This window comes from Cupressus sempervirens, chromosome 3, assembly GCF_028749045.1.
Source record: "Cupressus sempervirens isolate cs-2001-9-10 chromosome 3, ASM2874904v1, whole genome shotgun sequence".
Lineage (NCBI taxonomy): Eukaryota > Viridiplantae > Streptophyta > Pinopsida > Cupressales > Cupressaceae > Cupressus > Cupressus sempervirens.
In genome coordinates, this window is record NC_143120.1 from 196602450 (window position 1) to 196746628 (window position 144179).

Sequence of the window (144179 nt, forward strand, 5' to 3'; positions counted from 1 at the left end):
GCTCGCCCTTTGAATCATTATATGCATAACGTTCCTTTAGTCAGCACAGATCCTCTTTTGTATGACTTAATTTTTTTTTTCTTTAACGAAAATCACGTGGAATGATTTATTTATTTATTTATTTATTATAAGCATTTAAAGAAGAGCAAATATTATTATAAACTTAAGAAATCTTCACTTTCTTTTATTTTAGGGTGAGGCACGATTCATTTAAAAGATAGAATTTTAGAAAAAAATTTAAAAATATCAAAGTTTTTTTAAAGCTTTTTTAGAAACTTCAAAATTATTAGTAAGTTCTTAATATCATTATGTTTTTTTAAAAAAAAATTATAATCAAGTTTCTTTTAAAAAAAAATTATTTAAGATTACAATTCTTCTTAAATACTTTCATTTGTTTAATAAAACTTTTTAAATATATTTTTTTTACATATAAAAGGTGATTTTTTTATAATTTAATTTTTCAAATTTATTTCATCAAAAGAACCTTTTTTCAGATACATTAACCTTCTAATTATGTCGACTCTAATTCTTGAAATTAAGTTGAATAACTCTAACCTCTCTCTTCATTTTTTTTTCTAGATTCTTGTCTTTGTTGGTGGGCCCATCCTTTCTATCTTCTCACTTGTGTTCACCTTGCATGGAGATTTTAACTGATAATTTATGCTTATTGTTTTTCCAAATACTTCTTATTTATCTCAATTATTCAGGTTTATGAGTTATCTTACATTATTGCCTTCATTATTTAATGATTTGATTTAATTTTACTATGTTCTATTGATCTATCTGCACATGGTTGCAGTTTTATGCTTTTATAGCATCTCTTTATGCTCATAGTAGCATTTCATGGTTCAATACCATTCTTTTATTATTATTTTTTGGTAAGTTGCATCGGGAGCCAATTTTTTCAAGGTTAACTATGATGGACCCGACAGTTTTAAACTGACTCATAGTTGCCTTATCTGGCTCATGGATTATCCCTCCAACCTATAATTGGTGTGCACTTACTTCAATGGAGTTTCCCTCCATTTGTTCCACTTTGTTCCTCAATGCGAGGATGATATTTTATGGGGATTTCCCATTCCAATCTCTTTGTCTACTTGGTGTATGCTCCTAGTTGTGATTTATTCATGGTATGACTTCCTACACCTTGCTCATTTTTTGATAGGTGACGAGGCTACCATATCTTAGAGCACTCCAATATTGGAGGCTCTATTTGAGAAAGTTGTTTTGACCCATGTTGATCTTTTTCCTCATGGCAATGATGTTGCTTGTCCATGATGGATTTCTTATTTGAAGGCAATATGTTGTTACTCCTCATAAACCCTTCCTTTGGTCCACATCGGCAATCATTCTTGAAAAAAAACTATAACTTGATTTATTTGGTGCGTGAGGCACATGTTCTACTTATTTATTATTGTCTCTCTTATATTTCTTTGATAAATATACAATGTGATAATGTTCTGCCTACTTTTTTGCCTAGATCGTGGGTCATGTAGGTGATGGAGTCGCGACCCATTCACTTGTAGTGGGATGACTCATTAGTGGACTATCTATATCCATATGATTGACGCAATGTTGATGCAGGTTTCATTAGTTGACCTTGTTTGTGGTCATTTTTGCATTAGTATGTTCCTTTCATGAGAGATTTATTGCATCTATTATGATCATTTTGAGCTTATGTCTTATTTTAGATATCATGTTAACTCCATTGCATGTTGGTGAACACATTCATTTATCCTCATTGATTAAATTATTATAACTTCATTTTTTTACTAACTTCTCCATTCAATGTAATTATACTTGTGGATAGTTGTCTTGTTTTTTGTTCTCTATTTTTTTTTTCCAGGTGATCCATCAAGGAACCTTCTCGATTTTTCACATATGAAGATGTGTCTATGCTTCCACTTGATCACATTCAAAGGACTCTTGTACTTCTCTTGGATATGCAAAGGTACCATATGGCTTGAGGACAATCAAATTACTTCATATTGAAGATTAAGTTGCAGATTTTTGTAAATTATGGGTTCAATACCCTTTGATGTAATTACCCCAAGTAAAGATTAAAGGGGGGTGTTAGAAGTTGTAATCTTTCCTTGCTGTGTTTATAAACCAAGGTTAGACCTCCTTTATTTATTGTTATAATATATTAGGATATAAGCCAAGGTATCTTAATATATTTATTTTTTGTCCTTTTCCCACTACATCTTATTTTGTCATCTAGTGAAATATGTGAGGAAAAATATATATTGTAATTTGTAATTTAGATTATAACTCCTTAAGAGGAATCTCACACTTGGTCTCACACACTTATGAATGGTCGCATTCATAGACATGGGAGTTACATTCTAACTCCTCTCTCTCATCTCTATTTAAGAGATGACCCTCCTCTCTCATTTCTAATGAGGTTTCTTCCTCTTCTCAATTATTGTATGAGTGATTTCTCTCTCTCTCTCTCTCTCTCTCTCTCTCTCTCTCTTCTTAGGCTATTCATGCCTCATTCATAATGTCACAAGGGGTTTTCTTTGCTTTCCCCTTTCCAAATATCTTGTCTCATGGTGTTGGATCTTGAAGCTTTATCTCTCCTATCTTATGGTAATATCTTTTCATGCATTAACTCGCTTAGATTCTTTCCTGGTATTGCTTTTTTTTACATATTTCTTTTTCCATTTCTAATAGGCGAGTTGAAGTTTTGTACATTTTATAGATTGACATTTGATTAATCATAATACATTTGATTGAATTTTTTTTTATAGCTTTGTTTTATAGTTGAAGTTTTGTTTTATAGATGTGGTATCCATTTGATTAATTCATTCAAGAATGAAAAGAAAATGAGATAATGGGTGATCAAGAAAGGTTCATCATACAAGACTAACTAGCAATTTTGAGTACAATAGCAAGATGTGTGGTATGAAAATGAATAAGCTCATCATATTAAGCATCAGGCCTAGAAGGGATCAACTACTGCTAATAATATGATTCCCTACCATTATCCGAAATCAAAGGAACTATGAGAAATCACTCCAAAATCAGGATTTCCCAGATTCCACCATTGATTATCTCCACAATATTTGTGTCTCTCATCATCATGATTATCTAACTAATTTATTTCATTCATGAACAAATCAATTCTTATCAAAATTAGGTAATGCAACTTTGTCCTTCCTCTTAAAGGATGAGTAACTTTGAACCTTACCAAGATCCAACTCTTGATTGTTGTTGAGATACTTCCATTTAATGTACATGCAAAACATATCCTAGTTCAAATTAGCAGCTTGATATAATATCAGAGTAGCCCCACAAAGATATGGATTTCAAATTAGACTCCAAATAAAGTTGAAAGTTTCATACACCAAAAATCTTCCTATTTAAAGTTGTCCATGATAGTCCTACATTAAAATTGCTTAATGGACAAGCAATCTTGTAAAGGTAGACTATTATGCTCTGCTAAACTGGGATTGGCAGCCCTTAACAAATGTTGAAAATAGAAGATTACAGTCCTTGTTAATAATATATCTAAATGTTGAACTGAACTATATGTTGAATGAAGAAGCAATTATCATAAGGAAGCTATAGATAGATGAGAAAGGATCATCGTATAAGGAGGAACAATTATATTAAGCTTGAAGAAGTACATAAATCATCAATGTTTTAAAGATCCAACTACCCTTGCATCTTGGAGAATATGTCTTAAACTAACTTATATTTATGGTTGACCACCTTCATCAAGGAAAATATAAGTACTCTCTATCGCTGGGAGACTTGTTATGCCATGCCTGCCTTGATTTGTTTTATAAATTATAAACAATGAATAGAAACAACAAATCAGGCAGCAATCAATATTAATATATATAGTAGCGATTTTGACAAAGGATTATAACTTATAATCATAGGAGTAAAGAGATGGCTAAATGTTATTACTTTGAAATTAAAATAAAAATCAATACTAAGGGGGCAGCAACTTATTAAAGATTGTACCTGTGCTTGAAAAAGAGTCAACTTCCAAAAAGATGTCTTCTTTCAAGGAGATATTAAGATATATATGGGAGAAGGCGACGATGGGAAAAGGATCAAGGAAAGAAATATAATAAGCATTGGTGCTAATAAGAGTAGAACAATTCATAACATCGATCAAAATCAAAATCAGAAACCAATATTTATCGCAGGGAATAGCACTGTCATTCATTTGTGGTGTGGATGGATATATCTTTAATATTTGCTTGATGTATTCCACATAAGAATAATTGAACCTGGTATTCCAATGCAATATGTGATGTATTGATGGGTGATATTTCTTGTACGACTACTTCGCAGTATACAATAATGCCTCATAGGACTCACCTCAACCTGCACACACTTGCCACTTCATAGTGTATGAGGCACCCATATATGTATAGAGTGGTGAAACTCTCCACTTTGTACCCATATGACTCACATTATATAGAATGGATCACTATATGATGACTTCAACTATTGTTCTGCTAAATCTTTTACAATTGTTTAAGAGGAGATATACGATAGAACCAATATTTAGTATGGTGAAACAATTGCACAATTCCTTAGCTATTAATATAAGCAATAATATGTGTACAAAATAAATATATTTGATGCATAACATCATATATAGTTAGATATAAGAAAAGATTTTGAATTTCTAGCTTAGTCACTAAATGGTAACAATCAATCATAGCAAGGTGGGAGGAAATACAAGGGGGTAAACTAACACAAGGTTTAGTAGCTACCCCATCTCATGAAGGATGGATAGAAGGTCACTTGAGGTTCAAGAGGGATAGTATATCTGCTCTTGGGTCTATGGTAGATGATCATCACTGCTATCTTCTTTCGAAGACATGTCATCTGAGTCGGATGAGCTACTTTTCTTCTTTTTCATTTTTTGTTCACTCTCTAAGTCCATCGCTTGATTGTATGATTCAATGTACGATGATGGCGGCACAATCCTCACTTTCTTCCTTAACTCCAGTTGTAGTCCTTCAATGAACCAATTCTTCTTCAACCCATTTGTCAGCTTACTTTCCATTTTATTTATTAATTCTTTTAGCTTTCTGGCATATACACAGACGGTTTCATTTTTCCCTTACTTTGTGGTGTAAATTTTTGCTACTATCTCATTATCGTCGTACAACAATTGTAACTCAGTGATAAACTCCTTTTTAACTCCCGCCCATGTAGTTAATTTTTGGGGATTGGCATTAGAAAACCAATCCACTACTACACCCCGTAGGGTTGCTGAAAATTGTCGGACCCATTCATCTGTGTTAATTACACCATTCACCGTCCAAATTGTTTTGCATGTCTTACAGTGTCTGATTTGATCGACCATTCCATCACCATCAAACTTTGGCAATTTTTCCTTTGGTCTAGCCATTATTATTCAAGTTGAAGGTACTTGTTGCACACCTGGACTATTTTGCACACCCACACTGTTCTGAACACCTGCATTGTTTTGCACACCTGCGTTGTTCTAAACACTTGCGCTATTTTAGACAGTCGTCTTATTTCCAACAGTCACATTGCTTGGTGAAAAAGGGTTTTCCTCAAGCAAAGTTGTTCCTTCTGAAAGTGTATTGCGGAAGAAGAGTTTACTCCACACTCGTGCTCCCTCGACACTCTGAGCCATGCGAGTTAATTCCCTTCCATTTGGATTCTCTTCCCTCGACATAAATAGGTTAAGAAATTCCTCCCTTGTTTCTTCCACAAAATTCAACTACTATCGAGTCTCTTCAAACAATTCGTTGGTGCTTTGGTGTTCGTCGGCAATCTACTAAAAACTCTGTCTGTGCTCGGCCTGTTGTGCCAAAATTAAATTTTTTTGTGTGGTGCATATTTCATCTTTTTTCTTTAGCTTATTCTTATTTTTGTTTAGTTGATTTGACATTAGTCTTCATTCCTTTGGTTTATTCTAGGTACATTGGGCAATGGCGCCAAATGTTTACCATATGGAGTAAATAGACTAATGCATACAAACAATTAAACAAGAACATGTAACAATAGTACTCCTTTTATTATTCACATATATGTCAAAGAAATTACATAGTACTTCTCCTAATTACAACCATGATCTAAAGTCATACATATACCATCCCGAAGAACATTCCCAACGGGCCCCATCAACTACATAACAATTGTTGACGACATCAACCTATCAGCTACACAGTATTTATCGATGACAAAAACATGCACATTTCTTATAGCAAGGACAACAATATTTTTAGAATATTTCAATGACTTTATCTGTTCCTCGTCATTTACTGAAATTGGTCCCCACAAATTTACATCCATTGGTGCTAGTCACATGTCCATTAACGTGACAATTCTACGATGAACCTTACTTGCATCCTTTCATTGAATTGTTGAGATACCTGTAATGCTGATTAAAATCCCAATAATATCAACCAATGTATCATTTTTGTTGTTTGCAACGTCATTAATTAGCATAAAATTGTATTGAATACTCCCAACAGCTAACTCATCATCACAACATTTCAATGTTGAAGAATTGTCAATAGTGATTTCCATGTGGCTATTCAATTTGTTGTATTGCTTGTTTGTTTCTTTAACTAAACCTTTTGAAAATATATAGTAGCCGCCTATTTCCACTTTTTCATAGTGCAATCCTGCAATGTCATTGAAGAAAACTATTCTGGTTTATGTGTCTTCATGGTCCAATATGTCAAAGCTGAAAACTTGGCCACTACCTCGATTGTTACTAAATTGTCTAAGCTATTTTTTTGTTGTCACCCTCCCTTTGATTGTCCATCTGGTTTGATATGGATTTAAATATTTTATAGGGCTGATACCCTTAGGTAGTGGTAGGTTCTTGCAAGGCATATGGATGCTAAATTTGGTCCTTTTGTTGGGTGAAAAAGTTGTGTTGTCTTGCAACATTTGTTCCTCTTGAGACTTATATAGATACCTTGGTTTCCTAATGATTTGATTGTCTCACTGCATACTTGGTTTCACAGACTTTGTCTACCATCTTCAGCTTCCAATCTTCTTATATTGTATTGCAGATATTTTTCTCCTTGACTGAAAACCCACAATCTTGAAGGGCAGAAGTTGTTGTTAAGGCTTATTGCAAACCATGACCCCTATTTCACAAATAGGTAAGAAGATCAGGAAAATATATTTGGATCTTACATGCCATAGTTGTCCAATGCGAAGTGCAGTTACTTGAAATTTTAATCACTTTAGTCTCCTGCATGATGATATTGCTGATAATCTATACTCCCAATAACATAAGTGTTTATTGTTTAATCTAATTGAGCCACTTGTAGTTTCATCTTGACAATATTACATCAAAAGGTTTTATTGTTTAATTAATTTTAAATGACGGACTTATTTGATTAAACTTTTCAAGTGATCGACAAATAAAATAAAGTGATCAGAAAACTTAAAAAACAAGTGATTACTGACAAAATTTCTAGCTGAAATTATAATTCCAGGAGCTTTGCTCCCACAAATAGCCTATCAGCTAAACAAGGTTAATATTTTAATTGTAGAACATATTGTATTTTAAACTTAAAAAATAGCATAGTCAGTGCATGAAACAGAGCATTCAAGGGGGATATCAAAGGTCTACATTATAAAGCCCCATTGCTCCACTTTCAAATAGGACTTTGCCTAAAACTCATTTCCAAAAATAAAGAATAAAAAAATTCGATCCCTCCAAAACCCAGGATAGTTCTATTTCTAAATTACTAAAGTTTTAGACATAGCTAAAACACTGGATTTTTCAAAATCAAAACAGTGGAATTACAACACTGGAATTCATTTCAATTACTAAGAATCACAAAGTGAGAGCTCCAAATGTAGGGACTATATCTCGGAGGGATGATAATGTTGTTTAGCTTGGAAGGTGTGAAGTTTCTTTAAAGCAACTTGAGTTGGATATTTAGCAGCAGCCTTGTCTTTTATTTTTTAAGAGAATATTGCTAAGTTTGTGAGTTTGAAAAAAACAAGTGATTTTATATATGATTTAAAGCCTAAGAAAGCAAGAAAATAATCTTTTCTTGCAAGCTAAGTAAAGCAGTTGGGTTCTATATATAAAAGATTGTAGTAGCAAGCTTGGAATTACATTAGATTCTATTAGACTTTGAGAGAAAGTCTGGTGTTAGGCTGAATAGAAGATCCAACAATTGCAAGTTTTCCTCAAACTGTGGTTTCTTGGGTATATCTGTGTTACTGTATAATTGTGTTTTCCTTCTGTTATTTTGCTTCCGCTATTTAGTTTTAGTTAATTAACCCAAAGTATTAATTGTTATAAATTAGACAGAGCTTCTTTCTATGAATTTATTGTGCAATTGATGTGTAACTAGATTATAAGAAATTAACATGGTATTAGAGCTATAAACTCTGAATATAGAGCAAAGATTTGTGGCATAGATTTCAAAAGAGAGAAAAAAAAGATTTGTCTCCAGTTTCTTTTATGGCTATTGCAACCACTAATCGAGTAAAGATAGGTTGTAAGGTGGCTATGGTGATCATCCTTTGGCATGGGGTTTGCATGGTGCAGATCCAAGGAGCGAGGATAGGTTGCGTGAAGACATTGAGGAAGCAATTTCCAAGAGGAAGAGATTTCCTTGATATGTTGAGAGGAAGAGATTTCTTGAGACATTGAAGAATTGATTTCTTGGAGGAAGAGAGTTCCTTGATATATCCGAGGAAGAGATTTCCTAGATATATTTTGTGGAAGAGATTTTGAAGAGAGGAAGAGATTTCTTAGATATCCTATGAGGAAGAGATTTCAAAGAGAAGCTGGGGAAGATGGAGAAAGAAAAATTTCAGTGAGGGAAGTAGAGGTAATTATTCTTGTGGATAAGAAATCGTTATACTTTCAATTATGAACTTTCTAGATTCTTCCAAAGGCACTCTTTAAAACAAGTATGTGTGTGCACATTCAGTGAGCGTTGTTTTTTTAGTAGAGAGGATTGTGAAGCTTCTATGACAATCTTGTAGTCTAATATTGCTCTATAATAGTGTGGGTGTCCAGAATAGTGTGGGTGTGCAAAACAATGCAGGTGTGTAACAAGTGCCTCCAACTCGAATAGTAATGGCTGAAACAAAGGAAAAATTGCCAAAGTTTGATGGTGATGGAATAGTCGATCCAATTAGACACTATAAGACATGCGAAATAATTTGGATGGAAAATGGCATAACAGACACAGATGCATGGCTCTGAAAATTTCCAACAACCCTAAGGGGTGTAGTAGTGGATTGGTTTGCAGACGCTGATCCCAAAAATTAACTACATGGGCGAGAGTTAAAATGAAATTTATCACAGAGTTTCAATTGCTACGAGACAACAATGAGATAGTAGAAAATATTTACACCACAAAGCAAGGGAAAAATGAAATTGTCCATGTATATGCGAGAAAGCTAAAATAATTAATAAATAAAATGGAAAATAAGCTAGCAGATGGGCTAAAAAACCAATGGTTCATTGAAGGACTATGCTTTGAGTTACGGAAGAAAATGAAGATTGTGTCGCCATCATCATATACCAAGGCATACAATTAGGCAATGGACTTAGAGAGCAAAGAGAAAATGAAAAAGAAGAAGAAAAGTAGCTCATTTGACTCAAATGACATGTCCTCAAAAGAAGATAGTAGTGATGACGAAAAGGGCAGCAAGAAGGTTCACGCTCTCCAGAAGGATATGATCAAAATGATGAAGGAATTCAAGAATATGCGGAAAGAGATGAAGGGAAACGAGCTATGATGCACAGAATGTAAGACAAAAGGTCACATGAAGGGATCCTATCCGAAAAACTAGTTCAACGATATCTATCAAATTATGGGACATTCCATGAAAGAATGCCCCTTTGATATGAAAGAATGCCCCTTCAATATGAAAACAAGAGGACATCAATAAGTGCTTCTGACACAAGAGGCTTCTTTGTCAGGAGGGAGTAGGAACACCAACAGTGATGCTGCCACTTCGGGTGGGTACAAAAATCATAGAAGAGAGCAAAACAACAATGCCAACAATAATAATGAAGGCTACAACTGAATATAGTATGATGCAAATGGCCACCCGATGGTTCAATGCTGAGCATGCAATTTGTGAGGCCACTTCGCACGAAATTATACATCAATGAATGCACCAAAGTTGGTATGCAAATGGTACAGTCCTAGAGATCATGAAGATGCCAAGTGCCCAAAATTGGGAGTGAATTTGATCAGCACTGACAGGAATGAAGAAGTCTTGGCAATCACCTATAAATAAGCAAAACTATAGCCCAACCCGACAAAAGAAAAGAAGAAATTAAAAGAAACATAGGCAAAAATTGAAAAAGCAACATAGGTGAAGAAATCATAATTGAAGGACACTACCAATACCTTAAAAAGGAACTACATGGAATAAAACATCATACAAAAAATATTACAAATGGAAGTACTAGTCAAAATAAATGATCTGTCGCTCACAATGCCTCAACTTTGATCGACACTCACAAACATCGCTCCAACTACTAAATCACTAGGAGAATAGGGGAGAAGGAAACTAAAGCACATACAGAGGACTCAATGCTGCTAGCCCTTGCATCTAGATGACATCTAGTAGTCGTCAAGATGGGAATTCTAAGAATTGTTTTGACAAACACAATTGTGGACAAAGGGGTCCGTCGGCTACATAGCAATTATCGATGACATCAACCCTTTGGCTACACAATATTTACCAACAATTGTCAAACAAAATGGTGCATCCGATGCAGTTGTCATTACACCATTGCATCCCTGGATGAATTAAATATCACACATTAAGGCTTCATTCCTAGACTAAAAGTTTTAAATAGTCAAAGTTGACTTATATGGCTCTACACACCATAACTAAGATATCTATCTCTTTAAACAATTTAACTACCCATTGACCGTCTGTTCAAACTAGTGATTACCACAAGCTGGCTGCTAAAGCAAAAATAAACTCCACATTATTATTATAAAAAGTAAGAGACATAGAACATGTTATTTCTATTTTTAGCAAGAATTGAAGGAGTTTACTAAAGATTTTAATGTTTTTAAAAGGTGTGTAAATTGTGACCCCAGATGCATATACAATTAGATTATAATAAGGTTAATATTTGAAATTTAATTATATATGGATTAAGTAGTTCACAACTTGCATACAACTATTCTAATAACCGAAGCATTGAAAAATTATCAACTATTGCAATGTTGGGCACCATTTTGAATAGGTAAAAAATGGATGGCTACATTAATCAAAGATAGATACCTCGAGTTATATTCTATTCCATAGATGTTGCCAAGTAGAATGTAGAGCAAAAATAGGGAAAACAAAAAGAACTCTAGAAGAACTAGAGTCCTTGCCTACATGGAGTCACATTGCAAGGAAGTTCAATGCAAATACAAAGCAATGTCATGTGTGTATAGGTTGAGTTAGAGAGGACAGATTTCCCTTCCTAGGAGTTGTGCTGCAAAGAAGTTCAATGGAAAATACAAAGCAACACCATGTGTGTAACAAACAATTTTTCATATCGAAAAAAAAGGACAGTTTAACTAAAGATTACCCAACATTCATTGATAGATAACTGAAAATCTTATTCATATGACATTAACTGTTTTAACAATCAACTAAAATAACCATAACCATATTAACGATCATCTAGAAATAACTAGTTTAATGACTAATTGAAAATAACTATATTTATGATTAACTAAAAATAACTAGATTAATGATCAACTAAAAATAATTGTATTTATGATCATACAAGTAGGTAAATGTTTAACAAGAAAAGAAAAGAACATACAAGAATCATCTAGAGGGTTCTTAGCTGGTTGTGCAAGCCTCGGCTTTGGTGAGGAGAGAAGCATTGACGTAGGCTTAACCTCCCAACTTCAGACCATACTTATCCCCACACAATCTATTGAATTAGAAAGGCCTTCCCTACCTCAGGATCGAACTTAGGATATTCTTAGTCCAGCCACCTGAGCATCTTGGTGTTTAGAACATCCACACAGTTATGAAATGGACATGCTTGCATGACTAGCGCCACTGACATCAAGTGATCATTAGATGGCAAACATGTCTTTAAACTACCTTGGCCAAGGATTTTAGATGAATTCATTGACCCGATAACCAATGCTCACCTGGACAATAGGTTGCATTACAGGGATGAGCATGAGCTATAGTGTTTAATTTAGTTTATTTAATTATGTCTAATATCTCTTTTGCATTCTTGCAAATTCATTCCACCTCTTTACCAAACATGGCTATATAGCCGATGAATCCCAATTTGTGGAAATTATGAGCAATCTACTCTCTGCATAGTTTCTAAAAGGATTCATCAATTAGCATATCTTATCACTATAATGACTAAAAAAATAACTATGTTCTTGAGACTAGTATGATTCATCCAAGTTTTATTGCACTTACAAAACTCTTTCTTAAGAGATACTATTTGAGATTCTAGAAGCTATGAAAGTTAAGAAGAAAATCATTAACAATGAGATGGATTATTCAACAAAGCTTATAATATAAGTTTCTAAGCCTAGCCAGCTGCTATGGAAATTGAGTTAAAACTATGGAATATCACAATCTGAAATGATTAACACATAACCGAATAAAAATTTGAAGTTGTCTGAAAACTTGCAAATCAATTTGAATTCAGCTTCCCTCCAGTTGCTTGAAAATATCACCATAGTGTATATGAACTTTTATCCTCAGCAAGAAATACTAATACAAATGGGAGTATAGAATGGGCTACTTTGGACAAAGTTTTTTTAAAACGTATAGCAGTTATCTATTCGGTCTATTGCAGGGAATCAACATAAGAAGAATATGAAATTGAGTGTGATGAGGGGTGGAATGAAATAATGGAAAAGACAAAGCATACAGGTAGTCGGGTGTTCAAATATGTAGTATCTTCCTTCTACACATGATTTCAAATAAAAAGAATGGTTGTGACTTCTTGGCTTTTGAAACTTAAAAGATTATTTGTCAATTAATTTTGCCAAAAGTTTAATCAGTTACAATCAAGAACTAAAAATAAATAGGATGGAAGAAAAGTTGGAAAGTTACAATTTTTTTATTGTTATAATTTATATTTACATACGTTCATGTAAATATATTAATGAGGTGACATCATTTTATTAAATTATTTTAATATAATGGTGCCATTTCATTTTTATATCTATGTGTACGCATATACATATATATTATAATAATATGGTGAAAGATCAATTAAATTCCTTTGAAATACATTTATATTTTAATTAGATTGTTTTATGTTTCTTAGATTATTTATTTAATAGCTCATGCGGGTCCCACAAATGTATCCTGTGTTCAAGTCATTAGGTCCTTACCAAAGAAGCATAAGGTCATACCTATCAATCCTAATCACTAAACTAAGCAAGCATCCCATTCTGATGATCCTATTAAGCAATGCTTCCCCCCCTTCATCTTCTTCTACAATCACCCATGAAAAACACTTCCACTATATTAACAATTCCATAATAATTTTCATATAAACATTTAAAAGACTTTAAATTATTAACCATAATTCCCAAAATCAAGCAATTGCTAGACATCATATAAAAATTAATAGTTAAGGACCATCTTCATTAACAGTTAATACAACAGATATAAATAACTACCTATTTCACATGATCATGGAAGAAAATTCGTTAAATCCAATTGTTATGAGCAAGTTTAAAATTAGGTCAAAATTTTGAGATGTCATAATGTGTTTATAGGTTGAGTTACAAAGGGTAGATTTCCTTGCCTCCATGGAGCCATGTTGCAAATAAGTTTAATGGAAAATATAAAGCAATGTCATGTGTGTATAGCCTGAGTAGGAGAGGATAGCTTGATCATGTCAATGGTAGCATCTCTCAAACAATGATTAACTGTTGTGATTTTGACGGAAATAGATTTTCTTCTATCAGTAGCAGTGTATGTTGAATAGATATTGACTCTAAAAGCAAACATTCCCCTTCAATGGCAAAATGCTAGAGATTAGCTAGGGTGATTTTGATAGAAAAGATTGTCTATTGTCCATGACATCCAAGTCATTATAAATTAGCTTTAACTACACAAGTTAGCTACCATCCATCAGTGTATATGATGTATGCATGTCCATAGAGGTTTATGTAAAATCAATATTATCTAGCATAATTTTAATAGCATATATAGGCCAACTAAAATTAGCTACAAAGGTTTTGCTGACATAGATTGCCTTCATCTCGACCTTGCTGGTCTTCTTGGATGAATCCTGGTGTGGTTTCTTATAACATTGATCAATCTTGTTTAACCACAGTTTGAACTCTCTACCCAATTTGAGTTTATAATAGTCATTTATAAGTAATTCTTTAAGTTTTTATAACAATTTCTTGACTCCATATGAGTGCCTTTCCTTATCTCAAAGACATACAGAAAAATGCCCCTATATAAGTCAACATTGGATTGAGAATCCTTTAAATCTAAAACCAAAGTTATGAAAAAAATACATTCTCATAGAAGTAGAAGATAATTTCATCTTCTTATGCATTTTGTTACTTAGTTAGACATATGACAAAATGGCAATTCATTTGGAGCCATGCTCTAACTATATTATCAAGAAAATTTCATCAACCTCCAAACAAGATTCAGAGCCTTATCATGTGAAAATTTGAAATTAGCAATGTGAAAGAATGTATGGTCTGGTGAAAGTATTTTCTCCTTCCTTATGATATTGGAGAGTTGAACCACTTGTTACGGCTCCTTGCTGGGGTCAAGATAATCAAATAATGATAGGCTTGCAACAATCATTGAGCAGGAAGTCTGCAATATGCAATCTCCAAAACAATGCTTCATGACACGATATATTTGTATAGGCAGGTGGTTATGGAAAACAATTCTTAATCATGACACTATAAAGCAATGATGGTGCATAGAAATTGCAATGGACAAGTGTGGTGCTTGATACTACTATAAAAGGTAAAATGCAAAGGGAATAAGCTGAAAGTAAGATGAGGAATTCACTGATAAAGAAGAGTCTGCTTGGTATCCATCCATCACATATAATGATTTTGTCTCATGCAAAATGCATGCTTGTTACAACCAAGAAGAAAAAGTGGCATCAAAATAAGTTACACTCAAGAACCTTAACAAGGTGGCCGATAAAGTAATGGCTCCAATTAAAATAGGCAACCGAAAATGTAATTGGCCAATGGCACAACTATAATTATAATATTGCCAAAAGTTAGAATTAATAAATTAGATCATCGACATAAGTTGGAAATAAGAATTCCTTTAATTTTTTAATATAGGGGTATCATTTGCACCCACCCATACTTGCATATGTAAGTAACGTATATGTATGCATATGTAATATTTTAAGTATACATATATCATGTATAGAACATATGCGTTCATATAAATCATATGGAATATACATGTGTATGCGTACATGTACATGCATGTGTAGGTACCTTGGTATCATTATATTAAAACATGCCTCGCAATGACAAGAAGCTTTTAACTCATCTACAAGCATAAAGGTAATGATTTGTTCTAGTTTGATCATTTCATTATTTTATTAAGTGCATTGACCAATTTGTTCATGGTGATCACTTGGTATGACCTTTCTTGCCTTGTCCAGCATCCTTGACCAAGGTGGCTTAGAACCCATACTTGATAACTCAATGGCAGGTGATGCCCTCATGCCTTTTCCTTTTTTGGAAATGCTTCTACCCTTCGTTGTGTTCCTATAAAAAGAATTTATCAAGCTACTAATGTATTTCCAAATTGTTTAATTAAGATCAAATATTCATACTAGCTAGTCGCTTGCCATTCATATAGCATCATAATGAAATCCGTTATTTCAATTCCTCAAGGACATAACAATCAACCAATATTGCAATTTCATAAGAACCATGATGAACAAATAATTACTTGATTTTCACATGAAATCAAAATAAATAATAATTTAACCATCCAACATGATTTCATTTATAACTTCAATGGTTATAATGATAAAAAAATTAAATTAAGAAAAAATTTGGGATGTAACATATAGTGCTAATATGGTGAAAGAGAGCATGTTGTTGTTAGTGGGGAAGATATGGAAAGCAAATTTTGAAAAGGCAATCAAGAGATAACCTTGAGAATTGATCATGAATTTTATGTAATTAATATTAATTCATGTTATAACATTGGGAATGGTGTATACTTTCAGCTCATTGATCTCTATATTTATCTTCATGATAGTTTGATTTTAAAAACTATTACTAATCTCTCTAAAAATGCTTTCAGGACCAATCAGGAAGCATCAAGATGATGAGAGATTACATGCAAACATTACAAAGTCATGCAGGTTGTAGAAATGACCATGGGAAAACAACTTGCAGCCATGGGATTGATTTGGTACCACATAAATGCATTAAAGAGGAAGAATCTATATGTTATCATTGTGATTTGTTTTACTAGAATGTGCCCCTACCATCTATTCTATGGGCTTGCCCCATCGATTCTATGAGGAAGGGTGGGTGTGGATGATTGATTGGACCATAAGAATGGAATTGGCCCTTACACATCATAGGGGATCATGGTGCAGAGGTTGGATTCAAGGTTGTTCCTTCCTTAGTATGCAGGGTGGGCCTACTCTTCTAAGGGCTCTTGTTTCCAGTGGTGGACAATTAAATGACATTTCAATAGTTGATCGATCACCTACCTAACTCATCGATTAGTTGGATTGAATACCTCTAATGCTAGAATATTATTGAGAGGGAGAATGCATGCTAGAGGGAGAGTGCCAAGTCCATTGTAAAGGATCAACAAGCTCATGTACCAATGTGACTACAAAATCTCCTTGTTTTAATGAAAATTGGAACCAACTAAAATTTATTGTGATAATCAAAGCTATGAGAATGTTGCCCCTACCGAGAGGGAGTTTCAACTTTCTAATGATCTTTAATGTGGGATAACGAGTTCTTCTCTGTGAGGGAGAAGTTTGAGGTGCAATCCCTTGTTAATGAGTTCTCTATGAGACAAAAGTTCAAAGTGCAATCCCTTGTAAAAAAGTTCTTCTCTATAAGAGATAATTTTGAGGTGCAATCCCTTGTTAATGCATTCTTCTCTATAAGAAAAGTTTGTGCTGAAAGCCCTTATTCCAACCTAAAGGAATAGCCATGGTGGATCCACCCTTTGAGAGTGGCCATCAAGGATCCACCCTTTGGGAGTAGCAATGGTGGATGCCATGTGAGAGACTCCATGACTTGGCTCATGTAATTCACCCTCTAGGAGTAACCCATGGTGAACATCATGTTGAGATGACAATATCACATTATAAAATTTTGTTGCTAACACACATGGTTGTAGTCATTGTGCTTGTCATGATAAAATGAAATCTACAAATGGAGTGTTAAATTTTGGTAACTACAGAAGATAATCACATACTTGTGATTGCATCACCATTATATTTGAGTGTTTATTACTCCATTATCTAGTCTTTTAATATGATGAGGTTGCAATGTGACGCATGGATGGGCAGATTCATTAGGAATAAGTCCAACTTAAACCTACGAACATCCCTTGCTTAGAGTTATGTGCAAAAGAAACATACAAATTTAAATGAAAAAAGAGAACAAGAAACCAAATTCTACACAACCACACTGATGCAATTATTTAACTCCACATATAAAGAAAATCAAACATGCTTAGCTGTGAAGCCTTCTAGGTTGTGGGCATGTACAAATAAATATGAAATCAAGTCCAAGCTCGCATCTTACCTTCTTCTCTAGGATCTTCAAATGATCTATCATGCTAATGATCTCCAATTATCCTTAAATTATGATTTCAACATCAACCCAAGGTCCTTATATAGCTAGCTAAGCCACAAGTCGGCTAGTCGGGCATTTAATTACATTATAGGTCCACCTTGGGGAGTAAACCATAACTATTGCAAATCTAAACATAAAATGATGTGCACATAGAGGTGGATTGAATTATGGACAAGGAATTAGCTCTTATTTGTGCCACACGTCACGTTAACATATGCAACTGCACCAATCTGATAACACACTACGTAGTAAGGAAAACCACAGATACAAGAACCATGAAGAATGATGTGTAACTCCAAAAATATGTAACTTTGAAGCTTGCACACCTAGGAGCATGATCAAGGATAGGTCCTCAACGTACCAAAAATAACACAAAACAACACATAACAACTGCTACATCACAAACAGCAAAATGAAATAAAAAAATAAGAAATGTTTTTGATTGATGCAAGATTGCTCAAAGACCTAGGATGCTCCTACATTAGACATGTATGGTTAATAAAGAACTGATGTCCACATCATACATTCTTCATATTCTGACCTATATCATAAAGATCCAACTTAGCTTGTGTATTCCAAGAACTATCTTCAACTGGTTTATGCTGCCACTGAACAAGGTATTCCAAATAATATTTTTCTCTGATGCTTTTGCTTATCCTAGCATCCAAAATTCCTTCAATGCCTTCAGCTTTCTTCTTAGTATAATATGGTTTATTAGCTACTTCATGATCTAATTCATGGTAGTCATATATGTCTGCAATGTTGAACATAGGCGAAATATCCATATCCTTTGGTAATTCAATCTCAAAAGCATCACCACTTTCAAACTTCTTCAGAATTTTGCAAGGCCCAAACTTCTTCATTTTTAGCTTGTTGTAAGTGCCAACTAGAAATTTGTTCTTCCTCAAGTAAACCGTTACTTCATCACCAACTTCAAAATATTTATGTCTTCCTTTCTGATCCATTCATTCCTTATATACCTAAATACTATTATTTAAGTTATCTTTGACTTCTTGATGTAGTTTCTTCGTGAAATCAGTAAATTCTTTAGCCTCAACACTCCTATTTGTTTCCATGCTCAAGTCTCTTAATTTTTTAGTTGCCTTAGGATGAAATCCAGTATCAATCTCAAATGGTGTTTTCTTAGTACTTCTCTCCTATCGTAAGGTTTTCATACCATCGCCCCAAAAGTTTTCAGGCAAACCTTGGCAATTTTCGCAAATTTTTGAAATTTTTTCTTTTGCCTTAGCAAATTTTTTGGAGTAGTCCAGAGGTTTTCGACTTGAAAATTTTACACATTGGATGCCTTCGGGCTAGGAGGGATTTGATGTGATTTGTTTTTTCACCCGGCACTAACTTAATTTTCTGGAGCATGTAATTTTATCCTTAGGCCAAACAAATTTCAAGAGCAACATTTTTTCGATGGTTAAAATAATATTCGGTAAGGTAAATTTGCAAATTTTAGATTTAGATAGATTTTGGAAATTTGATGTAATTGTATAAACTCTATCATTTTCAAAATAATATTTTAGATTTAAATGTTTTGGAAAATCTTGAATTTTTTTGGTGAAAAAGGAATTTTTTTTTTTTATATATAGTGAAATTGAAATTGGAAAATCGATTTTGACTGCAAAACAAGGATTTTATTTGGTTAAAAAAAAGCAAAAAATGAAAATTGCATTGCCAAATTGAAATTGGATTAAATTGGAAAATCAAATTAATTTGGTTGAAATATTGCCTAGAAGATTTTAAATTTTTTAAAGGAAATTGGTAAATTGGAATTGAAAATTGATTTTAGCTTGCTAGATTTGATTTTAATAATATTTTAATTGTCAAAATGTTATTAAATGAAAATTTTGACATCTCCTAGGCTTTCCTTATTTTATTTTGCATTTTTTAATCAAAACTAGCAATTAAATGACTAATTTCACTATGGGCAACATAATTTTAGCATGTCATTTAAATTTGGGCCATTAATAAAGAGCTAATTTAATTTTTGCTCTCCTACTAGACAAGTCGGCCCACTTGGAGAGGCAAGAAAATTTGCTATAAGAAGGGGCTCCCCCCCCCCCTCTTATTTCCTCATTCCTTCTTCCTCCTCCTTCCTTGATGAGCGATTTTCTTCTAAAGGAGCCACTTGCAGATTTGGGTGATTTTTGGGCAGATTTTCCTTGCTTGGCGGCATTTTTTCTTCTTCCATATTGGTAAAGACAAAATTAAGGTAAAATTCTATTCATTTTTAGAGCTAAAGATTGTTAAATACGGATTCTATTGCTTGTTCTTGCTTGGTTCATTTCCCTTATATTCTTCTTGCATTCATCATCCACCACTTCATCATTCCATTGATAGGTTGAAGTTTGGAGAGATAAGTGTAGATTTTATGATAGGACACTTGGAGGGGCAGAAATAAGCTAGACCATCCTAGGTTGAAGTTGGGAGATATAAGTGCAGTCCCTCCTAAGGTAACGAAGAGGCAGAAATAAGTGGTAGTCCCACCCATAGGTTGAAGGTTGGAGATTGATAAGTGTAGAGATAAGAATTGGCGAGGTAGAAATAAGCTAGATTCCATCAATAGAAAAAAGGTCAAAGATCGATAAGTGTAGTCCATTCTATTTAGAAAAAAGGGGTAGAAATAAGTGTTTAGGATGGTAGATGTTAGTGCAAGCAAGAACCCAAAGGGAACGAATACCAAAGAAGACAAGGAAGACATGATGCCTAAGACCACCTTTTTCTTGAAAGTGAACCGAATAAGTGATACCAATATCTATACAGTGAACATGATACAGTTGAAGGACAAATTGAAGGAATGACAATCCCCCATGGCAAAGATCTACAAGACTAGAATTGTACATGCAGTGGCCTTCCCTCCTACCTTGCCTTGTCCAGAATTTTTAATGGAGTGTGCATCTGAGTTTGATATCATTAGTAGGTCTATCATTTTTTATGAAGGGAAGAGAGTGTGAGCCAACATCGGTAGACAAGTGGTTGAAGATGCATTTAATATTCTCTAGTATAAAAGCATGACAGTGATAATGATGGATCAGATGGCTAAATTATTTCAAGATAACCAAGAGACTTATTTCATTCATCTAAAGCAAAATTGGCTACACGAAGGGAAGAAGGGAGTCGCTAAGTCATCAAAGCTCACTAGGTCAGATTTCAAACCGAAATACGACAGTCTTATTGTGCTTCTAAGCCAAATCATGGGCTTAGCTCAAGGTATGCAATTCAAAAATTGAAGTAATTCTTTATTGATGAAATTGAGAATGGAAAGAGAAAATTTGATTGGGCTAGAATCATAATTGAAAATCTAGAGTTCCAACTTAAGACAGTGCAAAATCAAAAGAAATTCTATATGGGGTCCTATCTTTTATTTCTAATTGTGAGACTATGAAAATCCTAGACTAAAAGCCTTAGGAGTGATTGGAAAATGAACTAGGGCAATGTTTGGTGCATAAGTGCTATCAAAAACTTCATTTGCACAACCCAAAAGACTATAAGAAGTTTTAGGATACCTTTTCCATGAAGACAGTAAGGATATTGCAAGGGACACCTGCTAGGAGGCACTCAATGGAAGCAGAGGTAAGAGTTGAGAAGTATGGGAGTTGGTTCATCCAATTTCTGCAATTCACATATATTAGAGTAGTAGGAAGTACATTTTTCCCAAAAGACTTTCAAGGCACCCATCTGACAACGTAGTTTTGATGGAGTTGGCTAGGAAACTTGAGCGTTATGACAAGTGGATGAAACTTAAAGGTGAGGCAGGGATTACCTTCTCATTTGGAATAGGCAAAGATACTTGCCCCAATCCTGTCACCTTTGCAAATATTGAGAAAGAATTAGAATGGTACCATCTAGGATGGTATAGAGCAAGAAAAGGATTCGATCCTAATGGTCTTATCAAGGCATCTCATGGAAATACATTCAAACATGTTCCTACTATAGAAGATTTATGGGCCAATGCACAAGACGACTTTCACATAAGAAAGCTAGCTTTCTCAAGGTTGTTAGTGAACATGATGAGGGAAATCAAATGGAGAGGCCTTGATATTCCCGATCAAATAGAAGATGATGAAAATGTGTTGACGAGATTATGATAGAGTGGATGAAATGAAGTTGAGTCCAATGGATTGGGATGATCATCAAGATCCTTCCTAAGAGGCAGTTACAAGGATGGTTGATCTGCACACAGAGTCATGGTACAATGGGAAGTTAAAGAAATTACAAATTCAGAGGGTACACCTCACTTATGAGAAGATGAAACTAGAGGAAGGTCTAGCAAAGTCAATCAGGCAAAAAAGTGGAGGCAATAGCCAACAACAAAGAGTAGTTAAGAGCAACAAGAGAAGTTTGGAGGTTGAGAAAAGTAGAGAAGATCAGGGATCTCCAATGAAGAAATAGAATGCAACACCGTCAAGGGAGAGCATAATTGAGGCTAGAATCCAAGAGGATAATACAAGTGAACAAGAGGTCATGATAGAGGTGAGCTCTGATTTAGAATCAAGTGGTTACAATTATAGTACTAAGTACTCTCCTCTCTTGGAGAACCAACATGGAGATGATGTGACAATCACTAGTGAAAAGGAGGATATGCCAATTGATATTGAGGAGATAAGCCAAGTGCCTGAGGCCATTGGTAATGCTTTGCTAATCAAACCAAATCTAGATTTGTGGAGATGCATTGCACTACTATGGTTAAGGTAGATCCTTATGCCAAGAAGCATGGTAGTGACTACCCAAATAGTTGAAGATATCCAAGGGTTAGTATAAAAGGGTGATAGCGAGAGCTAGAGACAAATTGCAAAAATGGTGGCAAAGGTAATCAGGAGTGACAATGATGGTCATTGAAGAGTTCAGATTGATATACCAATGGTTATCAAGGGATTGGATGAGATTGTATCTCAGGAGTATGAGATAATGGAGCATAACATGGGAAGAGTCACAGATGACATGGAATGTGAGGAGATCCAAGAAGTAATGGTTTTAATTAGAGAAAGGTTGAGGAAGGAAAACGAAAGAATTGTAAAGTTGGAGGATGAGAACAAGTATTGGAGAGATTGTTAGCCTATCCAACATTTACATTAGGCAACCCTTCCTTAAGACAGTGGGAGCATCACATAAGAGATATTAGCTTAATTGCATGAAGTCAAAGATTGGACTAGTGATATAATTCAAGATAGGTGTAATTTCTTGCCTTCCTTTATCTCAACATTCAAATCATTCATGGCTATTAGAGACAAATCTAAAGCATTTGAAGGTGAGATGGAGTCTTGGTATGTTTTCTTGACCACCAGATTAACAATACTTGAGGAGATACAAAATGAAGTTGCACAGCATAGCACAAGCATTGACACATCCATTTCAACCATGATGAGCAATGTTGGGGTTACGCTTGATTTTGAAGATATCAAAGAAGAGAACGCCAATGAGACATAGTTTGGATCAAGATTGAATGAGTTGATAAAGGTTCCCATCAAGAAGAAACATTTGGGCACCCTTGCCTCCCTCAATGCCTTTATTAGATATGCAAAAGAATATGAGAAGTATCATGAGAAGACACTGCAAGTAGCAACATGATGAATTCAGCTAAGCTCAAGATGAAGCATACACTTTTCCCTCCCATGAAGAAAGTCAGTGACATGTTAGCCAAGTTCATCACTTTGGCTAAAAGGATGAAAGAAAAAATTGGAACTATACTAGAAGATCATTTGATGTAAGCCCAAGTGGTAATTTCCCCTTTCTTTTGGGTAGGATAGGTATTTGATTTTGACACTCTACCATTTTGGTGCCTTGTCATTGGTTGCCACTTTTCCTTTTTTTTCATTGGTCCATTGATGAGGTGGCATCTTCTCATTGGCAGATGGGGTGGCAACCCTAATTAGGGTTTTAAGGATCAAATCTGGATCATTGATTTTGCCTCTTAATCTCTACCATTGGTTGTAATTTTGGCCTCTATATAAGGTCATTCTCTCTCATTTGTAAAGGGTTGAAAAAAATTGTTGCTTAAGATAATACAAAATTGCCTCTCTTTATCATTGTTGTGACTTGCATGGTGATTAAGAACATTTGGTGTTATTACATAGTTTCTACTTCCAATAATTAGAGTTAGATTTCAATGAAGTTGTTAAAATAGATTTCATTTTGAGAAATTTGTTAAGAGTAGGAGTAAATGGATAGTTGCATGGTGATATTAGTGGATGTTTGATAGGGATCTACAAACTAGGCCCCTAGCATACTATCGGCTAGTTAGGAAGCCTTGCGTGGTAAACTAGTCTTTTTCCCTTGAATCATTGCATCTATATAGGTAGATTCCATTTGCTAATCTTTCCATTCATAGGAGTAGGAGTAGAGTAGCAAGTAGTTTAGTAGTTGGAGTTCATTCTTAGAAAGTTAGAGAATCAGAGCATCATTGGCAGACACACACCCCATCATCACCACCATCAACATTATCTGGCACTTGTATATTTTACAAACCCATCATCATCACCATCACCAAAAATTCAAGTCATCCTTGAATGAACAATGCAACACCGCCTATGTGATTACCAACAAATCACATCTATATTACTGACTTAGTATCCACAAGTGTAAGGAACATTGGAGTTTATCTGATGTCTTCATGAGTATTAACTTTTCAAGAGAGGAATTGAGTGTTTGATATTCCATATCAAGTATTCAATTGCTATATGTTATGTAGTTGTACAAAACTAACATCAACAAATCCCAATTAGCAGGTTTATCTCCAACCAAACATCTCAACAAGTTACCCAAACTTATGTTCAAAACTTCAGTTTGTCCATCTGTTTGAGGGTGAAATGCAGAACTAAACTTCAACTTTGTATTTAGCTTCTTCCATAGTGTTTTCCAAAAATTACCAATTAACTTAGTATCTCTTTTTGAAATAATAGATTTAGGCAAACCGTTCAATCTTACCACTTTCTTGAAGAATAGCTCAGCTACATGTAATGCATCAGATTTTTTCTCGCAACGTATGAAATGAGCCATCTTTAAAAATCTGTCAACCACAACAAAGATAAAATCATTATCCCTCTAAGTTCTATTTGTAAACCAAGAAGAAAGGCCATGCTGATATCTTCCTAAGGCTTATCGGGTACAAGCAAAGGTGAATACAATCCCAGATTCTAACTAGTTCCTTTTGTTGTTTGACAAATTTTACAACTTACCATTTTTTGCACATCCTTATAAATTTGTGGCCAAAAGTATCTGTCTGGAATCAATTTCACTATCTTATGAATCTCAAAATGTCCAACAAGTCCACCACTATGTTTCTCCTTCATTATTTTTTCTCTCATAGATCATCTATGTATGCATAACTGAATTCCTTTAAACAACATGTCTTCCCCAATGAAATAATCATCCCACTTATCACTCAACTTATGCTAACTTCCCAAATATTGCAAAGCTTTATGGTCAGTATACAACACAAAATCTTTAGGCATCAAATAACATCTCCATTTCTTCAAAGCTTAAACAATAGCGTAGAGCTCTTGATGATAAACTAAATATTTTCTCTTAGCGCCATTCAACTTCTCACTAAAGAAAGCTACAGGTCTTCCTTCTTGACTAAAAATAGCTCCAATTGCACTTCCAATAGCATCACATTCAACTTGAAAAAATTTATTAAAATCAAGCAAAGCAAGTGTAGGCAATTTTGCAATATTTTGTTTCAATGTTTCAAAACTTCTTCATGCTTCGTCCATTTGAAATCATTTTTATCTCCTCTCATAATTTCAATCATAGCATTACAAATAGAAGTGGAATTTTCGATAAACTTCCTATAAAAACTTGCCAATCCATGAAATGATCTTACCTCTCCAACATTCTCTAGTGTAGGCCAATCAAGAATAACTCTCACCTTTTAAGGGTCCATTTGTAGTCCATCAGCTGAAATTACAAAACAAAGGTATTAAATTTCTTCGTTCATGAATGAACATTTCTTCAAATTCATCAACAACTTTTCTTCCTTCAATTTTTGCAGTACTTGTCTAATTTGCTCAAGATGTTCTTCCTTACTATTACTAAATACCAAAATGTCATCAAGATATACAATCACAAATTTACCAAAAATTTCTTCAGAACTTCATTCATCAATCTCATGAAAGTACTAGGAGCATTAGTCAAACTAAAGGGCATAACCAATCATTCATACAATACTTCACTAGTCTTAAAAGTAGTTTTCCATTCATCTCCTTCCCTAATTCCAATCTGATGATAACCACTTTTCAAATCAATTTTTGTAAAATACTTTGCTCCACTCAAACTATCTATTATGTCATCCATCCTAGGCAATGGAAATTTGTACTTCACTATTATCTTGTTTATAACTCTAGAATCTATACGCATTCTCCATTCTCCATTCTTTTTAGGTACTAACACAATAGGTCCTCCACAAGGACTAAAACTTTCTCTGATTAGACATTTCTCCAGCAATTCTTGCGCTTGTCTATTCAATGATGAGGCATATTAATGTCTCAAATTTGATATAGTTTTTATATAGTCTAAACTTACCTTTGAGCCTTGTGAAAAACATTTCCAACTTATTTGTCTTATGTTGGATGTAGCTAGAACTTAGTGCACATATTATGTTGACCCATTTTAAGTTCTACATCCCTGGGTTGACAATTCAAGTGTAGTTCATGATGGAAGAGATAATTCTCAAAATAGACAGTATCCTCGAAAGGAATAATAGTGTGATTATCTTTATCTATTATGGAAACCCTACATTTTTGGTGTCATTGTCGGGGATGGTATCAAAGTAGGAGCCTTCATGATTCCTCTATTTTTAAATTAGTGTGTTAGTTAGAAACCACAAGATTGTGTGCTTGATTAATAAGTCACCAATTTAATTGCATGCATCGAAGAGGAAGACAACAAGATGAATATGGGACACGAGAGTCTGTGAATCTGAACCAAAAAATTGAAGAAGAAGCCGAGTTTCCTTTTGAGGATGCAAGCCCTATTTGTCCTACAGAATCATCCTCAAGAGCAAAACCTCTAGATACAAGTGGTCTTCAACCTTCTACTAAATTTTTTGCCAATTTCCTTGATAGTACTACTCCAAATCCACCAGTTGTTAACAATCTAGTACACAATGTTCCTTTTTAGCAGCAACATCATAATCAAATACCTCCAGTAATGACACAACCTAATTTTCCATTTCCTCTCCCAAGCCTTGTAACCAATGCTAATCTCAAAAATATACCTCCAAATGCTCTTTCAAACTTTTATGGCCTTGCAACTAAAGATCTCGATACTTTCTTGTTTGAGTTTGACATACTCTATCGTAGCTTTGACTATAACACTAATGCCCATAAGCTCAAGTTGTTTCCAACAACACTGAAAGAGTCAACTTTACAATGGTTCATGGGCTTAGGAGCCAATGCAGTAGGTACTTGGGATGAAATGCAAACTCTATTTCTAGACAAATACAAAGAGTATTGCAAAGCAAATGATTCAAGAGGAGATGATGTCTTTAGAATATCACAAAAGGAGGAAGAAACATTGGAGCAATAAAACATGCAAGAGATGAGAAAGTAGCCAAATTCCTATATGAAGAAATATTCAACCATTATGGAGTCCCCAGAGAACTTGTTACAGATCAAGGAGCTCAAATCACATCAAACGTGATCATTGAGGTTAGTGAAGAAAGCCCTAACCTTGAAAAGGAAGCCCAAAACCCCTCTATTAAAGTAACAAAAAGGAAAAGGTTTGTTCCTATAGCAACTATTCTTGCAGCATCTACTCCAACCATGCCTAAACCAAAACGGACTAGTAAAATGGTCAAAGCTAAAGAGATTCTTGTACATAGAAGCCCTCGTATGAGAGGCCGGTCATCCCCAGTTTCCATTGGAAATCCAAATGCCCCAATTTCAAAGTCTCACACAGAATCGATAGTTGAAAATGTCCCAAATGATTCTCTTGTGCCACTAGAGCCCCGAAATGTAGAAACACATGAAAATGTGCCTATCAAGGAGAACCCACAAGAGAATTAGGATATGTGCAAATCAAATCCTATTGTTGTTCCAAAAAAAGCCCCTAGCAATGATCAACCTACCATGCTATCAGTCCCTAAATATTCCAATGTTTCTCTTATACCTTATAAATCTTCTTGGTACACCTAGCATTTCCAACAAGTTGCCAAAGAACAAAAGATGAAATCTGAAGCTCAAGAAATTTCATCATCCACAATTCAGTCAATATTGTTTGGTCTATATAATCATTTTATTTTTCAAAAAACCATGTGGAATCAAGAAAGAGACCAGATGCAGAAGGCAATATTTGACAGGGATGAGGAAATTGAATCATTAAAGGAGCAACAAGAAAAACAAAAGCAACAAATGAATAAAGCTTTGAAGTTAGCTAATCAAGTTATGGCATGTAGACCACCCCCAAGGGTGTATAATATTTGTTTGAAAGAACAGAGTTTGTTATTTTAGTTAATGATGACAATGAGAAATATTGATTGTGAATTTAAGAATGCTCGAGGTTTTTATAATGTGTATCAGACTTTTCCTTAATGGCAAAAGAACTTGTTGTGTGAGCTCTTTTTGCATAATTTCATAATGCCAAATGAAACAAAGTGGAATCCCTTGCTTTACATAGGGGATGTCCACTTAAGAGCTCTAATGTCATGGATGCACAATGAAAAAAATTATGATAGGCAATTGGATACCTATAGGGATTGTGAAAAGTCTAAACCATTGCCACTCTGGGTTGAATTCCATAAGCCTTTTGATCTCTTGAGAGATTGTTTCAGATTAACTTGTGGAAGGCCAAAACATAAAATCAGAGAAAAAGTGTTTGAAGAAAGGGGAAAAGTTTACAAAGACTATCAGACACTTCCTAATTTCACACAACAAAGAGCAATTGTAGGGCTTAGAAATAGATGGAGTCTACTGCCTAAACCTTTCAAGAAGGCTGAACCACACAACCCTGTTAATTTTGAGGCAAAAATTAATAGGGTGGCTAAATATATGCAATTGGGAAGGCAAATCAGGAAAGAGCTATGGATGCCACTAACTTTTCAACCTCCTACCCTTCTCTAGCTCCTGTATGAAAATAGTGCTACCAGGTTAGACCCATTAGTTGAATAACACTTAGGTGAGCACTGGAGATGAACGAGAGGATATTTTTACACCTTCAAAAGTGAGAAATAGGGGAAGACTATAGTGGGAGATTTTAGAGCAATGGCAAAGAAGTACAATGCTTGAGGACAAGCATTTGTATAGTGGGGGGAAAACGATGAGGCATATTAATGTTTCAAATTTGATATAGTTTTTATATAGTCTAAACTTACTCTTTGAGCCTTGTGAAAAACATTTCCAACATATTTGTCATATGCTGGATGCAGCTAGAACTTATTAAACTATGGATAATGGAAATGACATACCTTGCTTAATATTATATATAAAGTGCAGTATTTCATATCAATATTTTAAGCTATGTTCTAATATTTGAATAAGAGTAGAAATGTTGTTGTGCATATCTGTTTGAATATTTCTAATTTTCAGGAAATGGAGAAGTGGTGCAAAGAGTGGTGAACATCGTATTAAAGGAGTAATGAAGACCAATCATAGCATGAGAAGCACAAGCCAGTTTTGAGTGTTAAGCCACATTTGCGAGAAGAGTTATTCTAGGATACCTGACTTGCTACATTATTTGCAGACCGTTATTTTGTTGCTATATCAATGTTTTAAAGTCTTGGTTGACATTTCACCTTTTTCTTCTAACAATGTTTGCTCATGATTTTTTTGTTATGTTTGTAATAAGTTCCAATCCTCTATATATATAAGAAAAGAGGGGAAAAGTTAGTTAGTCAAGGGGATTCCAAAGTTGCTCTTTTTTGTTATCTAAAAATTATTCAATCATGTAGCAAAAGAAGAATTCTAAGGAGAAAGTGATTTTTAAATACCTATTGTGTTCTTAGTTAGTTGAAGCCAACCAAGGGGGCCCACTTGGGAGGTGGAATAGATTTAGGTGGAGTAGATTTATTTCTTGCAATTTCCTATTTTAAGATAGATTTATTGTATTAGTCCTGTAGCATAGTTACTATAAAAAATCCTGCAGCACTTGTGGAAACAATCATAGTGGATGTTTGAATTATTAACTAGCTTAGAAGTCCTTTTCCAAAGTTTTCTACAATTATCTGTCGTTAGTCCAAGCATGTTTACTATTTTGTATCAGTAGTATAAATTCATTTCATGCATTTTACTTTCCCATAGCATAGATGTTAAGACTTAAAGAAACTTGGTGCAAATACTATGCTGACCCATTTCAAGTTCTACATCCCTAGGTTGAAAATTCAAGTTAGTTCATGATGGAAGAGATAATTCTCAAAATAGACATAGTATCCTTGAGAGTAATAACAACATGATTATCTTTATATATTATGGAAACCTTGCATTCAGCTCAATCTTTTCTTAGATGTCAACTTGTGTGGTGCTTTATTAGGCAGACTAGCTCTAGGTATCAAATCCATACAATTACTTATACTTCTCATAAAAAATTATGTCATGAAATTCAGTCAACAAAGGTTCAATCTCAAGTGCATGTTCCAATTCATCTTGTTTCTAAATCTTTCTAGGAATCAAAGCATAACAAACATTTTGTTCTTTCATTTCCTTTGCAAACTTATTACCCTCTACCAAACATACTCTGACTGTAGTATAGTGGCTTTCATCAAACTTTTCCACCAAAGGAAAGAATATTTGTTTCTTTCCTTCCACTCAAATAGTATATTGATTCAATCTACTATCATGCAAAGCTTTTCTATCATACTGTCGAGGTCTACCCAAAAGAATATGACAACAATCCATAGGCATAATATCACACAAGACTTCATCACGATAATTTCTAATTTTGAATTTGACAAGGCATTGTTCACTCACAAGTAAATTATGCTCCTGGATCCAAGCAAAATGGTAAGGCTTAGGATGTCTCAATCTTTGTTGTAAATTGTTAACCAGCTCTTCAAATGCCAAATTATCTGAACTTCCACTATTAATAATTGCTTTGCAACATTTCCAACAATCTTACATTTGTTTTTGAACAAACTTCTTCTTAAAATAGGTTCCTCATGAGCTTCTTCATTCCACAAGATCCTTCTTAACATCAAGTTTTCACCATTTTTAGATTCATTAGGTGTTTTAGCAACTTCTTCACAAGCTAAAGTATTTTTGCTATTACTTCCAATCTTCTTTCCAGAGTTAGTACATTCAAAGTCCCTATGTCCTTCACCACATTTGTAACAAGTAACTCTAAACCAAGATCTCTCCTCTTTTTCCACTATTATTGCCCCTAGAGTAACTAGTATAGATACATCTAGAGTAATTACCTCTTTTAGGAGGTTCATCTTTCCATCCTTTATCTTGCATTGTGACATCAGATCTACTACTTTCTCCATAGGTTCTACCTTGCTTCTTTAAAATTTCCCACCTCTTTCTCTCTACCTTGATCATGTCTCTTTGACAACCTTTCTTCAACTTTCAAAGCAATTTGATATGCCTCTTCCACACCATCCATCTTAACATAGCTGATCTCATCTTTAATTGATGCTCTCAGGCCATTCAGGTATCTAGCCACTTTCTAAACTTCATCATCAACATGTATAAATTTGATATCCAGCTTGTAGAATTCCTCAGACTATTCTTTCACACTCATGTCCTCAGATCTCAAATTTTTCAATTTTCTCAACAAAGTAACTTGGTGGTCTGCTAGGAGAAACTTCATCTTCATCCATGTTTTGATCTTTTCTTTTCTTCTCTTTTGTTTGTCAATTTGAAAATGATCCCACCAAAGATATGCATGTCCTTTCAAATTTGTGGCTGCAATCTTAACCTTCTTATTATTAGGAGTACGTTCATACTCAAAATATTTTTCCATCTCAGAGATCCAATCCAACAATGCATCAGTCTCGAGTCTTCCATCATAGTGAGCAACTTCAACAACAGGTTTGGAATTAGCTTTAGACAAAACTCTCAGAAGTCTTTCCTCATCTTGTTCAACTTCAAGTATAGGTTAAGGGTTAGGTGTTGCTTCTTCTTCATCACTAACATCTTCAAAATGTACACCTCTTCTTTGGGTTGTCTCTACAACTTCAAGTCTAGTTGCAATTTGTCTCAACATGTCTATTATAGCATTGTCAAGATTTCCTCTACCACGGACCATCTTGACAATAGTTCCTACAAGACAATAACCTTTTGCAAGTTATAGGTCAGATTTTAAATCTGCCACCCTACAACCAATCCAATAAGGTTCTCCACAATCCACCCCATAAGAAAGAACTCGGCTCTAATACCACCTGACGCAGGGACAGGAGATTCATTAGGAATAAGTCCAACTTAAACCTATGAACATCCCCTGCTTAGAGTTACACATGGAAATAACATACAAATTTAAATGAACAAAGAGAACAAGAGAACAGATACCATGCAACCACACTTATGCAATTATTTAACCCCACATATAAAGAAAATCAAGAATGCCCGACTGTGACACCTTCTGGGTTGCCCATCATACATGGTAAGGTAAAAACAAAAAATCTTTGATGTTATATATCATATAAAATGTTAGATAGAGATAAGATATAGTGGTTTGGAATGTTGGACATACCATACATGACGGGTAATGCCAAAGAAACAAAAAACTTTAATGTTTTATACCTAAGTTACCAATTCGGATGCGGACTCAAAAATGGATGTGGGAAGTGTGGATTTTTTTTTTTTTAGGGATGTGGATGCATATGGATGCCTCTATGTGTTTGTGTATGTATATGTGTGTGTGTGTGTGTGGTATTGCTAGACATTCATTATATAATTGTCTATTTGCTTTCTCAAGTTTTGGCCTCTAGAGAGTGTTCCTCTTTGCTTGGTCTAGATGTTTTGGCTTGGGGCGGTACCTTGTCTGGTAAATATCATGTCTCTGTTGGGTATCAGGAGATAACTAGACAATTATTTGGGGATGCTGAGGTCCCTGGTGGAAGCAAGTTTGGAATAAAGTTTCTTGGTCCAAGTGCAATTTTTTCATGTGGCTAGTGGCTCACAACCATTGTCTTACGGGGATTTCAGGGCCCCTCTTATTGTGTTTTGTGTGGTAATGGAGATGAGTTTGTCTCCCATCTATTTTTCCATTGCTCCTATTATACTCAAATATGAAACCTTTGGTGGAGCGCTTGGGGTTGCTCTTGTAGGCATGCTTCCTCTTTGCCAGAGTTCTGGGCTTGCTTGGGTAGTGCTCCCTCCAAGTCTTCTTCTCTCCATGTTACTTGGATTGCTAGCCCATCTTTCATGCTTTGGCATATCTGGTTGGAGAGGAATCGTCGCATATTCCAAGATGCTCGGCTTGGTGTTTTGCATCTTTGGTGGAAGATATCACATTCTCTTCAGGAAACTATTCATGTGAAGTTTGAGCTTGATGGGGGTATGGATCCGATTGATCTTGCTATCTGTAATTGCCTCAATTTTCATCTTCAAGATGGGGCTACAACTCCAAGATTTCCTTCTGTGTCCAGGAAGCTTCACCATCAGAGGAAGGGTCGAGTTAACCAAGATGGGCATTGGACTCCTTCTCCTTGTGGAGTTCTAAAAATTAACACTGATGGTTCTTCCTGTGGGAATCCTGGCCCTGCTGGTATTAGGGGAGTGGCTTGTTGTAGTTCTGGGAATGTTAAATTTTTCTTCTCAGTTCATAAGGGTGATTACACTAACAATCTCATGGAAGCTCAGGCTATTTTATATGCTGTGGAACAGTGTTGCTTGTGGGGATGGAATAAGGTTATCTATGAGTCTAGTTCCCAGGTGGTGGTGAACTTGCTTTCTTCACAGGAGCTTGAGGATGTTAGTTGGCAGCTGACCACTGTTGTTAAGAAGATTATTCTTTTCTCTACCTCTTTTCAGTTCATTAGGTTCACATATATTCCTCGTGAATGGAACAGGGCTGCTGATTGTTTAGCCAAATGGGCTTCTAGTCATGGTTTGGGTTGGAATATTAGGGATAGGAGGCAACTGTCCTTTGAGATGGTGCAAGAATTTGATGATCTTGTTGCTCAGGATCGAACTCCTTGTTGTATTCCTTTTTGTCTTAATAATTTTTTACCCATCTTTTCTCAAATTACAACCAGTGCCAAAGAATAATGGAGAGTGAAAGACTGCAATGACATTTAAATTTAATTGCTTACTAATTTTTTTAGCTATAATTAATCCAAAATAATTTCAGAACTAAAGGAAAATGCATATAATTGTTTTACATGGCAGAAAAATGTTTGGCTTCTGTAAATAGTGGGCTGGAACAATTTTCTCAGTAGTTCAACATTAACACACTATTAGTAAAAATAATATAGGTAATAGAGATGGCCAAATAAGTAAAATAAATATTTGAAAAAAAAATATAGAAATAAAATATTTCATTCACAAATGTAACGACATAGTGATAGAAGTTTTACTACGTCTTGATTAGAAAAGTAAAAGCATCAACACGCTCAACAATTTCACAACCAAATATAACTATTTCTTATATTATAGGAACTCAAGACTTTGACTAAGATGAGGAGAAGTGTTCCATGCTGGATTCACCTTTTAACATATGGATTTTTTTCAATATTTATAGTTTTATTTTTCCTCCACAAGTTAAGCTCAAAACAATCAAGCACCCATATGCTTAAAGCTTACAAAGATAGAGGATATTACTCTATTTTTTTGAGAACAGAGTATAAAAATGAGCTTGTTCACAGTGTAAATTGAATATTTTCAAGTCACCTACTTACAATTAATTGCCATTTCGGAAATGTCTATGCTCTGAGGATGTTTTTTTTCATTGAAATGGTTTATTTCTTTAAAAAAATTTCCGATTAATCTTCAATATTTTTGCTAGCGGTTTCATAAATGTAATTTTTAATTTTATTTTTTTTACATGTTTACTCTCTGCTTCCACAGTTTGCAAGAATGGAGATGGCACTTATGTGCTTGATTTTAAAAACTACAGAATTAAATTCTGATAACAATATCAAAATGTCATCTTTGGCAAGCCCATCCACAAGAATGTTGTATGTTACAACAATAGGCGATAAATACATTTTGATTTTGTCAAACATTTTCCATGCACATTTCCTCTTCCAGGAATGTAAAAGGGAAAATGGGCAGACTTGCAGACATATCCGCAAACAGTTTGCAAAAGCAAACAAACAATAAGAAGCATCACAAAAATGAATGATAGAAATCCTAAGAGCATCCCAAGGGACATTACAGGTGTAGGGACTGTTTCTCAAAAACTCATATAGTCATTGGTGTTGGTCTGGTTCATGCTGTATCTTGCCATTGGATTCTGGATGTACTGGTACAATGTTATTCTCAGAATTGCAAATAACAGGGAGCATTTTTTTAGGGGTACACTAAGATTTTTTTTTCATAACGAGGAAGTCACAATATCAACACTACGGGAGGATCAAATTGGTCATTAGAAGGCAATAGTAGTAGTAGGCACATCTTATGAATAGGCATGAGGATTTTCCTTACTATGAGCAACATTCTGAGTTAACAAACTCATTCTTAGAGGTTTCATCATTCTGGCTCGTAAAGCTAGAGTTGTGTGAAGATTGAAGAGCTTGTTTGGAGGCTTCATCATTTCCAGTGTAGATATATTCTCCAATTTGTAGCTGATAAAATATTTCATGAGTAGCTCGAGGAAATTACTTCTTAAGTCACTTGCTGTTTGAGGTGGACTTACACCTAGTGTTTTCTGAGTGAGGACCATTTTTAAATGGTGCATGATAAATGTCAAAATTCAATCCATTTTGGTTTAGAAATCATCTGCAAAATTGTGAGCTTATTTTAACAATAGAAAAGAATGGTCATTCGTAGATCAGTTTAGGACTTGTAATCCTCTAAATATTGAAAGCACATTTGCAATGGTAAGATTCTATTTTGAGTTGTACGTTGAACCCTGAATTTCTGAATAGTGCTTCAAGTCTGAAGACTGAAACATTTAAAACCATAAGCCAACTATTTGAAAAAAATTTTAAAAAAGGAAGCAAAGGAAAAAAATTAAAAATAGAAAAACTTATCCAGAAAAAACCCACCAAAAATTATATAAATTGCTGAGAATTTGGCTTTCATTTGGATGGGTTGGCCCATGATTATTGGGATTTTGAATTCAAAATTAAAAAGATAGATCTAAATGGAAGATAGATGCCTCTATCTTGAACAATAGATGACATCTATCTTGAACTACAAATCTCAACAGTTCGTCTTGCAAATTAAAGCATTACAAATTACAGATCATAACTTAAAAAGATGGTGTACTGATTTCTTGTTATTGTAATTAAATATGACAAATACTAGACTTCCAACTCTAATGGGTACTTACCAAGGACAATAGCAACTTCTGTTGAAGAGTTCTATCGCCTCTGCCGCTATGCTTTGAAAGAAAAACCTAGGAATCAACCAAAGCTTAGGCAGAAGCTATATGTAGAACACAAACACCTGAAACTCAAATCAGGAATTTGAAGAGGAAAATGGGCACACAAACCCTATTAGCAATGCAAATATTAGGAAGTGGTCCATGTTGATGCCTAGTTAGAGGGACATACAGATACGTGGAGAGATGTGGCCAAAATACTACCTCACAAATAGTACAACTAATTAAAATTAGAAATGAAAATAAAAATTTCATTTGAATAGAAAAATCCAAAGAGACCATAGAAAAATTTCATTTGAATAGAAATATGCCCTCTCATGTGGCATATTCATTGCAAGAAGAAATCAAAGTTCATTCTACTTTTAATTTTCAAATAGAACTCATCTTTGATAAAACCATTCCAAAAACAATAGTAGAGGGGTTTTTCAGTTCATGAAGGTTTAAAACACTAAAATCCATTTCACTTAATAGAGTTAGAGAGTGAGAGCTCCAATTGTAGGGATTAAATCTGGGAGTTCTGTTGCAGAAAATGTACTGATCAGAGTCCACTTCTCTTCTTTTCCTCCTTCATCTGAAGGTTCAAATAAATAAAAGGCCTTAACATTTTGAAACCAACCTTCAATATCTATTGCTTCCTCATGGATGCAAACCATTAATATCTGTTGATTCCACATTGTGCCAACTAAAAATCTATAGACTTGGGGAGGAAGTGTTCCTGCAATGCGGAATTGGTTTTCCACATAATTCCATTCTATAATTTCCCAATCCCATTCGTGATAAATCTGTCCAAATGCGGCAAAAGCAGGTTGCATACTGCCATCATAATAGCAATTGCATATGGCACTCCATTGCCGTGTGTTGGGATCATAGGCTTGTATATGCCCTTTCATGTGGCTCAACACATATAACTTGTCATCAGTAAATACACTGTCGCACTTACATTCGCTCCAAATCATTGGGGGAAGATACTCCCACTTTTCTTCCTCAATGTCATAAACTACCGCTGTGCACAATTCCTCGTCATCACTGTCATATCCACCAGCAATGTAAATCAATCCTTTTGCTAAGTCCACGAAACAACTGAAATCAACTCTACAATCTGGAAGGTCGGGGCCTTGCTTCCATTTCCCTGAGACAAGAGAAACAATGTTATGATAAATACAAGTAAAAAGGGATACAAATGTTTAACAAGGGTACATACTAGAGGAAAAGTTGTAGATGACTAGTGCTTTATGAACTGTGAATTCTAGCACGCTGCTGAAAAGACCCGTGATGATCAGTTTGTGGTTAAAGGGAATACAGAAAGAGCAAGCTGAAAAATGTGGAAATTGAATGGGAAATGGCGGTAGGGTTTCAATTGAATTTTGCAAAGGATCATAAAATTTTATTCTGCAGCCTTTATCATTTGTTATATCATCCAAACAAGGTAATATGATTAACTCCCCAAATCTCTTTCTATGTTGATAAAATGGTGGACTACGTAAAATATTTTTCCACCATTTACAAACAAGGGCCATCGTGGGGTGTGAGGTTAATGGCACCCTCAACAAACACAGTCTGCCAACGTCACACTTAATATTAATATTTGAGGTATGAAAAAATAATTCTCATTACTCGATGTTAATACTAATCTACTTTGCCCCAAAAAATGGCGAGAATTTTAGAAGTTGTGTATCAAGCAAATAAGTTGGCATTTCCCAGATTCATAAATTATTCCTTTTTCAAAAAACATCGACATCAACAATTAGTGGAAAATAATTTTTTCCCTAATAAGGGTTCAACTTTTTCTTAGTCAACATATAAGCAACAAGAAGATAGGTTGAAAGGAAAACAAGTGATCCCCTGTATTTCGATCAGTAACAGGTTTATAGCTTTAAACAAAGATCATTCAAAATTGAACACATTTAGTGCCCCGGTTAAACAACATGAAGCCATGGATAGGAAGATGATAAAGCTAAATAAAGATCCATGTGGAAATAAAAATGGGTGGCAAGTCGTAATTTCAAATAGGAATTGAAAAAGAAATGCATCACAACAAAAAAAGAAGCCAATGATGGAAGAAAATAAAAATCACTAGAAATAGCCCACCTAAATTACCAAACCAATAGAGGAAGAAAAGAAAATAGAAAAATTGGTAACTTTTTCAATAAAAGCAGACAAAAATTGTAAGCAAGCAATATATAAACTTGCCAAAAATTTTGAAGCTAACTATATTTCACCAAGGCAAAAACAACAATAACCAGACTCAGAAAAAGTACTTAGAGTTTCTAAGAAAAATCAAAAAATCCATATACCACCACATAAAAGGGAAAATGGTATTACAAATTATACAAAGCTGCCAACAAGTAAAAGCTATATGACAGCCCCGCCACTAGACAAGGTAAAGGTAACTAATTGCCATAATTGTTCTAATATATTGATCATTAGATAGGTACATAGAAGAAAAATGGAAAGAATGTTCAGAGCTAGGAGTATATGTTTACTGGAGTGTACCAGAAAAACATTTATCAAAATTGACAAAGAAATTAGAGAAGATCTAGAAATAATAGGTAAGTATTAGCACTTCCTCAAAATCATCAATTTATATCATTGCAAAATAAGGAAATTAGAAATAAAATACTTTTAATATCAAAATTCCATTATAAAGGGCATGTAGTTAAATTTCAAACTTGGATACCTAATTGGAATGATGAAAAAGAGCATATGATACCAACTTGGTATGAATGTAATAATCTTCCAGTAGAAATTAAACATTTATATGCATTATTCAGAATGGGTAAATCAATTGGTAAACTTATAGGTATAGACTCAGAGTATGACAAAACCAGTAATGTTAAATTTATAATAGATGAGGAGCTAAATCAAAAAATGATTAGGAGAAAAAAGATTATAACAAATAGATCCATTTATGAGATTGAATATAAGAAATATGAAGGGGAAATTAAAGGCATTATTAAAACAAATCTAGAAATTGATCATAATATGTCAACCATAGAGGAATCCTCTAGAAGTATTAGAATAAAGATGAGGGAACAAAAGATTAAGGCAATTAATAAGGACAAAAATAAGAAGATAGAAAAATTGGATGAAAGGAAAAATTGTGAGTAGAGCACACAAATAGAAAATACACCTATAGTAAAAAAAAGACTAAAGAACAAAGTCAACTGGAATGTTCAGAAGTACTAGAACATAGAATTGAAGGTATACACAATGAATGACAATAGTAGCACCATTGAAAGAATGCAATATTTGTCACAAGGAGAATGATAACTTGAAAGAAATAGAAAGAAGCATTAAAGAATGGTATAAAATGACACATGAGATTAAATTATTACAGATGGACATTGAAGATCAAGCTATCTTAGGAGAACAATTTCATTAGGAACATGAGGTAGGACAACAACTTCCAGATCAAAGAAAAGAGAAGGAGAATTATATTACTAAGACAAAAATTGGGGTCAATATGGACAATAGGATGGTAAATAGATCATATATAAACTATTTTGAGGAAGATACTAGTTAGATACATTGGGATGGTGAAGATATGATGATCAATAAGGATATGAACCAACAAGCAAAATTGGCAATGGAAAACATAGAAGAAAACAATAACCATATAAGTATAGACAATTGGGTATTTCAATTAATTGGGAAGGATTTAGAACTCCAAAATGTGGTAAATCAAAATTGAAAAGAGGGAGAAAATCACTTAAGGAATTAAGAGAAGTGGATGGTCAAGCCAAGGAACAAAAAAAGATATTTGAGGTTCTTAAATCTGGGAAGGGGAAGTATCTTCCCGAAGAGTATTGAGGATCATAACATGGAATACTAAGGGCCTAAATGCTCCTAGTAAACAAAGAGTGTTAAAACGTAACCTAACACTCTTTGAGTTAGATATAATTATGATACATGAAACTAAGCTTAACAAAGAAGAAGGGGAAAAACTAAGAAAAAGATTAGGCAGATGGAATGCAGAATTGAAGGAATTAGATGGAGCATTAGGGGAAATGGGAATCATTTAGAATACCAGAACAACAAACATTAAAATTATAGTGCCAAATAGCAACTAGATGGGGAGTGTGGTTTCAAGTAATATGCATTATCTCCAATTCATTCTCATTAATGTTTATGGTCCAAAACAAACTTCAAACAAAGGGAAAGTTTGGGATAATATATCTACCTTTATGGAGTTATATCCTGAGACAAACATGATCATATGTGGTGACTTCAATGCCATACTTGACCTCACAAAAAAATTTGGAGGTTCTCAGATTTTAACAAGAAACATAGTAGAATTTAGAGAATGGGTCAAAGTTATTAAATTGATAGAAACACCAACCAATAACGAAGTATTCACATGGAATAATAGAAGAAAAGATTTCAGTTGTGTTACAAAAAAATTGGATAGGTTCTTTTTCAAAGGAGAATTAGCAGAATTGGATCTCACAATCATTGCCTCCATTCAACCTATTGCAGAACCAGATCATTATCTAGTCAAAATTGAATTAGTGGAACCTATAAAACCTAATAGGAATCCCTTCAAATGTGAAAATATGTGATTCTTAGAAAAAACTTTCATGGAAAACCTTAAATAATGGTAGGATAAGGCAAGTTTATAGGATAAAATATTTATTGTTTTGTATCAAAACTTAAAATGCTCAAAGAAAACATTTAATGGAATAAAATGCATTTCAATATTATATTTGAAGACAAACTGAATAACCAAGAAGATCTTAAAAAACTAAATAATGAGATTATTAAAAATGGCATGGACAATGAAAATTTCATTAAGGAAAAAGAACTATTAATCATATAAGAAGACATTTTAGCAAAAGGAGAAGTCTTTGGGAGATAAAAGTTGAGGAAAAAATGGTTAATAGAAGGAGATAGAAATACAAAATTCTTTTGTAACAATACAATACAAAATAGAGCTCTTAAAACTATTACTTAAATTAAAGATAATAATGGTAGTATTATCGATAATCTAGTAGAAATTGCTCAAACCTTCATCACATACTATGAGAATCTATTAAACAATTATGACTCATCCAATTTAACCAAACAAAAAAATACACTTAATAAAATACCTAAAGTTATCACAGAATTTGACAACATGGAGCTCAACAAACCTTTTACAAAAGAAGAAATCAAATCAACCCCTTTTAAGCTTAGCCCAAATAAATCTCTAGGGCTTGATGGTTTCCAAGCTTTCTCCTTCCAAAATTGTGGGGAAATATTAGGGGAAGAATTATGGAAAGCTATAGAGGCAATTAGAAATGGGGGATCCATCCTAACTAAAAGTAATCATACTTTTTTAGCATCAATGTCAAAAAAAGTTGCAGTAGTGTCACCTTCAAATTTTTGCCCCATTGCATTATGTAATAAAATATATAAAATTTATTCAAAAGTAATATCAAATAGGATTAAAACTTTTCTTCCAAAAATTATCTCAAAAGAACAAATTGGGTTTGTACCTGGTAGATCAATATTCGGTGGAATATCCATCATTCAGGAAACTATACACTCAATAGTTAAAAACAAAGAAGCCTGTATGTTTATGAAGTTAGATATACAAAAAGTATATGATGCATTAGATTGGAGGTTTTTATGTCAATGCCTAGAATAGTTTGGATTTTCCAAACAATGGATAAATATAATTTTTAATTGTATATCTACTCCAAAAATCTCACTACTTATTAATGGTACTCCTAAAGATTTCTTCAAGATTTCAAGGAGTGTCTGACAAGGAGACCCCATGTGACCTTTTATTTTTATGATTATGGTAGAAGTATTTGGTAGAGCTATTCAAAAGGCACAAGGTGTAGGATTAATTAAAGGCATTATTCTTACTGAGAATGTTCCAAATACTACCCATCAGCAGTTTGTTGATGATATCATTCTTCTAGGAAATAGTAGCAAGGAAGAAATCAAAGCTTTTAAACAAATTATATTGGATTATTCAACAACATCGGGACAAAAGGTTAATGAACAAAAATCAGAAATTTTCCTTTTAAACACTCCAAGGAACATGGAGGAATACATATGCAATTATATGGGATACAAAAAGAGTAACTTTCCATGCAAATATTTAGGGATATACTTAGAAAAAGGAGCTAGGAGTAAAAAAGGATGGGACAATATCTTAGATAGAGTAAAAAACAAACAAAATCATGGAAACGAAAATAGCTAATGAAAGTTGGGAGAGTAAAAAAAAATTAAATCCGTTTTGTCAACTATTCCCACTGATCCTCTATCTTTCCTTTCATTACCTTATAATGTTAATAAAAAATTGGAAGGAAAACTTAGAATTTTTATCTGGAGTGGAACAGAAGAGAAAAAGAAACAAGCGTTAATAAAAAGGGATAAGATATGTCATCCTTAGAATAAAGGAAGATTGGGTATAAAAAATCTCAGTTGGGAAAATAAGACATTAGGATCAAAGCTAGTATGACAACTATACAAAGAAAAAGATTTTTAAAAAATAGGCAAAAATACTTTCTAATAAATATCTTAATCCATTAAAACCTTCCTCTCTTTATAGAATCAGAAATCCACCAAGTGGGTTAGAAAACTGGAATTTTATGATGAAGTGTAGGCCTCTACTCAGCAAATATCTAACTTGAGATTTAGGTAGAGGTGATGAGGAATTATTTTGGGATGATTCATGGGATGGTCAACCCCCAATTATTAACTCTAGAATATCTAAAAACAACATCAATGTCATTACTTATATTTGGGGACCCAAGGTTTCAAATGCCAAAACACTTATCATGATTAATGAGACTGAGACTTGGGTATGGAAATCATTGGATAATATTACTATTCTAACTATAGATAAAACTATCCTTGAAAATATCCTCAAGGGTAGATCTATGATTCACAATAATCAAGTAGATAAGCTCATCTAGGGAGCATCTAATGATGGAATATACAAAGTTAATCTAGGATATGATCTTATAATTAACTCGCAAAGATGGGATGATATTGTTACACCCTTGGATCTATGCTAGGATTTAGCATGCCTATCTAAGGCTAGTCTCTTTCTTTGGGCAGCAATTTAGAATCAAATTCTTATAGCTGATAGATTCTCTAAAATGGGATTTGAAGGACCATCTAGATGTAGTCTATGCAAAAATGAATCTAAAAATATGTAGCATATTTTGTTTAAGTGTCCCTTTGTGAAAGATTGTTGGTATTGGGTTAAGAATAAATTGAATTGGACATCCCCTATACCTCAGGATATTGAGAGATTTCTTAGGGGTTGGCCTATTAAGAATAGGTTTAGCATATATGAGAAATTATGGAGTATCACACCTACAATCATTATGTGGGAAATATGGAAGGAAAGAAATAGACTAATATTTAAAATTTAGAACTTAGTAAGATAACTTTTTTCAATAAAGTAGAAGTAGCCATAATAGAAGTTATGAATTGCCATCTCAGGAACACACCCAAGGTGGAAGGTACATTCTAAGCATGGGATGAGAATATGAGAAAAAATTGGATACATTTGATTAATCCCCCCTTAGTTTATCCTGAAAAGGATAATACAGCTAGGAAAGAATGTAAATGGGTTGCTCCTCTGATAGTATGGAAGAAATTAAACTTTGATGGAGTTTCTAGAGGGAATCCTAGGAAAGTACAATTGGTCTGTATAGTTAGATCAAAAAATGGAGATTGGATTTTAAAATGAGCTAAACCATTAGGTAATGCAACTAATAATATAGCTGAATTGGAAGCATTAAAAGAAGGATTGAAATTAAGCATAAAAATGAATATTAAGAAGTTAATTATTGAAGGTGATTCACAAATATAATCCTAAATGCAATTAGAAAGTGACAAACACGGAACTGTATATTATAACTAAACTAGCAAGTTTACTTAATCTTATAGATACATTTGAGGAGATTAGAATTAAAGATGTTTATCATGAAGGGAATGTAGAAGCTGATAAATTGGCAAATAAAGAGTTAACAAAGAAGACTTTCTATATTTAGCAAGACAAAATTAATTAGAACATTGAGATTAGAGTAAAGGATAGTTTAGAAGAATTATGATAGAAGTAACTATTAGACAAACATTAATAGCAAGTAAATCTACTTATATTTATAAGGCATCTAAGATACAATCATGAAACATTACATATAGTCTCTTTTAGTGTATTATAATAATTCTACACACACATGAGTAGGCATCAATCAATACTTAACAACCTAAGAGTCGCTATCTATTATTTAAGGCTCAAAGTACTAAATCTTTTTATGGCTCTTCTTTCTTAACAAACCCTATCATTTCTCTATGAGCATGGAGTCTTCAACTGCCCTTTTTCACGCTTTGGAAGTGAGGACAATGGCTTTTAGAGGGGCTATCAAATAGGAGAGGTGGAATAGGATCCCTAACCTGGTAGATGATGTTTCTAGGATTGCGATCTCCTAGGCAATAGGGGAAAGGTTGTTTAATTATGATTATACCTGGCATACCAATAGCATTTTCATAGGTTCCTTTATAGGATGTTTTGCTAGGGCTATAGTTGAGAAAGGGGAAATTGTTAGGCTTTGTTATAACATCTTTGATATTACTTGGCTTGTGGATTTGGAAATTATTTTTATGAGTATGGATGAGAAAATGTGAATTTCTCTCGCTAAGGTCTACATGGCATATGGACTAGACGAGCTTTAGCTTGTCAATGTTGCTAGGTGGCCATTCATGTTTATAAAAGATAACACAAAAAATTTCAATGCATGGCCAAAGATGGAGACTAGTATTAATTTCTTGCTGAGGTGGAGAGGAATTTGTGAAGACCCTAACAAGGATTGGCTAATCAACTTTCTTCAAGTGTTTGAAGCCTATGTTGAACTAGATATCAATTTTGATGATTTGGGCAGATTGGAATTTATATTGTTGAATTATATTAAGTCCAATAGAGAGCTCACAACATATGTGTTCCCACTAGGATCAACAATTGATGATAAGGATAAAGCCAAGGACATTGTAATGGTGTGTTGGAAAAAAGAGGAGGCTCAATGTCAAAAGTTGCATGGTGGCTCTAGGTGATTCTACTCATTTAGGATTAGGGTTAGATTTTAATAGTATAGTATGACCCTAGGAATGACCTTTTTGGTTTTTTCCTCTATTTATCACATGGGAACTACTTTGTATTATAGGGTTCATTAAAGATTACATGTTCTAGTATAAAGATTAATGGTTATTATGTAGGTATTATGAAGTTAGTTTACATAAGTTGACATTTTGAGAATGAGCCAGAGTTCTATTAGTATGCAAAAAACATATGGCATATTAATAGACAAAAGGTTTTATTAATACATAAATTATTTTGTTAGTATGAAAAAATTTAGATCTGTGTGCTATGGCTTTATCTTGCATTTAAACTTAAGGAGGCCAAGATATAGTATTTGTAAGTTAGGTTCCTCAATGTAAAACTAAAATCTGATATGGATTTTTTTTATTACTTTAGCTGTTGTCTTACCCTAGCTTGGATTGGAGCCTCTTATGTTCCCTTTTGAATTCTTCTCTCTGGTCTTTTGGGATTGAGATAGACCTTTCTTATTATAGATTATAATCATTATTGAACAAATGCAAGTGGTTTTTAGCTACTAACATTGATCTACGATCTATTATTTTATTTGATTTCATTTCCTCAGTAATAATTAATGAAGGAGACTTCGATAGAATATTTAGTCGATCTATATTTGTGTTGTATTTAAAATAAACCTTTGGGCTTGTATGCCTAAATTTATATACTGTCTGATGATCAGTGCTCTACTTCTTGCCCTTCATCATTATGTATTTAGTAATTACTTAGTTATGCTTTAAGCAGAGCAAGGTGTTTATTGATTCCCTTGCTACTAATTAGTTTATAACCTTAGTTAGGCAATAAGAATGAATTCATGTTGGCTACTGATTCAGACTTCTCTTATACTCATAAGTATACGATAAGAATAAGATGAATCAATGAACATCTTAAATTATTGAAATTAGTTAATATAATCTTGATTGATCTATTCATTTGAACCAGATAAGAACCCTGAATATCTAATCCACTCTAAGTATAAAAAGTAAACTAAATAGGATACAGGATGAGATTATAGATAAATATTCATTTAAAGCATATTATAAATCTCTTTTGATTAACTCCATTGGTGCAATTTAGGATGAACGTATTTTTTCATCAAATTTTGTATAAACTTGTATGAAGTTTCATATAAATTGGGGCATGCCCCTTTTAAATTGTATAATATAGGACTTCAGTCCCGAGCAAGACTAGAGGTTTTCTTGCCCCATTCTTTCCTACCAGTGCCCATTTGAATGAAGAATTATGTACATTCAATTTTATTTTATTCAATATAACACAAGGCTTCGATCATTTACTGATCAATTTTTTTTTGAGGTATAAATAATTCTGAAAATAATTATATAAAAAATTACTAATCTAAGCATTTTTTTATTAATAAAAATGATAACCATGATTAATCAAAGGTAAATGAGGTTATACTGTAACTTCTTAAGAAATTTCAATCTTTGGGATCTTTCTAAAGTAATATTTTGACAGGGTTTTTGATTAACTCCATTGGTGCAATTTAAGATGAAATTATTGTAGGAAGAGTCTCTCAGTATGTTGATTGGTCTTTTTACTTCTCCCATTTTTTATGATCACATTGATTTGGTACTAATCCGATACTGGAAGATAGTTGTATTTTGTCATGCAGGTGGGTGGTGGATCACTTCTTCATCGTAGGATCCTTGATGAATTTAGTTAAGAACCTTGCCTCTCTTTTGATTTATGTTCCTTTTTTCAAAGGAAGTCTATTTGTTGTTAATTGTTTCATCAAATTTTGTATAAACCTGTATGAAGTTTCATATAAATTGGGGCATGCCCCTTTTAAATTGTATAATATAGGACTTCGCTCCTGAGCAAGACTGGAGGTTTTCTTGCCTTTTTCTTTCCTACGAGTGCCCATTTGAGCGAAGAATTTTGTACATTCAATTTTATTTTATTCAATATAATACAAGGCTTTGATCGTTTATTGATCAAATTTTTTTTGAGGTATGAATAATTGTGGAAATAATTATGTAAAAAATTACTAATCTAAGCATTTTTTCAATTTATAAAAATGATAACCATGATTAATCAAAGCTAAATGAGGTTATACTGTAACTTCTTAAGAAATTTCAATCTCTGGCATCTTTCTAAAGTACTATTTTTACATGGTGAGAAATAAATATACTATGAGTTTTTTGATGTTTTTATTGATAAAATCCTTAATAATATGCACATGTAAACAATCAAAGCGTGGAACAATTCCTTACTTTCTTTTCTATTAATTTATTAAAGACTAGATAACATTCATGAATACCCTCAACCTTGATTTTGATAGTGAGGAGGACACTCAACAACTTGTCGCTCTAGTAGGTTTGCAAAAGAAAGAGGTAAAATCCCTTTAAAGACCCAACTAAAAAAGAGCAGTGCTCAACGAACACTAAAAGAAAAAAGTTTGCATATAGTAAGTTAGATGGTTCCTCATATTAGGAATGAAGGATACTTCTCTAACCCCTGTTGTTAATCCTACTCCCACCCCTTGGCCCTTGAAGGATACTTTCAAACCTACCCTAATGTCACCCCTATTGAACTTGAGAAATGTTGTCCTGAATAGCTTAAGTAAAGCTAAATTGGTGAAAACTTGGTGAGAACCCTTGAGTACCATATTACCAGCCTAGACATGTTTGTGAAGAAAAAAAAGGAGGAAATGGTGATGCTAGTGAATTTTCTCTCAAAATAATACATGTTTTTGCTACCACTCTTTGTCTATTATAGGGTAAAATTTATGGTGGTGACATATCTAGGGAGGATAATGCAAGGGATATCTTTAAATTCTTGAATGGGGAATGGATAGACATCTTATTGTCCACGAGGTTGGGGAGAGAAATTTAGCATTGTTGTTTACATGATGTTTCTACCATGAAAAATTTATTAGCCATTGTGCTATTTTATTTGTGTTTGATTGATTCTGTTAAAACTAGTGCCAACATAGACTGTAACCCTATACAACATGTTATGATGTTTAAACTTTGTTTGCACTCTTCATATTTTGATTACTATACTTTAATGCTTAATATTTTGAACTATGGTAAATTAAAACTATGTGGTTGTTTACTACTTAAATAAGAAGTTAGTTTTTGGCAGAGGAAGGTATGTCACTATGAATCTACACTCTTGTTGTCATTAATGTATTTTTAATATTCTTGTAAGAATATTTTTTTGGTACCATGGGCCAACATACTCTTGTTATTTCTTGTTTCAAAAATATTCATTAATACTTGTCATGAAATACCTACTCAAACACATGGGAAAATGATAAGCATATTTGTATTTAGTAAACTGGGTAATAGTATCAACAAATTAAAAAAGTTCAAATATATACATGAATTTGTCTCAAGTATAACTATCATTTTTCTTTTCATGTGATGTGTCTTGAAGATTCGTTGAGTGGCTACTGATGTGCATTACCTTGATTGTTGTATATTATTCTTAAATTTATCTTTATTTATTGCAATTGGAGTTTAATATTTATCAAAAACTTTGTAGTTAACTATAAATGGAACAATTTGTGTAATGCAGCAAAATGCTCCCTCCCTTTGCATTATAGTTTAGTACACAAGGTTACCATGACACCCTCTTACCTTGGAATTCTATGCATTTCTCTTGGTTCTTCAATCTATACTTGCATTCCATTATCAATCTTAAAGAGTTTTTCTTTCTCTTGATTCTAATTTTTATTTTGAATTGTAGATGTCAAATTTGGTTCACTTTATATTCATCATAATAAAATATTTTTTCTTGTATCTAATATCTTTCATCAATCTTTACATTATAACTTTCAATCTCATATTATAACATCCGTATATTTTTCTCTTAGTAGAATATCCATGAAATATACCTACACAACTTTTCGGATCAAATTTTCCTATCTCATGATCTCTTTCGATATAACACTTGCTACCAAAAATTCTGAAATACTTAACTGATGGGACATGACCAAACCAAAGTTCATATGAAGTTTTACTTTTACCAGTTTGATCCAAACTTTATTAAATGTATAAACTACTAAGTAACTTCTTCACTCCAATGAACATGTGGTGCCTTATCTTCATGTATAATAGTGTTCATGGTATCAACTATTTTTCTATTTATTTACTTCTACCATTCTCTTCACAATATGCATTGAATCTATTTGATTTTATTTTTCACCTTTGTTTGACCTTAAGTATTTGATCTTCAAACTCGATTCATTGTGTACTTGTACTTTGTAAATCTTGAACTTATCAAAGGCCTTGGATTTCTCCTTGAGAAATGGAACCTAAATCATCCTAGAATAGTCACCAAAATAAATTAATAAAGTATCTCTCACCATAACATGTTCTAGTCTTAGTGGGATCATACAAATCTGTATTCACTAGATCCAATCTTCCTTTAGTATAGTGTGACTTACTTAGAAATTTGTTCCAATTTTTTTACCCATCAAATATTCCTTGCACATCATATCATTAGGGTTCACTATTTTAGGTAAATCTATGAATCCATTTGAATTATTGATCCTTAGCATATTGTAAAAATTCACATGACAAATTATCTTGTGCTACAACTAATTGTCATCAATATTCATAATAAAAAAACTTACTTCAGAAGGATATAAATAAATGCATTAGCTATGGTCTTTGTAGAAAATGTAATCATATTCCCCAACTAATTTTTTATTGCATACATTCCATTCTTGAACTATAGATGATAACCCTTATCCATAAGATGACCAATGAAAGCAACACGTTCTGCTTTAATTTCTCAACAAATAAGACATCATCAGTGTTAGTTTTTCCATCAAGAGTAATAGAACAATTTCCTTTAATCAAACAAGAAGTCTTATCACCAAATATAACAATTCCACCATCATGCATATTTAATTCCAAAAAACACATCCTTATTGCTTGTCATATGATGTGAGCATACACTATCTATGATCCATTTAAATTTATTTTCAACATGTGAAACTAATTCTTTTTCCTTACTTATAGGGCTTTCATCTTCAATAGAAAAAAAACAAATTTCATCATCATCACTATTCTTTGATTCATTATTTAATACTCCTTCACTAGTATAATAGCATTCTTTAGGATATTTAGACTTGCAAGGCTTGTGCTTATACTTAGGCACTCTATTTGGACATTTGGATGCAAAATGATCAATCTTCTTACATATAAAACATCTCAAAGGAAAATTTCCTTCATATTTACCTTCACATCTTAATTATCTCTTTGTAATCAAAACTTCAAGCTCTTCAAGCTTCCTTCTGCTTCTTTTATTTGTGCCTAATCATATTTGCCATATTCACCAAGATTTCCATAAGATCTACTAGTAATCACATTCTTTATTAGTATCCTTTTATATTTATAACAATAGCCTTAAATATTGAAAAGAGACTATTTGAAGTGTGGAACCTATCATGGAAAAGTCATTATTTTGTCAATGATGTCAAATCTGCTACTTGCTAGTGAAACAACTACTTTTTGGTTTGAATGCTATCATTCGATTATTGATGAAGAGGATTTGAAAAGATAAGATAACAAGAGTACCTAAAGAAAGGTCGAGTTATATGGTGTATAAAAGGAGCACTAAGACCAAGTAACACATGGATGATATGATATATTTTTGATCTACTTAAGACTAAAGTGAATGGTTATGCTAAGAAAAGAAGAGATATTTTCACAAAAAGTGTCTACTAAGCCTAGCCAAGCAAATAATGTAAGCTGAGAAAATTCAGTGCAAGCCGAGCAAAAATTAGTAGGTGTCAAGTATTAGAAAAATTAGTAGGTGTTGAGTGTCAGTAAAATACTATAGGTGCTAAGCAATAGGAAAATAATAGTAGTGGCCAAGAAAATAAGATTTAGTGGATATCAAGAAACCTAGTGTTGGTTGAACATCAAAAGACTATTATTGTTGAGTGAACAGTGTGGATAACACAATGAGTTAAATCGAAGATTTGACAAATCCGAGCTAACAAAGTTAATTTCTTGAATTATGTGAAGCGTATGGAAGATAAGTTTAATTAGTTAGAGGCATATAATTCAAGGTAAACCATTTTGAGGTTAATCTAAGGAAGATTGTAAAAGAAGTATCTAGAGGGAATCTAATGGAAAGAGGGAGGATTCAATGAATTTGACCTAACCCTAAAATGGACAATTGTGATTAAGCAACAAAAGATCATAATTCTCTTTATAAGGGCATACCAAGCCAAAAGTAACAAGAGTTGTCAAGGAGCTAAAGGTGTTGCTTCATATGGTGGCTGAAGGGACAAATCTACAATTGGCATACTGAGGAAGAAGGCTTAAGGAGTTGAAGGCTTGAAGGGTGAATAAGAAAACAAAGATGAAAAGTATGAATGCCAAGCAAAATGGAAGACTGAACCATAGATCTGTAATCTACAAGTGAGTTGTGTTTTATTATCAAATCAAGTCTTACTGCTAGTTTCTAATCATTGTATTAGTTTGGATAATTCCTTTAGATTAAGGTTGACCTAATGGTTATCTATAAATCCTTTAACTAAATGACATTCTAATGGAGTGTTTTAAAGTCCTATAACAAGGCTCACTCCTAATAGGGTGATTGAAATCCTTTAATCAAGGTCACATTTAACAGTGTGGAATTTAACCTTTAACAAGGTTGGCTCCTTATAGGGCTCACTTTAGAAGTGCTGAAATTGGTAGCATGTTGCTCGTGGTTTTTCCCAAATTAGGTTTTCATGTTAAATCCTTGTGTCAAACTTTGTGAATGAGTTTGTGGTATTTCATGTTTACACTTCTACAAAGTTATTTTGGCCTAGGATAGTGACCTATGAAGTTAAGGTATTGAATGATCCAATTGATGCATGCATGATATGGTTATATGGATATGAATATATTAAGTGCATCAAAGTTTTATTTTTACATTTGGACCTTGGATAACTGATTCTCCCCCTCTCAGTTTTTCTAAATATTCCAATAATTGGTATCAAAGAATTGGTGCTTGTGAGGAAATATTTGAAGGTACTAGAAGCTAAAGATCAAGATGTATACAAAAGAGGTACCCAAGCTTAATAAGGAAAACTTTCCTGCATGGAAAAGTTTGATGAAGTTGCATCTAGGAGGACTTGGAAATTTTTCTCTATCAACTATAACTATAGAGTATGTAGAAATAGTTGAAGGTATGATAATAGAAGAACTAAAACAAAGGAAAGAACACAATCAGGCAATTTTGGAGATTGCATTTGCCCTAAGCTATTCTAAGTTTGATGACATTAAAGAGTGTACTACTTTTGAATAGATGTGGAATGCCTAAAAAAATATCTATGGAGATAAGAATGTGTTGAGAGCCAATCTATGTTATTAGAGTCTCTTCTATACAAGAACTGAGATGTACTCTTAGCAATGATCCGACCCTTAAAGAATTGGTTAGTAGAATTACTACTTTTAAGCTTTCAAATTTTGATAATTTCAAAAAGAAAAATGTTGAATCTTCTTTCAAAGCTAAATAGTCACTGAAAGAGCCTAAAGATAAGAGAAGGAAAAAGGTCAAACATTTTTCTAGTGATAGTGATACAAATAAAGATGATATATAAGAGCTTGAAGCATTGTTGGCTAGGAGATTTCATATAGGCAAAGGGAAATATAAAGGTAAGTTATCTATCATGTGCTTCAATTGTAATGAGGTTGTTCATATTGCTACAAGGTGCTTCAATTGTAATGAGGTTGGTCATATTGTTGCAAAGTGTCTAGTTAAGAAGAACAATAGAAGTGGAGACAAATACAGAGGTAAAAGAGATGAGAGTAGCAAAGATTATAAAGACAATGAAAAGAAGACTTTATACATTACTGAAGAAGAATTTGATGAAGAATCGGATGATCATGATGATGAAGTTGTCTATGTTGCAATGAAGGATGATTTTGACTCTCATGAGGCAACTACATTAGTGTCTTATGTGAACAAGAGTGACAAATGGATCCTTGACAGAGGTTGTTCTATTCACATGATTGGAGACAAAAGTAAGTTCAACTCTCTTGTGCATTATGATGGTAATAGTGCTAGATTTGGTAATGATGCACCCTATCTAATAAAAGATAAAAGATCAATAAAACTGACAGATTTTTAGAATATAGAAGGAGTAATTGGGGGGGGGTGGGAGGGGGGGTGAATTAGTTACCACTAAAATAAATCTCAGATCCCTTAGATGTCAATACAATTAAAACTATGAAATCTGATTGTTGCTATTATTTGGTAAACACATAGAAAATGTTGTAACTCAGTAAATGTAGAGTGTGATTTACTTTTAGCTAGTCTTAAACATTCACAGTGATTAATTTGCAAGCATAAGAGAAATAACATGAACACATGAGACACTGGGATTTAACATGGAAATCCAGTATGGGAAAAACTACCAATGTAACTAGTTATTATTTTTCACTCTTCTGAAGTGACCCCTATTAGGAGCCAACCTAGTTAAAGGTTACAAAACAAACTATTAGGTGTGACCTTGTTAGAGGATTTAATCACCTTATAAGGAGTGGCCATGCAAGAGGTCTTAAAATAATTCAATGGAATTTTCATCTTGTTAGAGGATTTACAAGTGGCTATTGAACCAACTCTATTAAGAGATTTATATCACTGCTACAATGTTTAGAGAGTAAAAATGAAATGACCTGATTGTGATACAACTAAATTGCTGATTACAAATCTCTATTTTGCTTCATACTTGATCCTTCCTAATCAAATTATAATTTTCTACTCCACAAGGATACATGCTTATCCTTCAAGTTCACTCTTTTATTCTTTCTCAATCCAATCAACACCCACTTGCACACATTAAAAATCTCAACTTGTCCTTTCATTGATATCATCTAGATTGTCAAGTTAGCTCAATTACAAATTACAATAACCAATAATCATTACCACAGTTGGCTAGAAACAATACTTAAAATAAATAAGCTTCTTATGTCAAAAGAACAAAATTCTTCATTGGCAAACCCTGCTTAGTAAACACTGGTTCTGAGATGATTTCCTATGTTAACCAACAAAAGCTTGGTTAACATTGTGAATTTACAAAAATATCCTTTCGCAACCGAGTGAACTCGGTGAAAAACTTTGCTAACCATTTGAACTCAGTTAACACTATTTCCTTCCTGAATTCCTTTGATGCTTGAGTGAGCTCAGTAGACACTACTTCGTAGAGTAATTTTTAGGAATTCTTGATAGACAAGGAAAACTGTCTTGTTGACCAAGTAAGCTCAGTAAGCACTGATTGACAACTATTATGACATTTGTGTAATATCAAAGACAACACACAATTAGAAAATTGTATCCAACAATCCCCCTCTTTGGCATTGATGGAAACACAACATGTCATAGCATAATGAAATTTGAAAACAAGACTTTCACTGATAGAACATGTCTTTAGGCCTGGGAACAAGGGTCCAAGTTTTGTTCTTCTCTATTTTTTCTATTTCTTCATTCATAGCCTCAATCCAACTTTCATTTTCCAATGCATCTTTAATATTTCTAGATTCAAAATCAGTGAGTAAACATGTACCTTTTAGCTTACTTCTTGTCATAGCACCTTCTGATTTATCTCCAATAATCTGATCATGTGCATGATGCTTTCTGACATACTCGGCCAATACAAGTTCTTTGCCTTTTCAGTGAATTACACTATCTTCATTTTGAATTTCAACTTCTAGCTCAGCTTGCTTAGACTTAGTAGGCATTGGCTTGCTAGATTTAAAATGTGACTTGGGTCCTTGTGACTCGATTTGAACATCTTACAACTCGGTAATTGAGGAAGACTTGGCAGGTGAAGTCTCCTTATTGATAGATGTGTCTGGTAGTATCAGGTTCAAAGTAAACAAATCTTCTATAATCTTTTAGTTCCTTTTTTCTTTCTTCTTTAGTTCTTTCGGCAAACTCATCAATTCTCACATGTGCACTTTCTATGATTTTATGAGTAGACAAATTCAAACATCTATATGCCTTACTTCTGCAAGAATATCCTAGGAATATAATTCATCACCTTTTACATCAAACTTGCCTTTTCTAGACTCTTTTAAGATATGACATTTACTTCCAAATACTTTCAGATAACTTATATTTGGTTTGTAGCCATACAATATTTCATAGGGAGTTTTATATGAGTCCTTCTTCAATTGTACTCAGTTTTATCTTTGTACTTTCCTCAATTTTTAGAATATTTCTTTGCAAGTAAAGCTTCAACAACTTCAAGATCACTATCAGAAATTACCTCTGATTCTTCTTCATTTTTTGACTGAATGTCTTTTATTTTCTTGCCTTTCTCTTTGAATGAAAATTTGGCTTCAAATGCAAATTCAATATTCTTGGAAGTTGGAACAATATTGTCAAAGGTGTCTAGCTCAAAAGCTATCAATCTTCCTACTAAGGTATCCAAACTTATCTTGTGATTTGGCTTACAACTCTTTTCTTGAATAGCATATACTCTAATTGCATAAATAGGATGCAATGTTCTGAGAACTTTACTTACAATAGTTTCATCCTTGATTTCTCCTCCAAAAGCTCTATTTGCACTGACACTGGCTTTGATTCTTTCCACATAGTTGGCAACATTTTCATCTTCTCATTCTCATTTGATCAAACTATCCTATAAGGCTTTCTACTTTGGCTCTCCTCACATTGTCATCACCACAATATATGTCCTTTAGCTTGTTCCACATACCAAAAGCAATTTTGCAGTCCTTGATATCATCATATTCATCATAGCTAAGAGCAGATGCAATATCAATCATTATGGTGTTATGATTCTTTTTCACAGCAATATCTCCAATAGATAATGTATCAGTAGGGGTAGTGTATTCTTCATCAAGGCATTTCAAGCATAAATCACTAATGGAGGCCAGATGAAGTCTCATGAGTCCTTGCTAGGCTGAAAAGTTGTCTCTGTTTAGCTTTGGAATTTCTCTTTTGTTAGACATTCTGATCCTTAGCTTAGGTCCTTGAAACCTTTCCTGCAAGCACCAAAAGCTTTGATACCAATTGTTGGAAATATAGAAGGAGTAATTGAGGGAAGGGGGGGTGGGGGGGTTTTTGAATAAGTTACCACTAAAATAAATCCCATATCCCTTAGATGTCAATAAAATTAAAACTGAGAAATCTGATTGCTGCTGCTATTCGGTAAACACAAAAAAAATGTTGTAACTTGGTAAATGCAAAGTTTGATTTACTATTAGCTAGTCTTAAACATTTATAATGATTAATTTGCAAGCATAAGAGAAATAACATGAACACATGAGACACTAGGATTTAACGTGGAAACTTAATATGATAAAAACCACCAATGTAACTAGTTACTATTTTTCACTCTTCTGAGGTAAGCCCTATTAGGAGCCAACATGGTTAAAGGTTACAAAACACACTATTAGGTGTGACCTTATTAGAGGATTTAATCACCCTATAAGGAGTGGTCTTGCAACACTAGTACATTTGACCCCAATTTTTGACCAAAAAATTTGACCATCTAATAAACTGGGGTCAATTTGGTCAAAATTCCAACCAACACACGTGTTGGTCAAAATATCGACCAACATGGGCTCACACTATGTAAAAATTGGAAAAAGTGTTGTTTGTTGCCCTAATCTCATTGTTATGCAACCCAGAAGATAGCTCTTGCACTCGACCATTTTTTACACTGCATTTTGTGGCTAGGAGTATGTGCCAAAAGGGTTTTATAGCTTCAACACCAATAGGGTTTGACATTTTGGGTTCTTTAGTGCTTGATTGTAGTAGAGGAGAGCTCGTGAATGCTTCAAAGTTGATCCATTGAAAGAAATTTTAGAAAGAAGGCAGCATGGAAGGATTGAATAATAGTTGGAAATGTTGAAGAGTCTCCTTCCCAGTGTTACAAAGGCGATGTTAGAAGTTGTAATCTTTCCTTGGTGTGTTTATAAACCAAGGTTAGACCTCCTTTATTTATTGTTATAATATATTAGGATATAAGCCAAGGTATCCTAATATATTTCTTTTTTGTCCTTTTTGCACTACATCTTATTTTGTCATCTAGTGGAATATGTGAGGACAAATATATATTGTAATTTGTAATTTAGATTATTCCTCCTTAAGAGGAATCTCACACTTGGCCTTACACAATTATGAATGGTGGCATTCATAGACATGGGAGTTATATTCTAACTCCTCTCTCTCATCTCTATTTAAGAGATGACCCTCCTCTCTCATTTCTAATGACGTTTTTTCCTCTTCTCAATTATTGTATGGGCGGTTGCTCTCTCTCTCTCTCTCTCTCTCTCTCTCTCTCTCTCCTTAGGCTATTCATGCCTCATTCATAATGTCACAAGGGATTTTATGTGCTTTCTCCTTTCCAAATATCTTGTCTCATGGTGTTGGATCTTGAAGCTTTCTCTCTCCTATCTTATGGTAATATTTTTTCATGCATTAACTCGCTTAGATTCTTTCCTGGTATTGCTTTTTTTTACATATTTTTTTTTCCATTTCTAACATGGTATCAGAGCAGTTTAATTTTTGTTTTTGAGTGTTTGCATGAAGGTACGATTCAAAGGAGACTCTTGAGAGAGATTTCACTAATTTCTTTTTTAATCTTCTTAAGTTAGAAGAAATTGAATTTTTTTTTTGGTTTGGCTGGTTTACCGCCAAACCCGATTAACTTATGTTTGCTCTAATTTGTGCAGGTTTTGATATATTATTGATAAAGAAAATAATATAAATTTAAAGATATGCTAGTTCATTCTTTTTGTGCATTTTTTAATTGCTTAATCATTACTTTTATTTCTGCATGCCTTGCATGCACTGTTCTTAACAAAACAATCTTTCACGCATTTTTGGAAAAATTCTGATATGATATCCAAAGCAGTAAATTCTTGCTTGCGTTTGCTGCATTGAGACAACAAGTCACGAGTCATTTTCTGGTATAGATTCTTCAGATTTCTCCCCCTTTCCCGTTGAGTATTGCTTTAGATTTTTCAACTTTTGCCAATCAGCTTTCTTTCCCTTTGCTGTGGAGTTATGCCTCAGATTTTTCCCCCTTTGCCCTTCAATTTTCTCCTCCTTTGCTGGTGATTTTTAGTTCGGAGTCATTATGCTCCCGCTCATCTGTTTTCTTCCCCTTGGCCATGGATTTCTGGTTGTTTGTGATGAAGGATGGACAAATCTACACCTTACACTTTCTGATTCTGTGATTCTCTTTCCTCAATGCCACCGAGAAACTAAAAGGAAAAACAAAGAAACATGGAACTAGGTAGATAAAAGTGAAGACTTCTTGCAGGAGGCAAAACATTCGTTTTTGAGAAATAGATCTGGCAGCAAGATTGAACTACGTAGGTGGCCATTAGCGTGGTCAGATTGATCGGATATGGAATTCTTGTCCAAAGATTTTTCTTTTTCTTATTATCTATTTGGACTCTAAACTTGTTTGGAGGGGAAATGGTTGTTCATTTTAAGTTCAAAAGTGCGGTGGAATTTGACAGCGTTGAATTTTAAGGGTCCTCCATATCGATACGTGACCTTAAACAAAAGATTGCACATCACAAGAAGTTAAATTCTTGCAAAGATTTTGATCTTGTCATTACCAATGCAGAAACCGGCCAAGAATATATTGATGATAGCATCTTGGTACCACAGAATACAAGTGTAATTATAAAGCGAGTACCGGTGGCACGACCAAATTCAGCTATTGTTCTGCCTGATATTGTCACTAGTTAAATTTTCTTCAATCAAAAATACAGAGAAAGATGATGCGAAGCAGTCTTTGTCATTTTCTGTAGCAAACATCCTACGTTCATGGCGGCCTACATGATCCAATTGCTGGCGACGTGTAGGTCTTCCAATCGCTTCTGAACGAATTACCATCATTGGAATTGCCATTAGAAACACTCTTAAGCTTTTTGGATTTGTGAGAAGCGTCAACCGCCACTGTTCGGTCTATGTCTCAGCTCTCTCCCTTCTTCCTGCTTGCGGCTCAGTGGACCTTTAATTGGCCCTCTTCTCACCTCATTTCTCTGTGCGCCCTATTCATTTCATGGGCCTCCTTCTCCCCTCACTCTCACTGGATTGCCCTTATCTTTACCCTGCATGCTATCCCCGCATCTCCATCTTATCTCTCTTCTTGTCAATTACTTAATGCAGAAGCTCCTGGCAGGTCGAAACAAGAATTTGCTTGGAGTATCCGCAGCAGCGAAAGAAGCTACTCCTTTGCTAGTCTTTCGTGTCCCTCTGCCTTGGCTCTACTCATTTTTACTTCTTCAGTCCTTGCAGCCTGAGTAATCATTTTATTCTTTTTTAAAACTCTGGCTAACACGCTTTGGCAGGTTTCTTCATGTCATTATGATAATTCTGGCAATAGCTTTTACTGTTTTTTTTTAAGAATCTACAATTTCTTCTAAAGTTGAGTAGCTCGCCCTTTTAATCATTATATGCATAACGTTCCTTTAGTCAGCACATATCCTCTTTTGTATGACTTAATTTTTTTTCCCTTAAAGTTCACTCCCTATTCAAAAAATTTAAATCTATTATAAGCATTTAAAGAGGAGCAAATATTATTATAAACTTAGGAAATCTTCGCTTTCTTTTATTTTAGGGTGAGGCACGATTGATTTTAAAGATAGATTATTTATCTCAATTATTCAGGTTTATCTCAATTATTCAGGTTTATGAGTTATCTTACATTATTGCGTTCATTATTTAATGATTTGATTTAATTTTACTATGTTCTATTGATCTATCTGCACATTTTGGGTTTGACATTTTGGGTTCTTTAGTGCTTGATTGTAGTAGAGGAGAGCTAGTGAATACTTCAAAGTTGATCCATTGAAAGAAATTTTAGAAAGAAGGCAGCATGGAAGGATTGAATAACAGTTGGAAATGTTGAAGAGTCTCCTTCCCAGTGTTACAAAGGCGATGTTAGAAGTTGTAATCTTTCCTTGCTATGTTTATAAACCAAGGTTAGACCTCCTTTATTTATTGTTATAATATATTAGGATATAAGCCAAGGTATTCTAATATATTTCTTTTTTGTACTTTTCCCACTACATCTTATTTTTTCATCTAGTGTAATATGTGAGGACAAATATATATTGTAATTTGTAATTTAGATTATTCCTCCTTAAGAGGAATCTCACACTTGGCCTCACACACTTATGAATGGTGGCATTCATAGACATGGGAGTTACATTCTAACTCCTCTCTCTCATCTCGATTTAAGAGATGACTCTCCTCTCTCATTTCTAATGAGGTTTCTTCCTCTTCTCAATTATTGTATGAGTGATTGCTCTCTCTCTCTCTCTCTCTCTCTCTCTCTCTCTCTCACTCTCTCTCACTCTTCTTAGGCTATTCATGCCTCATTCATAATGTCACAAGGGGTTTTCTTTGCTTTCCCCTTTCCAAATATCTTGTCTCATGGTGTTGGATCTTGAAGCTTTCTCTCTCCTATCTTATGGTAATATCTTTTCATGCATTAACTCACTTAGATTCTTTCCTAGTATTGTTTTTTTTTACATTTTTCTTTTTCCATTTCTAACTGGCGAGTTGAATTTTTGTACATTTTATAGATTGACATTTGATTAATCATAATACATTTGATTGAAGTTTTTTTTTTATAGCTTTGTTTTATAGTTGAAGTTTTGTTTTATAGATGTGGTATCCATTTGATTAATTCATTCAAGAATGAAAAGAAAACGAGATAATGGGTGATCAAGAAAGGTTCATCATACAAGACTAACTAGCAATTTTGAGTACAATAGCAAGATGTGTGGTATGAAAATGAATAAGCTCATCATATTAAGCATCAAGCCTAGAAGGGATCAACTACTGCTAATAATATGATTCCTTACCATTATCCAAAATCAAAGTAACTATGAGAAATCACTCCAATATCAGGATTTCCCAGATTCCACCATTGATCATCTCCACAATATTTGTGTCTCTCATCATCATGATTATCTAACTAATTTATTTCATTCATGAACAAATCAATTCTTATCAAAATCAGGTAATGCAACTTTGTCCTTCCTCTTAGAGGATGAGTAACTTTGAACCTTACCAAGATCCAACTCTTGATTGTTGTTGAGATACTTCCATTTAATGTACATGCAAAACATATCCTAGTTCAAATTAGCAGCTTGATATAATATTAGAGTAGCCCCCCAAAGATATGGATTTCAAATTAGACTCCCAATAAAGTTGAAAGTTTCATACACCAAAAATATTCCTATTTAAAGTTGTCCATGATAGTCCTACATTAAAATTGCTTAATGGACAAGAAATCTTGTAAAGGCAGACTATTATGCTCTGCTAAACTGGGATTGGAAACCCTTAACAAATGTTGAAAATAGAAGATTACAGTCCTTGTTAATAATATATCTAAATGTTGAACTGAAATATATGTTGAATGAAGAAGCAATTATCATAAGGAAGCTATGGATATATGAGAAAGGATCATCTTATAAGGAGGAACAATTATATTAAGCTTGAAGAAGTACAGAAATCATCAACGTTTTAAAGATCCAACTACCCTTGCATCATGGAGAATATGTCTTAAACTAACTTATATTTATGGTTGACAACCTTCATCAAGGAAAATATAAGTACTCTCTATTGCTGGGAGACTTGTTATGCCATGCCTGCCTTGATTTATTTTATAAATTATAAACAATGAACAGAAATAGCAAATTAGGCAGCAATCAATATTAATATATATAGTAGCGATTTTGACAAAGGATTATAACTTATAATCATAGGAGTAAAGAGATGGCTAAATGTTATTACTTTGAAATAAAAATAAAAATCAATACTGAGGGGGCAGCAACTTATTAAAGATTGTACCTATGCTTGAAAAAGAGTCAACTTCCAAAAAGATGTCTTCTTTCAAGGAGATATTAAGATATATATGGGAGAAGACCACGATGGGAAAAGGATCAAGGAAAGAAATCTAATAAGAATTGGTGCTAATAAGATCAGAACAATTCATAACATTGATCAAAATCAAAATCAGAAACCAATATTTATTGTAGGCAATAGCACTGTCATTCATTTGTGGTGTGGATGGATATATCTTTAATATTTGCTTGATGTATTCCACATAAGAATAATTGAACCTGGTATTCCAATGCAATATGTGATGTATTGATGGGTGATATTTCTTGTATGACTACTTCGCAGTATACAATACTGCCTCGTAGGACTCACCTCAACCTGCACACACTTGCTACTTCATAGTGTATGAGACACCCATATATGTACAGAGTGGTGACACTCTCCACTTTGTACCCATATGACTCACATTGTATAGAATGGATCACTATACGATGACTTCAACTACTATTCTGCTAAATGTTTTACAATTTTTTAAGAGGAGATATATGATAGAACCAATATTTAGTATTGTGAAACAATTGCACAATTCCTTAGCTATTAATATAAGCAATAATATGTGTACAAAAGAAATATATTTGATGCATAACATCATATATAGTTAGATATAAGAAAAGATTTTGAATTTCTAGCTTATTCACTAAATGGTAACAATCAATCATAGCAAGGTGGGAGGAAATACAAGGGGGTAAACTAACACAGGGTTTAGTAACTACCCCATCTCATGAAGGATGGATAGAAGGTCACTTGAGGTTCAAGAGGGATAGTATATCTATTCTTGGGTCTAGGGTAGACAATCATCATTGCTATCTTCTTTTGAAGACATGTCATCCGAGTCAGATGAGCTACTTTTCTTCTTTGTCATTTTTTGTTCACTCTCTAAGTCCATCGCTCGATTGTATGATTTAGTGTATGATGATGGCGGCACAATCCTCACTTTCTTCCTTAACTCTAGTTACAGTCCTTCAATGAGCCAATGCTTCTTCAACCCATCTGTCAGCTTACTTTCCATTTTATTTATTAATTCTTTTAGCTTTTTGACATATACACAGATGGTTTCATTTTTCCCTTACTTTGTGGTGTAAATTTCTACTACTATCTCATTATCGTCGCACAACAATTGCGACTCAGTGATAAACTCCTTTTTAACTCTCGCCCATTTAGTTAATTTTTGGGGATTGGCGTAAGCAAACCAATCCACTACTACACCCCGTAGGGTTGCTAAAAATTGTCGGACCCATTCATCTGTGTCGGTTACACCATTCACCATCCAAATTGTTTCGCATGTCTTACAGTGTCTGATTGGATCGACCATTCCATCACCATCAAACTTTGGCAATTTTTCCTTTGATCCAGCCATTACTATTCAAGTTGAAGGTACTTGTTGCACACCTGCACTATTTTGAACACCCACGTTGTTCTGAACACTTGCATTGTTTTGCACACCTGCGTTGCTCTAAACACTTGTGCTATTTTAGACAGTCCTCTTATTTCCAACAGTCACATTACTTGGTGAAAATTGGTTTTCCTCAAGCAAAGTTGTTCCTTCTGAAAGTGTATCACAAAAGAAGAGTTCACTCCACACTCGTGCTCCCTTGGCACTTTGAGCCGTCCGAGTTAATTCCCTCCCATTTAGATTCTCTTCCCTTGGCATAAACAGGTTAAGAAATTCCTCCCTTATTTCTTCCACCAAATTCAACTACTGTCGAGTCTCTTCCAACAATTCCTTGGTGCTTTGGTGTTCGTCAGCAATCTGCTGAAAACTCTGTCTGTGCTCGGCCTGTTGTGCCAAAATTAAATTTTTTTGTGCAGTGCATATTTCATCTTTTTCCTTTAGCTTATTCTTATTTTTGTTCATCTTATTTGACATTAGTCTTCATTCAGCTACTTTGTTCTAGGTCCATTAGGTAACGACGCCAAATGTTTACCATACGGAGTAAATAGACTAATGCATACAAACAATTAAACAAGAACATGTAACAATAGTACTCCTTTTATTATTCACATATATGCCAAAGAAATTACATAGTGCTTCTCCTAATTACAACCATGATCTAAAGTCATACATATACCATCCTGAAGAATATTCCCAAAGGGCCCCATCAGCTACATAACAATTGTTGATGACATCAACCTATCAGCTACACAATATTTATCGACGACAAAAACATGCCCATTTCTTATACAATACTGCCTCGTAGGACTCACCTCAACCTGCACACACTTGCTACTTCATAGTGTATGAGACACCCATATATGTACAGAGTGGTGACACTCTCCACTTTGTACCCATATGACTCACATTGTATAGAATGGATCACTATACGATGACTTCAACTACTATTCTGCTAAATGTTTTACAATTTTTTAAGAGGAGATATATGATAGAACCAATATTTAGTATTGTGAAACAATTGCACAATTCCTTAGCTATTAATATAAGCAATAATATGTGTACAAAAGAAATATATTTGATGCATAACATCATATATATTTAGATATAAGCAAAGATTTTGAATTTCTAGCTTATTCACTAAATGGTAGCAATCAATCATAGCAAGGTGGGAGGAAATACAAGGGGGTAAACTAACACAGGGTTTAGTAGCTACCCCATCTCATGAAGGATGGATAGAAGGTCACTTGAGGTTTAAGAGGGATAGTATATCTGCTCTTGGGTCTAGGGTAGATGATCATCACTGCTATCTTCTTTTGAAGACATGTCATCTGAGTTAGATGAGCTACTTTTCTTCTTTTTCATTTTTTGTTCACTCTTTAAGTCCATCACTCGATTGTATGATTCAGTGTATGATGATGGTGGCACAATCCTCACTTTCTTCCTTAACTCCAGTTGTAGTCCTTAAATGAACCAATGCTTCTTCAACCCATCTGTCAGCTTACTTTCCATTTTATTTATTAATTCTTTTAGCTTTCTGGCATATACATAGACGGTTTCATTTTTCCCTTACTTTGTGGTGTAAATTTTTGCTACTATCTAATTATCGTCACACAACAATTGTAACTCAGTGATAAACTCCTTTTTAACTCCCGCCCATGTAGTTAATTTTCGGGGATTGGCATTAGCAAACCAATCCACTACTACACCCTGTAGGGTTGCTGAAAATTTTCGGACCCATTCATTTGTGTCGGTTACACCATTCACTATCCAAATTGTTTCGCATGTCTTACAGTGTCTGATTGGATCGACCATTCCATCACCATCAAACTTTGGCAATTTTTCCTTTGGTCCAGCCATTATTATTCACATTGAAGGTACTTGTTGCACACCCACACTATTTTACACACCCACGCTATTCTGAACACCTGCATTGTTTTGCACACCTACGTTGTTCTAAAAAATTGTGCTATTTTAGACAGTCGTCTTATTTCCAACAGTCGCATTACTTGGTGAAAAAGGGTTTTCCTCAAGCAAAGTTGTTCCTTTCAAAAGTGTATCGCGGAAGAAGAGTTCACTCCACACTCGTGCTCCGTCAACACTCTGAGCCATGCGAGTTAATTCCCTTCCATTTGGATTCTCTTCCCTTCGCATAAATAGGTTAAGAAATTCCTCCCTTGTTTCTTCCACCAAATTCAACTACTGTCGAGTCTCTTCCAACAATTCCTTGGTGCTTTGGTGTTCGTCGGCAATCTGTTGAAAACTCTGTCTGTGCTCGGCCTGTTGTGCCAAAATTAAATTTTTTTGTGCGGTGCATATTTCATCTTTTTCCTTTAGCTTATTCTTATTTTTTTTTAGTTGATTTGACATTAGTCTTCATTCCTCTACTTTATTCGAGGTCCATTGGGCAATGACGCCAAATGTTTACCATATAGAGTAAATAGACTAATGCATACAAACAATTAAACAAGAACATGTAACAATAGTACTCCTTTTATTATTCACCTATATGCCAAAGAAATTACATAGTACTTAATCATGATCTAAAGTCATACATATACCATCCCGAAGAACATTCCCAAAGGGCACCATCAGCTACATAACAATTGTTGACGACATCAACCTATTAGCTACACAATATCTATCGATGACAAAAACATGCCCATTTCTTATAGAAAGGACAAAAATATTTTTAGAATCTTTCAATGACTTTATTTGTTCCCCGTCATTTACTAAAATTGGTCCCCACAAATTTACATCTATTGGTGCTAGTCACATGTCCATTAATGTGACAATTCTACGGTGAACCTTACTTGCATCCTTTCATTGAATTGTTGAGATACTTGTAATGCTCATTACAATCCCAATGATGTCAACCAATGTATCATTTTTGTTGTTTGCAAAGACATTAATTAGCATAAAATTGTATTGAATACTCCCAACAGCTCACTCATCATCACAACATTTCACTATTGAAGAATCGTCAATAGTGATTTCCATGTGGCTATTCAATTTGGTGTATTGCTTGTTTGCTTCTTTAACTAAACCTTTTGAAACTATATAGTAGCCACCTATTTCCACTTTGTCATAGTGCAATCCTACAATGTCATTGAAGCAAACTATTTTGGTTTATGTGTCTTCATGGTCCAATATGTCAAAGCTGAAAACTTGGCCACTACCTCGATTTTTACTAAATTGTCTAAGCTATTTTTTTGTTGTCACCCTCCCTTTGATTGTCCATCTGGTTTGATATGGATTTAAATCTTTTATAGGGCTGATACTCTTAGGTAGTGGTAGGTTCTTGCGAGGCATATGGATGCTAAATTTGGTCCTTTTGTTGGGTGAAAAAGTTGTGTTGTCTTGCAACATTTGTTCCTCTTGAGACTTATATAGATACCTTGGTTTTCCAATGATTTGATTGTCTCACTGCATACTTGGTTTCATAGACTTTGTCTACCGTCTTCATCTTCCAATCTTCTTATATTGTATTGTAGATATTTTTCTCCTTGACTAAAAACCCACAATCTTGAAGGGCAGAAGTTGTTGTTAAGGCTTATTGCAAACCATGAACCCTATTTCAGAAATAGGTAAGAAGATCAGGAAAATATATTTGGATCTTACATGCCATAGTTGTCAAATGTGAAGTGCAGTTACTTGAAATTTGAATCACTTTAGTCTCCCGCATGATGATATTACTGATAATCTATACTCCCAATAACGTAAGTGTTTATTGTTTAATCTAATTGAGCCACTTGTAGTTTCATCTTGACAATATTACATCAAAAGGTTTTATTGTTTAATTAATTTTAAATGACAGACTTTTTTGATTAAACTTTTCAAGTGATTGACAAATAAAATAAAGTGATTAGAAAACTTTAAAAACCTGTGATTACTGACAAAATTTATAGCTGAAATTATAATTCTAGGAGCTTTGCTCCCACAAATAGCCTATCAGCTAAACAAGGTTATTATTTTAATTGTAGAACATATTGTATTTTAAACTTAAAAAATAGCACAGTCAGTGCATTAAACGGAGCATTCAAGGGGGATATCAAAGGTCTACATTATAAAGTCCCACTGCTCCACTTTCAAATAGGACTTTGCCTAAAACTCATTTCCAAAAATAAAGAATAAAAAAATTCGATCCCTCCAAAACCCAGGATAGTTCTATTTCTAATTACTAAAGTTTTAGACATAGCTAAAACACTGGATTTTTCAAAATCAAAACAGTGGAATTACAACACTGGAATTCATTTCAATTACTAAGAATCACAAAGTGAGAGTTCCAAATGTAGGGACTATATCTCGAAGGGATGATAATTTTGTTTAGCTTGGAAGGTGTGAAGTTTCTTTAAAGCAACTTGAGTTGGATATTTAGCAACAGCCTTGTCTTTTACTTTTTAAGAGAATATTGCTAAGTTTGTGAGTTTGAAAAAAACAAGTGATTTTATATATGATTTAAAGCCTAAGAAAGCAAGAAAATAATCTTTTCTTGCAAGCTAAGTAAAGCAGTTGGGTTCTATATATATAAGATTGTAGTAGCAAGCTTGGAATTACATTGGATTCTATTAGAATTTGAGAGAGAGTCTGGTGTTAGGCTGAATAGAAGATCCAACAATTGCAGGCTTTCCTCAAACTGTGGTTTCTTGGGTATATCTGTGTTATTCTATAATTGTGTTTTCCTTCTGTTATTTTTCTTCCGCTATTTAGTTTTAGTTAATTAACCCAAAGTATTGATTGTTATAAATTAGATAGAGCTTCTTTCTATGAATTTATTGTGCAATTGATGTGTAACTAGATTATAAGAAATTAACATGGTATTAGAGCTATAAACTCTGAATATAGAGCCAAGATTTGTGGCGTAGATTTCAAAAGAGAAAAAAAAAAGATTTGTCTCCAGTTTCTTTTATGGCTATTGCAACCACTAATCGAGTAAAGATAGGTTGTAAGGTGGCTATGGTGATCATCCTTTGGCATGGGGTTTGCATGGTGCATATCCAAGGAGCGAGGATAGGTTGTGTGGAGACATTGAGGAAGCAATTTCCAAGAGGAAGAGATTTCCTCAAAATATTGAGAGGAAGAGATTTCCTAGATATGTTGAGAGGAATAGATTTCTCGAGACATTGAAGAATTGATTTCTTGGAGGAAGAGAGTTCCTTGATATATCAGAGGAAGAGATTTCCTAGATATATTTTGTGGAAGAGATTTTTAAGAGAGGAAGAGATTTCTTAGATATCCTATGAGGAAGAGATTTCAAAGAGAAGCTGGGGAAATGGAGAAAGAAAATTTTTAGTGAGGGAAGCGGAGGCAATTATTCTTGTGGATAAGAAATTGCTATACTTTCAACTATGAATTTTCTAGATTCTTCCAAAGGCACTCTTTAAGACAAGTTTGTGTGTGCACATTCAGTGAGCGTTGTTTTTTTAGTAGAGAGGATTGTGAAGCTTCTATGACAATCTTGTAGTCTAATATTGCTCTATAAGCTAGATAGAAGGCGTAGTTGTTGATTTTCTTCACCAAGGATTAAGTGAAGAATTGGATGGCAAAGCTCCAATACTTTCCTACTAATAAACAAATAGCAAATATACTAACAAGGTTTTGGTGAGGAATAGGTTTGTATTCTTCAGGGATAAGCTGGGGGTTGTGCAAAACATGTTCCTTGCTAAGAGGGAGTGTTAGTTTTTTGTTGTTTAGCTTGGAAGGTGGAGTGAAGTTGCTCTAAAGCAACTTGAGTTGGATATTTAGCAACAGCTTTTTTTTTTATTCTTTAAAAGAATATTTCTAAGTTTGTGAGTTTGAGAAAAACAAGAAGTAATTTTATATATGATTTAAAGCTTAAGAAAGTAAGATAATAATCTTTTCTTGCAAGCTAAGTAAAGCAACAAGGCTCTCTATATATATAAGATTGCAGTAGCAAATGTGGAATTATATTGGATTCTATTAGACTTTGAGAGAAAGTCTATTGCTAGGCTGAATAAAAGATACAATAGTTGCAATTTTTCCCCAAACTAGGGTTTATTGGGTATCCCTGTGTTATTGCCTAGTTGTGTTTGGCTTCTATTATTTTACTTCTGCTATTTAGTTTCACTTAATTAATCCAGAATATTAACTGTTATAAATCAGATAGAGCTTCTTTTTGTGAATTTTTTGTGCAATTGTTTTGTAACTTGGTTATAAGAAATTAACAAATGTACTGATCAGAGTCCACTTGTCTTATTTTCCTGCTTCTTGTGAAGGCTCAAACAAATAAAAGGCCTTAACACAGATACAAAAACCATTAATATCTATTGATTCCGCATGGATGCTAACCATTAATCTTTGTTCATCCCACATTGTGTCATCTATAAATCTATAGAGTTTAGGAGGAAGCTTTCCTGCCATGTAGAATTTGTTTTTCCACATAGTCCAATTCTATAATTTCTCTATCCTGGTCATGATGAATCTAACCAAATGCAGCAAAAGGCCGCAAAGTTTAGTAATCATAATAGCAATTCTTATGATGCTCCATTGTTGTGTGTTGGGATCATAGACCTATACGTTCCCCTCCATGTGTCTCACCACATATAACTTTTCATGGGTAAATACACTGAGGCAACTATATCTGCTCTGAAACATGGGGGAATATACTCCCCTTTCCCTTCCTTAATATTGTAAACTGCAACCATACACAATTCTTCTTCATCCATACAACTGTTGTTGTCGGTAAATATTGTGTAGCCGATGGGTTGATGTCATAAGTAATTGTTATGTAGCCGATGGAACCCTTTAGTAATTGTTATGTAGCCAATGGACCCCTTCGGTAATTTTCATGTAGCTAATGGAACCCTTTGAGAAGGTTCTTCAGGAAGTATATGTACACCATCTGGGATCAGTGTAATCATCATTGTAAGCATTATGTAATCTCTTTGGCATATATGCAAATAATAAAAGGAGTATTGTTGTTACATGTTCTTTTCTATTGTTTATATGCATTAATCTATTTACCCCATACGGTAAACATTTGGCGTCGTTGCCCCATGGACCTAGAACGAAGGCAGAGGAATGAAGACTAATGTTGAATCAGCTTAACAAGGATAGAAATAAGATAAAAGGAAAAGATGGAATATGCACTGCACAAGAAATTTTAATTTTGGCACAACAGGCTGAGCGCAGACAAAGGTTTCAAGAGATTGCCAATGGACACCGAAGCGCCAAGGAATCATTGGAAGAGACTCAACAACGGTTGAATTTGGTGGAAGAAATAAGGGAGGAATTTCTAAACCTATATAAGCCAAAGAATCCAAATGGAAGGGAATCAACTCGCATGGCTCGAAGTGTCAAGGGAGCACGAGCATGGAGTGAACTCTTTGTCCATGATACACTTCCAAAAGAAACAACTTTGATTGAGGAAAACCCTTTTTCACCAAGTAACATGGCTATTGGAAATAAGATGACTGTTTGAAATAGCACATGTGTTTTGAATAGCACAAGTGTTCTGAACAACATGGGTGTCTAGAATAGTGTGGGTGTGCAAAACAACGCAAGTGTGCAACAAGTGCCTCCGACTCGAATAGTAATGGCTGAACCAAAGGAAAAATTGTCAAAGTTTGATGGTGATGGAATAGTCGATCCAATTAGACACTATAAGACATGCGAAATAATTTGGATGGAAAATGGCATAACCAACATAGATGCATGGCTCTGACAATTTCCAACAACCCTAAGGGGTGTAGTAGTGGATTGGTTTGCAGACGCCAATCACAAAAATTAACTACATGGGCAAGATTTAAAATGAAATTTATCACTGAGTTTCAATTGCTGCGAGACAACAATGAGATAGTAGCAAAGATTTACACCACAAAGCAAGGGAAAAATGAAATCATCCATGTATATGCGAGAAAGCTAAAATAATTAATAAATAAAATGGAAAGTAAGCTAGCAGATGGGCTAAAAAACCAATGGTTCATTGAAGGACTACGCTTGGAGTTACGGAAGAAAATGAAGATTGTGTCGCCATCATCATATACCGAAGCATACAATTAGGCAATGGACTTAGAGAGAAAACAAAAAATGAAAAAGAAGAAGAAAAGTAGCTCATTTGACTCAAATGACATGTCCTCAAAAGAAGATAGTAGTGATGACGAAAAGGGAAGCAAGAAGGTTCGCACTCTCCAAAAGGATATGATCAAAATGATGAAGGAATTCAAGAATATGTAGAAAGAGATGAAGGGAAATGAGCTATGATGCACAGAATGTAAGACAAAAGGTCACATGAAGGGATCCTATCCGAAAAACTAGTTCAACGATATCTATCAAATTATGGGACATTCCACGAAAGAATGCCCCTTCAATATGAAAACAAGAGGACATCAATAAGTGCTTCTGACACAAGAGGCTTCTTCATCAGGAGGGAGTAGGAACACCAACAGTGATGCTGCCACTTCAGGTGGGTACAAAAATCATAGAAGAGAGAAAAACAACAATGCCAACAATAATAATGAAGGCTACAGCTGAATATAGTATGAGGCAAATGGCCACCCGATGGTTTAATGCCGAGCATGCAATTTGTGAGGCCACTTCGCACGAAACTATACATCAATGAATGCACCAAAGTTGGTATGCAAATGGTGTGGTCCTAGAGATCATGAAGATGCCAAGTGCCCAAAATTGGGAGTGAATTTGATCAGCACTGACAGGAACGAAGAAGTCTTGGCAATCACCTGTAAACAAGCAAAACTGTAGCCCAACCCGACAAAATAAAAGAAGAAATTAAAAGAAATGTAGGCAAAAATTTAAAAAGAAACATAGGTGAAGAAATCATAATTGAAGGACACTACCAATACCTCAACAAGGAACTACATGGAATAAAAAATCATACAAAAAATATTACAAATGGAAGTACTAGTCAAAATAAACAATCTGCAGCTCACAATGCCTCAACTTTGATCGACACTCACAAACATCGCTCCAACTGTTAAATCACCAGGAGAATAGGGGAGAAGGAAACTAAAGCACATACAGAGGACCCAATGCTGCTAGCCCTTGCATCCAGACGACATCTAGTAGTCATCAAGATGGGAATTCTAAAAATTGTTCTGACAAATACAATTGTGGACAAAGGGGTCCATTGGCTACATAGCAATTATCGATGACATTAACCCTTTGGCTACACAATATTTACCTACAACTATCAAACAAAATGGTGCATTCGATGCAGTTGTCATTACACCATTGCATCCCTGGATGAATTAAATATCACACATTAAGGCTTCATTCCTAGACTAAAAGTTTTAAATAGTCAAAGTTGACTTATATGGCTCTACACACCATAACTCAAGATATCTATCTCTTTAAACAATTTAACTACCCATTGACCATCTGTTCAAACTAGTGATTACCACAAGCTGGCAGCTAAAGCAAAGGAAAAATCCACATTATTATTGTTAGAATCTGATAAGATTAATAACCCAGAAAACTAGTGCAAAGAGTAAATATCTAAACTATGAATGCAGATGATACTAAATCAAAATAGCAACACAGAGTTAGTCTCCAAGAGAGTAATGCAAATGCTGGAAGCAAAATAGCATTAAGAGGATGCAAAAACAAGAGATACAAATACAAGCCAGGTAGCATGCTTATATAGGCTAGGAAGAGGGAGGAGGTGGTAAGATCAACCAATGAGGAGCAACCATCTATTGGACTAAAGATAGCAAAGTATCTTCCCAAGATAGCTAATGGATGCTCACATGTAGGAAGGTGACACCTCACAACCATTCACCTAATAAGACATGTTTTATTAACCTAAGCGAGATTATTAAAAGTGTAGGAAAAACCTAGCAAAATAGGGAAAATAAAAAATTGCACTAACACACCCCCATAAGCGAAGCTTAGGTGGATGCTAACCTAGCAAAGCTATGAAAGAAGGAAAATGGGTCCCGAAAACAAGGCCTGATCAGGTACCTAATACAAGAAAAAGAACTAGATAAAGGAAACTAAGCCTCCAATCTAGGACATTTCCCAAAGAGAGGAACAAAAAAGAGCATGAAGCATCTCTGAAGCATGAAGCTGCAAACACTGTCAGAAGAAACTGCTAGAACCCCCATTGAAATAATGCATGACCAGGTAGAGAAGACAAAGTCTGAAGAGCTGATCAATCAGAGAGGTGACCTCCAAAGGTAGGAATGAATGAGTGTCTATATAGTAGATGAACCATCTCACCGAAATGCATAGGTGCCTAGCCACTGCATCCGCCTAGTACATAGGAATAAAAATTGAATACGTAGATCACTCAACCGAACCAAGGAAGCAATAGAGCCAACAAGTGAACCCCCCATAATGCTGAACAGGGAGAGGGGTGACAGAAACACTGAAATGCAATGCTCAAAACATCTGCAAGAAGAAGAATCAGGAACGCCAACAGTGCAATAGAAGTACAAGCATAGGATAAAGGGTGATGTCACCGACACACTACATGGGCTAATGTCATGGAAGAAAAATTTACTTGACAAAGGTGGATGAGCACAAAATGGCAAAACATCATGACCCCCCATGGCACTTTATAACTGAGTGCGAGTACAAACAAACACAAGGTGTACAAGATCCCAAATATGCAAAAGTAGGCACTTTATCTCAGTGCGTTTACAGAAAAAGGAATGCAACAGAATAGAAGCATACAATGCTCAAAAGTCAGAAAGAAGAGTGAGCCAAAAGAACAGAAAAAGAGATTCCAAGACCTATAGAATCCAAGTAATCTGCTAGAGTGCGAAAGTGTAAAACTCAAAGGAGAAAGAACTTGGAGAAAAATCTGGATAAAAGACCTCTACAACTAAATAACTCATAGAACCAGCTTTCCAACGATATTTGGCGAGCCCAGAAAAGAGTCCGAATGAGCGAGATATGGCTCCCGGAAGGCAAAATAGAACATCTAGCTTTGACTGCCAAAACAAGCAACCAAATTGTAGCAAAAATAAAAAACACCTGTACCATCATCTCCATCTTAGAACTAGCTTTCTGATGCATTTTTTGGATCGAAAAAATATGTTTGTATGCTCTAGTTACGAAAGAAAAACCGACAGGGCCTCCTCATGAAGAGCATATGCTAAAAGTGAAACTTGGGCACAATAATCAAGGAAAAAATAGCACCACTGCAATCTACTCAAAAAATCATGCACTTTCAAAAAAAGAATCACCTCAATACGAGGTCGTATGAGAAAGTTATGATCCTTTGAAGTTTCCAAAACAAGAACTATGCACAGTCACAGCTAAGAATCTACAATTTTTGAAGAATTCATGCATGAAAATAAAAAAACAACTCCACTAGTGGATAGAGCACAAAAAAATAGCCAAGTTCATAACAAGAATCATCAAAATTAGAGTTCGTATGAGCAAGAATGAGACATTTGAAAACTGCGTTCAAATCTACGACTGCTAATGGAGAGGGGTATGGTTGTAGCTTTGCATGCTCAATTCTACAAAATATACAGCTTGCATGAAAAATCTAAAAGATACCCAGATGGTTTTTCGAGTCTGTAAACAAAACCCAGAAAGAATTTTTCTTGCTGATGTACAAAAGATGTTGTCGTAGTGTAAATCAGACGCCTTTAACAGTAAAAAACAGCTACAAAAATCAAAAAATGACCCCAGCAACCAGAATATGACATGCAAATGTTGGATCAGCTTCCTAAGTCCATCAATGGCATGCTAGATACTACAAAACTGATTAAAAACTCCAAATATGCAAGTTGGTTGTCAGATTTGAGATTGAAACCCTAAAGGAAAACCGTTATTGTCAAAACTTTTCTGATTCTCAGGATCATCCAAAGATGCAAGAGAAGAGCATACTTCATTTTTCAAAAAACTACAATACCATTTATTTGCCCCCCCCCCCGAATCTCTCAAATAAGGAAACTAAAATCTACTCTTGCACATAGAAAAGCTCTGATACCATGTTAGAATCTGATAAGATTAATAACCCAGAAAACTAGTGCAAAGAGTAAATATCTAAACTGTGAATGCAGATGATACTAAATCAAAATTGCAACACAGAGTTAGTCTCCAAGAGAGTAATGCAAATGCTGGAAGCAAAATAGCATTAAGAGGATGCAAAAACAAGAGATACAAATACAAGCTAGGTAGCATGCTTATATAGGCTAGGCAGAGGGAGGAGGTGACAAGATCAACCAATGAGGAGCAACCATATATTGGACTAAAGATAGAAAAGTATCTTCCCAAGATAGCTAATGGATGCTCACATGTAGGAAGGTGACACCTCACAACCATTCACCTAATAAGACATGCTTTATTAACCTAAGCGAGATTATTAAAAGTGTAAGAAAAACCTAGCAAAATAGGAAAAATAAAAAACTACACTAACAATTATGATAAAAACTAAGAGATATAGAACATGTTAATTCTATTTTTAGCAAGAATTGAAGGAGTTTACTAAAGATTTTAATGTTTTTAAAAGGTGTGTAAATTGTGACCCCAGAATGCATATACAATTAGATTATAATAAGGTTAATATTTGAAATTTAATTATATATGCATTAAGTAGTTCACAACTTGCATACAACTATTCTAATAACCGAAACATTGAAAAATTATCAACTATTGCAATGTTGGGCACCGTTTTGAACAGGTAAAAAATGAATGGCTAAATTACTCAAAGATAGATACCTCGAGTTATATTCTATTACATAGATGTTGCCAAGTAGAACATAGAGCAAAAATAGGGAAAACAAAAAGAACTCTAGAAGAACTGGAGTCCTTGCCTACATGGAGTCACATTGCAAGGAAATTCAATGCAAAATACAAAGCAATGTCATGTGTGTACAGGTTGAGTTAGAGAGGACAGATTTCCCTTCCTGGGAGTTGTGTTGCAAAGAAGTTCAATGGAAAATACAAAGCAACACCATGTGTGTAACAAACAATTTTTCATATCGAAAAAAAAAAGATAGTTTAACTAAAGATTACCCAACGTTCATTGATAGATAATTGTAAATCTTATTCATATGACATTAACTGTTTTAACAATCAACTAAAATAACCATAACCATATTAATGATCATCTAGAAATAACTAGTTTAATGACTAATTGAAAATAACTATATTTATGATTAACTAAAAATAACTAGATTAACGATCAACTGAAAATAATTGTATTTATGATCATACAAGTAGTTAAATGCTTAACAAGAAAAGAAAATAACATACAAGAATCATCCAGAGGGTTCTTAGTTGGTTGTGCAATCCCGGCTTTGGTGAGGAGAGAAGCATTGACGTAGGCTTAACCTCCCAACTTTGGACCATACTTATCCCCATACAATCTATTGAATTAGAAAGGCCCTCCCTACCTCAGGATCGAACTTAGGATATTCTTAGTCCAGCCACCTGAGCATCTTGGTGTTTAGAACGTCCACACAGTTATGAAATGGACATGCTTGCATGACTAGCGCCACTGACATCAAGTGATCATTAGATGGAAAACATGTCTTTAAACTACCTTGGCCAAGGATTTCAGATGAATTCATTGACTCGATCACCAATGCTCGCCTTGACAATAGGTTGCATTACAGGGATGAGCATGAGCTATAGTGTTTAATTTAGTTTATTTAATTATGTCTGATATCTCTTTTGCATTCTTGTAAATTCATTCCACCTCTTCACCAAACATGGCTATATAGCTGGTGACTCCCAAGTGTGTGGAAATTATGAGCAATCTACTCTCTGCATAGTTTCTAAAAGGATTCATCGATTAGCATATCTTATCACTATAATGACTAAATAAATAAATATGTTCTTAAGACTAGTATGATTCATCCAGGTTTTATTGCACTTAGAAAACTCTTTCTTAAGAGATACTATTTGAGATTCTAGAAGCTATGAAAGTTAAGAAGAAAATCATTAACAATGAGATGGATTATTCAACAAAGCTTATAATATAAGTTTCTAAGCCTAGCCAGTTGCTATGGAAATTGAGTTAAAACTATGGAATATCACAATCCGAAATGATTAACGCATAACCTAATAAAAATTTGAAGCTATTTGAAAACTTGCAAATCAATTTGAATTCAGCTTCCCTCCAGTTGCTTGAAAATATCACCATAGTGTATATGAACTTTTATCCTCAGCAAGAAATACTAATACAGCTGGGAGTACAGAATGGGCTACTTTGGACAAAGTTTTTTTAAAACGTATAGCAGGTATCTATTCGGTCTATTGTAGGGAATCAACACAAGAAGAATATGAAATCGAGTGTCATGAGGGGTGGAATGAAATACTGGAAAAGACAAAGCATACAGGTAGTCGGGTGTTCAAATATGTAGTATCTGCCTTCTACACATGATTTCAAATAAAAAGAATGGTTGTGACTTCTTGGCTTCTGAAACTTAAAAGATTATTTGTCAATTAATTTTGCCAAAAGTTTAACCAGTTACAATCAAGAAGGAAAAATAAATAGGATGGAAGAAAAGTTGGAAAGTTACAATTTGTTTATTGTTATAATTTATATTTACATACGTTCATGTAAATATATTAATGAGGTGACATCATTTTATTAAATTATTTTAATATAATGGTGCCATTTCATTTTTATATCTATATGTACGTATATACATATATATTACAATAATATGGTGAAAGATCAATTAAATTCCTTTGAGATACATTTATATTTTAATTAGATTATTTTATGTTTCTTAGATTATTTATTTAATAGCTCATGCGGGTCCCACAAATGTATCCTGTGTTCAAGTCATTAGGTCCTTACCAAAGAAGTATAAGGTCATACCTATCAATCCTAATCATTGAACTAAGCAAGCATCCCATTCTGATGATCCTATTAAGCAATGCTTCCCCCCCTTCATCTTCTTCTACAATCACCCATGAAACACACTTCCACTATAATAACAATTCCATAATAATTTTCATATAAACATTTAAAAGACTTTAAATTATTAACCATAATTCCCAAAATCAAGCAACTGCTAGACATCATATAACAATTAATAGTTAAGGACCATCTTAATTAACAGTTAATACAACAAATATAAATAACTACCTATTTCACATGATCATAAAAGAAAATTCATTAAATCCAACTGTTATGAGCAAGTTTAAAATTAGGTCAAAATTTTGAGATGTCACAATGTGTTTATAGGTTGAGTTACAAAGGGTAGATTTCCTTGCCTCCATGGAGCCATGTTGCAAATAAGTTTAATGGAAAATATAAAGCAATGTCATGTGTGTATAGGCTGAGTAGGAGAGGATAGCTTCATCATGTCAATGGTAGCATCTCTCAAACAATGATTAGCTGTCGTGATTTTGATGGATATAGATTTCCTTCTGTCAATAGAAGTGTATGTTGAATAGATATTGACTCTGAAAGCAAAGATTCCCCTTCAATGGAAAAATGCTAGAGATTAGCTAAGGTGATTTTGATAGAAAAGATTGTCTATTGTCCATGACATCCAAGTCATTATAAATTAGCTTTAACTACACAAGTTAGCTACCATCCATCAGTGTATATGATGTATGCATGCGCATAGAGGTTTATGTAAAATCAAGATTATCTAGCATAATTTTAATAGCATATATAGGCCAACTAAAATTAGCTGCAAAGGATTTGCTGACATAGATTGCCTTCCATTTATGCTAGCATACAGTAAATCGCATTAGCTATAGTGATTTGAGAGTATTTTTTCCTTGCACTCAATGTCACCATGCATCAGATATATTATTTGAGGTAATTTCAACAACACTTGTTTCCCTCCACCAATGGCAAGATATCTGGAACAAAGATGCAGTGATTTCTAGAGCCTAGTTGTAATTTTGATGGCATTGCTACACTCTATACCTAATAGCACAATCCAAAGAGTAATAGGTTGTGATGACATAGATTGGCCTCCATAGGTGGTAGCATAGAACAAATAGAGATTAGCTTTTGTGGTTTTGAAGGAAAATATTTCCTCCTAGATTAGCTATGGTGATGTTAGAAAAATTGATTGCCAAAGAGACCGGTTGTGATTCTGATATCAAAGGTTTATCAGAATCCATCCAAGGTAGAAAATGACAAATAGAGATTAACTACACTAGTTTGACTACATATATTGATCTCCATCCATGATAGATTGCCATGTACGTATTAGTTAGAATGGCTTTCAATCTTTGACAATATAGTAAGCCCAATAGATGTTAGATAGAGATTAGGTAAGGTGATTTTACATAATTAAATTATGCTCCATCCATAGCAATTGAAGCTTAATATTGGCAGTGAACATTTCCACATATCAATGCAAGCAAATGCTAAATAGAGATTAGCTATACTGATTTTGCTAATAAAATTTACACAAAGTAGTTACATAAATTTTTAAAATGTAATAAAATAGATGTTAAAGTTTGGTAGCTGCAGAATATATCTGCATATGTGTGATTGCACCAGCATTATATTTGATATATTTGGTGTTGCACTATCTAATCCTTTAATATGTTGAGGTTGTGAAGAGTTTTCATTTATGAAGAATCATTCATTTGAAAAGCCATGCCTTTTGAAGAAAACAAAGAGTCTTTAGCAATGGATAATGAAAATATCATGTGTGGATATTGAAGAGTCAAGAGTAATTCATAGGACAAAATTAATATTGTGTTTTTGAGTATTACTTCAATTTTCAGCCTGGTGTTTGGGAAAATTGTATTTCAAACTATTGATTATTCAATAAAAGTGATTTTATTTGGTACCCGAATTGGAAGGATTTCCCAAGATAAATTATGATGTGCTTATTGTTCTTTATTTTTTTATGTTTTGCTTCTTATTTAGATTCCCAATTCAAAACATTAACATGGTGTCATAGCGGGTCTAACTAAAGATCCCAAACTAGAATTATTCCAGTAGTGTTTAGGCAGAAAATTACATACCAGATCTTATCTTAGTTATAGTAGCCAATTTTTGAGAGATGTATTAGAGGTTGTAATGAATTTTCTATGATCATTTACAAACACTTGGCATTTCACTCCCAATGGATCATGGAGATCACCTTGCAGAGTACCTTTAGAGTGTAAAATACCATTTTCCTAACCTTTTAAGTAAAGGAAATAACTAAATTAACTATTTAAGGAAAAAGAAATAACTGAATTAATTGGAGAAGTTGAAAGTACATAAAGGTAAGATACCTGCTATAGGAAGATGGAATGCATGCAAAACTGAATGTATTTTTTCAAGCCTTGGCATCTGGTCGAGAGAAGCATTGTCAAGGGCTTAACCTCCCAGCCATGGACCCTTAGTATCCCACACAATCTCTACTAAAAAAGACCCTCCCTACCCAGGAATAGGCACGTGACACATTGTCCTGCCACTGAGCATCATGGTGTTAGAGAATCAGCTAGGCAGCCAACTAGGTTGTGGATACCTCCCATCAACCTATCTGCCAACTACTAGCAACCTTGGCCTCTAGTGATCACAGCAAAAAGTATGCAGCTAAACCTATGCTGGCTAGGGATTTATATGGACACAACGTGCCCGATCACCCACTGCTCAACTTGACAACAAGATAACACCATTTGATCACCGTGAACTAATTAGTTAAGATGGTTTGCTTAAGCTTAATGATTTTTTATTTTCTTATGATTTCCTTCTCTTATCTTGTAGGTATAACCCAATATTCATTTGTTATAAACCCATGCTCTTTATCTCGACCTTGCTGGTCTTCTTGGATGAATCCTGGTGTGGTTTCTTATAACATTGATCAATCTTGTTTTACCACAGTTTGAACTCTCTACCCAATTTGAGTTTATAATAGTCATTTATAGGCAATTCTTTAAGTTTTTCTAACAATTTCTTGACTCCATATGAGTGCCTTTCCTTATCTCAAAGGCATACAGAAAAATGACCCTATATAAGTCAACACTGGATTGAGAATCCTTTAAATCTAAAACCGAAGTTATAAAAAAAATACATTCTCATAGAAGTAGTAGAGAATTTCATCTTCTTATGCATGTTGTTACTTAGTTAGACATATGACAAAATGGAAATTCATTTGGAGCCATGCTCTAACTATATTATTAAGAAAATTTCATCAGCCTCCAAACAAGATTCAGAGCCTTATCATGTGAAAATTGGAAATTAGCAATGTGAAAGAATGTATGGCCTGGTGAAAGTATTTTCTCCTTCCTTATGATATTGGAGAGTTGAACCACTTGTTACGGCTCCTTGTTGGGGTCAAGATAATCAAATAATGATAGGCTTGCAACAATCATTGAGCAGGAAGTATGCAATATGCGATCTCCAGAACAATGCTTCATGACATTATATAAGTGTATAGGCAGATGGTTATGGAAAACAATTCTTAATCATGACATTATAAAGCAATGATGGTGCATAGAAATTGCAATGGACAAGTGTGGTGCTTGATACTGCTATAAAAGGTAAAATGCAAAGGGAATAAGTTGAAAGTAAGACGAGGAATTCACTGATAAAGAAGAGTCTGCTTGGTATCCATCCATCACATATAATGATTTTGTCGCATGCAAAATGCATGCTTGTTACAACCAAGAAGAAAAAGTGGCATCAAAATAAGTTACACTCAAGAACCTTGACAAGGTGGCCGATAAAATAATGGCTCCAATTAAAATAGGCAACTGAAAAAGTAATTGGCCAATGGCACAACTATAATTATAATATTGCCAAAAGTTAGAATTAATAAATTAAATCATCAACATAAGTTGGAAATAAGAATTCCTTTAATTTTTTAATATAGGGGTATCATTTGCACCCACCCATACTTGCATATGTAAGTAATGTATATGTATGCATATGTAATATTTTAAGTATACATATATCATGTATAGAACATATACGTTCATATAAATCATATGGAATATACATGTGTATGCGTACATGTACATGCATGTGTAGGTACCTTGGTATCATTATATTAAAACATGCCTTGCAATGACAAGAAGCTTTTAACTCGTCTACAAGCATAAAGGTAATGATTTGATCTAGTTTGATTGTTTCATTATTTTATTAAGTGCGTTGACCAATTTGTTCATGGTGATCACTTGGTATGACCTTGCTTGCCTTGTCCAGCGTCCTTGACCAAGGTGGCTTAGAACCCATACTTGATAACTCAATGGTAGGCGATGCCCTCATGCCTTTTCCTTTTTTGGAAATGATTCTACCCTTCGTTGTGTTCCTATAAAAAGAATTTATCAAGGTAATAATGTATTTCCAAATTGTTTAATTAAAATCAAATATTCATACTAGCTAGCCGCTTGCCATTCATATAGCATCATAATGAAATCTGTTATTTCAATTCCTCAAGGACATAACAATTAACCAATATTGCAATTTCATAAGAACCATGATGAACAAATAATTACTTGATTTTCACATGAAATCAAAATAAATAATAATTTAACCATCCAACATGATTTCATTTATAACTTCAATGGTTATAATGATAAAAAAATAAAACTAAACAAAAATTTGGGATGTAACATATAGTGATAATATGGTGAAAGAGAGCATGTTGTTGTTAGTGGGGAAGATATAGAAATCAAATTTTGAAAAGACAATCAAGAGATAAACTTGAGAATTGATCATGAATTTTATGTAATTAATGCATTCTTCTCTGCAAGAGAAGTTTTTGGTGAAAGCCCTTATTCCAACCTAAAGGAATAGCCATGGTGGATCCACCCATTGAGAGTGGCCATCAAGGATCCACCCTTTGGGAGTAGCAATGGTGGATGCCATGTGAGAGACTCCATGACTTGGCTCATGTAATTCACCCTCTAGGAGTAACCCATGGTGAACATCATGTTGAGATGACAATATCACATGATAAAATTTTGTTGCTAACACACATGGTTGTAGTCATTGTGCTTGTCATGATAAAATGAAATCTACAAATGGATTGTTAAATTTTGGTAACTATAGAAGATAATCACATACTTGTGATTGCATCACCATTATATTTGAGTGTTTATTACTCCATTATCTAATCTTTTAATATGATGAGGTTGCAAAGTGACGCATGGATGGGTAGATTCATTAGGAATAAGTCCAAATTAAACCTACGAACATCCCTTGCTTAGAGTTATGTGCAAAAGCAACATACAAATTTAAATGAACAAAGAGAACAAGAAACTAGATTCTATGCAACCACACTGATGCAATTATTTAACTCCACATATAAAGAAAATCAAACATGCCTAGCTGTGAAGCCTTCTGGGTTGCGGCCATATACAAAGAAATATGAAATCAAGTCCAAGCTCGCATCTTACCTTCTTCTCTAGGATCTTCAAATGATCTATCTTGCTAATGATCTCCAATTATCCTTAAATTATGATTTCAACATCAACCCAAGCTCCTTATATAGCTAGCTAAGCCACCAGTCGGCTAGTCGGGCATTTAATTACATTATAGGTCCACCTTGGGGAGTAAACCATAACTATCGCAAATCTAAACATAAAATGATGTGCGCATAGAGGTGGATTGAAATATGGTCAAGGAATTAGCTCTTATTTGTGCCACACATCACGTTAACATATGTAACCGCACCAATTTGATAACACACTACGTAGTAAGGAAAACCATAGAAACAAGAACCGTGAAGAATGATGCGTAACTACAAAAATATGTAACTTTGAAGCTTGCACACCTAGGAGCATGATCAAGGATAGGTCCTCAACGTGGCGTTAACCACACATAACACAAAACAACACGTAACAACTGCTACATTGCAGACAGAAAAATGGAATAAAAAAACAAGAAATGTTTTTGATTGATGCAAGATTGCTCAAAGACCTAGGATGCTCCTACATTAGACATGTATGGTTAATAAAGAACTGATGTCCACATCATACATTCTTCATATTCTGACCTATATCATAAAGATCCAACTTAGCTTGTGTATTCCAAGAACTATCTTCAACTGGTTTATGCTGCCACTGAACAAGGTATTCCAAATAATATTTTTCTCTGGTGCTTTTGCTTATCCTAGCATCCAAAATTCCTTCAATGCCTTCAGCTTACTTCTTAGTATAATCTGGTTTATTAGCTGCTTCATGATCTAATTCATGGTAGTCATATATGTCTTCAATGTTGAACATAGGTGAAATATCCATATCCTTTGGTAATTAAATCTCAAAAGCATCACCACTTTCAAACTTCTTCAAAATTTCGCAAGGCCCAAACTTCTTCCTTCTTAGCTTGTTGTAAGTGCCAACTGGAAATCTGTTCTTCCTCAAGTAAACCATTACTTCATCACCAACTTCAAAAGATTTATGTCTTCTTTTCTGATCCATTCATTCCTTATATACCTAAATACTATTTTTTAAGTTATCTTTGACTTCTTGATGTAGTTTCTTCATGAAATCAGTAAATTCTTCAACCTCAACACTCCTATTTGTTTCCATGCTCAAGTCTCTTAATTTTTTAGTTGCCTTAGGATAAAATCCAATATCAATCTCAAATGGTGTTTTCTTATTACTTCTCTCCTATTGTAAGGTTTTCATACCATTTCCCCAAAAAAATTTGGGCAAGCCTTGGAAATTTTCACAAATTTTTGAAATTTTTTCTATTGCCTTAGTAAATTTTTAGAGTGGTCCAAAGGTTTTTGACTTGAAAATTTTACACATTGGACGCCTTCAGGCTAGGAGGGATTTGATGTGATTTTTTTTTTCACCTAGTACTAAGTTAATTTTCTGGAGCATGTAATTTTATCCTTAGGCCAGACAAATTTCAAGAGCAACATTTTTTCGATGGTTAAAACAATATTCGGTAACGTAAATTTGCAAATTTTGGATTTAGATAGATTTTGGAAATTTGATGTAATTGTATAAACTCTAACATTTTCAAAATAATATTTTAGATTTAAATGTTTTGGAAAATCTTGAATTTTTTTGGTGAAAAAGGATTTTTTTTTTTTATATAGTGAAATTGAAATTGGAAAATCGATTTTCACTACAAAAGAAGGATTTTATTTTGTTAAAAAAAAGCAAAAAATGAAAATTGCATTGCAAAATTGAAATTGGATTAAATTGTAAAATCACATTAATTTGGTTGAAATATTGCCTAGAAGATTTTAAATTTTTTAAAGGAAATTGGTAAATCGGAATTGAAAATTGATTTTAGCTTGCTAGATTCGATTTTAATAATATTTTAATTGTCAAAACGTTATTAAATGAAAATTTTGACATCTCCTAGGCTTTCCTTATTTTATTTTGCATTTTTTTCTCAAAACTAGCAATTAAATGACTAATTTCACTATGGGAAATGTAATTTTAGCATGTCATTTAAATTTGGGCCATTAATAAAGAGCTAATTTAATTTTTGCTCTCCTACTAGACAAGTCAGAAAACTTGGAGAGGCAAGAAAATTTTCTATAAGAAGGGGCTCCCCCCCCCCTCTCTTATTTCCTCATTCCTTCTTCCTCCTCCTTCCTTGATGAGCGATTTTCTTCTAAAGGAGCCACTTGCAGATTTGGGTGAATTTTGGGCAGATTTTCCTTGCTTGGCAGCATTTTTCCTTCTTCCATATTGGTAAAGACAAAATTAAGGTAAAATTCTATTCATTTTTAGAGCTTGAATCATAATTGAAAATCTAGAGTTCCAACTTAGGACAGTGCAAAATCAAAAGCAATTCTATATGGGGTCCTATCTTTTCTTTCTAATTGCGAGACTATATGAAAATCCTAGACTAAAGGCCTTAGGAGTGATTGGCAAATTAACTGGGGCAATGTTTGGTGCATGAGTGCTATCCAAAACTTCATTTGCACAACCCCAAAGACTATAAGATGTTTTAGGATACCTTTTACATGAAGACAGTAAGGATATTGCAAGGGACACCTGCTAGGAGGCGCTCAATGGAAGCAGAGGTAAGAGTTGAGAAGTATGGGAGTTGGTTCATCCAATTTTTGCAATTCACATATATCAGAGTAGTAGGAAGTAAATTTGTCCCAAAAGACTTCCAAGGCACCCATTCGACAAGGTAGTTTTGATGGAGTTGGCTAGGAAACTTGAGCATTATGACAAGATGATGAAACTTAAAGGTGAGGCAGGGATTACCTTCTCATTTGGAATAGGCAAAGATACTTGCCCCAATCCTGTCACCATTGCAACTATGGAGAAAGAATTAGAATGGTATCATCTAGGATGGTATAGAGCAAGAAAAGGATTCAATCCTAATGGTCTTATCAAGGCATCTCATGCAAATACATTCAAACATGTTCCTACTATAGAAGATTTATGGGCCAATGCACAAGATGACTTTCACATAAGAAAGCTAGCTTTCTCAAGGTTGTTAGTGAACATGATGAGGGAAATCAAATGGAGAGGCCTTGATATTCTCAATCAACTAGAAGATGATGAAAATGTGCTGAGGAGATTATGATACAGTGGATAAAATGAAGTTGAGTCCAATGGATTGGGATGATCATCAGGATCCTTCCTAAGAGGCAGTTACAAGGATAGTTGATCTACACACAGAGTCGTGGTACAATGGGAAGTCAAAAAAATTACAAAGTCAGAGGGTACACCTCACTTATGAGAAGATGAAACCAGAGGAAGTTCTAGCAAATTCAATCAGGTAGAAAAGTGGAGGCAATAGCCAGCAACAAAGAGTAGTTAAGAGCAACAAGAGAAGTTTGGAGGTTGAGAAAAGTAGAGAAGATCAAGGATCTCCAATGAAGAAACAGAATGCAACACCATCAAGGGAGAGCATAATTGAGGCTAGAAGCCAAGAGGATAATACAAGTGAACAAGGGGTCATGATAGAGGTGAGCTCTGATTTAGAATCAAGTGGTTACAATTATAGTACTAAGTACTCTCCTCTCTTGGAGAACCAACATGGAGATGATGTGACAATCTCTAGTGAAAAAGAGGATATGCCAATTGATATTGAGGAGATAAGCCAAGTTCCCGAGGCCATTGGTAATGCTTTGCTAATAGAACCAAATCTAGATTTGTGGAGATGCATTGCACCACTATGGTTAAGGCAGATGCTTATGCCAAGAAGAAAGGTAGTGACTACCCAAATAGTTGAAGATATCCAAGGGTTAGTGGAAAAGGGTGATAGTGAGAGCTAGAAAAAAATTGCAAAAAATGGTGGCAAAGGTAATCAGAAGTGAAAATGATGGTCATTGAAGAGTTCAAATTAATATACCAATGGTTATCAAGGGATTGGATGAGATTGTAGCTCAGGAGTATGAGATAATGGAGCATACCTTGGGAAGAGTCACAGATGACATGGAATGTGAGGAGATCCAAGAAGGCATGGTTTTAATTAGAGAAAGGTTGAGGAAGGCAAACGAAAGGATTGTAAAGTTGGAGGTCGAGAAAAAGTATTGGAGAGATTGTCAGCCTATCCAACATTTGGATCAGGAAACCCTTCCTTAAGATAGTGGGAGCATCACAGAAGAGATATTAGCTTAGTTGCATGAAGTCAAAGATTGCACTAGTGATATAATTCAAGATAGGTGTAATTTCTTGCCTTCCTTTATCTCAACATTCAAATCATTCATGGCTATTAGAGACAAATCCAAAGCATTTGAAGGTGAGTGGAAGAATTTCCTTCCAGTCAAGGACTTAGCCATTCCTAGGCTATAGGTATTCATTGAGCTACCAAAGAAATATTTGGAAAGGGCCAAGTTGGTAGATGGAGGAGGAATGAATATGGTGGAGTCTTGGTATGTTTTTTTGACCACCAGATTAAGTATACTTGAGGAGATACAAAATGAAGTTGCACAGCACAGCCCAAGCATTGACACTTCCATTTCAACCATGATGAGCATTGTTGGGGTTATGCTTTATTTTGAAGATATCAAAGAAGAGAATGTCAATGAGACAGAGTTTGGATCAAGATTGCATAAGTTGATAAAGGTTTCCATCAAGAAGAAAGATTTGGGCACCCTTGCCTCCCTCAATACCTTTATCGGATATGCAAAAGAATATGAGAAGTATCATGAGAAGACACTGCAAGTAGCAACATGATGAATTCAGCTAAGCTCAAGATGAAGCATACACTTTTCCCTCCCATGAAGAAAGTCAACGACATGTTAGCCAAGTTCATCGCTTTGGCTAAAAGGATGAAAGAAAAAATTGGAACTATACTAGAAGATCATTTGATGTAAGCCCAAGTGGTAATTTCTCCTTTCTTTTGGGTAGGATAGGTATTTGATTCTGACACGCTACCATTTTGGTGCCTTGTCATTGGTTGCCACTTTTCCTTTTTTTTCATTGGTCCATTGATGAGGTGGCATCTTCTCATTGGCAGATGGGGTGGCAACCCTAATTAGGGTTTTAAGGATCCAATTTGGATCATTGATTTTTCCTCTTAATCTCTACCATTGGTTGTAATTTTGGCCTCTATATAAGGTCATTCTCTCTCATTTGTAAAGTTTTGAAATTTTTTTTTGCTTAAGATAATACAAAATTGCCTCTCTTTATCATTGTTGTGACTTGCATTGTGATTAAGAACATTTGGTGTTATTGCATAGTTTCTACTTCCAATAATTAGAGTTAGATTTCAATGAAGTTGTTAAAGTAGATTTCATTTTGAGAAAGTTGTTAAGAGTAGGAGTAGATGGATAGTTTCATGGTGATATTAGTGGATGTTTGATAGGGATCTACAAACTAGGCCACTAGCATACTAGCGGCTAGTTAGGAAGCCTTGCGTGGTAAACTAGTCTTTTTCCCTTGAATCATTGCATCTATGTAGGTAGAGTCCCTGGTTAACATTCATTAGATTTGATCCCCGTCCATTTGCTAATCTTTCCATTCATAGGTGTAGGAGTAGAGTAGCAAGTAGTTTAGTAGTTGGAGTTCATTCTTAGAAAGTTAGAGAATGAGAGCATCATTAGTAGACACACACCCCATCATCACCACCATCAACATTATCTGGAACTTGTATATTTTAAAAACCCATCATCATCACCATCACCAAAAATCCAAGTCATCCTTGAATGAACAATGCAAGGTTGCCTATGTGATTTCCAACAAATCACATCTATATTACTGACTTAGTATCCACAAGTGTAAGGAACATTGGAGTTTATCTCATGTCTTCATGAGTATTAACTTTTCAAGAGAGGAATTGAGTGTTTGATATTCCATATCAAGTATTCAATTGCTATATGTTATGTAGTTGTACAAAATTAACATCAAAAAATCCCAATTAGCAGGTTTATCTCCAACCAAACATCTCAACAAGTTACCCAAACTTATGTTCACAACTTCAGTTTGTCCATCTGTTTGAGGGTGAAATGCAGAACTAAACTTCAACTTTTTATTTAGCTTCTTCCATAGTGTCTTCCAAAAATTACCAATTAACTTAGTATCTCTATCTGAAACAATAGATTTAGGCAAACCATTCAATCTTACCACTTTCTTGAAGAATAACTCAGCTACATGTAATGCATCAGATCTTTTTTTGCAAGGTATGAAATGAGCCATCTTTGAAAATCTGTCAACCAAAACAAAGATAAAATCATTATCCCTCTAAGTTCTATTTGTAAACCAAGAACAAAGGCCATGTTGATATCTTCCTAAGGCTTATCGGGTACAGGCAAAGGTGAATACAATCCCAAATTCTAACTAGTTCCTTTTGTTGTTTGACAAATTTTACAACTTACCATTTTCTGCACATCCTTATAAATCTGTGGCCAAAAGTATCTGTCTGGAATCAATTTCACTATCTTATGAATCTCAAAATGTCCAGCAAGTCCACCAATATGTTTCTCCTTCATTATGTTTTCTCTCATAGATCATCTACGTATGCATAACTGAATTCCTTTAAACAACATGTGTTCCCCAATGAAATAGTCATCCCACTTATCACTCATTGTTTGTTCTTTACAAGCTTTCCAAGGTTCTACAAAATCAAGATTAGTCTAATATGAATGCTTCAAATCATCAAAACCAAGTACCTCAACTCTCACCTCTATCATCAAATTTCTTCTTTAGCTCAAGGCATCAGCAAGTATATTCAACTATCCACTTTTATGCTTCAATAAAAGGAAAAATTTTACAAAAACTCAACCCACTTCATATGTCTCTAATTCAACTTATGCTAACTTCCCAAATACTGCAAAGCTTTATGGTCAGTAAACAACACAATATCTTTAGGCATCAAATAATGTCTCCATCTCTTCAAAGCTTAAACAATAGCGTAGAGCTCTTGATGATAAACTAAATATTTTCTCTTAGCGCCATTCAACTTCTCACTAAAAAAAGCTACAGGTCTTCCTTCTTGACTCAAAATAGCTCCAATTGCACTTCCAATAGCATCACATTCAACTTGAAAAACTTTATTAAAATCAACCAAAGCAAGTGTAGGCAATTTTGCAATATTTTGTTTCAATGTTTCAAAACTTCTTTTTGCTTCATGTGTCCATTTGAAATCATTTTTATCTCCTCTCATAATTTCAATCATAGCATTACAAATAGAACTGGAATTTCTGATAAACTTCCTATAAAAACTTGCCAATCCATGAAATGATCTTACCTCTCCAACATTCTCTAGTGTAGGCCAATCAAGAAAAACTCTCACCTTTTAAGGGTCCATTTTTAGTCCATCAGCTGAAATTACAAAACCAAGGTATAAAATTTCTTCGTTCATGAATGAACATTTCTTCAAATTCATCAGCAACTTTTTTTCCTTCAATTTCTGCAATACTTGTCTAATTTGCTCAAGATGTTCTTCCTTACTATTACTAAATATCAAAATGTCATCAAGATTTACAATCCCAAATTTACCAAAAATTTCTTCCAAACTTCATTCATTAATCTCATGAAAGTACTAGGAGCATTAGTCAAACTAAAGGGCATAACCAATCATTCATACAATCCTTCATTAGTCTTAAAAGTAGTTTTCCATTCATCTCCTTCCCTAATTCCAATCTGATGATAACCACTTTTAAAATCAATTTTTGTAAAATACTTTGCTCCACTCAAACTAACTATTATGTCATCCATTCTAGGCAATGGAAATTTGTACTTCACTATTATCTTGTTTATAACTCTAGAATCAGTACACATTCTCCATTCTCCATTCTTTTTAGGTACTAACACAATAGGTCCTACACAAGGACTAAAACTTTCTTTGATTAGACATTTCTCTAGCAATTCTAGCACTTGTCTATTCAATGATGAGGCATATTAATGTCTCAAATTTGATATACTTTTTATATAGTCTAAACTTACTCTTTGAGCCTTGTGAAAAATATTTCCAACATATTTGTCTTATGTTGGATGCAGCTAGATCTTATTAAACCTATGGATAATGGATAGGACATGCCTTGCTTAATAGTATATATATAAAGTGTAGTATTTCATATAAATATTTTAAACTATGTTCTAATATTTGAATAAGAGTAGAAATGTTGTTGTGCATATGTGTTTGAATGTTTCTAATTTTTAGGAAATGAAGAAGTGGCACAAAAAGTGGTGAACATTGTATTAAAGAAGTAATGAAGACCAATTGTAGCATGAGAAGCGTAGGTCAATTTTGAGTGTTAAGCTGCATCTGCAAGAAGAGTTATTCCAGGAGACCTGACTTGCTACATTATTTATGGACAATATTCTATTGCTCAATCAATGTTTTAGAGTCATGGTTGACATCTTGCCTTTTTCTTATGACAATGTTTGCTCACAGTTTTTATGTTATGTTTGTAATAAGTTCCAATCCTCTATATTTATAAGAAAAGAGGGGAAAAGTTATGTAAGGGGGATTCCCAAGTTGCTCTTTTTTGTTTTCTACAAATTATTCAATCATGTAGCAAAAGAAGAATTCTAATGAGAAAGTGATTTTGGAATACCTATTGTGTTCTTAGTTAGTTGAAGCCAACCAAGGGGGCCCACTTGGGAGGTGGAATAGATTTAAGTGGAGTAGATTCATTTCTTGCAGTTTACTATTTTAAGATAGATTTACTATATTAGTCCTATAGCATAGTTATTGTGAAAGTTCCTGCAGCACTTGTGGAAAACAATCATAGTGGATGTTTGAATTATTAACTAGCTTAAAATTCCTTTTCCGAAGTTTTCTCATGTTATATGTTGTTAGTCCAAGTGTGTTTACTATTCTGTATCAGTAGTATAGATTCTTTTCATGCATTTTACTTTCCTGTAGCATAAATGTTAACACTTAAAGGAACTTAGTGCACATATATGTTGACCCATTTTAAGTTCTACATCCCTGGGTTGACAATTCAAGCGTAGTTCATGATGGAAGAGATAATTCTCAAAATAGATAGTATCCTCGAAAGGAATAAGAGTGTGATTATCTTTATCTATTATGGAAACCATGCATTTTTGGTCTCATTGCAGGGGATGGTGTCAAAGTAGGAACCTTCACGATTCCTCTATTTTTAAATTAGTGTGTTAGTTAGAAACCACAAGATTGTGTGCTTGATTAATAAGTCACCAATTTAATAGCATGCATCGAAGAGGAAGACAACAAGATGAATATGGGACAAGAGAGTCTTTGAATCTGAACCAAGAAATTGAAGAAGAAGTCGAGTTTCCTTTTGAGGATGCAAGCCCTATTTTTCCTACAGAATCATCCTCAAGAGAAAAACCTCTAGATACAAGTGGTCTTCAACCTTCTACTAAAATTTTGGCCAATTTCCTTGATAGTACTGCTCCAAATCCACCAGTTGTTAACAATCTAGTACCCAATGTTCCTTTTTAGCAACAACCTCATAATCAAATACCTCCAGTAATGGCACAACCTACTTTTCCATTTCCACTCCCAAGCCTTGTAACCAATGCTAATCTCAAAAATATACCTCCAAACACTCTTCCAAACTTTTATGGCCTTGCAACTAAAGATCCTGATACTTTCTTGTTTGAGTTTGACATACTCTATTGTAGCTTTGACTATAACACTAATGCCCATAAGCTCAAGTTGTTTCCAACAACATTGAAAGAGTCAACTTTACAATGGTTCATGGGCTTAGGAGCCAATGCAGTAGGTACTTGGGATGAAATGCAAACTCTATTTATAGACAAATACAAAGAGTATTGCAAAGCAAATGATTCAAGAGGAGATGATGTCTTTAGAATATCACAAAAGGAGGAAGAAACATTGGAGCAATAAAACATGCAAGAGATGAGAAAGTAGCCAAATTCCTATATGAAGAAATATTCAACCATTATGGAGTCCCCAGAGAACTTGTTAGAGATCAAGGAGCTCAAATCACATCAAACGTGATCATTGAGGTTAGTGAAGAAAGCCCTAACCTTGAAAAGGAAGCCCAAAACCCCTCTATTAAAGTAACAAAAAGGAAAAGGTTTGTTCCTATAGCAACTATTCTTGTAGTATCTACTCCAACCATGCCTAAACCAAAACAGACCAGTAAAATGGTCAAAGCTAAAGAGATTCTTGTACGTAGAAGCCCTCGTATGAGAGGCCGGTCATCCCCAGTTTCCATTGGAAATCCAAATGCCCCAATTTCAACGTCTCACACAAAATCAGTAGTTGAAAATGTCCTAGATGATTCTCTTGTGCAACTAGAGCCCCGAAATGTAGAAACACATGAAAATGTGCCTGCCAAGGAGAAACCGCAAGAGAATTAGGATATGTGCAAATCAAATCCTACTATTGTTCAAAAAAAAGCCCCTAGCAATGATCAACAAACCATGCTATCAATCCCTGAATATTCCAATGTTTCTCTTATACCTTATAAATCTTCTTGGTACACCTAGCATTTCCAACAAGTTGCCAAAGAAAAAAAGATGAAATCTAAAGCTCAAGAATTTTCAACATCCACAATTCAGTCATTATTGTTTGGTCTATACAATCATTTTATTTTTCAAAAAACCATGTGGAAGCAAGAAAGAGACCAGATGTAGAAGGCAATATTTGATAGGGGTGAGGAAATTGAATCATTAAAGGAGCAACAAGAAAAAAAAAAGCAACAAATGAATAAAGCTTTGAAGTTAGCTAATCAAGTTATGGCTTGTAGACCACCCCCAAGGGTGTATGATATTTGTTTGAAAGAACAGAGTCTGTTATTTTAGTTAATGATGACAATGAGAAATATTGATTGTGAATTTAAGAATGCTCGAGGTTTTTATAATGTGTATCAGGCTTTTCCTTAATGGAAAAAGAACTTGTTGTGTGAGCTCTATTTGCATAATTTCATAATTCCAAATGAAACAAACTGGAATCCCTTGCTTTACATAGGGGATGTCCACTTAAGAGCTCTAATGTCATGGATGCACAATGAAAAAAATTATGATAGGCAATTGGATACCTATAGGGATTGTGAAAAGTCTAAACCATTACCACTCTGGGCTGAATCCCATAAGCCTTTTGATCTCTTGAGAGATTGTTTCAGATTAACTTGTTGAAGGCCAAAACATAAAATCAAAGAAAAAGTGTTTGAAGAAAGGGGAAAAGTTTACAAAGACTATCAGACACTTCCTAATTTCACACAACAAAGAGCAATTGTAGGGCTTAGAAATAGATGGAGTCTACTGCCTGAACCTTTCAAGAAGGTTGAACCACACAGCCTTGTTAATTTTGAGGCAACAATTAATAGAGTGGCTAAATATATGCAATTGGGAAGGAAAATCAGGAAAGAGCTATGGATGCCACTAACTTTTCAACCTCCTACCCTTCTCTAGCCCCTGTATGAAAATAGTGCTACCAGGTTAGACCCATTAGTTGAATAACACTTAGGTGAGCACTGAAGATGAACCAGAGGATATTTCTACACCTTCAAAAATGGGAAATAGGGGAAGACTATAGTGGGAGATTTCATAGCAATGGCAAAGAAGTACAATGCTTGAGGACAAGCATTTGCATAGTGGGGGACAAATGATGAGGCATATTAATGTCTCAAATTTGATATAGTTTTTATATAGTCTAAACTTACTCTTTGAGCCTTGTGAAAAAATTTACCAACATATTTTTCTTATGCTGGATGCAGCTAGAACTTATTAAACTATGGATAATGGATATGACATACCTTGCTTAATATTATATATAAAGTGCAGTATTTCATATCAATATTTTAAGCTATGTTCTAATATTTGAATAAGAGTAGAAATTTTGTTGTGCATATGTGTTTGAATGTTTCTAATTTTCAAGAAATGGAGAAGTGGCACAAAGAGTGGTGAACACCATATTAAAGGAGTAATGAAGACCGATCATAGCATGAGAAGCACAAGTCAGTTTCGAGTGTTAAGCCGCATTTGCGAGAAGAGTTATTCTAGGAGACCTAACTTGCTACATTATTTGTGGACTATTATTTTATTGCTCAATCAATGTTTTAAAGTCATGGTTAACATTTCACCTTTTTCTTCTAAAAATGTTTGCTCACTATTTTTATGTTATGTTTGTAATAAGTTCCAATCCTCTATATATATAAGAAAAGAGGGAAAAAGTTAGTTAGTCAAGGGGATTCCAAAGTTGCTCTTTTATGTTCTCTACAAATTATTCAATCATGTAGCAAAAGAAGAATTCTAATGAGAAAGTGATTTTGAAATACCTGTTGTGTTCTTAGTTAGTTGAAGCCAACCAAGGGAGCCCACTTGGGAGGTGGAATAGATTTAGGTGGAGTAGATTCATTTCTTGCAGTTTCCTATTTTAAGATAGATTTATTGTATTAGTCCTGTCGCATAGTTACTATAAAAAATCCTGCAGCACTTGTGGAAACAATCATAGTGGATGTTTGAATTATTAACTAGCTTATTATTCCTTTTTCCAAAGTTTTCTACAATTATCTGTTGTTAGTCCAAGTATGTTTACTATTTTGTATCAGTAGTATAAATTCCTTTCACGCATTTTACTTTCCCATAGCATAGATGTTAAGACTTAAAGAAACTTGGTGCACATACTATGCTGACCCATTTCAAGTTCTACATCCCTAGGTTGACAATTCAAGTTAATTCATGATGGAAGAGATAATTCTCAAAATAGACATAGTATCGTTGAGAGGAATAAAAACATGATTATCTTTATATATTATGGAAATCCTGCATTCATCTCAATCTTTTCTTAGGTGTCAACCTATGTGGTGCTTTATTAGGCAGACTAGCTCTAGTCCATACAATTACTTATACTTCTCATCAAAAATTATGTCATGAAATTCAGTCAACAAAGGTTCAATCTCAAGTGCATGTTCCAATTCATCTTGTTTCTAAATCTTTATAGGAATCAAAGCATAACAAACATTTTTTTCGTTCATTTCCTTTGCAAACTTATTACCCTCTACCAAACATACTTTGACTATACTATAGTGACTTTCATCAAACTTTTCCACCAAAGGTAAGAATATTTGTTTCTTTCCTTCCACCCAAATAGTATATTCATTCAATCTACTATCATGCAAAGCTTTTCTATCATACTGCCAAGGTCTACCCAAAAGAATATGACAACAATCCATAGGCATAATATCACACAAGACTTCATCACGATAATTACCAATTTTGAATTTGACAAGGCATTGTTCACTCACAAGTAAATTATGCTCCTAGATCAAAGCAACATGGTAAGGCTTAGGATGTCTCAATCTCTGTTGTAAATCATTAACCAGCTCTTCAAATGCCAAATTATCTAAACTTCCACTATCAATGATTACTTTGCAACATCTTCCAATAATCTTACATTTGGTTTTGAACAAACTTCTTCTCAAAATAGGTTCCTCAGCAGCTTCTTCATTCCACAAGATCCTTCTTAACACCAAGTTTTCACCATTTTTAGGTTAATTAGGTGTTTTAGCAACTTCTTCACAAGCTAAAGTATTTTTGTTATTACTTCCAATCTTCTTTCCAGAGTTAGTACATTCAATGTCCCTATGTCCTTCACCACATTTGTAACAAGTAACTCTAAAAAAAGATCTCTCCTCTTTTTTTCGCTATTATTGCCCCTAGAGTAACTAGTATAGATACATCTAGAGTAATTACCTCTTTTACGAGGTTCATCTTTCCATCCTTTATCTTGCATTATGACGTCAGATCTACTACTTTCTCCATAGGTTCTACCTCTGCTTCTTTAAAATTTGCCACCTCTTCCTCTCTACCTTGATTATGTCTCTTTGAAAACCTTTCTTCAACTTTCAAAGCAAATTGATATGCCTCTTCCACACTATCCATCTTAACATAGTTGATCTCATATTTAATTGATGCTCTCAAGCCATTCAAGTATCTAGCCACTTTCTCAACTTCATCATCAACATGTACAAATTTGATATCTAGCTTGTAGAATTCCTCAGAATATTCTTTCACACTCATGTCCTCTTGTCTCAAATTTTGCAATTTTCTCAACAAAGTAACTTGGTTTTCTACTAGGAGAAACTTCATCTTCATCCATGTTTTGATCTTTTCTTTTCTTCTCTTTTGTTTGTCAATATGCAAATGATCCCACCAAAGATATGCATGTCCTTTCAACTTTGTGACTGCAATCTTAACCTTCTTATTATCAGGAGTACATTCATACTCAAAATATTTTTCCATCTCAGAGATTCAGTCCAACAATGCATCAGTCTCAAGTCTTCCATCATAGTGAGTAACCTCAACAACAGGTTTGGAATTAGCTTTAGACAAAACTCTCAAAAGTCTTTCCTCATCTTGTTCAGCTTCAAGTATAGGTTAAGGGTTAGGTGTTTCTTCTTCTTCATCACTAACATCTTCAAAATGTACACCTCTTCTTTGGGTTGTCTCTACAGCTTCAAGTCTGGTTGCAATTTGTCTCAACATGTCTATTATAGCATTATCGACATTTCCTCTACCACGAACCATCTTGAAAATATTTCCTACAAGACAATAACCTTTTGCAAGTTATAGGTCAGATTTCAAATCTGCCACCCTACAACCAATCCAATAAGGTTCTCCATAATCCACCCCATAAGAAAGAACTTAGCTCTAATACCACCTGACGCAAGGACAGGAGATTCATTAGGAATAAGTCCAACTTAAACCTATGAACATCCCCTACTTAGAGTTACACATGGAAACAACATTCAAATTTAAATGAACAAAGAGAACAAGAGAACAAATACCATGCAACCACACTGATGCAATTATTTAACCCCACATATAAAGAAAATCAAACATGCCCGACTGTGACACCTTCTGGGTTGCGGCCATATACAAAGAATTATGAAATCAAATCCAAGCTCGCATCCTACCTTCTTCTCTAGGATCTTCTAATGATCTATCTTGCTATTGATCTCCAATTATCCCATAATTATGATTTCAACGTCATCCCGAGCTCCTTATATAGCCAGCTAGGCCACAAGTCGGCTAGTTAGGCATTTAATTACATTATAGGTCCACCTTGGAGAGTAAACCAAAACTATCACAAATCTAAACATAAAACAATGCACACATAGAGGTGGATCAAAATGTGTGCAAGGAATCAACTCTTATCTGTGCCACATCTCACGTTAACATACACAGCTACACCAATTTGATAACACGCTACATAGGAAGGAAAACCGTTGGAATAGGAACCAAGAAGAATAATGCATAACTCCATAAATATGTAACTTCAAAGCTTGCGCACCTAGGAGCACGATCAAGGATAGATCCTAAACGTGGTGTTAACCGCACATAACACGAAATTTCATGTAGCAACTGCTACATTGCAAACAGTGCACTAGAACAAAAAATAAGAAATGTTTTTGGTTGATGCAAGATTGCTCAAAGACCCAAGATGCTCCTGCATCACAATGAGTCTTCATTTATGAATGTTCTTTCATTTGACGAGTCATGTCTTTCTAAGATAATGAAGAGTCTTCAATATTGGTTAATGACAAAATTGCATGTGGATATTGAAGAGTCAAGATAATAAAAGGTCAAGATAATGAACGATGAAGACAAGTTTATATATCCTTCATGAATAATTCATAGGATATAGAAATTGATATTGTGTTTCTGAATATTACTTCATTTTTTAGCCTAATGTTTGGGCAAATTGTATTTCAGACTTCTAATTATTCAATAAAAGGGATTTTATTGTAGTTGGGTTTTTCCTCCTCAAGTTAGAGGGTTTTCCTTGGATAAATTCTGATGTGCTTATTATTCTTTATTCCATTATGTTTTGCTACTTATTTTGATTCCTAGCTTAAAACATTTAACAAAAGATATTCCTAGCTTAAAACATTAACAAAAGATGTAAATTAGATATATTGAATTTGATTGTGTAGTACACATGATAAAAATATTACAGCTATAGTGATTTTGATTTTATGATTTTCCATTTGTACATGGCTACATATTTGTTATAGATTTTAGGAAATGTGATTTTGAAGACATGGATTGTGCTTCATCAAGTACAATTGCAGGTTTTTCTTGAAACGATAAATTGCCCATCATACATGGTAAGGTACAACAAAAAAATCTTTGATGTTATATATCATATAAAATGTTAGATAGAGATAAGATATAGTGGTTTGGAACGTTGGACATACCATACATGACGGGTAATGCCAAAGAAACAAAAAACTTTAATATTTTATACCTAAGTTACCAATTTAGATGCGGACTCAGAAACGCATGTGGGAATTGTGAATTTTTAATTTTTTTTTTAGGGATGTGGATGCATATGGATGCCTCAGTGTGTGTGTGTGTGTATGTATATGTGTGTGTGTGTGTGTGGTATTTCTAGACATTCATTATATAATTGTCTATTTGTTGTCCCTCACAAAACAGTCAACATTGCTCATAGAGGGCAATATATAAATGTCTATCTACTGGGAGTTCATTGAGTGCTAACTGCTGTTACAAATTGTCTATCACTTGGCCATACCAATCTAGGAAATGTTGAGAGTTTTGTGAGAAGCATCAAGGTTGGAGTAGTACTTTACACATTCAAAGGCTCTATATACATAGCTGCGAGAGGGTATTACTGCCATAGAAGTAGCTATCTATGCTAGGGACTGCTACAATAGTTCCATATAAGTCTGAAATACTCCATTAAGGGTGTCGTACAAGATGATTGAGGCTCATACTAGGCCTGTAGCTATGTTATGGGAAATGACTAAGATTGTGACAGAGTTTTGGGTAGTGATTTGGTCAGTAAATAGAAGTTAGCACTCAATAAATGCACCCTGCCAACATCCAACATGCTTCTAAATGCATCCCGCATCCACTTTTGCATCCGGGGCTACAGGGCATGAATCGGTATCTGAGTTTTGTACCATATAGTAAGTAAGGTTTATCAAATTCCTGTCATTTAGGCATAAATAATATGTAAAGTTATAAGTTGTATGCAGTTTGTACAATCACATTAAGGCTTAATGCAACTGGTAGCAAAATGAGAATGCCTGTATTTATACCATGCATATCTATTTGTATTTAGAGGGGCTAATAGAGAGTTTTCTTAAATCACTAGGCTTGACCCCACTGCTAAAGATATTATACATTTCCATTTTCTTTCTATTTTCATCTTAAATCAAGCTTACAAAATTACATCCACAAAGTCTACAACTAACTAAGGAAACACTAGTTGAGAGTATAATTGAAAACCCCTATCTGTGAAAGTTTTGATTCTATATGTAATTGGATGTAAATTACATGTTCATGCCCAACTCGATTTGCTTACCAATGGTGTCATTTAGAAATTTGTACTTGAATTTTCATTTTAGGTTTACCTTTTGTAAAATTAGCTTACAATTTCAAAAAAAAAATCAACTTATATTATGATTCGGAAGACAACTCATCTTAGTGATTAATTTTATCTCATCTTATGAAGTTTCTTGTGGGGATGTTGCTAACACGCATAATTTTGTGATTGTTATAGTAAAATTAATAAGTGGTTAATGCAAAAATGTCGGCACACTAATTAACTAACAATTATGTATATATAGATATAGAAAGCCTAGTTTGAAATGGAGCCAACAAATGCACTTTTAGTAATGGAGCTGCCATTTTTAAATTTTTAATGTAAAAAAAACATCAGATATTCTGTAATGCCCCGCCCGGAGATCCTTGGAAACAAGGATTCAAATCAAGCCAAGAATTTTTTTTTTTACAAGTATGAATGCACATGACAACATCATACAGGGATCACAATGATCGCAACAGAAGACTTCAACACAATCCCGACAACCAACCAATCTCTGAACGCCACTACCCAACTGACACACCCAAACAAAAGCCAACAACCACCACAACAAGATGAGGGCACAAGAAATGACCACTCATCAAAAAAACACCAAGCTGGGGTAAAATGCAGAATCCCGAAATTTGGCTAAGCCTGAAATCCTGAAGCCCTGAAAATTGGCTAAGTCTGGATTTCTGAAGCCCTGAAATTTCCTAGAATCCATAACTTATCTCCGAGAGGTCTGAAACCTATCTCAAACAATTTGTCATATATATTAAAATATATCTTAAGTATAAGGAATTAAACCTTATACTTAAACAATATATTTTAAACCCTAAGAGACTAAAACAGAAACAAGAGACTAAAATAGAAACACGAAAACTCGATTTCAAGAGAAACCGACAGAATTCAAAATGCAACAGCATAGGGTCAAAGAATGCCCAAAAGGGTATCCAAAACCACTCTCAAAAAGATTCGATCATGAAGAAAAGTTCCCGCTGATGGCACGCGCAGGTTTTTCACAAAAATCGTGTGACACTTTTTACTATGGGAGGGCGATACTTCTCCTTAAGGCATGCGACACTCTTCCAGTGTCATACGACATTTCTCAAGAAGGTATGCAACACTTTTCAGCATCGTACAACATTTCTCAAGAAGCGTGTGACACTCTTCCAGTGTCGTACGACATTTCTCAAGAATTCGTGCGATACTTTACAGTGTCGTACGACATAGTTTGCATGGGCGTGTGATACTTTTTAAAGTGTCACACTATGCTGAACAAATGTCACCCATAAAAATATGAAAACACTCCCAGAAGCAAAAAGGACCAAAATAGAGCAAAGAACCTCCACACCAGGGAGTACCGGATCCACAAAGGCTTGAGGAATGAACACTCGAGTGCAAGAACAACACAAAATGGAGAACATCAACCATCTAAACTACAGCAGCATAGAACACACTGAATATAAACATCACAGAGAACAAAAGCAACATCGCAATGTACATAAATACATCTCAGGAACAAAACAACCTAAGTATGTAGTTCCTCCTAACCGTCAATAGCATCATAAGACCATCGTGGGTCCTAGCCATCCCCTGCGCGTAACATCCCAAGCCACCGACCAGATCGTCAGTACTGTCATAATAGGGATGTCACTACTAAAACATGCAACAATATAAGCATAAGGAAATCTAACATGCTAGTAGTAAAGCATAAAGATAATCCTATAGTAGATAACATCACCTATCACATGCTAAACAGTAGTAAGCAACAGATATACTGCTAAATCAAATAACATCATATAATCATATGCTAAACATCATGATAAGGGAATGCGTCAAGTAAACTAACATCATCTAAACATGATATACAAGCATCCCAATGAAAGTATAAATCACAAGAAAGCATACTCCGGAACTCGAAGTACCAAGTGAAAACATCCAACAACGGTCGCACTAGGATAAGAGACCATCTCTGTACACCAGTCCCTAGCAGTGGTGAAGGTAGCTACGCCTCCCAACCACATGGCACCCATAGGTCCACACCCGCCGTGCTAATGGAGGTAATGATCCAACCAAAAAAAAACACACAAAAGAACAACATCCAAGGCTAACACTCACACCAGACAGTATGATGGCTGCAACCAAGAACCTAAGACAATGCAAGGAGTATAGGTCCTGGTCAGACACTCAATAGGCTACTATGTAGGGACTAACATCATGGAGAGTCGCTTGGCATCAAAAAGCCCAAGCTAGGACTTGCGCAGATTCAACATCCCTCAACGGAAAGGCTCTTGCACCCCATACCTTTTTATTATCTTAAGTTTTATTACCAGTCACACATTATATTTAATTTTCACTTAATTAAAGCTTCCTTCGCCAACCCTCTGGGCACAATGATCACCAGGCTGCAAGGTAGAAGCCCCCTCCATATGCTACCCTACCCTACCCATGCTCATCCTACGACAAGTGCCCGTGGGCATGCATACTCCCATCCCAACCCCAATGATCATAGCTTCCGGCAAATCCACGGAAGATCGGGCCTCGCAAGTCACCCAACAAATGTACGCGTACGTACTCGTGTGTGGCGCACCACCATCACAAAGATCATAACACAAGGACAGGAATGAGAACACAATGCAAAACAAAACACCCAACGGAAAGCAACTCAAGAGGATGGATTCTACACGAATCCTAAAGCCAATAAAACCATACATCATGAAATCACTCAACCGGCCTCAATTCGAGAGTATGGATTCTACACGAATCCCAATGATGTAACAAGACCAAACATCATGAACTCACTGAATCGGCCTCAATCCGAGAGTATGGATTCTACACGAATCCTAGCATTCACGAAACAAAAGAAAAGGTCTAAAAGAAACCATAACACCAGGTATAAAATCACTCAACCGAACACAACGTCGGGAGTACGGATGCAACATGCATCCCAATGCAACATAAAAGTGCAAAAGTGGTCTAACTGATATCCAAACGGATCATCAAGGTCCACGACCCACATTGTGCCAAGAAAAATCGAGAAAACACTGCGGCACGCAAAACAAGGTAAAAACCTCAAAAATTTGGAAAACTTTGAAATTAAAACCCATTTGGCCTTTGGGTTCAAAACCCCCAAAAATCCAAAAATAAATGAAATCGGACACCGTATGCAAAAACGGCCAGCATAACAGTGCAAAACTCCAAACCCTCATCCCAAAAAATAGGGAAATGTTCATACCCGCCCAACCGGGTAGAACTAGCATACAGAAATGGAGGGGAGCACTAGTTCTCAGCCTCCAAGCAAATCGCTACCAAAAACAAAAGCAGAAACGGAGCAGAAACAATAAAACAGGAAAGCCCTACCTCACAGCCAAAAGGGCAAAACGGGAATCTGAACCATAAAATAAATATCTCGCAGAAGTAGCTGAAAATCGCAGCAATCCAAGGCTTTCCCGAGCTGGATCCAACGAGCCCAACCTCGCGACGATCCCACGCCCGTAGCTCCCACAACGAACAAAACAATAAATCCTCATGAAGAGGATTTTGGGTTTTACACTCCAACTTTCCAATTCAAAAGTGAGAAGTGAGGAATTAAATTCCTTTTTGGATATTTATTCACTTTTCGGGTGAATAATCGATTAGGGCATTTAACCGGCCAATCTAGTTAAACCCCGAATCGACCCAAACGAAAACAAGCTATTCCTATAAATAGGAATTCATCTATGGCAAAGCTGCCAAAAATTAAAATAAATCAATTAAAAGCCCGAAAACCCAAAAACACAAAAATCACCTTAACAACTTTCGCGACAATGCAAACCTCTAAATGCACAGACACGCTTACTGGTCTAATCACATAATGCAAATGAGTTCGGATTTAATAATCATCGAAAGGTTTAAATTAAACATTTAATTAAGGATACGTCGACCATACAAAGACGACATTGGTAAAATATGAATGGTTGAATCACTAACTCCATGTGCCACTGCCAGGGATATAAATCCTACACACTAAACAACACGATCAAGTGTAATTGCATATAATAACATAGTCGAAGCAATAAATGTATTAAATCACCTAATTTAACCATTTATTTAATTATATTAAAATAATCTATTTACATCACTCACGTTCGCAAAAGGCATAGCAATGCAAGAATGAAGTAAATAACCATAGCATTAAATCCATCACATAACAAAATTAGAGGTATGTCCAAATACCAAATAACCAGATAACATCATAAAACACACTGGCATCTCAAAATGGCATCATCATGCAATATGATTAACTGAACAACATAGTAGTCTATTATCTATGATACTGGAATCAAACAGTAACATTCGACCCTCAGGTCATCTCAAATGTAAAACATCACATGAGTAACAAATATCTCTCTAATAAAAAATATAACAAGGTAAATGTCCGCAGCACATAACCAAAATAATCCCACATTAACAATCCATTTAATTACTTACACATTAAATAAGACACTTAAAACACATAAGAGAACACAGTCATAAACATGACTAACCATTGCTATAGGAACCCAGTCCAGTGTAGCATGGTAATAGTACACAGTGCAATCTCTGCACACATCTCAAGGTAATCATAGAACAACCTCATGATACCACATTGATCCTAGTAACCACTGGCACAAACCTCAGTGAACCAAAAATCACATCATAATCTCAAAGATCAGTCAAAAGCATAATCAAAGCAACTGATAAAGAAACATAAATCCAAACACCTCAACGGTGTAGACCACTCAGGGTCACAATCATGATCCCATCACAAAAAAAGATCATCAAGGTTGCATCCATCAGGACGACTTACAAAAGTCAAATGGGAGAGGCACTACATCTTCAAAGTTCATAATATTAAATAAGACTATTTCAGATTTTTAGAGTTTATAATATATGACTGTTTCAAAATTTGATTATGTAAAAATATTTGGTAGTCAATACTTCTTCAAAGCATACTGAATGATCTATCAATTTCTGTGACTTATTTGAGAAAGAGATTTTAAACCAGAGCTCATAATGTATAACTGTTTTAGAATCTAATTATATAAAAAAAATGTTAAAAAGATTTTTATTATCAACAATTTAAATCATATTCAATGATTCATCAAGTTTTTTGTACTTTTTTTAGAAAGATAATGTAAACTTACATTCTGAAATTGAAACTTTTATTCAGTCAAAACAATATCACTTTAACTTTATTGGCGATGGTGCTCTGGACAACATCAACTTTGGGCTCGTATTATCACTCATAAATATTTTAATGGTGCTGATCCTTGCTCTGTTTCTGCACTTCCTCTTGAAGGTCGCGGCTCAATGGTTTGGCATACTTTGAAGACAGGTGTGATGTTGGTGAAGAGGGGTTTGTTTGGGATATGTAAAGGAGGTTCTCAGGCTTTGTTCTGATGCTTGGGATGGATTCCCTTCCATTTTATCCATGTACCCTCATCTTCAGTCTCTTTGTGACTCTTTTCTTGCTACTGGATGGGATAAAGTGGCTCATTACAAGACTCCTTATCAATTGGGACATATTGTTGGTTACAGATGGAAGCATTCTTCTGATTGGCCTCCTGGAGGTACAAATAGGGATCGTCAGGAGCTTTCTCAAATTTTGGCCTCTAGAGAGTGTTCCTCTTTGCTTGGTCTAGATGTTTTGGCTTGGGGCGGTACCTTGTCTGGTAAATATCATGTCTCTGCTGGGTATCAGGAGATAACTAGACAATTATTTGGAGATGCTGAGGTCCCTGGTGGAATAAAGTTTCTTGGTCCAAGTGCAATTTTTTCATGTGGCTAGTGGCTCACAACCGTTGTCTTATCTAGGATAATCTTTGTAAACGGGGATTTCAGAGCCCCTCTTATTGTGTTTTGTGTGGTAATGGAGAGGAGTCTATCTCCCATCTATTTTTCCATTGCTCCTATTCTACTCAGATATGGCACCTTTGGTGGAGCGCTTGGGGTTACTCTTGTAGGCATGCTTCCTCTTTGCCCAAGTTTTGGGCCTGCTTGGGCAGTGCTCCCTCCAAGTCTTCTTCTCTCCATGTTACTCGGATTGCTGGCCCATCTTTCATGATTTGGCATATCTAGTTGGAGAGGAATCATCGCATATTCCAAGATGCTCGGCTTGGTGTTTTGCATCTTTGGTGGAAGATATCACATTCTCTTTAGAAAACTATTCATGTGAAGTGTGAGCTTGATGGGGGTATGGATCCGATTGATCTTACTATCTGTAATTGCCTCAATTTTAATCTTCAAGATGGGGCTGCAGCTCAAAGATTTCCTTCTGTGTCCAGGCAGCTTCACCATCAGAGGAAGGGTCGGGTTAACCAAGATGGGCATTGGACTCCTTCTCCCTGTGGAGTTCTAAAAATTAACACTGATGGTTCTTCCCATGGGAATCCCGGCCCTGGTGGTATTAGGGGAGTGGCTCATTGTAGTTCTAGGAATGTTAAATTTTTCTTCTCAGTTCATAAGGGTGATTACACTAACAATCTCATGGAAGCTCAGGCTATTTCATATGCTATGGAATAGTGTTGCTTGTGGGGATGGAATAAGATTATCTGTGAGTTTGATTCCCAGGTGGTGGTGAACTTGCTTTCTTTGTGGGAGCTTGAGGATGTTAGTTGTTAGCTGACCACTATTGTTAAGCAGATTATTCTCTTCTCTACCTCTTTTCAGTTCATTAGGTTCACGTATATTCCTTGTGAATGGAACAAGGCTGCTGATTATTTAGCCAAATGGGCTTCTAGTCATGATCTAGGTTGGAATATTAGGGATAGGAAGCAACTATCCTTTGAGATGGTGCAAGAATTTGATGATCTTGTTGCTCAAGATCAAACTCCTTGTTGAGCTCTCCTTGTTGTATTCCTTTCTGTCTTAATAAAATTTTACCCCTCTTTTCTCAAATTACAACCAGTGCCAAAGAATAATGGAGAGTGAAAGACTACAATGAAATTTAAATTTAATTTCTTACTAATTTTTTTAGCTATAATTAATCCAAAATAATTTCAGAACTAAAGGAAAATGCATATAATTGTTTTACATGGCAGAAAAATGTTTGGCTTCTATAAATAGTGGGCTGGAACAATTTCCTCGGTAGTTCAACATTAACACACTATTAGTAAAAATAACATATGTAATAGAGATGACCAAATAAGTAAAATAAATATTTGAAAAAAAATATAGAAATAAAATATTTCATTCACAAATGTAACTACATAGTGATAGAAGTTTTACTACGTCTTGATTAGAAAAGTAAAAGCATCAACACGCTCAACAATTTCACAACCAAATATAAATATTTCTTATATTATAGGAACTCAAGACTTTGACTAAGATGAGGAGAAGTGTTCCATGCTGGATTCACCTTTTAACATATGGATTTTTTTCAATATTTATAGTTTTATGTTTCCTCCACAAGTTAAGTTCAAAACAATCAAGCACCCATATGCTTAAAGCTTACAAAGATAGACGATATTACTCTATTTTTTGAGAACAGAGTATAAAAATGAACTTGTTCACAGTGTAAAATGAATATTTTCAAGTCACCTACTTACAATTAATTGCCATTTCAAAAATGTCTATGCTCTGAGGATGTTTTTTTTCATTGAACTGGTTTATTCCTTAAACTTTTTTTCCGATTGATCTTCAATATTTTTGATAGCGGTTTCATAAATGTAATTTTTAATTTTATTTTTTTTACATGTTTACTCTCTGCTTCCATAGTTTGCAAGAATGGAGATGGCACTTATGTGCTTGATTTTAAAAACTACAGAATTAAATTCTGATAACAATATCAAAATGTCATCTTTGGCAAGCCCATCCACAAGAATGTTGTATGTTACAACAGTAGGCGATAAATACATTTTGATTTTGTCAAACATTTTCCATGCACATTTCCTCTTCCAGGAATGCAAAAGGGAAAATGGGCAGACTTGCAGACATATCCGCAAACAGTTTGCAAAAGCAAACAAACAATAAGAAGCTTCACAAAAATGAATGATAGAAATCCTAAGAGCATCCCAAGGGACATTACAGGTGTAGGGACTGTTTCTCAGAAACTCATATAGTCATTGGTGTTGGTCACAAATTCTAATAAAACACCTCTATATGGCATGAACCTACTGGTTCATGTTGTATATTGCCATTGGATTCTAGATGTACTGGTACAATGTTATTCTCAAAATTGTAAATAACAGGGAGCATTTTTTTAGGGGTACACTAAGAATTTTTTTTCATAACGAGGAAGTCACAATATCAGCACTACGAGAGGATCAAATTGGTCATTAGAAGGCAATAGCAGTAGTAGGCACATCTTATGAATAGGCATGAGGATTTTCCTTACTATGAGCAACATTCTGAGTTAACAAACTCATTCTTAGAGGTTTCATCATTCTAGCTCATAACGCTAGAGTTGTGTGAAGATCGAAGAGCTTGTTTGGAGGCTTCATCATCTCCAGTGTAGATATATTCTCCATTCTGTAGCTGATAAAAGATTTCATGAGTAGCTCAAGGAAATTACTTCTTGAGTCACTTGCTGTTTGAGGTGGACTTACACCTAGTGTTTTCTAAGTGAGGACCATTTTTAAACGGTGCATGATAAATGTCAAAATTCAATCCATTTTGGTTTAGAAATCATCTGCAAAATTGTGAGCTTATTTTAACAACAGAAAAGAATGATCATTCATAGATTAGTTTAGGACTTGTAATCCTTTGAATATTGAAAGCACATTTTCAATGGTAAGCTTCTATTTTGAGTTGTACGTTGAACCCTGAATTTCTAAATAGTGCTTCAAGTCTAAAGACTGAAGTATTTAAAACCATAAGCCAACTATTTGACATATTTTTAAAGAAAGGAAGCAAAGGAAAAAATCTAAAAATAGAAAAACTTACTTTAACCTAAAATGTATAGTACGAAAATCTATTAATTTGGATCATATCCAAAAAAAACCCACAAATATTTATATAAATTGCTGAGAATTTGGCTTTCATTTAGATGGGTTGGCCCATCATTATTGGAATTTTGAATTCAAAAGTAAAAAGATAGATCTAAATGGAAGACAGATGCCTCTATCTTGAACAATAGATGACATCCATCTGGAACTACAAATCTCCATAGTTCATCTCGCAAATTAAAGCATTACAAATTACAGATCATAACTTAAAAAGATGTTGTACTGATTTCTTGTTATTGCAATTAAATATGACAAATACCAGACATCCAACTCTAATGGGTAGATGACTAGTGCTTTATGAACTGTGAATTCTGGCATGCTGCTGAAAAGACCCGTGATGATCAATTTGTGGTTAAAGGGAATACAGAAAGAGCAAGCTGAAAAATGTGGAAATTGAGGGGGAAATGGCGGTAGGGTTTCAATTGAATTTTGCAAAGGATCATAAAATTTTATTCTGCAGCCTTTATCATTTGTTATATCATCCCAACAAGGTAATATGATTAACTCCCCAAATCTCTTTCTATCTTGATAAAACCGCGGACTACATACAATATTTTTCCACCGTTTACAAACAAGGGCCATCGTGGGGTGTGAGGTTAATGGCACCCTTAACAAACACAGTCTGCCAACGCCATCCGGAAGACCTGGAAATATCTCCATTATCATTCTCTCTCTAAAATATTTTACCACTTTGAATGATATGAGTGAATAGATTTGACTATATTTATTCTCTTAATTGAATGGAATTTGGTTTTTTCTAAATATAGAACTTCTCTCTTATTCTATATTTAGTTATTAATTTAATTTTAATTAAAAAAATTCAACTTTTTTTTATAATCAGTTGCATTCATATACTTCACTTTATAAAACTTCTGTCTTATTCTATATTTAGTTATTAATTTAATTTTAATTAAAAAAATTCAACTTTTTTTAAAAATCAGTTGCATTCATATACTTCACTTTATTATTACGCCCAATGCATTTCATATTTGAAAAGAACGAATTAAGATGAATCTCGGCGCCCGCGCTAAAACGGAAGTAGATGGCAATAAAAATATATAAAAATATTTATCTTTTGCTTGTTACTGTTCGCCTGATTTAATAATTTCGTTGTTCTTATCTTTTGAATACTTAAAAAAATAATTAAAATTAAATTAATAACTATTAAAAATAATAACATTTAAAATATGAATTAAAAAAAACTAATAATAAAATCTTATTAATTATAATAATAATATTAACAAGAAGTTGAATATAAATATAGAATAAGACAGAAGTTCTATATTTAGAAAAAACCAAATTCCATTCAATTAAGAGAATAAATATAGTGAAATCTTAATAAATTTAATTTAATATTTGCTTGGTACTACTGTGTAGTAGAATGTTCACCTATTTAATAATTCAGTTGTTCTTATCTTTTGAATACTAAAAAAATATCAAAGTTAAATTAATAACTACAAAAAAATAATGAATAGCTTTTCTTAGTTAAAATATAAATTAAAAAATAATAATAATAAAATCTTATTAATTATAATAATAATATTGACAAGAATTTGAATATAAATATAGAATAAGACAAAAGTTCTATATTTAGAAAAAAATCAAATTCCATTCAATTAAGAGAATAAAAAAAGTTAAATCTATTCAATCTAAACCTTGAAACCTTACAGAAGTAGACTTTTTTCCTTTAAGCTCTCTCATCCTGATGATGGACAGAGTGTGATCTGAAACGTGGATGCAAAAATTGTAACACAATCTACCCATAAATCACAGCTAAGAATAAAAATATATTTAATAAGATGTCAAAAGTGTGGAAAATTTAATTTTAAATTATTTATGAATATTTGTAGTATATAATATTTATGAATAGAAATTATATCTAAGGTCATATTTAGTGTAATTTAATATTTGCTTGGTACTATTATGTAGTAAAATGTTCACCTGGTCTAATAATTTGATTGTTCTTATCTTTTGAATACTAGAATAGTTCAAAATTTCTCACATGCACACCTAGTTTACATATTTACAAACTTTTATTTTTTATATATTATCTACTAAAAAATTAGATTGCATAAGTTAACACTAAAATTACTTGTTTGCCAATGTTGTCATCAAGGTGTGTAATTATAAAGTTGGACATTAAAAGACTTTATTCCCCTTCTCTTGCCACTTAGATGTTCTTATTATTCACTCCATCTAAATTTAAAGCAAGCAAACTCTGGAGATTCTTCACCAAACTTGTTAGAAGATGCTAGAGCTATCAAAAAGTCATATTGTCATTTACATGATACTTTGTCTTTGCATGATTAACAAAATTAACTTCTTTTTCATTTTTGGGTAAGCACAATTTAAAAAATAAATGTATATTAGATAGATATAATTCTAATGTTTGACAATCATTTAAAATATATAGGAAAATGTTATCCATTCAATTGTTTTACTCTTTAAACAAACCTATCAAAATTATGATAAAAGAACTATCCAAAAAAAATTGAGAAACGTCCTAAACATATCTTCCTCTACCCATTACAATATGCAATTTTCATTATGTTATTAGTATTTGATCTAATTTATTTATAATTTTATTTTAACAAACAACGTTTATTCAAATTCAAATTAGTCAATAGGCCCTTAGTCTATTGAATGGCTCACAAAGAACCCACCATAAGGGATGATTGACCACATGAATGCATACCCCTCAGTCCTTGGTCCTAAGCCTCTGTGCCTTATAGGTCACAACCCTCCATTAAAAAAAAAATTCAAACTTACTTTATACAATTTTATTCAATGATTTGAAAATTATTCAAATTTACTTTATAAATGTATAAGTTAACACTAAAATTACTTGTTTGTCAATGTTGTCATCAAAGTGTCTAATTATAAAGTTGGACATTAAAAGACTTTATTCCTCTTCTCTTGCCACTTAGATGTTCTTATTATTCACTCCATCTAAATTTAAAGCAAGCAAAGTGTGGAGATTCTTCACCAAACTTGTTAGAAGATGCTCTATCAAAAAGTCATATTGTCATTTACATGATACTTTGTCTTTGCATGATTAACAAAATTAACTTCTTTTTCATTTTTGGTAAAAACAATTTAAAAAATAGATATAGATATGAGATAGATCTAATTTTAATGACAATCATTTAAAATATATAGGAAAATGTTATCCACTCAATTGTTTTTCTCTTTAAACAAACCCATCAAAATTATGATAAAACAACCATTTCATAAAAAATTGAGAAATGTCCTAAACATATCTTCCTCTACCCATTACAATATGCAATTTCGATTATGCTATTAGTATTTGATCTAATTTATTTATAATTTTTATTTTAACAAACAATGTTTATTCAATTCAAACTTAGTCAATAGGCCCTTGGTCTACTGGTGATAAGGGATGATTGACCATGTGGATGCATGCCCCTCAGTCATTGGTCCTAAGCCTTTGTGCCCCATAGGTCACAACCCTCCATCAAAAAAATAAAATTCAAACTTACTTTATACAATTTTATTCAATGATTTGAAACTTTATAAACGTATACACATAAATAAATTTTTTATTATAAAAATATTTTTATTTATATAGATTAAAAAATAATAATAGATTTAACTCTATTTCTTTTCTTAATTGACTTTTAATTTCTTTTCTAAATTTAAAAAAAAATCAATTCATTTTTTATTTAGTTATTTATATTCATGAAATTTTTTTTAACTATATAAATATGAATATTTATATAAATTAAAAATAAATAATATAAGTAATAGATTTAATTCTACTTCTTTTCTTAATTGAAATTTTAATTTATATTTAGAACATGTGTCATTTTTTTCTTGTCTTTTACATTCATGAAATTTTTTTCTCCTTTATTATTATAATTAATATAATTTTATTTTTTTAGTTTTGTTGATTCATATTTTAATAAAAATCTATTCATGGTTTGTAGTTTTACTTTATAAATGTATACCTATATCTAATACAATTTCCTCTAAATAATCTTTTACTTTTGTACCCCATACTGTTTTAAGATGTGATATTGTGTTAGGAGAGAAATTTGAATTGATCAAAGGAGGATTCCCATTCTAGGAGTCTTCCCAGAATAATGCTTCATCTCCAGTCCTTATATCCCATCCGAAGTATTTAGAAATCAAGCTTTGATTATTCAAAAGATAGTTCCAGCCTGCTGATCCTTTTGGGGGAGAATTAATTCTAAATAATGAAGTTTTATCTAGTGGATTTAGATATTTATTGTAAAAGATTTTAGCCCATTCCCTCTCTTTCTTGATAAAGTCTCCAAACTTGTTTGGCTCCTAAAGCTTCATTCTACCATTCCAGATTCTTAATACCTAATCCATCATATTCTTTAGGTTTGCAGATTTGTTCCAGCTAATTAGTGTAGTTTTTTTCTTATCCTCCAATCCTTTCTAGAAGAAATTGTGAAGTTTTCTTTCCAATTTAGAATTAATGTGTTTGGGTAGGTGAGAATAGGACATTTGTTATGATGGGATAGCTGTCAGGACTACTTTTATCTTTGTAGCTCTCCCTACCTTTGTTAACCATCTTCCTTTCCATGATTTAGTTTGAGAATCAATTTTCTTGAGTATATGCTCCCATCCAGGATTAGTTTTCTTATTCTTATCAAGGTGAATCCCTAAATATCTGAATGGAAACTTGCCTTTTCTAAATCCTAATTTTTGACAAATTTGGTCTTCAACTTCAATATCAATATTTACAAAGAAAATTTCTAATTTCTCAGCGTTGATTATTTTCCTAGATGCCTTTGTATATGTGTTTAAAATATATTGCATATGGTCAACCTCTTCCAACGTACTCATTCCAGCTAGAATTGTATCATCAACAAATTGTTGATTGGTGGTATTTTCAACTCCATTTGTGACTTTCATCCCAATGATTTTGTTCTCTTCTTGCATTTCTTTAATTGCCCTCCCGAATTCTTCTGCAATAATAATAAACAAGAAAGGGGATATAGGGTCTCCTTGTCTAATACCCCTTGAGATACTAAAGAAGCCTTTCAGGGTACCGTTGATAAGGATCAAGATTTTGGGAGTTGAAATACATTGGAAAATAATGTTAATCCATAATTTGGAGAAGCCAAATGCCTCTAAGGTTTTACAAAGAAATTTCCAATCTACCTTGTCATATGCCTTTTGTATATCAATTTTTAGTAACATACTAGCTTCTTTATTTTTTAATGTCGAATGGATAGTTTCTTGTATAATTGAGATACCATCTAGAATAGATCTACTGGGGATGAATCTTATTTGTTCTTCTGAGATGAGTTTAGGCAAAAAGTTTTTGAGTCTATTGGCTAGAATTTTCAAGAATACTTTATATATAGTATTACATAATGTGATAGGCCTAAAATCTCTAGGAGCTGTGCTTTCATGCTTTTTAGGGATAAGGGTTAGGAATGTATGATTAATTTCAATCAATATGGATCCACTATTATGAGTTTCTTCTAATGCTTTCCACAACTCCACACCTATTATATCCCAACATTTTTGAAAGAATGCTTGAAAGCCATCTGGACCCAGGGATTTATCTGGTTTCATACTGAAGAGTGTAGTTTTAACCTTTCGTAGCTCTATTACTTTGACTATTCCCACCTTGTTTTTTCTCCGTGCTTGAGACTGCATTGAAGTCTCCACCTAAAATGACTATTTCCTAAGGCATTGAATTAAGAAGTGAACTGATCTCATTCCATACTTCCATCTTGTCATCTGTAGCTATCGGTCCATACACATTAATTATTACTATTTGCAAGTTTGATTTTGTGTTGACAACTCTTATTCCCATCCAATTAACTTGAGAGGAGATCATTTCAATATTGATTTGCTGGGGGTTCCAAATTATTCCTAATCCTCTTGAAGCTCCTTGAGACTGCTGAAATTCTGATTTCCATTTTCCCAATTTTTGATTTGACTTTAATCCTTCCTCTTGGCTATGTTTAGTTTCTTGTAATAATAAAATATCTATGTCAAATTGGGTGAGGTTACGCTTTAGCAAGTGTTTTTTGCTAGGGGCATTAAGACCCCTAGCATTCCAGGTTGTTATCTTCATTGCTCCTCAGGAAGGAACTTCCCCTTCCCATTGTTCAGTATATCAAAGATTTTTGCCTTGTCCTTAACCTGCCCTGTTGCCTCTCCAAGTTCTTTAATTGATTTCCTTCCATGTTTCTGTTTAGATTTTCCACAAATTGGAGTTTTCAATCCTTCCTGATTCATGGCAATGCCTATATTATCAAGGTTTTGCTCTTCTAATACCTTTTTTGATATAGAGGAGATCTCCCCCTCCTAAAATTCCTCTAAGATTATTTCTTTGATTAACAAATTGCTTATTTGCTAATTTTCCTCTACTACTATCTGGGTGTGCTTTATTACATTATTCTCTTTATGACATTCTTTATTTGTTTAGCTATTTAGTTCTTCATCATCCCAAATGGAATCTATATCTACAGAATATGGAGTTACTCTTAATACTGATCCATTATCCTCTTTATCTGATGCAAACATATCTTTCCCATTACTGGGAGTTTGCCAAAACTTGTAATTTTTATTCTTTCCTTTCTTTCTGATAGTTATATTGCTCCACTTGGCTGAGTCTGTTGGTGGAAGGATGATTCCTTGTTCAATATCGTCATTTGGATTTGCCATATTTTGCAATGTTTCTAGAGCTTGCTCTACTCTATTTTCTAACCTTTGTTCCTTTGATCTAAGTTCAATTGATCCAAAGTGTATCAATTCTCCTTCCATCTTCTTCTCCTTAAACTGATTTGCACTCATTTCTGGTATGTTTCCCAATTCCATAACTTGAACCACTTTCTAATTATGCTCCTTATGCATCTCTTCTCCTAGTAGACTCTGATCTATCAAATCATTTTTAATCAACAGGGTTTCATGGTGAAGTTGGTTTAATCTAACAATATTCAATTCCATTTCTTCAATTGCCTCTTTTTCTTTCTGACAGTCCTTGCATTTCTTGAATTTATTCAGTGAATGTTGGTCACTGATCTTCTCTTCCCCTTCTTTTTCCTTTTTTTAATCCACATCTTCTTTACTAGTTCTTGGTGTAGTTCTACTTTTTGAGAATCTTTTTTCATATATTTTTATTTCTTGAAGGAGTGGAGTCTTTGTGGTAGCCATTTCCACTCTCCCTAATGTCTTGCCTATGTTTCTTTTAGTTTTTATTTGATTTTTTATATTATTGATAATTTGAAATTTAGCAAAGTTAGCATCTAATGTTTTATGAATTTCTCTTGAGTATTCTTCAAATGTTAACTTGTATATAGATCTATTTGTAATGATCTTCCTATTTATAGGTTGATTTTGATATGATTTAACCAAAACCTTAATCCTGTTGGCTTTATTTACGTTGTCTTTGAAACCTATTACATTTGCCAGAGAACTGCCAATTTTTTTAATGGTGGATTCTTCCATTAATTCTAATGGGATTTCTTTACATTCCATCCTTTTGATCATTACCATATTTTCAATATTAGTTTTGTTAAAGTTAGGTTGCCTTTTTAAAAATTTAATGTGATGTGCTTTATAATATAATGGCTCTGAATTTAAAATTTCCTCCTTCTCTTGATTATTTCTACATAAAATGAACAAAAATTTTTTTGAAAACAAGTTAAGGGTACTTACCTTTTCACCCCAAATAGTGGAAATGATGCTTACCAGCTTGGATCTCCTCCTTGGCAGACCATTCCAATACATATAGATTCTCGTATCCTCACAATCCTTCCATCTTCTTTCATTATAAGAGTTGCTTATAATTATTTCTTCACTTGATGAATACTGACTAGTAAGGCTTTGTTTAGAGCCAGTTGTGGTTCTTTCCTTATGTGCTAGTTGTTCTGTCTTTCGATGTGGTGGTATGTAAATCAATAATCCTCTCTTAGTGTGATTAATTTTCCAGTTACTCTCATGGATTTGCTTAGGTGGAACCCTGGGGTTTATGGAATATTTTTGCAGTTGCTTACGAAGAGGGATCACATTCACTTCTGAAATCCATCGAGGGTTTTTAAGGTGCTCCTTTTGATTGAAGTTTTCCTTCAATTTGGAGCTAGGGTTAGGCTCAAAATTTGTCGCAAATTTAGTTCGATAGGCAAATAAATTTTGTTTTGAAATTTTTTTCTTTTGTGGCGTTTGATTTTTGCCAAGTTTGGGGCCATTTTCTCCTTCTCCGCACTGACTGCTAGCCATCTTTTTTGTGAGGATAATTGCCATGAATTTTCAAGATTTACCTAGTGTGTTGTCAAACATATGAATCAAACCTGTGATTGTTCACTTTACCAGTATCTCCTTGCCCTGAATTTTCCTATCTAAGGGCTTCAAATTTATTTTTGGTCGCCAAAGGAGGTTGGGAAGTCATTTTCTTCTGGAACACAACACATTTCAAGAAGGGGCGACTGAATTTGGGATATAATTTCACTTTTTTCATCATTTTATCAGAGTAGAGCGTTTTGCCTTAAACAATTTTTACTAAACTTTGATTATACATATAATTTTTATATTAAAATTTTAAATTTCTTAAGATTATTTAAAAACCCATTTAAATTAAATATATAACAAGGAACTTTTATTGAATTATAATTAATGTACATGAATAATTAAAATTTTCTTATCATAATGTTATATAGATTTATTCTAAAATATTATGCTTGTACTTATATTTTGATTGGTGGGCTAGAGGGTTTATTCAACTATACATATTAGGACACCTCATCTAATGTTATTAAAAAAATTTGTCACACTTAATATTAATATTTGAGGTATGAAAAAATAATTCTCAATACTCAATGTTAATACTAGATCTACTTTGCCCAAAAAAATGGCGAGAATTTTAGAAGTTGTGTATCAAGCAAATAAGTTGGCATTTCCCAGATTCATAAATTATTCCTTTTTCAAAAAACATCAACATCAATAAACAGTGGCAAATAAATTTTTCCCTAATAAGGGTTCAAATTTTTCTTAGTCAACATATAAGCAACAAGAAGATAGGTTGAAAGGAAAATAAATGATCCCTTGTATTTCGATCAGTAACAGGTTTGTAGCTTTAAATAAAGATCATTCAAAATTGAACACATTTAGTGCCCTGGTTAAAAGACATGAAGCCATGGATAGGAAGATGATAAAGCTAAATAAAGATCCATGTGGAAATAATAATGGGTGGCAAATCGTAATTTCAAATAGGAATTGAAAAAGAAATGCATCGCAACAAAAAAAGAGGCCAATGATGGAAGAAAATAAAAATCACTAGAAATAGCCCACCTAAATTACCAAACCAGTAGAGGAAGAAAAGCAAATAGAAAAATTGGTAACTTTTTCAGTAAAAGCAGACAAAAATTGTAAGCAAGCAATATATAAACTTGCCAAAAAATTTGAAGCTAACTATATTAAACCTAGGCAAAAACAACAACAACCATACTTAGAAAAAGTACTTAGAGTTTCTGAGAAAAATCAAAAAATCCATATACCGCCACATAAAAGGGAAAATGGTATTACAAATTATACAAAGCTGCCAACAAGTAAAAGCTATATGACAACCCCACCACCAGACAAGGTAAAGGTAACTAATTTCTATAATTGTTCTAATATATTGATCATTAGATAGGTACATAGAAGAAAAGTGGAAAGAATGTTCAGAGCTAGGAGTATATGTTTAGTGGAGTGTACCAGACAAACATTTATCAAAATTGACAAAGAAATTAGAGAAGATCTGGAAATAATAGGTAAGTATTAGCACTTCCTCAAAATCATCAATTTATATCATTGCAAAATAAAGAAATTAGAAATAAAATACTTTTAATATCAAAATTCTATTATAAAGGGCATGTAGTTAAATTTCAAACTTGGATACCTAATTGGAATGATGAAAAAGAGCATATGATACCAACTTGGTATGAATGTAATAATCTTCTAGTAGAAATTAAACATTTATATGCATTATTCAGAATAGGTAAATCAATTAGTAAACTTATAGGTATAGACTCAGAGAATGACAAAACCAGTAATGTTAAATTTCTAATAGATGAGGAACTAAATCAAAAAATGATTAGGAGAAAAAAGATTATAACAAATAAATCCATTTATGAGATTGAATTTAAGAAATATGAAGGGGAAATTAAAGGCATTATTAAAATAAATCTAGAAAATGATCATAATATGTCAACCATAGAGGAATCCTCTAGAAGTATTAGAATAAAGATGAGGGAACAAAAGATTAAGGCAATTAATAAGGAAAAAAATAAGAAGATAGAAAAATTAGATGAAAGGAAAAATTGTGAGCAGAGCATACAAATAGAAAATACACCTATAGCTAAAAAAGAGTAAAGAACAAAGTCAACTGGAATGTTCAGAAGTACTAGAACATAGAATTGAAGGTATACACAGTGAATGACAATAGTAGCACCATTGAAAGAATGCAATATTTGTCACAAGGAGAATGATAACTTGAAAGAAACAGAAAGAAGCATTAAAGAATGGTATAAAATGACACATGAGATTAAATTATTACAGATGGACATTGAAGATCAAGCTATCTTAGGAGAACAATTTCATTAGGAATGTGAGGTAGGACAACAACTTACAGATCAAAGAAAAGAGAAGGAGAATTATATTACTAAGACAAAAATTGGGGTCAATATGGACAATAGGATGGTAAATAGATTAGATATAAACTATTTTGAGGAAGATACTAGTTAGATACATTGGGATGGTGAAGATATGATGATCAATAAGGATATGAACCAATAAGCAAAATTGGCAATGGAAAACATAGAAGAAGAAAGTTTAAAGCGAATAGAGTGTAAAGAAGATTAGAAAGAAGATTATATAGTTTCAACAACAGATTTAGAACAATGGAGTAATATAACAATTAGAAAAAAGTCAAAAGAGAAAAGTCATAAATTTTGGCAAACAACTATAGATGGGAAAGATATCTTTATAATTAAACCTAAAGAGGTCAAGGATAAATAGAGGAATATAGTATCCCTCCAGAAGTTGAAGCTTTCCTAAAAGAGTTTAAAATGTACAATTAGGAAGATTCTATCATAGAGACTAAATTTATTAAATTATCACAGAACTGGGAGGAATTCGGGGTACTAAAAGAGACCCCAAAAAATTTGGAAAAGGAAAATATAGAAAAAGATATAGATACAGATGTAGAAGAAAATCAAATAACAAAATAGATATTAGAATAATTAATAAACGAGGAAGAGATAAAGAAGGAACTACAAAAGAAAACAATAACCATATAAGTATAGGCAATTGGGTATTTCAATTAATTGGGAAGGATTTAGAACTCCAAAATGTGGTAAATCAAAACTAAAAAGAGGGAGAAAATCACTTAAGGAACTAAGAGAAATGGATGGTCAAGCCAAGGAACAAAAAAAGATATTTGAGGTTCTTAAATCTAGGAAGGGGAAGTATCTTCCCGAAGAGCAATGAGGATCATAACATGGAAAAATAAGGGCCTAAATTCTCCTAGTAAACAAAGAGTGTTAAAACGTAACCTAACACCCTTTGAGTTAGATATAATTATGATACATGAAACTAAGCTTAACAAAGAAGAAGGGGAAAAACTAAGAAAAAGATTAGGCAGATGGAATGCAGAATTGAAGGAATTAGATGGAGCATTAGGGGGAATGGGAATCATTTAGAATACCAAAACAACAAACATTAAAATTATAGTGCCAAATAGCAACTAGATGGGGAGTGTGGTTTCAAGTAATAAACATTATCTCCAATTCATTCTCATTAATGTTTATGGTCCAAAACAAACTTGAAACAAATGGAAAGTTTGGGATAATATATCTACCTTTATGGAGTTATATCCTAAGACAAACATGATCATAGGTGGTGACTTCAATGCCATACTTGACCTCACAGAAAAATTTGGAGGTTCTCAGATTTTAACAAGAAACATAGTAGAATTTAGAGAATGGGTCAGAATTATTAAATTGATAGAAATACCAGTCAATAACGAAGTATTCACATGGAATAATAGAAGAAAAGATTTCAATTGCGTTATAGAAAAATTGGATAGGTTCTTTTTCAAAGGAGAATTAGCAGAATTGGATCTCACAATCATTGCCTCCATTCAACCTTTTGCAGGACCAGATCGTTATCTAGTCAAAATTGAATTAGCGAAACCTATAAAACCCAATAGGAATCCCTTCAAATGTGAAAATATGTGATTCTTAGATAAAACATTCATGGAAAACCTTAAATAATGGCGAGAAGGCAAGTTTATAGGATAAAAAATGTATTGTTTTTGTATCAAAACTTAAAATGCTCAAAGAAAACATTAAAAAATGGAATAAAATGCATTTCAATATTATATTCCAAGACAAACTGAATAACCAAGAAGATCTTTAAAAACTAAATAATGAGATTATTAAAAATGGCATTGACAATAAAAATTTCATTAAGGAAAAAGAACTATTAATCATATAAGAAGACATTTTAGCAAAAGGAGAAGTCTTTGGGAGATAAAAGTTGAGGGAAAAATGGTTAGTAGAAGGAGATAGAAATATAAAATTCTTTTGTAACAATACAATACACAATAGAGCTCTTAAAACTATTACTCAAATTAAAGATAATAATGGTAGTATTATCGATAATCCAGTAGAAATTGCTCAAACCTTCATCACATACTATGAGAATCTATTAAACAATTATGACTCATCCAATTTAACCAAACAAAAAAAGACACTTAATAAAATACCTAAATTTATCACAGAATTTGACAACATGGAGCTCAACAAACCTTTTACAAAAGAAGAAATCAAATCAGCCCCTTTTAAGCTTAGCCCAAATAAATCTCTAGGGCTTGATGGTTTCCAAGCTTTCTCCTTCCAAAATTGTGGGGAAATATTAGGGGAAGAATTATGGAAAGAAATAGAGGCAATTAGAAATGGGGGATCAATCCTAACTGAAAGTAATCATACTTTTTTAGCATCAATATCAAAAAAAGTTGCAGTAGTGTCACCTTCAAATTTTTGCCCCATTGCATTATGTAATAAAATATATAAAATTTATTCAAAAGTAATATCAAATAGGATTAAAACTTTTCTTCCAAAAATTATCTCAGAAGAACAAATTGGGTTTGTACCTGGTAGATCAATATTCGATGGAATATCCATCATTCAGGAAACTATACACTCAACAGCTAAAAACAAAGAAGCCTGTATGTTTATGAAGTTAGATATACAAAATGTATATGATGCAGTAGATTGGAGGTTTTTATGTAAATGCCTAGAATAGTTTGGATTTTTGAAACAATGGATAAATATAATTTTTAATTGTATATCTACTCCAAAAATCTCACTACTTGTTAATGGTACTCCTAAAGATTTCTTCAAGATTTCAAGGGGTGTTTGACAAGGAGACCCCATGTGACCTTTTATTTTTTATAATTATGGTAGAAGCATTTGGTAGAGCTATTCAAAAGGCACAAGGTGTAGGATTAATTAAAGGCATTATTCTTACTCAGAATGTTCCAAATACTACCCATCAACAGTTTGTTGATGATATCATTCTTCTAGGAATTAGTAGCAAGGAATAAATCAAAGCTTTTAAACAAATTATATTGGATTATTCAACAACATCGGGACAAAAGGTTAATGAAGAAAAATCAGAAATTTTCCTTTTAAACACTCCAAGGAACATGGAGGAATACATATGTAATTATATGGGATACAAAAAGAGTAACTTTCCATGCAAATATTTAGGGATATACTTAGAAAAAGGAGCTAGGAGTAAAAAAGGATGGGACAATATCTTAGATAGAGTAAAAAACAAATAGAATCATGGAAAAGAAAATAGCTAGAAAGTTGGGAGAGTAAAAAAAATTAAATCTGTTTTGTCAACTATTCCCACTTATCCTCTATCTTGCCTTTCATTACCTTATAATGTTAATAAAAAATTGGAAGGAAAACTTAGAAATTTTTTCTAGAGTGGAATAGAAGAGAAAAAGAAACAAGCATTAATAAAAAGGGTTAAGATATGTCATCCTCAGAATAAAGGAAGATTGGGTATGAAAAATCTCAGTTGGGAAAATGAGACGTTAGGAGCAAAGCTAGTATGACAACTATACAAGGAAAAAGATTTAAAAAAATAGGCAAAAATACTTTCTAATAAATATCTTAATCCATTAGAACCTTCCTCTCTCTATAGAATCAGAAATCCACCAAGTGGTTTAGAAAACTTGAATTTTATGATGAAGTGTAGGCCTTTGGAAGCAAATATCTAACTTGGGATTTAGGTAGAGGTGATGAGGCATTATTTTGGGATGATTCATGGGATGGTCAACCCCCAATTATTAACTCTGGAATATCTAAAAATAACATCAATGTCATTATTATATTTGGGGACCCAAGGTTTCAAATGCCAAAACACTTATCATGATTGATGAGACCGAGACTTGGGTATGGAAATCATTGGATAATATTACTATTATAACTATAGATAAAACTATCCTTGAAAATATCCTCAAGGGTAGATCTATGATTCACAATAATCAAGTAGATAAGCTCATCTAGGAAGCATCTAATGATGGAATGTACAAAGTTAATCTATGATATGATCTTATAATTAACTCGCAAAGATGGGATGATATTGTTATACCCTTGGATCTATGCTGGGATTTTAGCATGCCTATCTAAGGCTAGTCTCTTTCTTTGGGCAGCAATTTAGAATCAAATTCTTATAGCTGATAGATTCTCTAAAATGGGATTTGAAGGACCATCTAGATGCAGTATATGCAAAAATGAATCTAAAAATATGTAGCATATTTTGTTTAAGTGTCCCTTTCTGCAAGATTTTTGATATTGGGTTAAGAATAAATTGAATTGGACATCCCCTATACCTCATGATATTGAGAGATTTCTTAGGGGTTGGCCTATTAAGAATAGGTTTAGCATATATGATAAATTATGGAGTATCACACCTACAATCATTATGTGGGAAATATGGAAGGAAATAAATAGACTAATATTTAAAATTAGAACTTAGTAAGATAAATTTTTTCAATAAAGTAGAAGTAGCCATCATAGAAGTTATGAATTGCCATCTCAGGAACACACCCAAGGTGGAAGGTACATTCTTAGTATGGGATGAGAATATGAGGAAAAATTGGATACATTTGATTAATCCCCCCTTAGTTTATCCTAAAATGGATAATACAGCTAGCAAAGAATGTAAATGGGTTGCTCCTTTGATAGGATGCAAGAAATTAAACTTTGATGGAGTTTCTAGAGGGAATCTTAGGAAAGTACGATTGGGCTGTATAGTTAGATCAAAAAATGGAGATTGGATTTTAAAATGAGCTAAACCATTAGGTAATGCAACTAATAATATAGCTGAATTGGAAGCATTAAAAGAAGGATTAAAATAAGCATAAAAAATAATATTAAGAAGTTAATTATTGAAGGTGATTCACAAATAATCCTAAATGCAATTAGAAAGTGACAAACACTGAACTGGATATTATAACTAAACTAGCAAGTTTACTTAATCTTATAGATACATTTGAGGAGATTAGAATTAAAGATATTTATCATGAAGGGAATGTAGAAGCTGATAAATTGGCAAATAAAGAGTTAAGGGAGAAGACTTTCTATAGTTAGGTTCCTCAATGTAAAACTAAAATCTTATATGGATTTTTTTTATTACTTTAGCTGTTGTCTTACCCTAGCTTGGATTGGAGCCTCTTATGTTCCCTTTTGAATTCTTCTCTTTGGTCTTTTGGGATTGAGATAGACCTTTCTTATTATAGATTATAATCATTATTGAACAAATGCAAGTGGATTTTAGCTACTAACATTGATCTACGATTTATTATTTTATTTGATTTCATTTCCTCAGTAATAATTAATGAAGCAGACTTAGATAGAATATTTAGTCGATCTATATTTGTGATGTATTTAAAATAAACCTTTGGGCTTGTATGCCTAAATTTATATATTGTCTGATGATCAGTGCTCTACTTCTTGCCCTTCATCATTATGTATTTAGTTTGTACTTAATTATGCTTTAAGCAGAGCAAGGTGTTTATTGATTCCCTTGCTACTAATTAGTTTATAACCTTAGTTAGGCAATAAGAATGAATTCATGTTGGCTACTGATTCAGATTTCTCCTCTTATACTCATAAGTATACGATAAGAATAAGATGAATCAATGAACATCTTATTTTATTGAAATTAGTTAATATAATCTTGATTGATCTATTCATTTGAACCAGATAAGAACCCTAAATATCTAATCCACTCTAAGTATAAAAAGTAAACTAAATAGGATACAGGATGAGATTCTAGATAAATATTCATTTAAAGCATATTATAAATCTCTTTTGATTAACTCCATTGGTACAATTTAGGATGAACGTATTGTATGAAGAGTCTCTCAGTATGTTGATTTGTCTTTTTACTCCTCCCCATTTTTATGATCACATTGATTTGGTACTAATCCCATATTGGAAGATAGTTGTATTTTTTCATGCAGGTGGGTGGTGGATCACTTCTTCATGGTAGGATCCTTGATGAATTTAGTTCAGAACCTTGCCTCTCTTTTGATTTATGTTCCCTTTTTCAAAGGAAGTCTATTTGTTATTAATTGTTTCATCAAATTTTGTATAAACTTGTATGAAGTTTCATATAAATTGGGGCATGCCCCTTTTAAATTGTATAATATAGGACTTCGGTCCCAAGCAAGACTGGAGGTTTTTTTGCCCCATTCTTTCCTACCAGTTCCCATTTGAATGAAGAATTATGTACATTCAATTTTATTTTATTCAATATAAGACAAGGCTTCGGTCATTTACCGATCAAATTTTTTTGGAGGTATGAATAATTGTGGAAATGATTATATAAAAAATTACTAATCTAAGCATTTTTTTTATTAATAAAAATGATAACCATGATTAATCAAAGGTAAATGAGGTTATACTGTAAATTCTTAAGAAATTTCAATCATTGGGATCTTTCTAAAGTAATATTTTGACATGGTTTTTGATTAACTCCATTGGTGCAATTTAAGATGAAATTATTATATGAAGAGTCTCTCAGTATGTTGATTGGTCTTTTTACTCCTCCCATTTTTTATGATCACATTGATTTGGTACTAATCCGATACTGGAAGATAGTGGTATTTTGTCATGCAGGTGGGTGGTGGATCACTTCTTCATCATAGGATCCTTTATGAATTTAGTTCAGAACCTTGCCTCTCTTTTGATTTATGTTCATTTTTTCAAAGGAAGTCTATTTGTTATTAATTGTTTCATCAAATTTTGTATAAACCTGTATGAAGTTTCATATAAATTGGGGCATGCCCCTTTTAAATTGTATAATATAGGACTTCGGTCCTGAGCAAGACTGGAGGTTTTCTTGCCTTCTTCTTTCCTACCGGTGCCCATTTGAGTGAAGAATTTTCTACATTCAATTTTATTTTATTCAATATAATACAAGGCTTTGATCGTTTATCGATCAAAATTTTTTTGAGACGTGAATAATTATGGAAATAATTATGTAAAAAATTACTAATCTAAGCATTTTTTCCATTTATAAAAATGATAACCATGATTAATCAAAGCTAAATGAGGTTATACTGTAACTTCTTAAGAAATTTCAATCTTTGGGATCTTTCTAAAGTACTATTTTGACATGGTGAGAAATAAATATACTATGACTTTTTTGATCTTTTTATTGATAAAATCCTTATTAATATGCACATATAAACAATCAAAGCGTGGAACAATTCCTTACTTTCTTTTCTATTAATTTATTAAAGACTAGATAACATTCATGAATACCCTCAACCTTGATTTTGATAGTGAGGAGGACACTCAATAACTTGTCGATCTAGTAGGTTTGCAAAAGAAAGAGGTAAAATCCCTTTAAAGACCCAACTAAAAAAGAGCAGTGCTCAACGAACACTAAAAGCAAAAAGTTTGCATATAGTAAGTTAGATGGTTCCTCATATTAGGAATGAAGGACACTTCTCTAACCCCTGTTGTTAATCCCCCTCCCACCCCTTGGCCCTTGAAGGATACTTTCAACCCTACCCTAATGTCACCCCTATTGAACTTGAGAAATGTTGTCCTGAATAGCTTAAGTAAAGCTAAATTGGTGAAAACTTGGTGAGAACCCTTGAGTACCATATTACCAGCCTAGACATGTTTGTGAAGAAAACAAAGGAGGAAATGGTTGTCTTAAGAAAATACCTAAATGATGCTAGTGAATTTTCTCTCAAAATAATACATGTTTGTGCTACCACTCTTTGTCTATTGTAGGGTAAAATTTATGGTGGTGACATATCTAGGGAGGATAATGCAAGGGATATCTTTAAATTCTTGAATGGGGAATGGATAGACATCTTATTGTCCAAGAGGTTGGGGAGAGGAACTTAGCATTGTTGTTTACATGATGTTTCTACCATGAAAAATTTACTAGCCATTGTGCTATTTTATTTGTGTTTGATTGATTCTGTTAAAACTAGTGCCAACATAGACCGTAACCCTGTACAACATGTTATGATGTTTAAACTTTGTTTGCACTCTTTATATTTTGATTACTATACTTTAATGCTTAATATTTTGAACTATGGTAAATTAAAACTATGTGGTTGTTTACTACTTAAATCAGAAGTTAGTTTTTGGTAGAGGAAGGTATGTGACTATGAATCTACACTCTAGTTGTCATTAATGTATTTTTAATGTTCTTGTAAGAATATTTTTGTTGTACCATAGGCCAAAATACTCTTGTTATTTCTTGTTTCAAAAATATTCATTAATACTTGTCATGAAATACCCACTCAAACACATGGGAAAATGATAAACATATTTGTATTTAGTAAACTGGGTAATAGTATCAACAAATTGAAAAAGTTCAAATATATACATGAATTCTTCTCAAGTATAACTATCATTTTTCTTTTCATGTGATGTGTCTTGAAGATTCACTGAGTGGCCACTGATGTGCATTACCTTGATTGTTGTATATTATTCTTAAATTTATCTTTATTTATTTCAATTGGAGTTTAATATTTATCAAAAACTTTGTAGTTAACTATAAATGGAACAATTTGTGTAATGCAACAAAATGCTCTCTCCCTTTGCATTGTAGTTTAGTACACAAGGTTATCATGACACCCTCTTATTCCACTACAACCATCAATAATTTCTTCATTGCATATCTATGACACCTTTGATTAAGAATGTCATTCTATTTAGAAGGCCTCTCAATATCCAGGTGAATACTATCATTTCCTAAAGGACATATTTATACCAGAACAATGGCATTGTGACATTATCTTACTGACTTTGCAAAGAAAAGGTGGTTGCAGACTTTCTTACATAGAGGTCAATAAAGTTGTTTTGTGCTAGAAAAGATATTCTTGTTTGGTTGCATGAGACAAAAGCAATGAGTTTTGCCCCTAATGAAAAAGCCTATCGATTAATTATAAATGTTGGAATCATAATCTTATACAAATTTTAGAACCATTATGTAGAGATTTAGGAATGACAGGGTCACTACATTATACACAATATAAAATGATAGAATCATAATTATGAAATCATATGTAGAATGACCAAAGAGGTTAGATTAGTCATGTTAGAGTGGAAATAGATTTCTTTAATATCCATAATTTAATTAGCAAAGAACATAGATACATTTTGATATAGTTTTATTATGAATTGGTTTCTTCTTTAAAATAAATTGTAAAGTCTCTAACAGAATGTAATTTTTTAAAACTTTGATAAGTCTATCCTAGTATGAGTTATATATTGTAATCCTCCTAGATCTATATCTAGTATGAAATATATTAGGTGAGCCATTAGTAGAAGTCAATTTACAACCCATTACCATAGGAGTACCTATTGGTATAGAATTCTCTATTCCAAACTTTACCAATAAGTCCTTACAATACTTAGTTTTGTGATATACGCATTTCATCCTTAGTTAGACTTTTTCTGGACCAAGAAATAATGTCATATCTCCTATCATAGAAATCCCAAATTTAATCTTTAGAATTTTTTTTTAATCATTTCATAATTTCAACCAAAAAATATATCATCAACAAAGATATCAATGATAAAAAAAACATCTTCAATATTAGTTCTTAAATACAAATTTCTATCTACACTACCTTTCTTGAAACCCAAATGTAAAAGATTTCTATCCAATTTTGTATAACAAGCTATTGAAGCATGCTTTATTCCATACAATAATTTCTTTAACTTGCAAACCATGTCTTCATGATCTATTACCAAGTTTCTCAATCTACGCTTCTTCTTCAACCCCTCCATTCAAGAAAATAGGTTTTACATCTATTTGATAGACCTTGAAATCCTTATTAGTTGTATAAGCTAAAAATAATCTTACTGCTTCAATTCTGGCCACAAGAGAAAATTTCTCCTCAAAATCTATACCTTCATTTTATGAATACCCTGTTACATATTAATATTTCTTTGTTCCTCACTACTTCACCTTGTCCATTCATTTTTTTCCTAAATGCGCACTTAATTCCTATAAAAACATTGTTGTTAGGCTAGGAACCAATCCCCATGTATTATCCTTTTCAATTTTTTCTAACTTATTATACATATATAACCCATGATTCATATTTAAATACTTCATCAACACTTTTAGGTTCAACTTGTGAAATCAAACATAATCCATTGCTCATCATTTCTCTAGTCATCACACCACTACTAGCATTACCAATGATCTAATCACTTGAATGGTTCAAAGTAGCATACCTTTGAATTCTATGCATTTCTCTTGGTTCTTCAATCTATACTTGCATTCCATTATCAATCTCAAAGAGTTTTTCTTTCTCTTGATTCTAATTTTTATTTTGAATTGTAGATGTCAAATTTGGTTCACTTTATATTAATCATAATAAAATATTTTTTCTTGTATCTAATATCTTTCATCAATCTTTACATTATAACTTTCAATCTCATATTATAACATCTGTATATTTTTCTCTTAGTAGAATATCCATGAAATATACCTACATAACTTTTAGGATCAAATTTTCCTATCTCATGATCTCTTCCGATATAACACTTGCTACCAAAAATTCTGAAATACTTAACTGATGGTACATGACCAAACCAAAGTTCATATGAAGTTTTACTTTTACCAGTTTGATCCAAACTTTATTAAATGTATAAACTACTATAGTAACTTCTTCACTCCAATGAACATGTAGTGCCTTATCTTCATGTATAATAGTGTTCATGGTATCAACTATTGTTCTATTTATTTACTTCTACCATTCTCTTCACAATATGCATTGAATCAACTATTCTATCTATTTATTTACCTAAACTATTGGTATCAACTATTGTCCTAAGAGCTGATGTATGCCTAAAAGAAACCATTCTCTTCACAATATGCATTGAATCTATTTGATTTTATTTTCCACCTTTTTTTGACCTTAAGTATTTGATCTTCAAACTCGATTCATTCTCTACTTGTACTTTGTAAATCTTGAACTTATCAAAGGCCTTGGATTTCTCCTTGAGAAATGGAACCTACATCATCCTAGAATAGTCACCAAAATAAATTAATAAAGTATCTCATACCATAATATGTTCTAGTCTTAGTGGGATCATACAAATTTGTATTCACTAGATCCAATCTTCCTTTAGTATAGTGTGACTTACTTAGAAATTTGCTCCAATTTTTTTACCCATCAAATATTCCTTGCACATCATATTAGTAGGCTTCACTATTTTAGGTAAATCTATGAATCCATTTCAATTATTGATCCTTAGCATATTGTAAAAATTCACATGACAAATTATCTTGTGCTACAACTAATTGTCATCAATATTCATAATAAAAAAACTTACTTCAGAAGGATATAACTAAATACATTAGCTATGGTCTTTGTAGAAAATGTAATCATATTCCCCAACTGATTTTTGATTGCATATATTCCATCCTTGAACTATAGATGATAACCCTTATCCATAAGATGACCAATGAAATCAACAAGTTCTTCTTTAATTTCTCAACAAATAAGACATCATCAGTGTTAGTTTTTCCATCAAGAGTAATAGAACAATTTCCTTTAATCAAACAAGAAGTCTTATCACCAAATATAACAATTCCACCATCATATATATTTAATTCCAAAAAACACATCCTTATTGCTTCTCATATGATGTGAGCATACACTATATATGATCCATTTAAATTTATTTTCAACATGTGAAACTAATTCCTTTTCCTTATTTATAGGGCTTTCATCTTCAATAGAAACAAAACAAATTTCATCATCATCGCTATTCTTTGATTCATTATTTAATACTCCTTCACTAGTATAATAGCATTCTTTAGGATATTTAGACTTGCAAGGCTTGTGCTTATACTTAGGCACTCTATTTGGACATTTGGATGCAAAATGATCAATCTTCTTACATATAAAACATCTCAAAGGAAATTTTCCTTCATATTTACCTTGACATCTTAATTATCTCTTTGTAATCAAAACTTCAAGCTCTTCAAGCTTCCTTCCGCTTCTTTTATTTGTGCCTAATCGTATTTGCCATATTCACCAAGATTTCCATAAGATCTACTAGTAATCACACTCTTTATTAGTATCCTTTTATATTTATAACAATAGCCTTAAATATTGAAAAGAGACTGTTTGAATTGTGGAACCTATCATGGAACAATCATTATTTTGTCAATGATGTCAAATCTGCTACTTGCTAGTGAAACAACTACTTTTTGGTTTGAATGCTATCATTCGATTATTAATGAAGAGGATTTGAAAAGATAAGATAACAAGAGTACCTAAAGAAAGGTCGAGTTATATGGTGTATAAAAGGAGCACTAAGACCAAGTAAGACATGGATGATATGATGTACTGTTGATCTATTTAAGACTAAAGTGAATGGTTATGCTAAGCAAAGAAGAAATATTTTCATAAAAAGTGTCTACTAAGCCTAGCCAAGCAAATAATGTAAGATGAGAAAATTCAATGCAAGTCGAGCAAAAATTAGTAGGTGTCAAGTATTAGAAAAATTAGAAGGTGTTGAGTGTCAGTAAAATACTATAGGTGCTAAGCAATAGGAAAATAATAGTAGTGGCCAAGAAAGGAAGATTTAGTGGATATCAAGAAACCTAGTGTTGGTTGAACATCAAAAGACTATTATTATCGAGTGAACAGTATGGATAACAAAATGAGTTAAATCAAATATTTGACAAATCCGAGCTAAAAAAGTTAATTTCTTGAATTATGTGAAGCATATGGAAGATAAGTTTGATTAATTAGAGGCATATAATTCAAGGTAAACCATTTTGAGGTTAATCTAAGGAAGATTGTAAAAGAAGTATCTAGAGGGAACCTAATGGAAAGAGGGAGGATTGAATGAATTTGACCTAACCCTAAAATGGACAATTGTGATTAAGCAACAAAAGATCATAATTCTCTTTATAAGGGCATACCAAGCCAAAAGTAACAAGAGTTGTTAAGGAGCTGAAGGTGTTGCTGCCTATGGTGGCTGAAGGGACAAATCTACAATTGGCATACTGAGGAAGAAGGCTTAAGAAGTTGAAGGCTTGAAGGGTGAATAAGAAAACAAAGATGAAAATTATGAATGCCAACCAAGATGGAAGACTGAACCATAGATCTATAATCTGCAAGTGAGTTGTGTTTTATTATCAAATCAAGTCTTACTGCTACTTTCTAATCATTGTATTAGTTTGGATAATTCCCTTAGATTAAGGTTGACCTAATGGTCATCTATAAATCCTTTAACTAAATGACATTCTAAGGGAGTGTTTTAAAGTCCTCTAACAAGGCTCACTCCTAATAGGTTTATTGAAATACTTTAATCAAGGTCACATTTAACAGTGTGCAATTTAACCTTTAACAAGGTTGGCTCATTACAGGGCTCACTTTAGAAGTGTTGAAATTGGTAGCATGTTGCTCATGGTTTTTCCCAAATTAGGTTTTCATGTTAAATCCTTGTGTCAAACTATGTGAATGAGTTTGTAGTATTTCATGTTTACATTTCTACAAAGTTATTTTGGCCTAGGATAGTGACCTATGAAGTTAAGGTATTGAATGATCCAATTGATGCATGCATGATATGGTTATATGGATATGAATATATTAAGTGCATCAGGGTTTTATTTTTACATTTGGACCTTGGATAACTGATTCTCCCCCTCTCAATTTTTCTAAATATTTCAATAATTGGTATCAAAGAATTGGTGCTTGTGAGGAAATATTTGAAGGTACTAGAAGCTAAAGATCAAGATGTATACAAAGGAGGTACCCAAGCTTAATAAGGAAAACTTTCCTGAATGGGAAAGTTTGATGAAGTTGCATCTAGGAGGAGTTGGAGATTTTTCTCTATCAACTATAACTATAGAGTATGTAGAAATAGTTGGAGGTATGATAATAGAAGAACTAAAACAAAGGAAAGAACACAATCAGGCAATGTTGGAGATTGCATTTTCCCTAAGCTACTCTAAGTTTGATGACATTAAAGACTGTACTACTTTCAAACATATGTGGAATGCCTTAAAAAAGATCTATGGAGGAGATAAGAATGTGTTGAGAGCCAATCTAAAAGTCTCAGAGGAAAATTTGATGAAATGAGAATGCAAAAAGGTGAAAATATAATTCAGTATTATTCTAGAGTCAAAGAGATTGTTAATGCCATAAGTGGATTAGATGGAAAAATTGAGGATGAGACTATGATAAAAAAAAGTGTTGAGAACCATGCTACCTCTATATGTTATTAGAGTCTCTTCTATACAAGAACTGAGATGTACTCTTAGCAATGATCCGACCCTTAAAGAATTGGTTGGTAGAATTACTACTTTTAAGCTTTCAAATTTTGATAATTTCAAAAAGAAAAATGTTGAATCTTCTTTCAAAGCTAAATAGTCACTGAAAGAGCCTAAAGATAAGAGAAGGAAAAAGGTCAAACATGTTTCTAGTGATAGTGATACAAATAAAGATGATATATAAGAGCTTGAAGCATTGTTGGGTAGGAGATTTCATATAGGCAAAGGGAAATACAAAGGTAAGTTATCTATCATGTGCTTCAATTGTAATGCAGTTGTTCATATTGCTACAAGGTGCTTCAATTGTAATGAGGTTGGTCATATTGTTGCAAAGTGTCTAGTTAAGAAGAACAATAGAAGTGGAGACAAATACAGAGGTAAAAGAGATGAGAGTAGCAAAGATTATAAAGACAAAGAAAAGAAGACTTTCTACATTACTGAAGAATAATTTGATGATGAATCGGATGATCATGATGATGAAGTTGTCTATGTTGCAATGAAGGATGATTTTGACTCTCATGAGGAAACTATATTAGTGTCTTATGTGAACAAGAATGACAAATGGATCCTTGACAGAGGTTGTTCTATTCACATGACTGGAGACAAAAGTAAGTTCAACTCTCTTGTGCATTATGATGGTAATAGTGCTAGATTTGGTAATGATGCACCCTATCTAATAAAAGGTAAAGGATCGATAAAACTGACAGATTGTTAGAAATATAGAAGGAGTAATTGGGGGGGTGAATCAGTTACCACTAAAATAAATCTCAGATCCCTTAGATGTCAATACAATTAAAACTATGAAATCTGATTGTTGCTATTATTTGGTAAACACATAGAAAATGTTGTAGCTTGGTAAATGCATAGTGTGATTTACTTTTAGCTAGTCTTGAACATTCATAGTGATTAATTTGCAAGCATAAGTGAAATAACATGAACACATGAGACACTAGGATTTAACATGGAAACCCACTATGGGAAAAACTACTAATGTAACTAGTTATTATTTTTCACTCTTCTAAAGTGACCCCTATTAGGAGCCAACCTGGTTAAAGGTTACAAAACAAACTATTAGGTGTGACCTTGTTAAAGGATTTAATCACCCTATAAGGAGTGGCCATGCAAGAGGTCTTAAAATAATTCAATGGAATTGTCACCTTGTTAGAGGATTTACAAGTGGCTATTAAACCAACTCTATTAAGAGATGTATATCACTGCTACAATGTTTAGAGAGTAACAATGAAATGACTTGATTGTGATACAACTAAATTGCTAATTACAAATCTCCATTTTGCTTCATACTTGATCCTTCCTAATCAAATAATACTTTTCTACTCCACAAGGATACATGCTTATCCTTCAACTTCACTCTTTCATTCTTTCTCAATCCAATCAACACCCACTTGCACACATTAAAAATCTCAACTTGTCCTTTCATTTATATCATCTAGATTGTCAAGTTAGCTCAATTACAAATTACACTAACCAATAATCATTACCATAGTTGGAGAGAAACAATACTTAAAATAAAGAAGCTTCTTATGTCAAAAGAACAAAATTTTTCATTGGCAAACCCTACTTAGTAAACACTGGTTCTGAGATGATTTCCTATGTTAACCAACAAAAGCTTGCTTAACATTGTGAATTTACAAAAATATCCTTTCGCAACTGAGTGAACTTAGTGAACAAGTTTTCTAACCATTTGAACTCAGTTAACACTCTTTCCTTCCTGAATTCCTTTGATGCTTGAGTGAGCTCAGTAGACACTACTTCGTAGAGTAATTTTTAAGAATGCTTGATAGACAAGGAAAACTGTCTTGTTGACCAAGTAAGCTCAGTAAGCACTGATTGACAACTATTATGACATTTGTGTAACATCAAAGACAACACACAATTAGAAAATTGTATCCAACAATCCCCCTCTTTGGCATTGATGGAAACACAACATGTCATAGCACAATGGAATTTGAAAACAAGACTTTCACTGATAGAAATTTTCTCCCTCTTAGATTTTCACTAAAAAGCTTCTTCTCTTTCATGTAGTAATCTCCCTTTGCAAAGGAGTTACATAACTTCTAAGATAGTGTACTTCTCTCTCAAAAGATATAAAAAAAATTCATAAAGATATGAAAATAATCTTCTCTCTCTTTGACAACACATGCCAAAGGCAACACATACCAAATTAATATCAATGTACCTTGAGTATTGATTCATATACATTATTCCCTTTGACTATGTTGCATCAACTGATTCATCTTCAACTTGATTCCTATTGATGCATCACTAAAACTTTATTTAGTGAACTTCAGATAGGGGAATGACTCATAACTTACCTCTTAGATACAAGAATGAATCCTTAGGTAATGGCTTGGTGAATATATCTACAATATGTACTTTTGTGTGAACATATTCCAATCTGATTTCTTTTTCCTACACCAGTTCTTTGACAAAATGATATTTTATGGCAATGTGCTTAGTTTTGTAATGCATCATTGGGTTCTTTGATATGTTAATTGTGTTGGTGTTATCACAATACATGACAACTGGCTCTTTGACCTCAACCTTCATGCCTTCCAACAACTATTTAAATCAAACAATATCGCTGCAACATATTCTGCTTTTGTTGTAGATTGGGATGTGCAGTTTTGTTTCTTGCTTGTCCAAGATACCAACCTTTTACCAAGAAAGAATGCTCCACGACTTGTATTTTTTCTGTCATCAAGATTTCTTGCCCAATCAATGTTAGTGTATACCTTTAGGTCTATTTTTCCTCCAAGTTTGTACCATAAACCATAATCTTCAGTACCTTTCAAATTTCTCAAAATTTTGTTGATTGCCATCATATAATTTTCTCTAGGCTTAGCTCAGAATCTTGCCACTATCCCAACTACTAAGACAATATTAGGCCTTCTATGAACTACATACTATAATTTTCCAATCATTGATTTGTATAAGGTCCAATCTACCTCCTTTGAATCATCATCTTTGGTAAGCTTTAGTCTAATACACATGGGGGTTCCAACTGGTTTAGAATCTTCCGTTCCAAATTTCTTGAGTATCTCTTTGATATACTTAGATTGAGTAATGTAGATACCATTCTTGCTTTGTTGTATCTGTAGTCCACCAAAAAAAAAATCTCACCAAACATGGACATTTCAAACTCTTTGTTCATTTGTTCTAAAAATTCTTTGCATGGATCATCATTCCCTATAAATAAAGTTTCATCAACAAATACTTCCACTAATACAAACTTTGTATTTGGTCCTTTCTTTATATATAAACTACTATTATCATTAGTTCTCTAAAAACCAATCTATATAAGGTAGTTGTGTAACCTTTCATACCATGCTCTAGGAGCTTGATTCAAACCATATAGTGCCTTGTCTAATTTGTAGACCATGTCCTTTTGTCTAGATCAACAAAACCTTTTGGTTGTTTAATGTAGACTTCTTCATCAAGTATACCATTGAAAAATGTAGATTTAACATTAATCTAATATACTTAAATCCTCTATGAGCAGCATATGCAAGAAGAGTCCTAACACCTTCTAATATTTTAGCAAGTGCAAAATTCTCACCATAATCAATTCCTTCTTGAGAGTAGCCTTTACACACCAATCTTTCTTTGTTTCTTGATATTTGTTCATCTGCATTCAGCTTATTTCTAAATACCCATTTTGTTCCAATCACATTTTTGTCTTTAGGCCTGGGAACAAGGGTCCAAGTTTTGTTCTTCTCTATTTTTTCTATTTCTTCATTCATAGCCTCAATCCAACTTTCATTTTCCAATGCATCTTTAATATTTCTAGATTCAAAATCAATGAGTAAACATGTACCTTTTAGCTTACTTCTTTTCATAGCACCTTCTGATTTATCTCCAATAATCTGATCATGTGCATGATGCCTTCTGACATACTTGGCCAATACAGGTTCTTTGCCTTTTTAGTGAATTACACTATCTTCATTTTGAATTTCAACTTCTAGCTTAGGTTGCTTAGACTTAGTAGGCATTGGCTTGCTAGCTTTAGAATGTGACTCAAGTCCTTGCGACTTGATTTGAACATCTTACAACTCGGTAATTGAGGAAGACTTGGGAGGTGAAGTCTCCTTATTGATAGATGTATTTGGCAGTATCAGGTTCAAAGTAAACAAATCTTCTATAATCTTTTGGTTCCTTTTAACTTTTTTCTTTAGTTCTTTCGGCAAACTCATCAATTCTCACATGTATACTTTCTATGATTTTATGAGTAGACAAATTCAAACATCTATATGCCTTACTTCTGCAAGAATATCCTAGGAATATAATTCATCACCTTTCACATCAAACTTGCCTTTTCTAGACTCTTTTAAGATATGACATTTACTTCCAAATACTTTCAGATAACTTATATTCGGTTTGTATCCATACCATAATTCATAGGGAGTTTTATATGAGTCCTTCTTCAATTGTACTCATTTCAAAGTATGAATTGTAGTGCTGATGGCTTCCTTCCAATATTTGATAGCAACATTCTTTTGAATCATTAGAGTCCTTGCATGATCCATGATAGATCTATTTCTTCTTTCAGCTATTCTATTCTGATCGGTAGTACCAGGGGCTAACATCTATCTTTTGATTCCTCTTTCAATGAAAAATTTATTGAATTCACCACCTCTGTTTGATCTTAAGGATTTGAATATTTTCCCTATTTCCTTCTCTATTCTTGCTAGGTACCATTTGAATTTCTCAAATGCTTCTAACTTTTCTCTAAGATACATAATAGTCATCATTCTAGAATAGTCATCAACAAAAAGAATAAAGAAATTATCTCCATTGTAGCCTTCTATTCCAATGGGTCCACATAGGTCAGTATGTACAATTTCCAAGACATCTTTAGACTAATAGTTTTTGCTTTTAAAAGTAGTCTTTCCCATTTTTCCAATCTGACAATTTTTGCATAAACCAACATCTAGTTTCTTCAAACTAGGAATACCTCTCACTTTTTTGAATTTTCTTATCTTGACGATATTATCAAAGTTTACATGACATAATCTTCTATGCCATAACAAACTTTCTTTCATTTGAGCAATAAAACATAAACAATCACCAAGATCAAGATAAAATAGGCTACCTCTTGTTTGTTTTCTTGATCCAATCAGATTACCTTTGTCATCCAACAGTCTTGCCTTTCCATGCATGCATTCCATCTTGAATCCAATGTTGATTAGTTGTGCCACACTCAGTAGATTATTTTTTAGTCCTTCAACTCAATAGGCATTGTCACATACAAGTTCTTTGGTTAATGAGATTCGGCCTTTCCCTTTTATGCAACAAGGTTCATTGTTTCCAAACCTTACACTACCACCATCATAGTCTTCAAAATGTTCAAACTTTTTTTGTCTCTAGTCATATGATGTGAACATCCACTATCTATGATCCATGTGTCATTTTTACTGATATGAGAGATAAGTGCCATCTCATCTTCTATCATCAGATTCATCTTTCACAACAATGTATACTATTCCATCTTCACTATTATCAGAATCTTTAGCTATAAAAAAAGTCTTCTTACCTTTGTCCTTGAATGATTTGAGATTTTTGAAATCCTTCTTGCCATTAAACTTTTGACTTTTCTTTTCATCCTTGTTTTCTTTGTTTGGGCACTTGGCAACAATATGACCAATTTCTTCACATGAAAAATAGATTAAGGGAATTTTACCTTTGTACTTTCCTCAACTTTTAGAATATTTCTTTGCAAGTAAAGCTTCAACAACTTCAAGATCACTATCAGAACTTACCTCTGATTCTTCTTCATTTTCTGACTGAATGTCTTTTATTTTCTTGCCTTTCTCTTTGAATGAAAATTTGGCTTCAAATGCAAATTCAATATTCTTGGAAGCTGGAACAATATTGTCAAAGTTGTCTAGCTCAAAAGCTATCAATCTTCCTACTAAGGTATCCAAACTTATCTTGTGATTTGGCTTACAACTCTTTTCTTGAATAGCATATACTTTAATTGCATAAATAGGACACAATGTTCTGAGAACTTTACTTACAATAGTTTCATCCTTGATTTCTCCTCCAAAAGCTCTAATTGCACTAACACTGGCTTTCATTCTTTCCACATAGTTGACAACATTTTCATCTTCTCATTCTCATTTGATCAAACTATCCTCTAAGGTTTTCTACTTTGGCTCTCCTCACATTGTCATCACCACCATATATGTCCTTTAGCTTGTTCTACATACCAAAAGCAATTTTGCAGTCCTTGATATCATCATATTCATCATAGCTAAGAGTAGATGCAATATCAATCATTATGGTGTTATGGTTCTTTTTCACAACAATATCTCCAATAGATAATGTATCAGTAGGGGTTGTGTATTCTTCATCAAGGCATTTCAAGCCTAAATCACTAATGGAGGCCAAATGAAGTCTCATGAGTCCCTACTAAGCTGAAAAGTTGTCTCTGTTTAGCTTTGGAATTTCTTTCTTGTTAGACATCCTGATCCTTAGCTTAGGTCCTTGAAACCTTTCCTGCAAGCACCAAAAGATTTGATACCAATTGTTGGAAATATAGAAGGAGTAATTGAGGGAAGGGGGGGCGGGGGTTTGAATAAGTTACCACTAAAATAAATCCCATATCCGTTAGATGTGAACAAAATTAAAACTGAGAAATTTGATTGCTGCTGCTATTCGGTAAACACAAAAAAAATGTTGTAACTCGGTAAATGCAAAGTGTGATTTACTTTTAGCTAGTCTTGAAAATTTATAATGATTAATTTGCAAGCATAAGAGAAATAAAATGAAGACATGAGACACTAGGATTTAACGTGGAAACCTAATATGAGAAAAACCACCAATGTAACTAGTTACTATTTTTCACTCTTTTGAAGTGAGCCCTATTAGGAGCCAACATGGTTAAAGGTTACAAAACACACTATTAGGTGTGACCTTATTAGAGGATTTAATCACCCTATAAGGAGTGGTCTTGCAACACTAGTACATTTAACCCAAATTTTTGACCAAAAATTTTGACAATCTAATAAATTGGGGTCAATTTGGTCAAAATTTTGAAAAATATCGACAAACATGGGCTCACACTATGTCAAAATTGGAAAAAGTGTTGTTTTCTGCACTTATCTCATTGTTATGTGACCCAAAAGATAGCTCTTGCACTCGACCATTTTCTACACTGCATTTTGTGGCCAAGAGTATGCGCCAAAAGGGTTTTATAGCTTCAGCACCAATAGGGTTTGACATTTTGGGTTCTTTAGTGCTTGATTGTAGTAGAGGAGAGCTTGTGAATGCTTCAAAGTTGATCCATTGAAAGAGATTTTAGAAAGAAGGTGGTGTGGAAGGATTAAATAATAGCTGGAAACATTGAAGAGTCTCCTTCCCAGTGTTACAAAGGCGAGTTAAAGTTTTGTACGTTTTATAGATTAACATTTGATTAATCATAATACATTTGATTGAAGTTTTGTTTTATAGCTTTGTTTTATAGTTGAATTTTTTTTTTTATAGATGTGGTATCCATTTGATTAATTCATTCAAGAATGAAAAGAAAATGAGATAATGGGTGATCAAGAAAGGTTCATCATACAAGACTAACTAGCAGTTTTGAGTACAATAGCAGGATGTGTGGTATGAAAATGAATAAGCTCATCATATTAAGCATTAGGCCTAGAAGGGATCAACTACTGCCAATAATATGATTCCTTACCATTATCCAAAATAAAAGGAACTATGAGAAATCACTCCAAAATAAGGATTTCCCAGATTCCACCATTGATCATCTCCACAATATTTGTGTCTCTCATCATCATGATTATCTAACTAATTTATTTCATTCATGAACAAATCAATTCTTATCAAAATCAGGTAATGCAACTTTTTCCTTTCTCTTAAAGGATGAGTAACTTTGAACCTTACCAAGATCCAACTCTTGATTGTCGTTGAGATACTTCCATTTAATGTACATGCAAAACATATCCTAGTTCAAATTAGTAGCTTGATATAATATCAAAGTAGCTCCGCAAAGATATGGATTTTGAATTAGACTCCAAATAAAGTTGAAAGTTGCATACACCAAAAATCTTCTTATTTAAAGTTGTCCATGATAGTCCTACATTAAAATTGCTTAATGGACAAGCAATCTTGTAAAGGCAGACTATTATGCTCTGCTAAACTGGGATTGGAAGCCCTTAACAAATATTGAAAATAGAAGATTACAGGCCTTGTTAATAATATATCTAAATGTTGAACTGAAATATATGTTGAATGAAGAAGCAATTATCATAAGGAAGTTATGAATAGATGAGAAAGGATCATCGTATAAGGAGGAACAATTATATTAAGCTTGAAGAAGTACAGAAATCATCAACGTTTTAAAGATCCAACTACCCTTGCATCATGGAGAATGTGTCTTAAACTAGCTTATATTTATGGTTGACCACCTTCATCAAGGAAAATATAAGTACTCTCTATTGCTAGGAGACTTGTTATGCCATGCCTGCCTTGATTTTTTTTATAAATTATAAACAATGAACGGAAACAACAAATCAGGCAGCAATCAATATTAATATATATAGTAGTGATTTTGACAAATGATTATAACTTATAATCATAAGATTAAAGAGATGGCTAAATGTTATTACTTTGAAATAAAAATAAAAATCAATACTGAGGGGGCAACAACTTATTAAATATTGTACCTATGCTTGAAAAAGAGTCAACTTCCAAAAAGATGTCTTCTTTCAAGGAGATATTAAGATATATATGGGAGAAAACCACGATGGGAAAAGGATAAAGGAAAGAAATCTAATAAGCATTGGTGCTAATAAGAGCAGAACAATTCATAACATCAATCAAAATCAAAATCAGAAACCAATATTTATTACAGGCAATAGCACTGTCATTCATTTGTGGTGTGGATGGATATATCTTTAATATTTTCTTGATGTATTCCACATAAGAATAATTGAACCTAGTATTCCAATGCAATATGTGATGTATTGATGGGTGATATTTCTTGTATGACTACTTTGCAGTATACAATAATGCCTCGTAGGACTCACCTCAGCCTACACACACTTGCCACTTCATAGTGTATGAGACACCAATATATGTACAAAGTGGTGACACTCTCCACTTTGTACCCATATGACTCATATTGTATAGAATGGATCACTATACAATGACTTCAACTATTATTTTGCTAAATCTTTTACAATAGTTTAAGAGGAGATATAAGATAGAACCAATATTTAGTATGGTGAAACAA

At 33.5% G+C, this 144179-nt stretch overlaps 1 protein-coding gene and 1 pseudogene across 1 annotated transcript; both read right to left on the reverse strand.

Annotated features, from left to right (window-relative positions):
- Nucleotides 1–36694: 36694 nt before the first annotated feature.
- Nucleotides 36695–58223, reverse strand: LOC149565492 (F-box/kelch-repeat protein At1g80440-like). The gene is made up of 3 exons (XM_089816331.1): nt 58101–58223; nt 37423–37792; nt 36695–37350 (listed from the first exon to the last, which is right to left on the reverse strand). The coding sequence occupies exons 1-3, from the start codon at nt 58221–58223 to the stop codon at nt 36695–36697; spliced, it is 1149 nt and encodes a 382-aa protein (XP_089672457.1).
- A 763-nt stretch (nt 58224–58986) lies between these two features.
- On the reverse strand, nt 58987–110731 carry LOC149565493 (uncharacterized; annotated as a pseudogene).
- Between the last annotated feature and the right edge of the window lie 33448 nt (nt 110732–144179).

Bases quoted from the DNA above. Each gene is read 5' to 3' on its own strand.
- LOC149565492 (XM_089816331.1), bottom strand. From the start codon at position 58,223: ATGACTCGTGACTTGTTGTCTCAATGCAGCAAACGCAAGCAAGAATTT. The intron at 37,793-58,100 runs GCATGCAGAAAT...ATTAATATTAAG, and splicing joins TTAAGAACAGTGCATGCAAG to TGTGACGTTGGCAGACTGTG. The intron at 37,351-37,422 runs GTATGTACCCTT...CTCTTGTCTCAG, and splicing joins CATCTACAACTTTTCCTCTA to GGAAATGGAAGCAAGGCCCC.